We start from the raw sequence: 144,179 nt of genomic DNA on the forward strand, positions 1-144,179 counted from the left end.
TTTTGCATTGTTCGCGGTACACAATAGTATCAAGAATAGGTAAACAGTGCGATACAAAGACCACACTTTTATTGTGAAAACACATTGATCAGTGTTTGACATTCATCAACTTAAAACATGCAAAAACCACCAATAAACTTACTAAAACATGCAAAAGTCTTTCTATATTCACATTTAGTATAGGATTTCAAACTCTTCATAACAGAAAAAGTGCTTCCTCAAATGTAAGTGCTTTCGAACATCGGTAAGATTTTTAAACAAAAATCTTAAGTTTGGAAAATGCTCACTGCTCACAAGATTCTAAAATGCCGTTTTAAATTATATTCGTTTGTCACCAACACAACTTGCCGACATAACAAGCAAACTTTGTGGTATTTTCCACATCCAGTTAAAAATCTGTTTGAATTCGCCAGCTTTCTTTCTAAACTCATGTTTACAAAATAACTGCAGATTGATTGATTACCAAATGTGAGATACAGGAGGGTAATTACTAACTATTCTGACATATATGCGGCATTAATTGTAATACTGTTCAGGCAGTTTGCAAAAAAACACCCGGCATGAGTTATATTGTGAGGCCTTAACATTAATATTCAGTTTTCAGGAATAATCAACCTGGGCTAATAGAATCCGAATTCGAATTTTAGTTCTCTATGACAGGGCTAATCAACTATTTTCACCAAAGGTCCGTTTACGAAACTTCAAAGTTACTGGGATCCGGACATTACAGAAAATTTGTTTCATCAAATAAACGAAACTTCAAATGCAATTTTAAATTAAATGTAAGATCAATGAATGGCTCGCAAATATGGACACAAATAATATCGCACATCAGTACCAGTACGATAAGCTGTATAGCTGTGTATTTGAATTGTATCAAAATCATCTAAAACTATAAAACGATGCTTAGGCTGCCAAAAAAAACAAGCAAAGCGGTCCTAATTTCATGGTCGTAAGGTCCGTATTCGGACCGCGGTGCTCCAGTTGAGTAGACCTTCTCTATGATGCCAAAATTGTTAGCATGTATTCCCGACCAAAAGGATAGAAAGCCAGATAACAAACAATTTAGACTGCCAAGCACATTCATTAAATTCAAGGGAATAAAATTCATTTAAAGACAATAAAATATTGATACCATATATTCATTTGCTTATAATATATCAACATATTCCGACAGGAAAAGTAGATTGCGGTCCGGGTGGTTTTTTAACTACAATTCCGCAAGTACGCTCATCTCACAAGTACCCCTCTGCAGTTATATGTCTTAAGCCACGAGGACGTCGAGAATTATTTTTTTATCGCCGGCAACCAGTGTGCCGCCTGCGTCCAGTGTGAAAACGCCATAAATTGTGGTCATCGGCGACGTTACGGCGTGAATCTGAAACTCAAATCTCCAACTGAAAATTAGGTAGTAAAATACCACGACTGAAATACGACTTTATAAAATAAACCACAAACACTTTTATATATGATCCCGCGACAGATCAAACGAATTGATAATTTAGTTACACACTGTATATTGGTGTGCCCGCGGCCCACATTACGATTGGTAACCCTTGAAAGCTATATCATAGTCACTTCAAAGAAGTTGACACGCGGGTAATTTTTTTGCGCGATGTACCTCCTTATCCTTTTTTAACTGTTAAGATATGGATGTACGTTCCCTCAATAAACACCTCACGCGTAAGAAAACATATAACAATAACCCTCATGATTTTACCCCAATATCAGCAATATCCTTCATATTCGCTATAAACATTCTAAACAATCGGCGGAGCTAACAAAATTAACCTATAAAAATTGCAACCGGTTTTAGCGATTTTTTCGATCTAGCGTGAATTTTAAGAAGAGAAGGTGGAGATGTTGTCCCATTTTTGTATGTTTTGTTTTCACGAAACTTTCAAAAAATAACTCGTTTGCAGAACAATGCCCATTATTACAGCAAAGTATATGAGTTCAGTTTGCCAGCCTTTGCACCATGTCATTTTCTTCCTCCACACGCATATAGTGACAAATAAAGTGACTCCAACACTTATGCAGCAATGTATTCAGTCTGTTAATTTAGATATATATTCAAAATGTTTTTTCAGTGCTATTCTAAAATAGTGTTTAGAAATATTCACAGATTTCACATTATGACAGCCTTTGAAAAGAGATATATATATTTTATACCTTGATTCACAACATTTATATTGAATCTAGCGCGTTCGGTGCTAGTCGGCATCTTCGAGTGCGACCCAAAATAATAAGAGCGATAGATAAGATATTCGAAATTCACATGACTACAAATTTTCATATCCTTCATTTGCATTCAAACTATATTCTTGCCCGTTGCGTTGAAACACTACCACGCACGTCACTAATCAACTCTAAACTATCTGCGACCGTTTTCACATTTCAGAAAGCTTGTTAAAGATGTCGACCTGTCTCTGTAAGCATAGCAAGGTAACATCAAATTCATCATACCTAATCATAAGTACTAGCAAAACGATACCAATTTCTTCCTAGCCCGGTCGACAGTCGTCAGAGAATATAATAGAGCCTTGATGATGTTCAGCATACGTAGGCAAGATTATTAAAAAAAACCTGAACAATGTTGCTCTTTCTATTACACTAGTAAGGTTAAACTCCAACGCGCCTGTCATGTAATAAAACGTCGGTTAGGCATGTATTTAAAAATGCACGCTCACACGTTATGTATGAACAAATTTACAAGTGATGTGCTACCGTATAATTCCCCCTTACTTATGTATCTGCTACGATTTGTACCGTATTTTTGAACACAAGTAAAATGACTTTATCGTATCTCTATTATATGGTATTGGAATTATTTTGGTAAATTTGCATTTCAACACATTTGATGGACTAATTTGCAGTATTCTTGAAAATTGAGGAGGTTTCTAGAAAGTTGTTACTTCTTTCTCAGAGTCCTACGAGGGCCGATATTTCAACCAAAACTTTTTTGACATTCGACCTCCCTGTAAATATATCATATTAATATTAAAATGATAATATATTTTATATATGGCTATGTCAAAAATACTGCTGAATTGAATATGATAATAGTCAAGCCTAAGCTAGGCTGAGAGGTCTTATTATCATTACTCTGATAGAGGAAGCATGGGAAACAATTAAAATATGAGAAACCGGCAACCTATCATGGTCGGAAAATGTATTAGGCAGAGACAATGCATTCTAGAAGCTATGGTCTTTTACATAAAATTGAAATTTACGGCGAACGTGACAACATTTTTTATATCACAAAGTTACTTTCTGGTTGCAAAATCATATTTGTTTTTGAAAATATAACGACATGCCTAAGTAAATACATAGATTATAGGATATGGTGACCGTACATTTGAACCCATGTACATTTGAACCCATGCGTATATCCACGGGTTCAATCTATATGCGGGTGCTAAAACCCATGGGTTAGGGTTAGTATGGGTTTAACTATCCGTGAAACAAAAAAAAAATCCATAGGTGCAATAGCATACAGGTGCAATTGTCATGGGTTCAAATGTACGTGGGTTCAAATGTAATGGAACCATAGGATATATATATAATTTCTGCTATAGTTTGACAAGTCAATTTTGAGCAAGTGATCGAGTACAATCTTGATTTACAAGTTTATACATAATCTTGTTTGAAATTTACTCATATGCATATGACATAATTTCATACTCATGCATCGACGTGGCTGCTATAACGCGTATGTTTCGAATCTTGCCGAATTTCCGGAAAAATTTGTTACGTTTTTTTGATTGTGGGAGCAGCTGCCAAGTATTTTTAAATTAAGTTGCCCGTTGATAGTCTCATTAGGACTGGTATTCCTCATTTGAAGTGTATATGATGTCATATTTAAAATTAGGTATTGCATCAAATAATAGCTACCAATCTGGTTTCAAAGAATCAACAAAAATCCTAGTCCATATTTAGGTGTAGCTGAATTATAGTCATTTGCGTACTAATGACGTTAACATAACCTGAAGGAAACTCCTAATCCCGTATTCAATCAGTGATTTATCTTTGCCTTGATTAGTACATACAGTACATAAAAATGTATCTGAATATCCATAATGTGCCGCAGATTTGGATCAATTGTAATTTGTAGTTGTAATTGATGTAATTAATTACAGTTTTCCATGTAATTGTAATGTAATTCAGGCATTTTCATGCTGTGTAATTGTAAATGTGCTAAAATTTTGACTTATTTTTGACTTATTCTTTCCATTAGACCAGTGGTCACCGAAATACGGCGAAATATTTTTCCAAGGGTCGTTTTTCGAGAGTCGCCTTCCTTTTTTATTTCATAACATTAGCCAATCAGCAAGATGCAAAAAATGACGTATCAATATGCCTTTACGCATCCGTTAAGACACTCAGAAAAATTTTCAGTCGTGATTTTAAACAATACCTCATTTTGCGATTTCGAATGCTATTCGTTAGTTTGCATTTTGACGAAAACCCATTAATGTATAGGAAGAAGAAATCTGAAGAATTTTCCAGGCTTGCTTCTTTAGCCAAATTTCATTTGGGACTAACAGCAATATCAGCCCCGTAGGAATGAGTTTTTCCAATTGTGGATACATTTTATACGGCAAGAAGAAATTTATTGGGGCCAGAAACTTTTCGCAGCCTAGTTTTTATCAAGCGCAATCCAACAGGTTTTGAGCAAGGGAAACTGTAAATACGAACCAAAATGTTATTGGACAGGTTAGTGGACACAATGATCGTTTTGACCCCAAACTTTTGGTATTTTGTGTTGTTGTTCTTGTTCCTTGACACAGTTATTGAAAAGTCGCTTTTCTCTTCGATTACTCGACCAAATGCTCTGAAATTTTCATTGGTTGAAGATGGAATTTTTTTCTAGAAGGTTTTACTTTTTTTATTTCTACATTTTGTATGAAATCCGATATTTCGTCCAAGATTTTGCTGTATTCTTTTATCCATGGGAACACCGGCTGTCTGGTTTGATTCTTGCTACGCGAAACTCGGAATTTTTTTGAAGGTAGCGGTAGCATCAAGGGCAAGGACTGCTTCGCTCTGTGTAATGTGTCTATTTATTTGAGCATTGCTTTGTTGTAATTGTAAATGTTATTGTAATGTAATTGTAATTTGATATTTTTTGCACGAAGTAATTGCGATGTAATTGAAAAAATTAAGAGAGTAATTGTAATGGTAATTGAACTGAATTACTGTAATTGATTCAACTCTGATGTGGCGTATATACATACCAGTGCAGACGGCCAGTCAAATAAATATAAAATTTATTTTATAAGTACAAATAGTTTTATCGTTAATAGTAAAATATCTACCACACCTTAGAATTGGACACCGCTCCCTTAAAATGAAAAGCTGAGGAGCGCACTGGTCATAAAAAATAAATCATTGAATGAAGTAAACATGAGCCACACCAATAATTGGATTATTGAATTACAAAAAATACCACTTTGAGAATTAGTAGTCGGTCACCAGTGACATGTATGCTATGTCGAGAAAATTGGTTTATTCCATCATTTCTGCCACCTAACTCTGTTCTGTGGACTTGATAACCATTGAGCAATCTATACTAATCATGTGCGCCAGATATATTGATATATAGTAAGGGCCAAGCTGGCAAAGAGTTTGTGACAGGTTGCTGCTATTATGATTCAAACAATGAGACATTCTGACACATGAGGTTTTGTCATTGTCTATACATAACAAACAAGCATGCATGACAATTTGTAAACTATAGTCATACCAGGTACCAACGAAGATATATTGTTTATTCATGTTTTATTAGAATCACTTTTTGGAAGGAATATACATAAAACAGTTAAATACTCTAAGAAACTTGAATAATTTCAAAAATCAAAGAATTCACAATAAAGAGATTATTAACACATAATGTAATAATATAAAACTTTAATACGCAGAGCTAACCGTTTCACGTTCCAAAATCTTACAAATTCATTTAAAAGTTCCGATGTTCACTATACACATTCAGCAGTTTATTTTTTATACCGAAAATACAAACTGTACAAATAAATTGTGAAAATATAATTGCATTTCAGTGTAAAGGGACGCGATAAACCAGTAATGCGGTTTTCGAGCAGCATCACCTATGAGAAAGTCTAACGTGAGATCATACCAGGGAAGAAGCCAAACCTAACAAAAGCCGCCTTTTAAACTGTGTATTTTAAGGTAATTTATTTATCACTCGTTTCAATGGCAGAAAACGACTCCTGCCGCAGTAATCATGGCAACCGCTGTTGATGGAATAACGAATGGCATGGACAGGTAACCATTCAATGGCTGGGGCACAATGGGCTCCTTTTTTGTGCAGTACCGCATTTTACCGTCTTTTTTCCCAATTTCGTTGTTGCTCAGCTGTGACTTTACCGGTACCAATCTGAATTTCTGCAGTATCAGGCTTGAATTTCAGGAATGATTTGAATGACCTGATAACAAATGTCTCGACGGGTCGCATATAGGGTACTACTGCGGCAAGTCATTTGATTCTTGTGTTCATCTGACACGTTAAGGTGTGTCATAGTCTAGTTATCAAGATATAAATTTAACTCTAGGCATGCCAAGTAGCAACATAGGTAAGTCAAATGGGGCATTTTCCAACACTTTTGTACCTTTATATTATTATCAATATAAAAATCATCCAATCATTGTACTTTAAATCGCAAATCCCGTATTATGAAAGCGTTGGATCTATAGGCCTATGCAGTGGTTCCCAACCTATTATGGCTCGTGGCCCGTTCCGGAGGCTTCTAGCACTCATGTTTATCATTTCAGCGGTATTTATAATACTATTTTAATGGATAGATTCCAAATCTCATTATGTTCAGACATTTCATACTCAACAAAGTAAAACCACCCTGTGAAATCCCTTATCAAGCAATGAAACTAATAAAAACGAGGAATGTAAAAACAGTTTTGTGCAAAGCATCCATCATACAGCTTTGTGTCTCCCTTGGGTGTCATGGGACCTCGGTTGGGAACCGCTCCTATGTAGGCTTCCTGCATGTGTCTGTGATTAGGGTATTACACAAATAATACAAATACGATAATACGATACAGTGAAGAAAAGTACAGATTCGATTGAATGACTATTGATACTGTGATTCTCATTCTCTAATAATTGACAAAAGAAAAGAAAAACAAGTTTCAAATATATCTGTAAATACAATAATAAAAAGAAAATTTTATGATGTCGTAACAAAATTTAAAAGTTTGAATAAAGATCGAATGATTTCAGATATTCCACAATAGCTTGATAGCAGAACTTGTATTGATCCTGAAATAAATTATAATTGTGTTTTAGAAACCAAGCAGCGAGACGTAGTATATTTTAATAAAAATTGACTAGTATTTTTGAGTAGTTGAAACTATAATTTTTTTGGCCATTTTTATTATATATTTCCAAATACCTTAATAAATTTCAGGTACATAGAAAAAAGGCAATAATCCTGGATAAGAGTGTTTTATTTGTGAGGTGCATTATTTTTCCTTCAAACGAGTCTCTGTTGACGCATTCACTTATATGCTTTTTTTCAAAAAATTTACATATTGCCGAGTAGGCAGTAGGCATAGCTTAACTACTATACTTATTGCGGTTGACTTAGTCATCATTGGCTTAAGGTTCGAGATATCAAGCCTGCAATGCCAACACCATTAAGACTAAAACGAATTACTTGAGCATAGCAGACACCGTACAATTCAGTTAGAAAATGGCTGCGCAGAAGGGCGTTCTTGGGTCGGTCGTCTTTTATATAAACAGTCAAACAATTAGTATTATTGCTTTAGGAACGTGTTTCGACATATACGGGGAGTGTCAGGTACTTTACAAACATTATTGGAAAACCTTCGGCAATATCATAATGGTATTAAGAAGATTTCGAACTCAAAATGTATATCCGCGGCACGATGATAAGAAAGATCAACTATTGCCTGGCATTTCGAATTGAATAGTAATTTATTCGAATCTATTCAGTCGAAAATTTTGAATTGCCGCCATCTTGTTTTTTGCACGCAAAAGGTAGAGATGAATCCCTACATTTGTTTTCATTTAAGCCATATTTTCAAAGTGAAAAAATTGTCATAAACATATAGAACATACATATGAGTGATGGATAATATGTTTTCAGTAATTTATGTGTCTGCAGGACCTATTACTATAAATAAGTCACTTATATTTACAGATCTTCCAAGTATTCGAGTTTGATTCGAAAAAAATATTCGATTCGATTCTGTAATCATGAGGCATTAGAAAATGCGCGATTCGATTCTAAATCATCATGTATTCGAAAATGCCCAGTACTACCCCGAATGCCCCATAAATGCGAAAATTAAAAATTGTGTATACTTGACAATTCTTACCAAATTTTCCACCATATTTGGTCTTCCATCTCTGAGATCTTTCACAGTACTGAAAACATCAACTCGATTCTCACATTTCAATCGATCTATCAGATTCACTGTTGCACAGAATACCCCGGTTCTGCCGATACCATCACTGGAATACACAAATGTTCGTTACACTTTTAGTGAGGATTTTTGTAACGTGTGTTGTAATTGGACAATATTTTTGTGATAGTTATTTCTCATTTACACTCGGAAAGAAATCATAGACACGGCAGTTGGGATACCTAACCTACAAATACTTTTTGAGCGGCCATTTCATAAAACTAGTATATTAGTTTATAACTAGCTTTATCAGTTTCGATACCAACATGATTATGACCTCGCTAAAAGAGAAAATATTGTGAAATCCCAACGTGGTTATGACCTAACTCTGGCTGATACAATTGTGTCGTCTACCTCGAAAATTCACAATCAAATTGTTGAAAAATAAAACACAGTATTACAGACGTACTAATTTGCATGTCTTTCGTCTTTGATTTTTACCCAACAAAACAAATCAGCATTTGCTAACGATGTTAAATGATTTATTCGAAATTTTGGCCATATATTTTCTGTTCTGTTATAAAATCACTAATTTGTACCCGTTTTTGTGTAATAAAATTCACACCTGCAATGTATCAGAGTGGCTCCATTCCCAACAGACCGGATATTTTTCTGCATTTTATTAACAAGATCGATTATTCCTCTTCCTTCTTCAGGACAACTTGTCGATTTCCATCCAGTATAATGAAACTGAGTCACGGTTTTCTGAAATTGGGGCCAAGTATATATTACTAATTAGGTTCAAGCCCACACATACCTATAGCTCAAAATAGAAAAATTGTTAGTGCTTAACTTGGCTCACTCCTTGGTATTACCAATAGGTTGTTTCTTATGTGGAGCCATATACAGAGATCAAGTGTATACCTTTTCATAAAAAATCACTGTCTGATACAATCCCCCCTTTTACATTTACAAGTTTAGCGTGTTAGAACGAGTCAAATATCGAATGGGATAAATTATCGATATTAGGAAAAGTCTAATTGATCGAAATTACATATTTTTATTGTGCAATTCATATTTTGTGGAGTAGTCTCTAATAAAAAAAAAGGATAACAAGAGATCAACGCTCAATGTATGGACGTGAAGGTTCAATACCGAATCTCAATACCTAGTTACCCTATACATACCTACATATTAATCTGTTATCTGGTTATTCTCATATGCATTAAATCAAAATTACCAGCAAAGTCGCACCGCCGCCGCGTCGGTGCCTGTCAGGCCTAAGATGAGCACTGGATTTGTTAAAAAGATGGCGGATTGGTATGACGTATGATCAAGTGGTAGCGCAATGAATGCGAAAATAACGAAGTTTCAAAATATTCGAAGTAAATTTAAAACTGAAATAATAGCGTTCTGGCGACTTCTACCGGCCATGCCATACGAGCACGATCGACAAACGCAAACCGACGACAATATGAATTTTCAAATACCGAAGAATAAAGACTCGAGAAAATCTCACCGGTTGAAATGTACTGTTCAATTTGAATTTTCTCTCTGTAGTGGAATCTTTTGTATCCTCACTGACAATCACGACAGATAAATTCTTCCACTTTAATGGTTCATCTTCTTTGACAGGCCAGTACTGAGCACATTGTTCCTGAAACCATATAAAATTTTATTGACAGGTGGTACTATTTTTACAACAGTCATCCCACTTGTCTACCACAGTTCTGAGAGTAAGTATATCTTGAGGGAAGATGATTACTAAAGTAATCACGTGAAATAAAATTTATACCATGTTATGCTTTGGGATAGATATATATATATAATACTTTAGCAGAAGGTTAGAGTATTTACACCAAGTGAGAGCCATACAATTTGGGCGAATGTGGGAAACGACATGTTTGAGACACTCAGACGGCAAAGTAAAAGCCTTTATACAGCGCTACGATAATAGAAAATTTAACATGAGCATCATAGCATAAATAACCATTGCAATATTATTTGAAATTTGATTTTGTAAGGATTTGTAGGATGACATTATGAAAGCAACTGTATGCACAGCATACACAATATTACATTTGAAAGTGTAATTGCAATATCAATTAGAATGTAAAAGGAAACATGGTGAGAGCCTTTGGCCTACAGCAGGGGTGGCCAACACGTCGATCGCCAGGTATCGAGTAGTCGATCGCATCTGATGTTGAGTGAATTTAATAACATACCCTCAAAAATTGCCTTGAACCAGTTTCATGCAACGCCTGTTGTGCATGAGTCGATCGCGAGCTATTTTGACGATTTTAGTCAATTGTGGTCGAAAGCAGGTTGGCCATTCCTGGCCTACAGAAAAACTATTTCAGGCATTTTCATAACAGGTTACAAAAATTGCTTCTTATAATACAAGGAGTGAAACAAACCTCGTCTCCTTCTTTGAGTTCCGTCAACATAACGATTGTATTAACATTGTTATCTAAGACCGCACTCCAGAATGAATGAATGTTTGACGAAATTGGACCTTGAGATGCGATCATTGGACTTGACTCATCGTAACTCTGCCCGAAGAGGAAGAAAAAAAAAGAATAAGGTATTTCGTTCGTTCGTAGATAAAATATGTGCCACTCCCGTGTTAAGTGTACCAGGTCAGGGTTAAGCCATGATTTTATTTCGATTTTCTTTATTTTAGTTCTACAACGATTTCGGGACTGTCTGTGTAAGCCAAGTGCCCTAGGTTTCAGTCCATTTACACAGCTTGATGTAAAATAGGAGAACAAAATTAGTTACCTCCATATTGGTACACATACTTCTGGAGTGCCAAATATGTATCAAGGGAGACGGTGTACTGTTTAACGTGTAAAGAAATGCATGAGGTATATGTATCGCAGCAGTAGAATCAAATCTGCTTGTGTCATATTTTAAAGTTATGTGAAAAATCGCATTTTTGTAATTTTCAAACTGTACAGCGAAACCTAACATGGACATAAGGCATTATCTAAAATCAAAACTAAAACATGAGTTTTAACTTTTTTTCAAGTTATTATATTTGCCAGCACACTTAGGGGATCAAAATCTATTTCGATTCTACAGATTTGACTAAGGTCGACAGTTTGTAGCAAATTTTTCTTTCGGCATAATATTTATATTAACATTACCTCTACCCACGAGGCGTTGATATATGGATCTGGAATTTCTTCAGTTTGCGACGATATTTTCACCAATGTATAGTCATCTGTAAAAGATATGTTATGTTTCAGTTTGGAGCATAATTTGACCGAAGGCATAAAAGAACGGATTCTAGAAAAATTCGCGGCAAGAAATGTCGCCGTAGGAAATTTTTCCGCATGAGCATTTTTATGTAAAACTAGTATTTGTGATAAAAACAGTTACTTGAAGTTTTTTGAAGTACCTTTCTATATAAAAGAAATTCGTTATTTAAGAGCATACCCTAACCTTGTAAACCTAACTGTTTTCATCCCAAATACTTGTTTTGCAGGAAAACTATCTTGCGGCAAATTTTCATGGGCGGCGAGATTTCTCACAACGAAATTTTTGCGGCGAATTTTCCGAACACGAAAATAAAGGTAGCTAGCTATAAATTCAGATTAAAACATGTACGTCGGCCCTATACCCACGTTTTACGCTCCATTCGTTTTTCATGTAAGCGACAGCCGAACATTGACAAAGACTGATTTATACGTTTTATGTGATTGACTGTACATATCATGTGTAGCTTATATTGTTCAAATAAGGCCAAATAAAAACGGCGCTTGAGACACCTATCCACCATTTTATAAAACTCAATGTAAAAACAATTTCATTGAGTTCGTGGTCCATGAATATTGGGAGCAGAAATAAACAAAAGCTCAATGTACTCTGTATGATATTGTTTCAATTCATTCACTGAAAAGAGAGATGAACTCCGTTTTACATACACTTATAACAATTTTTAAACGTCGCTTCAAATTGCTCTATGTTGACGTAAAATAAAACTGAGTGGATACAGGCAAGAAAAGTATTCTGGTAAGGAGGGGACTGTTTGACCAATATTGGGGGAATAGTGAATTAGTTATGAAATTCGTGCATTCATTCGTGCATGCATTCAACAAGATGACATGAGTAGTGAATAACTGATTTATCTATCGTCAAGTTTACAACACCTTCAAACATAACACAGGAGAGAACAATTAAAAAGAAAGGAATCAATACAGTGAGAGTACAGCAACATTAGAATCTTGCATAATTAGCTTTTTCAGATAGCTGCATATCTAGGCCTTCGCCCCGTACTAACACGACGGAACAGTTGGCTGATGAAAATATCAGGCAGCTTACATGGGATAACTTTCTTTGATCTGCTCATGTTTACATTTTTTTCTGCCAGTCCACGCAGTTGTGAGTTTTTCATTGGACCAATTCGATCCAAATCTTGAAATTCTTTTCTCAAAGAAGATTCCCCATCAAGAGTCCTAAAAATATAGAGTAGACTGTCTTTGTCTCGACTATTTATGAAAAAAAATATTTGGAAAAAGGGTGTTGCAAGTTATTTTGGACAAAATGCTCGGTATACATATGCGGTATAATTTATTTGAGTTGAGTTCACTAGTGACACCTTATTTAATTTTAATATATAAATCATTTTTTGTACGTTGTGTATAAGGTGGATATGGAGGTCAATCAACTGTCATATAATGCTTAAGCTAATCTATTGATTTCTTCACCTTATGTTTTCCAATTTCACTCTTGCTTCATCGGGAGATAAATCTCTTTCTTCAAACAAGATGGCTTCCAGTACGAGTTTATGAATGAGAACGTACTGATTCTAGATTAAAAATATTATTGAATTAATATTAAACATGTGAGGCATTACAGTAAGCCATAGTCGCATAATTGGACACTAAAGGGACCTATGTTTTGATAAATTGTTGTTGTTGTTGTTAGTACTTTTTTTGTTATTTTTTATTTATTTCAAACAGTTCTGTGACCTCAATTGATTTGTTTTTCACTTTGAAGTTTTGTGTGATGACTTCATCAAAATTAAAAATTGTTCATCGTGTGGCGATTTCAGCAATCTGGTGGCCAGCGAAGTCGGGAGTTTTTTGATAATGAAGACTACCGGTACTGCAAAAGATTCGATACTACTTCGTCTAGGCTTTCGTGTCCGTATATATAAAGTAGTATCAAAGGGTATGTGGGTTCCAGTTAGATATAAAACAGAAAATCCGATTCTTCGGGAAAAAGTCGTGAGAAAATTAAATTAAATGATATAAATCCAACTTACAGAATTCTGCACCATCTCCATTCTTTGTTTTCTCATATTCAGAACACAAGCGAACACGTCAACTGATTTTTTAGTTTTGCTTTCGTCAAGTAAGATATCGAAGCCAACGAAGGTTCCTGTTCTTCCTGCACCGGCACTAAAAAAACGAGAATAATATTAAACAATAGAGCAAATAAATGGGCACAAAGTCAAAAAACCAGTGCCGGTCGCCTACGCGACTAACAAGAACTATGGTAATCCCGTATGTGTACCAGGTTAAGGTTAGGTCATAATTTTATTTCGATTTTCCGTACTTCAGTTCTGTTACGAGTTCGGGGACTGTCTGTGTTAGCCAAGTGAATATAGTAATCACAACTTGATGTGAGGTACGCGAGAAAAATTAGTTACCTCCATATTGGTACACATACTTCTGGAGCGCCAGAACGAGAATCTCCAAACGATTCATAGACCTCACGTTCAAATATACCAGAAAAAGCGCGTATAAAAAGTGAGAATTTGGGAAACGAGAGATTGAGGGACACAGAAAAAAACGAGAAAAAAGAAAAAAAAGTCGAAGAGAGAGAGAGATTGAAGTTGTTTCACGAGGAAATCAGGTAAACTGAAGAGTAATAGCTAGCAATACCTGCAATGTACAACGATTGGAGATTCTGCTCCAATTTTCTCATAACATTTCATCACAGCTCTATGCATTCGCAATAAATTAGAAGTAGTTGGTGGTGCACCGTGATCAGGCCATTTCATGAACTGATACTGGTAGACATTAATCATTGCATCACCATCCTAAACAAAATAATTGTAGACTGTCACATAAGAATATAAGCACGCCTACAGCATGTACGAATTTCATTTTTTCATTAGTATCGTACACACACTGGAACATTTAATTCACATGGGCATTTTGGATTTGAACGATTTTATCAAAATAGATTTTCAAACCCTATTTATTTTTAACATACATACGTCAGAGGGCATACGTCAGAGCAAAGGCAAACTATAAAATGTATTTTCGCTTCCTGATGCCAGTCAATGCTATGAAAACCGAAAAATATATTCATCACAATTAGTTTCGATCACAATCGGCTGTTTTATTGTATGTAAAAATCACCCAACGCAATAGAGTCAATGGTTTGTGAAAACGTCGCCATTTGTATATGAGACCATTACTTTCCTTTTGCTTCTTTGATGATAAATTGTTGATTTCAGCAGGTGTTTAGGATACCCATAACAAAATTTGTTCAAAATGACAACTATTATAAGGACTCTAAAAATCAGAAAACGGTGTGATCGTTGTCGCCGCATTTACATATATCCTGGAAAGATACACTCGTTTCCCACCTCTTTGAGGAACTTCACGGCCAACTTTCTTCTTATAAATGCACCATATTTAATCTCCTGTGTGTTCTCTACCAGTACAGAACCAAACTTTTTCGTTTCATTTTCACCCGGCCAATATTTTTCACATTTTTTCTAAACAAAATATATTCATCATAAAATACAACGTAAATCATTACATGAATCCATTGCTCTTATATATTGGCCATGTCCGTACATAAACTAAACTTTTTATAATAAACTAATATATAAATGAAAGCAAAAAAGTTGCTTGTACCACGAAAATACAAAAAGTACAATATCTATGAAGTCATACAAGTGCTTAAGAATAACCACTGGTTATCCCCAGATGTTTTCTAACAAAACCAAATAAAAGTACAGTCAGTTGATGTTTATTTGAAGATAAAGGCAGTTTATGCCAGAGCTTGAAAATACGGTCTAGCAAATATAAAGGAAAAATCACAACCTTTGCTCCTTCTATTTCCTTTGCCAACATCACAATCAGACTGCATTTATGTTCGATTATCATCTGCCAAAAGTCGTCAACAGTATTTGGTAGAGGTCCCTGAGTTGCGATGTATTTGCGTCGCTTGTTGTGTCCCTTTAAAATAAGTTTAACATTATCCTTGTTTGATAAGTTTAGTTGAAAAAATAATTGTTATATTTCTAATGTTTGATGTACTTTTCCGGCTCCTATTCTGAACTGTTTTATAATTTTGGCATTTCGGGCAAAATATCAACCTTTCAAATCAAAAATTACATTTGGACTCAAGGTCGACTAGGTGCCATATATATATATGTCTTGGATCCGCAGTTCAATAATAAATGACGTTACAGCTATGGCAACGTGTCACTGGCTTAAATAACTTTTTAAAAGGCGACATCATGTGACGAAATAAATATTGACATCGCGAGCACAGAATATCGTGTTGCAATCGATTGCCTCCGGCAAAAACTCGGAAAAAAATAAGGAATATCGGAATAAAATTATGGCATAACCCCAACCTGGTACACACACTGCGAGAGGACCAAAAACTCGACTCTACCTTACAATTACATATTGATCGTTTAGTATACTATGATGAAAACGTACATTATATCATACTTACATCTACAAAACAAGCGTTTATGTATCCCAATTTTGCTGCCGGTACCTTCACTATCGTATCATCAACTGAAACATATAGAAATACATACATATGGCTACAATTTTACTCGTTCATGTTCTACATAAGGAAATATGCAGACGAGTTGCAAGCCAAAATTGATACAATTATGCGGCATCCTTGTTGCAAAATTCGAAGTAATTCACTTGTCCATAAGCTGACAGGTGTTTTATGGATAAGTCTCGAAACTCATTTGCACGATTCATGTAATATTTCTATGCCAGTGTGCAAAAACAATAATAAAAGCATATTACATATTCCGTAGAGGAGTAGAATTTAATAAAATTAATACCTAAATGAATAATAAAAATATAGAATATTTATTGCAAAACCTTTATTATACATTATAAGAACTATGATATAATAGGATTGGTTACCTATTTGGATACATTACATAAACGGGCTTAAACAAACGCGTGGCAACTGCTTGTTTTGGGCATTCTGTCTAAAACACCTGGACATAAAAACACCTGGGAAAACGTGCAAAAACCGTGTAAAAACCCCCTGCAAAAAATGTGTAAACCACTGGCTATGTTAAGCTAAAATTCCGGCACCTACGAACCCATTGGCTGCAAGGGTTTCTGCTTGTACAACACCTCATCAGAAGCAAATGCTATGGAACTTATAATAAACTTACACGGAAGAATGTTTCTGTATCTGTTTTTCTTCGTCAGTTCAGAATTGGAAGCGATTTTATGTGGTTTTCCAAGTTTGGCAGATTGCGAGATCATTTTCTAAATTTTTTTTTGTAGTTTACTTGAAATTTTAGGAAGTATCGCCTATGAGCACTGGTTCTTAACCAGTGAGCAACGGCTTGATATTGGGCCACAGATGGGCCAGAGATCGATTAAAAATTGCTAGAATTGTTGCTAAATTTAGATAAATTCTATGGTAGTAGCTATGAATGTTGTTTTTGTTATAGGGTAGCGATATCCTCATATTTATTATTAATGAGAAAGTGTCTATTTTTACAAAAAAAAATGTTTTTCTTGTAGTTTTTTTTCTAGCGTGGAAATGTTGAAAATTAAAAGTTGAGAACGATTGGGATATGAGTTTTACTAGTCAGAGGGCTTGTAAATATAACGGTTCAAATTTCATGATTTATTAAAAATATCACGCTTCGCACATCTATACTCAAAGCTAGATATTGTTAGTTGCGAGTCTTTTAAAAAAACTCGATTATGATTACACGGGTTATGCACTGTTTTAAATTTCAATTGGTATTTCATTGCATTGAGGTTCTTTTACCTAAATGAATATATACTGTATGCATAAACATTTATAATACTAAAACGAGAAAGGGGAAATGTATCGAAAAGATTGAGAACTATACCGCCTCAGAGTTCATTAAGATCTTGTACAAATCAAATATCGTTTACCATTGTTTTCAATTACTTAATTTTAAAATATTTCAGTATTTAAATTTTTATATACTGCAGTAGAAAGATTAGATCTTTTTACATGCAAAAAAATAAAAAATAAACCTGAAAATGCTCATTGAAAGGTGCATTTTCCTGTTTTCCCATTAAATTGTAAACATCTTCAAAATTTGATATTCTAATAGAAGTATCAGATTGTTCATCGCTTAGTCTGCTTGCAGATAAATTATCATGTCCGGACGATTCTGTAAGTTTTAACAAAAAGAATATTTCAATTTTATCCGTTCATTTGGATATTGTCTCGAGGTTAGGTGTCTTATTGTACAGCACGTCAGTAGAAGCCGCAATTTTTACGATAGTATAAATCTACACTCGCCAATTCGCACGGGATAAATTGTATACAGTGATTTACCTACACTCGCCAATAAAGGGTGAGCACCCATGCTAAAATTTCATCCTGCTATATATTATAATCATAAACCGCAAAATCATAGCATCATTGGTCGGCATCAAATTACTTTCACCTTCCCTCGTTAATTGTGCCACATTATTGTTTATATATATTATAAATAGATTGTAAAGAAATATTACTATGAGAACACTGTCGCACTGAACCTGTATTTGTAAGACAATATTATAAGGTTACCATCATTTATTTCCACTGATACTTCCGGCTTTGCTGCCAATGGTGGACTTGATATGCTGTAAATATGATACAACGGTAACTTCAATACGGCGATCGGTAGTTATGGCATTGCGCTAAGCAATAAAAGTCCAATGACACCTCGCCGCTTATTACTTGTGTGGGATTTACAGAATAAAACAAGAGAACGATGCTCAAATATATGGGCACGAAAGCCGAAACAAAATAGTACAGCATGTATGCAATCTGTCACAGTAGACTACTGGCAACACAGTGTTCACGACATCGTCTGTCGACCAGATTGCTAACGCGAAGGAGGAACCGCCACAAGGTGCGCATATTTCAATTTTGATGACGTCTTCGCACACACAAAAAACGAATCCAATGGAGCCCGCAAAATTTTTTGAAATAAATAAAAGTAATAGCCTTCAAGCGAAAATGCAATCTTATTGGTCTAGTAGTCAATGAGAAAAGCGATTTCTGTCATAACAACAACAAGAAATATAATTCTAACAACACCACCAACACAACGATCTATACGTTCATTTCGTGTCCAAAATAGGAGGGTAAATATGTGTGCACGGTTGCTATTGCTAGGTTGCTCTGTCAGCCATAGCAGAATTGTTCACAAAATCATTTGTTCGTTAGAATAGTTAGGGTTCCATCGCAATCCGTGTCCATGCATTCATTATGCAAGGTTATTCACGTAAACACTTGTCGGTTACGGTTTAGATAAAGTTATTATTTTACTATTCATTTACATTAGCCGACTTCATTCAATCAGTTATCTATAAGTGAAACGAAACGAAAAGAACGCTTTGCTTTTAGACGCTTGAAATAGCCATTGTCGGGGTGTTATTGTTGTTGTTAAAAATTGTCTTTCTCTCAATCTAATAAACTAATCAATTTCAAATTTTTAGAGCTCAAAGATGGAAGAAGTTGCTAGAATAATATTGCTTATATTTTTTATTATCAAATTTCATCTGATTCAGACTGGGCCCCATATTCACATCAAAATTTTTATACGTTACGGGCAGACGTTCATATGATAATTCTTTTAACATTTTGCTGACATTGGGGTAGCAACTCGTTTCCTTCGTGTCTAATAGTTGAACATTGCTCTCATGTTTGACTTTAAATATATAATGGTGTTTTGCGCGGTAAAAATATATGAACAATGGTGCCATATTTTTCGCACGCAAGCGTTTATGACAACAAAGGGGGAAGAGTATATTTCACTTTCTCCTTTGCTATTTTAGCAACGCAATTGAAAATTTCTAAATGCTCTGATTTTACGCGTCCATTGAATCACTGAAAGGGTGAACTACAAGGAAGTTAAACCGGAAGCGCGTCATCGCGATAGAAGTAACCGTTATCTTCCTTTTCCCTCAAGATACCACTGTAAAAGTTCTATTGGTATCTCACTGCGGAAAAAAAACTGGTAAAATCAGTAAATTTTACTACACAAATGTAACAAGCCTCTTCATCCTACAGCAGACATGCAAAAAAAACATTGCCAAAATCACGAGTCGACAATTTTAATGATTTTAACAGTGCATGAAATGTAGTTTATTGCTAAAAATAGCACCATGTTAAACTATTTCTCTCTTGTCTCAGTCGCTAAATATTCAGATCCCATTTGGAGTGAGGATTGAAAACCAAGAACAAGACGATAAAAGATTTGCAAGATAAAAAATCACTAACTTATCTAATTCGACGTTGTCCGAAATTGATGCATTAACTTCGGGTAAAAACTCCCTTTTACGTGGATTGCGTTTAGAACGGCTGAAACAATTAAATATTTAGTTGTTACTATAAAATTGCTCGAAGTCTCTGAAACAACGGTTTTGAAGTTACATATCGAGAGATAATATTTGAAATAAAAAACTGACAGATTTGAGAAATGAAAATACGTAAATATCTGTGTGAGATTTTATAATAACATTTGAGTAATGTGAACGTCCTCTCTCAAGAACTTAGTATTAATAAAGAAGTTCCTACGAAGAATAAAACTATATACGTCATCATTTATTTCATGTAATATATATAATGAAACCCACAATCGCCAAATTCCAAATATTATCCCTGCAATCACCAAAATGGGTCCAACTATTGCAGCGACAAATACAATGACTGGAGGAACATTTTCATATTCTAAAAAAAAATATGAATGCATTTGAACATAAATGTTAATGGAAGACTTTTAGACTTCATATTGATTCGCCCGTGTTCCCTCATATTTGGGCACGAAATGGACCTATGTATCGTTTTGTTGGTATGTTGTTGTTGTTGTTTTATTTTCATATTTTGGCTGATCTGACGCACAACTCATTTTTTACAGCAACCCATTACATTCCCACTAACTTTGTTTAAAAACTTTGATATTGATTATTACAGTTTAATATGAAACACTGCGGTTCTCGTAGCAACTAATCATCTGTATTATCGTGACTAGATAAAGCAAGAGAGCGATGCTCAAATATATGGACACGAAATTCAAAACGCCGAAGTACAGGTATAACCATCTCGACGTCATAAAACATTGAAGACATTCATCATGATATCATAAAAACCTGTTCCCATAATTAAAAATTATACATTTTAGATGAAATATCCTATCTCACAAAAAATTTGGGAACAAATAAAACTAATAGCCTTAAAGAAAAAAATACAATCTTTGAGCACTAAAAATTTTGAAGCGGTTTTTTTATAAGGTAACAAGAAGAGGGACAATAACAACGTAATAACAAAACAATCCATAGGTCCATTTCGTGTCCAATTTGTCATGTAAATAACGAGGGTACCTTTGGTAGCTTATACTGTGGCGAGAATGTGACTTACTGAGGAGTTCTTGAATTCAGGTCTTCAAGAATTCAATCATCAAGACGATGAAAATATTTTTAGGTAGATTTTTTTTTTGGAAGGAAATCCAAAATAGCATTCGGTCATGTTTATTATACGTTTTAAAAACTTAGCAAGTGTAAATTTATAAAGTTTGGCATATAACTTCCTGACTACTTAAGTATTTAATGAGAATAGATACTGAACTCCTGTAAAAATGCTTGCGTCACCTAATGTTTTGTTAAAGGGTGGGGCAAAATAATTTACTGTTTATCATTGATTAATTCACTCATAAAGAACTTGAAATTGCGAAGGTTTTCTCATCCTAAAGCACGTACATCATCCATTATCTTACAGTCGTATGATTCAGATCAAGTGAAAGTCAATTTACAAGGAGGTTTGCCTTGCACCTGGGGCATGTCCGTGACTTTTTCTTTTTCAAAGCAAAGAAAAAACGAAATTGTGATTATCAATTGGTTACAGAGATCGGCCAGTTATTTCTATGCCTAAGATAAGGTAAAATATTAACTACGGCCACTTACCAAACTCTAGTTTTTCACTTGTGCCAAAGCAGATGTTGTCTCCACAAGGCGTAGTTGACACGACCCAAACACTAAAGATAAAGCAAAACATCATTTTTTACAATAAAATTTACCCAAAATTTTCGAAATTTTCTCTATCACCTATTCCTTGCGCACATTATCATTAGGAGGCAACATATATGATAAAAATGGCATTAAAGCATGAATTACATTGAAATAAGGAAAAATTGATAATTTTTTTATATTAATATTTGCGCTCATTTCAAATTTGTTGAATGTCATTCAGCAAATACTAGGCTTAAACGAAATTTTCTAATCTCTTTATTTTTGCGTTTTTCATAAAAAAATATATGTATAACAAAAAATAGATATTGAAAACGCCTCAGAAATTTAGAATGTACATTCCCCTACACCGCTTGTCAACGGTGTTTTCGCGGCTAACAATATCAATGCCTGCCTGTAAAAATTCTCTGTATTCAATTTCCAATTCTGCCCAACGAACGTTTTACTCGGTTGAAATTGTCCTGGCATGTGATTTTTCGTTTGTGTTACGTCACAGGCAGATTTCGAATTGTTGCCGAGATCGACAATTATTTCATCGTCAGGAATTCTAAAAATGAATTTGAAATGAAACAAAACACGATACACGAATCCGACAAGGCGCAATGCATTTTATAAAAATAGTATGTGTACCAAGTTAAGGTTTTATTACAGGGACTAGCCAAGTGACCACCGTAGTATTTGTACCTGAAATTATGGCCTAACCCTAACCTGGTACACATGCTACGTTCCGGTCACATACTACGGGAGTACCGATACTTTTTCTGAAGGCAGGTGAAAACATTACAAATCTTATATACGGTAAAAGTATTACAGCGTGCCTGGAACTCTCAACTCCACCTTCTCAAGCATTCTTGTGACACAAATGGCAAGCATTACAAGAAACGTATACCGAAGGATGGACAATCCGTCACATCACACCATATTACATATACACTGTGTTAAATCAAGAAAATATCTCCTTGTTTAGATACTTGTTCTAATTCGGGTGGAAAACGTTAAATAAAATTATCACAGTTTACCTGGAAACGGGCAACGCCACAGCAATATATTCATTCGTGGATCCGTTTGCTTCGGCCAAATCCTCCCAGTTGAATTCATTATTTGCGTGAGATGATCCATCATTTACGATGAAAAATAAACAGCTAAAATATAAATGAACCATTGGGTGAGAATTTTAGAAGTAGCAAGACGGGGCTGGTATGTTGGAATATTTCTAAACACAATTCCATATATGATATACATATTTAAATTCAATGACACTGGGTTTTAGCCTCTTCAAAGTCCTTCACAAATTGTTTATCCTGGTTTTTGTTCTGCAGTAATGAGCTATTCATATGTCATATTCCCTACTTCCGCGTTTCACTTATTTCGGTTTCTAACCCTGTGTTATTGGTAAGTCTAAATTCATCTGACCGCCGAACCTTATTTTGGATTACCATAAATTTTGAATTCGACCCCCGGTTTTGACATTAATATATACATATTTAATAAATAAAACGCCAGTTCAATCCACACGCCATATTTTTGCGCACAATTCCAAGAGGGACTGCGTGGACTATATCACCAATGCGATTCGTCGTGTCAGATTATGTAATGTCAAATGCCATTATTTTTCTGGCGGAAAATTGTTCGTCACACGTAAACAAAAAAAGGGTAAAGTATTGGAATTGATTCAATGTGATGAATAATTGAAATTATTATAACTTAATATAACGAACCTGATTAAACCATTGCCTTCGTCCGGTTTAGTCACGGTTATTCTCAGTATTCCTTTGGTATCAATATCTTCCTCAACGACGACTGGTTTTGCAATTGAAGTCGGAGCTGTAAAACAAGAAAGAGGTTGAAACTCATATATTGGTCTTATTAGTATTGTATTAGTCTTTGATACATTTCTAGATCTAGCTTATTCGACGGATCCAAGTTCTGTAGTTTTATATTTTTTTGCCATGGCGCTATCCAGAATCAAGTATATTATCTGAAGTGGAAACATTATATATAGATATACTTCGCTGACCTGTTGTTGAAACAAAAATCACGTTTCTCTTACCGCTGGGTATTCGTTTTTGAATTGTCAGTATTTGAATATGAGAAGCTCTTATAAAGCTATTATTGACTCGGCGTTTCAGTCATTGGATTACCCTGTGCAGGGTCAAAAGCGTTTTGTCACGTGTCTTATGTTATTTTTTGGGATAAATAGGCACTTCTCAATTTTCAGTGGAGCAGTTAGACTGTTAGAGCATACACTGTGTATCGGGTTAATCCAAAACATTTCGACTCATTTCTGGTTCAAAAATATACTTTACCTGCCGGTTTTCCAACGCAAAACCCGGTTGCATTCACTGCCTCGCTGTCTCCCGCGCACCCGAGAACTTTTATCGATACTGTGCAGTTTCTATTTGGTTCCGGAATAAAAATGTGCGGAGTTGAAACTGACTCGCCTTCAGATGCAATTTCTAAGTTTGATGAATTTGTGCTTTCTCTTGTCGCAACTCTTTTACAGAAGCCCGTGATCTGTGATAATGCAGTTTTTGTTTGTTTAATACCCGAATGTTTTTCCCCAATGTAAAACAAAAAACAATAGATGGTAAAATATACCAAGATAACATGCTAAATCATAGAATCTCACAATGGCTGAACTCTAAATCGAATAGAGAGTGCAGATGTGTAATCGCGCTCAATAGTTGAGTCGAAAGGAATACATAATAAAAACTTCGATAACTTTAGTTTCTTCTCTAATGATTGATTAGTGCTAGTTAGACCCAAAATAGTGTTTATAAATAAGATAATAGACCAATGCTCAAATGTATGGAAACTAGGGTCAAAAGTCATATAAAGTGTTTTCAAATTACACATAGAAGAGTTTCCGCGAATCTGTGAAAAAATTGGGTGAAATACGAGCAAAGGACTTGGATGAAATTTGAAAACCAAAATAGAAAAAGAGTAATAGCTTTCTATCGATTTATTCCATCGTTGAAAACTGAAAATGTGAAATCGATTGGCCCAATGGTTGTGGATAAAACGATATTTTTCTCAACGGCAACAATTTAGCAGAACGATTCATAGGTCTTCGTGTCCAATAATTGTCTTTTTACCTCCCATCTTGTAGCAGTTTTGGGTAGAACATTATGCTTCCACGCCCATTGTATAGAACAGTTCTTTGACAGCCGCGCAGAAAACGTGGATTCTGTATTTTCAATTGTTCTTGCAGTTGCATTAACTGAATACTCATAGTCTTCAACTTGAACCTAGTATACATTTACAAGTTACCAAGAACGGCTAGAACGTACGCTTATGCAAACTAAGTTGGGACATTTTCAGGTACTCCCAAAGTATGTAATCCAAGATGGCGGACACCGGAACATAGCATGTGTACAAGGCTAGGGTTAGGCCATAATTCCAGGTACAACTACTGCGGGAGTCACTTGGCTATTTCCTGAATCCGTAATAGAATTAAAATAAGGTAAATTGGAATAAAATTATTGCCTAATCTTAACCTGGTACACATACTACGTTTCGGTGTCCGCCATCTTGGTTCACATACTACGGGAGTACCCATTTTTACACGTGCGAGTATTCGGTGAAAATCAGTGTTGATTAGAATTCATAATCGAGTCAATTAGTGAGTTAAGTCTCACTGGTGGTTTGTTGATGATGAGAGTCATTTCATTTAGACGACTCGAATCATTTCGAGTCTTTGATAAATAGCGATTCGAGGACAACTCAAGTCAAATCAATCTCTTGAGCTTCCCCCAGCACTTGCGATATTTGCTTTATTTTCATTTGTGCATTCAGAAAGAGTTAGCCTATTAAAAGTTTTGATTTATATTTATCTAGTTCGGTCAATTATGAATGTGTGTATAACGCTATACACCGTTGTGTTAATTAAATATAAAGTTTTCAGATTTTGAATTGCCAATACCTACGAAATCCTGCATACGACACTGACTATGGGTTATAAGCCCATAGAGCCCAAAAAACTCAGTCTCAAGTGCTGGCTTATCGCATCATTACCTACAAACTGATCACCAACCCACTCACGAGTAAGTAATTATGCCGTATTGGCAACATATTAATACTTTTTTACACGATAGTTCCCGAAATCATAGTGGCTGCCTGTAATGAAACTAATTCAAAAACAAAACGAAGCAACGACTTACTGTCACAACGTATTCCGTTCCAGACTCTAAACCCGGAAGTTCAGTGGTTAATGTTTTTGTTGATTTGAGCTTTGAAGATCCATATGCGGTTTCAAATTTAGTGTCAGAATTTACCGCTACAATTCTGAATAATTGAACAAAGCTGTGTTGATTAGTAAAGGATCAGTTTTTCATTAGCTCAAATTGAAAACACTACATATATATAAAATATCGCGTCCCAAGAATATACTCAAATATTGCGCAAATTTAAATCGTTTTTAGATGACATTTATTCGGAAATTACTTGCTACTGGGCAGCTAAGTATGGTCTTGACTCAATTTCAACACAATTGAGCAGTACCACACTAAGAATTTATTAATTAGGATAAAATATGATGAACGATATAAATCCCAATTTTTTCAAAAACTTAAGTTGTCAGCACATAAAAGTAGCTGGTATATAAACTTTTGGGCACTCCTCAAGTATGTGTACCAAAATGGCAAACACCGGAACGTAATATGTGTACCAGGTTAGAGTTAGGCCATAATTTTAGATACAAATATTACGGGAGTCACTTGATTATAGTACCCGAACTCGTAATAGAACTAAAATAAGAAAAATTGGAATAAAATTATTGCCTAACCCTAACCTGGTACACATACTACGTCCCGGTGTCCGCCATCATGGTTTGCATGCTACAGGAGTGCCAAAGAAAGCGCTATATAAAATTTTGTTCAGAACAAAGCTGTCGAATATCTCAAAAAACTGAAGAATCAGAAAAATTAAGAAGCATTTACTTGTGTGAAAATCCTGTTGCGAATTTACTTGGTTTCCATCTGACAACCAAACTTCTGCTACATGCAGAGTTGTTAACCGATATGATTGTTGGATTTCCGTCCACTATAAACAAATTCAAATGTAAATACAGGGAGTGTAATTTGTAGCCGAAGCGAGTAATTCTTCTAATAACAGATTACGCAACACTTTATTAGTTAACAAACACCTCCACCGAATTCAGTTTTATCATTTATAGTTTTTAAAATGATGGGCAAATTCAAACGTAGACGTTTGGGTCTATTTAAGTTGTATAAGAGAAAAAAAAAAGGATTTCAATTCTAGATTCGAGAGGCGGCCGTGGCTGAGCGAAATTATACATTGAACGGTTTTTGTAGTGTTGAAATTGATTGTATGTACCCTTTTACCTTTAAATAACGAAGCTACAGTAATATTGGATTTGGTGGAATTACAATGATATATCCCTGCATCCGAGATGGAGGCTTTCTTCAAGTACAATGTCGAACTCTTTTTATTTATAGCTTGATAGATTCCATTTTCTGTCAATTCTTCTGTAATAGGTTCCGAAGAAGAGTCCTTGTACCATTTGACTGTAGCATCGGAGCATTTGCTAACTCGGCACACTTTTTTGGTGCTTGAGGAAAAATCGCCTTTGGTAATTCGTTGCGTTGTAACATCTTTAATGAAAATAAATAATGTTTACTTCATGAATTAAAGTATTAAACATGTCGAAAAACCTTAGTTTACTTGAATATTGCGGATTGCTAATTGTGGGTTTTTTCAATTGGAAGGTTTGAAACATATGCGTAGGAGAGGAGTGAGGACTCAAGACGAAAAATGCAAATATTTATATTGTAAAACGATTTAACCGCATTTCAAGTGAAGCCCAATCGTACGTTGTTTTCGACAATAATTTGCTCGTTTTGTGGGCGTTTCACTGATAGCCAGACGTTTTTGGCTTAGTTGGATAACTTCCACGGCGTAAGCATGAGATATATTCTGTAAGATATCGTTAGATACCAGTGGCTGCCAGTATCTAGCCTTGTTTGGGGTAAAAGGCGCGAGTAAGCGTCCTATTATGTCATATTAAAATAAAAGAAATGGTCTGGCTACGCTTCTGGTTTGGAATCGGAGAATAAGTTTGATGGGCAACTTCAAGTCTTGTTTGACTATTTGTGGCTTCAGTAGTGGTTGAATATAACTGTTCATAAACACTAAGTCTCAAGTGAAGTCGGGTCTTTCGAGTTTCGAGTCGAATGTATATTCGAGCAGTTTTCTGAAGCTCTAGAATGAGTAATAGCAAATGTAGGACCTTATATTGAGAACTATAAGGCGCACTGCCAATAAATTGCTTAGATAGTTTTTATCCATAGATAATGCACAACGGGTACTAGTACTGGTTATGAATGTAGGCCAGGGTCGTCCAACCCGTGGCCCGCGGGCCATATGTGGCCCTCTGAAGCATTTCAAGTGGCCCGCGCTGAATTTTCAGAATTGAATAAAAACATTAATCGACTAAAACTATTTTTCGAGTGATGTCGTATACAGAGATGTGATACAAACGATTTGTTTATTTCCCTGAAATGCGCTCTGCCAGCCCTTCCAATCAAGCCATTTTGAATCGAAACCAACTGAGAGGAGATATCGATACATAAAGGTGCCATAGTCGCTTACACACTTGGTCCTTTACTGCTCTATATGATGTTATCGCAAAACAATCGAAGCCATACTCAGATACAAAATTCATTAAGGAATGTACATTATATATTGTTTGGGTTTCCAATGTTTTGCGACCGGGAATGAAAGAGGTGTTTGCAAAAATAGCCTGTCAAGACAGACGACCATAACTCGACGTGTTGAAGAGCTTGAGAACTCATTTTCATCGTATTCCTTGGCGCTCGACAAAAGCACTGACAACAAGTTTACTACTCAGTTGGCGACTTGGCGATTTGCTTGCGGGGAGTTAATGATGATATGAAATTATCGTGGAGCTCGCGGCCATTGTCCCCGTTAAGGGTACGACTAGAGGCATTGGTTTGTTAATAGCTGTGATAAATATCATCAAGCGTCTCGGCTTGTCTTTGGCGAAACTTTCAGGAATACCTGATCAATGGTTGGGAAACAACAGTTTTATTATTTCTAATAATTGTGAGAGTGTGAGGGTATTGTTTTTTCAATAACCTGTAGTCAGTGTAGTAAAACTAGAACATAACTTCCATGTTAAGTGGCCCGTGCAATTATTAGTGAATCACATGTGGCCCTTGGGCCAAAAAGGTTGGCCGACTCTGATGTAGGCAATCTAACATAAAGCACTATATGATCCATGCATTGTGCGCAATGGCTTATAAGGCGCACGATCCACTTTTGAGAAAAATAAAGTATTGTGAGTGCGCCTCATGGTCTGTAAAATACGGTAGCTGTGATTCCAAGCCAAGTCGAGTCATTTAACTAAACGGAATACCTGGAAGCTTTCCACGCGTCAAACAATGAAAAATAATAAGTACTGTTTTTTACCAACCATAAGACGCACTTTACACCATACTTTTTCTCGAAAATTATAAGCCGGGGCGCTTAATTTATGAATCGGGCCCTGCTTTATTGCCTACACCATTGTTTAATAAACGAACGGCTGTTTTACGTTTTCTTTGAAAAAAATACAATAACCATAAAGAAATATTGAGTTGTTTTGTTTAAGGAGCTTGTACGGTATCTGATTGAACTATGCGTTTATACGCTTAGTATAGTGATTTCCAACCTTTTTGGTGGAACAAAATGTTCCGGAGGCTCGAGGAGCCATTATGCAGTAGTTTTATGTTTTAATTTTGAAAATATATATTAAAGTAAACTTGATGATGGAAAAGCAAAATTATCTTCATTATGCATCAAATTTTATATTAGCGGCATACATGATAGTTTTTTCCAATGTTAAAACAATATACAAATGCTAATATTGACTTTCGGATAATTACAAGCATTGGCCTATCTTGTCCAAAACTAACAGGAATGTTTCTTATCTTTATTTCCAGAAATCCGCCGGATAAAACAACGATTTCACTTTTTATGATAAGTAAATAAGTTATAACCAAAACAGTTTACCCGCGACATATAGGTAACTAATAGAATACAATTTTAATTGACTTCCTCTAATTTGCTCTTATTTCAATTATAAATCTATACTTTTATTTATGCATCTCAACAGCGTAAAACTTTGTGTATAACATAGTCTGGTGCTATTGTTTAGTGTTTTTGATATTCGAATGATGTGTTCCTTGTATTCTATGTAAAAAAGAATTGAAGAAATTCATACAAACTCATTTACTATGTTATAATGAAAGTCTTCACAAAAAACGATTTGCGGAAATTCCCCCTTTTTCAAAAACGTTCAGTTTATTGGCATAAACAATCAGAGGATAATAATTAAAAGTCAGGAACTGGAAATGTGTGTTACACAGTGTAATTGATGCTCTTCAAGAAAATAAAATTTACATTAAAAATACCCTGATTGACAAATATAATAAAACTCGTCGTGACAAAGAATGCTTGCGACAAACCTGTTTGACAAATGTAATTTAACTCCTCGTGACAACTGCTGTCAATCCATTCATAACCATGTCTTCCTACCAACATACAATCTTCGTCTCCACCCCCATTGTTCGGCTGATTAGATTTCCTTAAATAATGACAAAGTATTTTAAGGAAGTATCCGATAGGACGGCCTGATCATATGACGCACCACGGCTTTTCGTCCCGATACCAGTCTGTGTCGGATATGATATTACTTAGTCGGTTATTTGTTTTAGATGCATGTACTTATTGGCGGAGTTAGTCTTAACCATCGTACGGCAAACCCACGCATACGCTGTGATACTAGTAACATTTAATTTCAGATAAATCCCCGGATTCAAAATACTACCGCTAGCTAGCTACCACCCTGGTATATTCAAATTACAATATTTATTAATAGTGATCAATTTCAGGTACATTTGTTTCAATATACTTACCAATTTTGATATCCTCTTTCGTCTCTCATTATCACATCAGTGCCATCCTGCCATTTCCAATCTTCTTCCTTTTTTATATCATTTCCTCCTATGAAGTAGGGATGTGTGTAGTTGATTCTAAAATAAAATTGATTCAGTTTGGGTGGAATAGCAATGTTTCATAAGGCATATCATGAAACTCTGGACAGACGGTCGCAAGGCGTTTTACTATGTATTTTATTGTAGATGACCAAACTTGGTATAGCGTGAGGTTGCGGGCCTCGCCGAACTATTTCGCTATTACATCAACGCAGAATTATTAATATTTTCCATTTGCGATGATTTTTTTGTATTGTGACGAACGAAAAAATAGATCCAAAGCATGCTAGAGGAGAGGATTTCTCAAAAAAGTTTGTGAACCACCGCATTATACTTTTACCTTTGCGTACGGAAACCCACAAAACATTTTCGAGGCATATTTTCGGAGTTCCAGAAGTATGGGCACCAATATGGCGCACAATCTGAACATGGTATGTGTACCGGGTTAGGGTTCAGGTTGTTCGATATCTTGGTGCACATACTATGGGAGCGCCATATTTTCTGTTAAAATTTTGTTGCAACTTACTTTATAGTTTCATTGATAACGTCTGTAATTTCTTGTCTATCGACTTTCGCTAAGTAACCTCCTAATGATTCGCAAAAGACTTTTGCTTTGTGGTAAGTTTTTTGAAGTGTCGTATTGTCGTTATGTTTGAAGAATTTCAACTCAAAATCGCCGACACATCTTGTCCGCCACGGTTCTAAATCAAAATAATTACTTTTAATTTTCAGTTTCATTTTGTCATAGAATATTGGGCAAGGGACAAAATATGATTATCTTTGTGCTGAATTGTTGCTGTTGTTGGCGTTGTCCTTGTTGTTGTTGTGAAAAATTGATTTAAAATGCATAACTGTATGACTGTATGAATGATGTGGGAAGACTTAATTTTTCATTTTTTTATTTTCAGAGGAATTAACCCATGCTTTTGCTGTTATATATAACTTAATTTATGAAAACACTGATAGATATCTTCAAGCCCATATATTTGAGCATTGTTCTATCGTTATAAATCATCAAGCGACAAAATATATCAATAAACAGACCTCTAGAAAGTTTTTTCTGTGTTGTTTTTTCGGGGACAGCTGTTCTAAACTTTGCTGTATGGAGAAAATTTACGCCATCGTGCAAAATTCCCTACCCACAGACTTCGATGAGTTTAACCAGCGATTTCGTTATACGTATATTTGTGCATTGCCCTCCTCTATATAAGCATCACAATTGATTTTAAAAATTAAATAATTTCTCACCTTCTGCGGAACATAGTGTGGCTGAAATTGTTGCGATAATAACGGGTAACATTCCTATGAAATTCATTTTCAATATAGCTCAGTCAACCTGTAAATATATTACATGCTCTGACTACATCTGAATTTGAAATAAAAATTTTCAGAAATAAACATTTTTAACGTTTTTATTGTACAACTGTTTTAGATACACTCATCGTTGTTTATGGTCTGAAGTCTTTAATTTAACATAACACTAATGAAAGGCCAGGCAACCCCCCCAAAAAGGACAATTTCGTTCAGCATTGTTTTTGCCGTCGCTCCGACTATCGTTTACCCGAATAACCGGACAATTTAGAGTGTTAACGAAAGTTCTTTCACTGGTAATACCATCCCTAATACCTCACTATTTTCTTTCGGTAGGACTGTCCTTTTTTGGCCATTCGCCTGAGCACAAAAGTTCTGGATTTTCATTTCAATAGAGTTGAATTATGTAAGCCAGCCGATAATACGCTAATAAACAGTTTAGCATTTTATCAATCGGCTTTCATCTAATCGCACATTTGAGTCTAAAACTTATTCCTTACATCCTAGAAGGCTAACATACTCAATGGTATTTTTAAAACACATGATATGGATTTCAGAATATTTTAATATTGTTATTTGTTATTTATTTTAAACCGTCTATTGAAATTTATCTGAGATCAGAATCCAAAGACTTGGTCAAGAGCAAACATATATATATGCAAATTTGCGAACAGTTGCTAAAGTACAATTAAGTTATCAGACATTTCACACTTCAGACATAGAATGAACATATAATATCGTGTGGATTAAACTAAACAAAACTAAATGTGATGATATTGCAATCTTTCTTAAGACAAGATAATAAATAGAAAAGAAAAATCTTCTGATAAAATCATTTATATACAAATACACCTCGAAACTCTGACTTTGCGCGGTAGAAACAAGTAGTTACCAAATTTATTATGTGTACCACTACTGTTTTTATATAGATTCCAACGACTACCGAAAGAACGAAATGGCCTACTCCGTCATATAATGCTCCTGTTGAACTGTGTATAGTAAGAATAAAAACTATTCAAAAAATGTTATTTACGTTTCGAAACCCACCTCTGGAAATTGCGTAAAATATTGTATCCGTAACGCCTACGTTTTCGTCTTTCAAATGCGTCTGCTAGGATTCGGTCGGGGGAATTTCATTCTCTTCACAATGAACTGAAATATGAGGCATCATCAAAACAGTAAACAGCGTAATATTGCCGCAGCTTACTCATGTCCGGCCTTGACGATTCTCGGCTTACACAATCTGGTATATACAATAAACAAAAATCTGGCAATTCTGTCGTTTATGTGAAGCTGCTTGCTCAATTTAAAGTGAATTCGTTTGCCTAAGCCCTAATCAAATACATTCTATTTCACAATGCGCACCAATATTAAAAATACTCTGATGTTGTAAAGGTCCGAATGTGCATTGAAATATTTGAGATTCATTAATAAGAATTAATAGTTTAAATTAATTACTCATTTTATGCAACTAAAACCCCTATATTTCTTCATTTCTTTTCGCTATTTCGTTTCTTGGCCTGGGTCCCTCACCCAACGTTCCCAGGTGTTGGGGGCGATGGAAATAAAGTAGTGGGAATTTATATAGTGCCGCAAACTAAGGTACCTGTGACTACTAGAGGTATTTCTGTTTTGATATTCTCCTACTTGTATTTCAATGCGTTATTAAAAAATCAAATATATATATTGCAAATTTATTTTTGAATAAGTTCAACTCAGTCTTGTGAATACGGATAATAGCTTATATTGAAATTCATTGGGTTCAGTATTATTGTGATACTTTCATATTTTTTCTTTCACGAAAGTATAACAAAATAGCATAGACTGTCGTTCCCATGTAGGGCTTCTTTCGTTTGGATAGCTTTTTCAAACAATCCTGAAGTCTAGGTTCTATATTGAAAATCCGACGTTATCCTTGCTTTAAACTTCAATCTAGGATTATGAAATGTTCATAAAGTATATATAATAATAGAATATTCAATACTGTTGCTTCAAAACCTTCTGTATATATATATATTTCGTGAGTGCATGATTATATAATGCTAAAAATCTACAAGTTCAATCGTAAAAAGCCTGATTTCAACCACATGCTATATGTCTGTAATATTCAGTTTATGATGTGTGTTTGACATCTTATATATTTTTTTTTTTTTACAAAATTTCATTCATTCTCGTCGTATATTCATTCTCACATTTTACTGGGTAGGTTTAACAAGACGTTTGTTGTTTGATGACGTAGTGTGAAAAAAAAATTAAAACCAAGCATTCCCGTTAGTTGAAAATGGAAATAACCAGTGGTGGGATTCAGCCGGTTCGCACTCGTTCTATAGAACCGTCCCAACTGTATGAGATCAGCGAACCGGTCAGCATTACTGGCTACTGTCCATGACTTTTTGTAACAGAACCCGTTGAAAAATATGACTTTTGTGATGGAACCGCCTAACAAAAAAAATTGAATCCCACTACCGGAAATAACCTATATTTTGCTATAAACACGTACGTATCTGCTTATTTTAAAACCAAGTCCTAACTATTGCAGACAAATTTTCAATTTTGTTTTTAAACATATCATTGAAAGGGTTGTTGTACACTTTTCTGGAATTTTCTAACATTCATACTAGTGCGTCAATAGGCTTCTATGTACATGCAATAGAATAGCAAAATTTCGAATTTATTGTTTGTGTTTCTATGCAATTCATACTAAAAATGCACTCCCATACAAGTATTGGAATGACGTTAGACCAAGTGTTTTCCTTTTATTATTAGCTTAAGTTTTTGTTTCAATTTGAGTGAATAAAAATTTTACCTTCCATGGTAAATAAAGCATTGTGAGGCACATAGGCTATATGACACCAACGTCGTAGAGAATCTAGATGTTGTAATGGACCTTCCACGACCCTGTAAAATTTTTAAATAGCTTGGAATGAATACGAAATTGTAATTACACGCAAGATACGTACGCTAATCACCTAAGTAGATTGAATAGTAAATTTTTTCTCATTTTTATTTGAAATCTATTTTTTTAAAATAAACTGACCTACGATAAAAACAGCTCTGAAATAGTAAAAATATATTAATTATCAGATTGGCTGTTGCCTGGATAAATTAGTAGCCTATAGCTATATATCGATAGTTTATTACCATTTCACAAAATGAAGTTAAAGGGGTGGAATTTTTCAAATTAGGATAACTTCATGTATTCGGCCGTATTTAATTTTTTGAACGATATGTATTTTGGTCGAGAATTATGAACCTGAATGAAAAATTAAACAAAAACTGTAGTAGTTATTCAAGGGTGGGTAATTACTTTGCTGAGTGGGCCAGTTACAGATAATAGACTTGGCCGGAGGCTCGGAACTCAATATGAAAAACCATGATTAAAAAACTCTTTATTTACAACAGTTAATCCAACAGTCAGGCAAACATTTGCATAGTAATATAAAGCACAATGTAACAATCGGGGTCATTATGACGTTATTTCAACGGAAATTTATTTTCATAAAAATTATAGTCGTAATTTCAGCAGACACAAGTGGGCCGTAATTTACCCGTTTCTGACTGATATAAAATTTTAAATTGGTTATATTTTAGAACATGATCTTACAAGTTATAAACGAGACCTAGTGCGGAATCTACCAGTGAGCAGGGTACCCTGAGGTCTAAGAGCTCATGACCAGCATGTTTTTAACGCTTGACACAACGTTCGTGTTATTTAGAATAATTTAATGCCACATAAAAACTCCTGGAAATGATATTTAAAATGCCAAAAATGTTAGAACGTCCCCATAGTCGTCATTACCCTACGACCAGTGGTGAGATTCAAATTTTTTGTCAGCCGGTTTCTTCACAAAAGTCATATTTTTCAGCCGGTTCTGTTACAAACAGAACATTGACCAGAGTCATTGGCTCTGCATTGACAGTAACCAGTGTTGCTAACCGGTTCGCTGATCTCATAAAATTTCGTGAGACGGTTCAATAGAATCGGTGCGAACCGGCAGAATCCCACCACTGCCTACAACCGCAAACTATTCGTACCATTTTATCTACCGATAGAAAATACCGTACCCATCACTTTATTTAGCATTTGACGTTAACTTCATTGTCATATATTATGGAGTATATATACTATTAAGTCAATTCATCTTGGAAAGATATTTGTCCAACATGGGAAGTCCAACTATATTTCACACGGGAGGGAGCTAGAGTGCGAGCCCGCGAAAACCTGGAGGGAATATTAGAAAGAGAAGTGTTGGTCTGATGATTCACGAATTGGGGTAACGTACCGTAACGTTTCTGACCTTTAGGAGCAAACCGTTGGATAACCGGATTACCGTATATTGCTTGGTTCGTTCAGCTGTTCATGCTTGTTCGCTCAACCCGACAGTGAAGACCAAATAGAGAAATGTTTGGAGGGGGTGGTGGTAAGCATCCTCGTTTTGTTCTCTAATTTTCAGATTTTGGAGTTTTGACAAGAAAATTTGAAAACATACTGACATAGGCTAATATTTCTGAGCCTATATTTTTACTGGTAGTAGGGTGGTGTAGCCAGTCTGCGGACGATTTCATTCAAACCGCTACAAAACAAAAACCATTATTTCTAACCCCTTTAATTTGTTTCACCGTAGGTGCATTGGCATTTCCTCTACACGCTAAACTTTCTACGACCAGGGGTTAAAGCTATACAAACCACCAAAGTACAACACTCTGAAGACTTATTTGCGACCGAACGACCAGTGTGCGAACACGGATTTCAAGCCTTGAACATCGTTTCTGCTGCGCCGAGACTAGGGCATACGCAGCCATGCGTGAAAAAATGGGCTCCTAATTGCATTTCTGACCGTCATATATTTTAAGAACACGGTTATTTCGAACAAAACTCTTCAAATTATAAACAAAGCACCACATCACAGCAATCAAACAGACAAAAACACGGTGGTCGCAAATCGATCGACATTGGCTAGGATTATCGACGTATTGGAAATGCGCACCCCCTATTCCCCCTCCTTTAAATGTAGAAACGCTAAACTTTAAAGATGGTTGAAAGAAACACAACTCTACCTGCCAAGTTTCATCTTTTTATCTCTTATATTTGTATGAATTTTTAAGCTTTTTTAAAGGGACAATGGGTAGTTGGCGACATGGAAAAATGGTCCGTTTTTTTTTCCTCGGTTGTGTTTTCGGTCGAAACTTTTTTGTTTGTGGCTGCATTTTAGTGTAATTTCGCAGAGCTACGAAGAATAAGTGGACGATAACGCGTGAAAAATATCGTCGCGGTTTGTTAATTTTTTCGGCATTAATTTAATCGATGAAGTTGACGGTCGCAAATAGGTCGTGGCCGCAAAGTGGGTAAGCCACCCTAGACTACACAGTCAGGCAGTGGACTTGTTGGCCAATCCCAGACCAGCGGACTGGATTTCATGTCAGGTGCACGCCCGAGTACGCTAGTGCTTCGCAAAAATGCATGTAAGCAGACGAAATAACCGTTATTAAAATTTAAATGAGTGTTTAACCACCAAATTGCAAAAACATTCTCAAAATACATATTTGATACCGTAATGGTTAACTGTTTTGTGACTGATTCAACGTATTTTTAATCCAATAATTTTACACGAATTTTAAGAAGAGTATCTTAAGTAATAATCAGTTGCACGCGGGCTCAGTCGTTTTGCATGCAGCGATCTCTAACCGCACGCCAGGAAATCTGATTTGAGAATTTCTAATTGCATGCTCCATTTCTAGTGAAAAAAAATCTATGGAATACAGACTGGTGCACAGCTGCACAGAGAGATAATGCTGTAATTTACTTGTTCTTCAAACTGTCAAACAAGAAACCCATACAACTTAATATACATAGAATGAAAATTTAAATTTTTGATAAGTGATTGGGTGGTAATGATGTTGCCATTATTAATAAGGTTACCATCTAAAATTAGCAAAGCAGGATAAATATGTCATAATTTAATTTCCTCAAATTTTATGTTTTCAGGATTCGGCGGAGGTGGAGGGGGATACGGTGATGGAATGGGAGGAGGAGGATTTCAGCAAGGTGGATTCTCATCACCATCAGCTGGAGGAGATAAAACCAAGGTAAGAGCAATCATGACAAATGTTTTGATTTTGAAGTTGTGTTGTCAAGATTTGTTAATGATTTTCTTGCAAACGTGCTGAAATGGATGAACATTTTGTGATTGCGAATAAATTATTATTTAGAGTGCTGATTTTGTAAAATGTTTTGGAACCAATATTTATTCTAGATCATTTTAAAATATCCACATGATATTTTGATATTTTCAAGTAACTGTTGAGAATTAACAGAAGTTATTATTAATCTGAATCCTGGTTTTTAAACTGAAATTTTATTTTTCAACATTCATCTTTTTTCTCGAGAATCATTTTAAAAATTGACTGGATTTGATAAATTGATTTTTCTACATTCTGAAGAATTGCTAAAGATTGTTTGGCAAACAGATAATCATCCCTGGATTGCAAAGGATTTATTATTCTAGATTATGACTTTCTGAAATGATTTTTTTCTTCAATAGTTTATTCTCAAAGATCATTCCAAAAAATCAATTTAGTGTACCATCAAGAAACCTTTTTCTTATTGCCTTCGCTTCATATTATTATCAACTTTATTTCAGAAATTTCGTTCACAAAATATAGTTCCATTATCAACATCAGATATAGCTTCTCTCACACATGATGGGAACGGATTCTTCCTGGAAGATTTGGAAGTTGGCCAGGTATGTATTAGTGAACTTGAAAAACAAGAATAATATAGAGAAATCTGTACTCAAATACTAGTCTCCTAGAACAGTGTTTTGCAAACAGTGGGGCGCGCCCCACAAGGGCAGCATAGACAGTAAAAGTAATATGTATATGTAGTTTATTGTTAGCTATTTATTGTTGGTAGGGGGAGGGGGGGGGGGCGCAAGACTTGACAAATTTCAAAAAGGTGGCACGGTTTAAAAAGTTTGAGAGCCACTGCTCTAGAATAGAAATTACTTTCCGTGGACTTCCAGTTCCAAATATATTTTTGTAAACTTCTGACAAATTACATTACCTTAGGTTACATTACTGCTGACTTCGAAATACTTGATTAAAATTCATTCAAGATAGAAAATATTCAATTATGCCATTCCATCTTTTGCTGTAATGTTGTAATTTACTCCACATTTCTGAGTATAACTTGTCTTTTCAAGCATGCTTATGTTGTATTTGGTCTTGTAATATTTTTCGTTGTGCATTAATGAATATGATAAACAAACTAAATAATTGTCATTTTGGATTCTGTGCACTCTCAGCATTTTTCACCTATCTGAGATAAATATTGATTTACATCTAGGTTACTATTCTCGGAACAATCACACACGCAGATAAAAGTCAAACGAGTGTTACTTATACCATTGATGACACAACTGCAGCTCCTGTCAGCTTAAAACACTGGTGAGAATTCAAAGATCTTACATTTGCGAATTGAAATAAGCTTCATCATGCTGTATAGTCGACTTGTCGGGAGGCCTTCACCCCTAGCCCTGTGACGATGCTCTTCGTCTTTGATTGGACTTATTGGTCTGCATGTATTTACACCATTCGCCCTGAACAAGTCCCGTTACAAGAAGCCACTTTTGTATAAGCGGCTACTATTTGTTGGAAGAAACATAATCTTTTCTATTTGGCATTGGCTACCCAATTTATTGGCATGGGATGAGATTTGAAACAAAATGTATAACTATTGATGCCATTGCCAATATAGTCAAGTCTAATTTTTTGCCAGTCGCACCAATATTGCATGTTGTGTCCTGCCACCCTGCCTGTATTTTTTTAAAAGTCTGGTTGATGCCACTCCTTGATAACCCATGCTTCTCTTAACTCCAGGTATGCCGTGGAAGGAGGGGAAGAGGGTGAGGCAGAGGAACAAGTCACATACAGTGAAGGAACTTACGTCAGAGTTTATGCTCAGATAAGAAGCTTCCAGGTTAATTTCCAGATTCCTACCATTCATTATTTCAACTAAACGTTAAATTTACTCGAATCCCAGTTCTCAAGCTTTTTATGCTACACCCCTTTTTTAGAATTTGTCAAGTCTCTCGACCCATTTAAAAAATAACTAGCTAACAATAAGCTACAAATAACAGATAGTAAGACGAAAGTTTGTTTTATACAAAAAACACGTTGATGGAATGTAAATATTCAAAATAAAAAAATGTTAGTATCCTAAATAAGGCGAACAAGATCAAATTCGGATAAATGATGAAAAGACAATTAAGCAGTTCTGAGCCCAGACCTGTAATTGAATTTTATATGTGCGAGCAAAAGTTTGTAAAATTAATGTGAAATAGAAGGGACATGTGTTCGTTCACCTACATAAGAAAAAAATTCTAAAAAAAATGAATCAAATTTTTACACATTTATATTCTTGCTTAGTCTGATTCCATGCGATGCCAAGATAAAAATAAATAGTTCGCATGTCTGAGGATATTGTCAGAAAATTGTTAATATATCGTTGACAATTGACACCGTGATTCAATGCTCATCTTTGTGAAGATAACCAATCTTTTATACAATATTGCTCAAAGCAAGATCATGAGGGTAAAACTAGATCAGGTACTGATATGAATTTTGTGAGTTGTGAGTTTCCAGTGGCATTCAAGAGCTATACATTAATGGAAAGGTGTACCATTATAAGATACGAGAGTGCCCAATGATTTGCTAATGGTGTGAGCATTTCATCTTTTTCAGAATAAAATAAGTTTGTCAGCGTTAAAGATCAAACCAATAGAAGATATGAATGAACTGACGAGCCACATTCTTGAATGTATCAAATTTAGAATGATGATCAGCAAGAGAAAGAAAACTGGGGGAGATTTCGTAAGTTTATAACTTAAATCATTCTACTCTCATGTTTGTATATCCTACTTATTTCAGTTGAAATATGATAATAAGCAACAGTCAATATAAATTGAAGATGGCTTGCAAAGTTTTTATCAGATTTGTTTTTCTTGATAGTTTAGAGCTGGAGTTATATTTTACAAAATCCTCGAGTTTGGAATACTCTGGATTTTGAGCCAAATTTTTTCAACTCTTTGGAACCTGAATACTTTCTAACCTGGAGTCTGTTGTAAATTTTCCTTGACTTCACTGTTCACAGCCCCTGCACCACCTATAAACAATACTTTGAAATGTGCCATTATATTATCGGTTACCTACGGTAATTGATTTCATTTCGAAAGATAAGTGTCATGGTTCTTTTAGTGGCAGTCTGATTTTATTTGAAAATTTCAATCTTTGAATATAAAATTAATTTATCAACTGGCTTATCATTATTGAGGTTTCCATTCGTGAGCAAATACTCGTATAGTCATGCTTTACGTGAGCACCCACTCTGTATGCTAACAGAAATTTATTTATGCTTTTATTTAAAGTGATGCATTGTGTAGTCATCTCTTCGGCTGGACTGTATGACTGGCTGTATGCTAACAGAAATTTATCTTATGCTTTTATTCAAAGTGATGCATTGTGTAGTCATCTCTTCGGCTGGACCTGTTTTGAGCTATTTCAAGAACATAGTGCATTTCATTTTTAAGGCTAGAATTTTTCAGACTAATATTCCTTGGATATGCCCTATATATATGGTTACTTATGTTGTGTGTATATATTCATAATAATTATTTTCATGCTGTTTAAAATAATAGTGTATTATAACCAAAACTTACTAATTTTTCATTTGTTTTATCCAGGGTGGTGGTGCGAATATGGGAGGTGGATTCACGAATGAAGCAGCTGGATCTTCCATAACTAATATGGGTATTGACAAAGTGCAAAGTCAGGTAATGTTGAATATTATTTACATTTTTTGTGTCACATCACTACGAAAGTACTTTCAAGGTGTTTAGACTAGGACTGCGAGGGCTGGGCAAATTGAAACCGGACTTGACAACCATTTTTGACTCTGGGGGCTAACAAAAATTTTGTCTCTGACTCTAAGTGGAATGAGATTATGACTTCAACAAAACCAAATTTTGATGTCAAAAACTTTCTGCGTAGATAACCTGTGTTTAATTAAGAATGCTGCATAAGGTTTTGTGTTTCACTTGTAAATTTGGTTTTCTCATATATCAAAACATTTTCTTGGAAACAATAGCTGGAACCGGCATATTACATAATTATCAAAAATATTCTGGTGACCCCATTCTAAGCTCGCTATGATTTGTCAGTATTGCACGATTCACAAGACTGAGAAGAGAAGTCATCTGTACCTGGCACTAATACTCAACTTTGTGATTATTCATAATTTACCAGGTTTTTGAAATGATCAAAGAATGTACGGATGAGACTGGTGTCAGTGTCAACGATTTAAAACAAAATTTGAAAGGACTAAACATCACACAAATCAGGTACAAATTTTTCACACTTTTTTACTCAACTATTGATGTGCCAGACTTATTAAATTGTTTACATAAATCGCCAAGTTTCAAATTAGTATACTTTTGCTACCAAGGCCCATAGAGTCTGTTAAAATTTATAATCCTGGTCCTGGTCGACTCCAGGTAGATAGTAATCCCTCCTGGAACCGGGAAGGGTAATCATGAATGCGTATTATCACCCTGAAAGTCCGTCTTGATGAAAATCATAATTTCTACTAGACTCCGATGAGTTTAAAAATATGGACCAAACTCTAATGGAAACATGACAAACCAGAACCTACCATTCAGTTTTTTCTATTTCATTCCCTTCAAAGCCTATGCATTTGGTGTGGGTTTCATATTTTTCTGTCTGTTATTCATATCTCACTTATGTGCAGGAATGCTCTGGAATTTCTCAGCAATGAAGGTCACGTATATTCAACCATAGATGACGAACATTTCAAATCAACTGGATAATTTTGATCATTCATCAAGATCTTTTGTCAAGAATACTGACTGCCTTAATAGTCACCCTCCACTGCCATAATAATATTGTGCTATTGTGTTCATATGAGAAAGACCTGAGGTTCAGCATTGGGCATAGAGATGACTTTAGACCCTGCTTCAGTGATGAATCGTTCCCTAACTTTTTGCTTTTTGTAATTCTTGAATTAAAACATTTCAACCATGTTTGGGTGTGTTACAAAAGGTTGTTTTTTTGGTTTTTGTTATGAATAATGGTAGTTAGCTCATAAGATATTAATATTTTCTCATGCGAAATATGTCTATGCGATTGCAGAGTGATTAGTAAAAACATGACTAGACCCTACTACTGTTGTGATGCCATCGGGAATGGACTGGCGGGCCCAGTGATTGGGAGGTAGCAAAATAAATTAAAATAGAGCCTCTACTTTTCATCAGCGCTTAGACGAGTAACGAAGAACAATTAGGGTAACACCATTCGGAATTAATAGTTTGATTCTTATTAGAACCGTTCCGGTATATAGCTTGAAAATGAATGTAGGAAATTGCGTTTGCGACGCAATTGCGAAGATGCAAACCAGTACCATGGAAGTCCGCAGTACCATGGAAACAGACCCAGACTCCATCTTGCAAGGACTGGTTTTTGTCTGTACTTTCCATATCCGCGAGCGTGTTAAACTTAATTAAAACGTCTCACAATAACATGGAGGAAACGTTAACTTGAAATTAGAGGTTATTTTGCAGTGGCGGCGCGTGGTCATTTTGATAACCGGGGCAAGCTACTGCGGGACCAAGTCACCCCCATCTACGGGGACAGGATAGCGCTGTAAGTTCTCCCATCATTTTATGAGTATAAAAACCATTCCATCGGTAACAACCAATCGGCAAAAACGACAATTTTTAACGATAAGAAAGTGTCTTTAAAACCGGTCCAAGTCAAGGGATTAATAAATATAGACATAGTTTATTTTGAAACCTCTTTCAAAAGGAAAGGCAATATTTACCCAGATAAATACAATGACATATTAACAGAAACTTCGGGAAAGCAGACAAAACCTAAAATAAGGTTTAAAACGTTACTTTGAAAAAAGGAAAGGTAATGCAAAGATAAGGACATGCGTCGCTCACTCATAGATATATATGCTGCTAGACTTCTACTGCTTAAGCATATATGCAACACGCCGCGGTTTCTTGGAAGCAAAATGCTCAATAACGCGCTGATTAAAGTCATGCATCCCAGAAATAACGTCTCTGTGAATGGATAAAACAGCCAAGGAATTTAATCTATCTTGCTTCATTGTGTTTCTGAGATACGTTTTAATACGCTTCAGCGTGCTGAATGTTCGCTCTGCGTCGGCGGAAGAAATAGGCGTCGTCAAAATGATGTCCAGAAATTTTGCAGACGCCGCAAAGGTAGTTACTAGAGTGTTATCTATGAGGAACCCATAGAGCGCGCAAGTTGATGTGATGTTCAAAAAAGTTTGATTGGTGTATATACATCGCAATTCATTTTCCAATTTACCCACGTTTATCATGGGGTAAAATTTGGAGACAGTAGCCAACAAATGGATGGGAAATTGACGTGCAAATTTTGAAACATTTTTGGGGTTCATCAAAGAGAACGCGGCAAGGTGTTCAGTGCGCAGACAATCGCCTATTTGATTCACCAGAATGTCACAGCATTCCTTTGCAGACAAAATCAAACGCTGCGTTGTTTGCCCGCGGCGTAAAGAAGCACTCCATGTGTCGTCGTATTTTATTGTTTCCCGGATACGAGATACAGCATCGCAGAAGTCTGAAATACACGACTGCACAAACGCTCCATCCATTAGCCTTGACTGCAATACGCCGTATAATACATCCACGTGATAGAATATTGTGGAGAAACAAGCGAGAAAAAATGAAAACTCACCATCTTCTAGCAGACGCTTTAGACCTCCCAGATAGCACAACTACGTTGGGCCAACGTTATAATCCGCCGGCAACCGTTGTACGCGGTTTTACAACCCTTTACCATGGTAAGGCCATGATTGGCCTTCAACGAAACACGCCATTATGCGAAGAAATGGGCGCGCGATTCGAATATAGTACATGAGGTCGCCATTCATTTTGGCGGTACCGGTACTCGTAATCGATAGTCTGTTACGAGGTTGTTGCCGTGGATGGGACAGTGACATTGAACTTTTAATGCTTTCATAGTAGAATGACGAAAGTAGAGATAGCCTAGTTGTAACCGTGTAAGTTTATCTCATGGTACCGGTACCCTAAGTGCATTGTTAGGTCACGGTTCATAAGGGTGATAGGGTACCGGTACCATACCGGTACCGGTAAAAGTTACATATTTATCCCTGGACACCGTAGGTACCGGTAACGACAGAACGAGATGAGGTACGTTATCGTACTTGGTCTTTTGGCATTTTTTTGTTAAACTTTCTGAGGTTGCCATCTCTTATTTACCAGTATTCGTTATTGAGTACCGGTATTGGTCCTTCATCCCTGGATATGATTTTTCATATTTACTTTATTTGTCTAAGTGCGAACATTTCCGCAGCCCAAATCCAACTCGTTGAACGACTTAATCCAGTAATCTGAATAGTTGTACATTTGTGAACCTTCTGTCTGATGAATTTCAACAAATCTAAATACAGATCTCAATTGGCTGAAATCTAAAATATGTTTTAACAATTGCCACAATCAAACTGAAACTAAAATTTGATGTTTTTGGGTAAAAAATAGCTCAAGGATTATTGTTTTTGTAACACTTTAAATAAAATTTTGTTTCTAAAGTATAACTTTTTACGCCACACATGCGAGATGCGACATGGCCCGCCAGTCTAGGTGCGCAAAATTTTTGCACGCGGTCCGAGAACTTTGCCCAACCCTGCTCTAGTTCATATTTTCAGCTTTGTTGAGAAATAAATTACTGATTTTTGAATACAGGAATAATATCTATTTTGTTTTAAAATTCAATAGAATTATATTGGATAATCATATATATTAATATGATTTATTTTCAGTATGTATGCTATGTAAGCTTACCCAACCAACCTTAATTAAGTGTTATTATATTTTAAAGTGAATTGGAAAGTAGACCGCTAGCAAAAAAGATTCGGGCTATTGGGGGGAAGCCCATCTCTGTACAATGACTGCCAAATGTGAATGCAACTGTGCAATGCCCAGCGACTCTAAAAGCATGAAGTATTGTACGACACATCCTTTACAAATATTTGGACATATTTTGTGTAATATCCATTTTTTTCCGGTTATTCTAAATAATTATTACCGATTAGATATTCTGTCAAGTGTCAATATTAGGATAGGATAGGATTTACATATTTATCCCGGGGGAGAGGAAAGCCGATAAGACGGCTTATCCATATGGCGAACCACGGCCTCTCGTCCGGTTACCATTCCAAGTCGGGTATGGGATTAGTTTTTACTGTATTGTTTGTTTTTCGGAAGCATGGACTTGGTGGTGGAGGAAGCCGTAACCGACCAGCGGTTACGTGAACCACCCAACGACGGCGAGGAGTCCAGCAATCCTCTCGCACATAACCATCCCTGCATGGGATTCGAACCTGCGAACCCACGCAGAGTAATTAGAGGTGCGGTGGCGAGCGTATTCCTAACGCTTAGCCCGTTGAGCCACACCGCCGCGCCCATTGTAAGTTTAATGATATATACCATTTTTATAATAGGCCCGATGACAATGGACTGGAAAATTCACCTGCTTCAATTCCCGCTTTCACGCAATCATACACTGTGTCATTTCAAGCATCTCAATGTTTCAATGCGGACAATGCCCAAAACAGGTGTTTTTGTTTTATAGTTTGATAGTAGCTCCTTGCATATCTGTGCCATAAAATATTGCACAATAGCTAGATATATCGGTTGAATAATTACCTAGTACAACATCATGTGGTTAATACCGTATTTTCCGGCGAATAAGTCGCTTTTCTAGACCCAAATTTTTGGCCTGATTTTGGGGGGGGTCATCTTTTTAGGCGAGTATGATCATTTTCATTTTTTTGTCGCCTTATTATTGAATCGGACAATAAAATACCTTCGGCGATAGCATCCCCCACGTCCGCATCAGGTTAGTTTAAATAAATCGACATTCTGGTGCTGTGAATCTGAAATTTCAATGCTGTGATTATCATATTTGCATTATCATATATGGATTGAATATTACGCTACAAAAAAAAGTCATAGGCTATTTTAACCAATGCGCAAACGCGGCGACCGCCCGAAAGGCATTGCATGGTAATTTGAGATTCCTGACGTTGATGCGATTTTACTACCCCGACTTATTGGCCGGTTATATGCAAAAACCCATTTTTCAGGCTTAAAAACAGGCCTCGTCTTATTCACCGGGTAGACTTAGGTAATTAATATTAATGAAAAATTTATATTCTGGTAATTAGTATAGGCCATTCGTACACGTTTATCATCTGAAAGACAATCATGTACTATATCTTGTGTAACACTAACTTGATTTTCAGAGATCAAGCCATGCTCCAATCCAGTCCATGGAAAATTATTGGGACAGGCGGTAGAAACTCTTTTGCTACAAGCTACGGCATCTGCAACTTTCCACTGATTATAGTTTGGACTCGGACATACAGGAATTGATGAAATTCATTGTCTGATTACATTTTGATCCAGAATACATTCAAGGATGAAAAAATGGCTCGTAAGTTGAATACTTTTATAGGCTGATTACATACACTTTACGGCGGTGGTTCCCAAACTTTTTTTTCCGCGACCCCAATTTTTGTAAAATCACAGACTGCAGATACTTGCGACCCCACAACGAGAAAACATTAAAAATCAATTTATTCTATTTAATCATTCTGATGAAAATCGACTGTAAGTTTGCGGAGCGTCGGTGTAACGTGGTTGTACTTAACTGTTTATTTCAGTGGTTCCCAACCTTTTTACCCCAGCGGCCAGCGGGCAAGCAAAATTTAAAAGAGTTCGCTGACCGGGAACACATACCATCGTATGAAGACCCCGATGTAAAAATCTCTGAGATTCAGAATATTTGTTTAGTTTTAGTACAATGTTAAAATATTGCAGATTACTCCATAATTAATTCGAAAGCTAAATAGAACATGAAAGTAAAATAGGTGAAAATACCTTTGCTGGGTCTCATCTTATTGAGTGCCTTTTATTTTTTGTCGTTTTGTTTTTGACTGCATGAAGCGCTTCGAATTTATGTATGAAATACAATATGCCCCATATTTTCGCTTCGTGTTCAAGGAAGATTATTTAAATGTCTAAATACGATCCGATTGCAATATTAAAATTGTTCACTTTTATACGAATGGGATGTGGACAAAACACATGCGTGTATATTTTAGAGTAGATACTCGCGATAATTAACATAGAGCTTTTGCAACGGATGGAAACCTTTTCATTAGATGTATTCTTATAATTGTGCTTATTTACTCATTCTAGATAAGATATTTGTCAAGTCTCGGAGGTTGCTCCAAGAAAGACTGGATTGGAGAATCATGAGCTCAGTTATAAAAAATTTACTCTCCTGCTCTTTCAACTGTGCAGGACGCGGTGGATAAGAAGGAGTGAGTGGGACGCCCTTAGTTTCTGCTATTAAAGGTATGTAATATGTTTATCATATTGTACCACCATCTTTCTCTGCTCTACCCTCTTCTATTTTATGAGTACAAGATTATTTTGACTCCAAATCAGCTTAAGATAATTCATATGAATGAACAAAAATTGATTAAATAGAATCTGACAATCTGGAGTGAAAACAAAACCTTAATTAAGATAGAAGCGTAAAGAATATAAGGTTTTGCCAAAAAGATGCAGGTATCGTGTTCATGAATTAAATTAAGTTACACACACACAACAACAACAGAGATATAATAAAATAAAAACAGGCGAGAAAATTTAGATAAGTTGGTAGTAAACAAAATGTACTTGCCAGTTGCCACACCATTCATTTTTATCATTATGATTGTCAAATTGAATAATGATTCTGTAAACAACTGTGAACAGTAAAGAAATTGAATGTAGATTTTGTATACAAAAGTGAACAGTATAGAAAAATATTTATTAAGGAGATATCGCCAAGCTGATTACGGTTAGAGTCAAGTGCCAAATTGCCAATCCAATGTTGCCGGAGTTTAGTGCATAATGGCGAACAGTGGTTTTCGAACTTATTTGTATCATCGCTCCCTTACAGTACTTTTTACATTATCATCCCCCCCTAGCACAACAGCAAATGATGAAGTTACAAATAAATTTATTGTAAATCAATTAAACAAATAGACTAATCATGGTGCATGACGTTTCTAATAAGATAGATGAATTTCAACAAGGAATATTTGAAGACATTTTAGTCAGATAAAATCTCAAATCATCATTATTCCCTCCAACAAATATTCCCCTCAAAACATTGTCTACGACCCCCTTGCGGAATCAAGAATATCTGTATTTCTCAATTATTATTGTCTTGTCAATGTAAGCTTCACTCACACATTTGCGACTGCAGAAACTTGGCTTAAGATTCCTACTCTGAAAATTTGTTGGGATGCAGTCATTCAGACTAGGCTTTGAACTCTGGTGCTGTAATTTGCTAAACTGCAATTTAACACAGAATTTTTATATTTTTCAGCTCTGGATGATCTGGCAACGAACTCCATTAATTTTATTACATGTATACATATTTGTAAAATAAAGACATTTTGTTATCTTTTGTTTTTTATTATATAAATAATGTCAGATTAGTGAGAAATTTCTATGTAATATAGATCCATACCCTGTCTGTAAAACACATCGCCTAACTTGGCCCGACCATATGCCACGATTGTATTACAACATGTCACCTACGTAGGCCCGGCCATATGTCACGATTGTGTTACAACGTATCGCCCCCGTTGGACCGGCCATATTTCACGATTGTGTTACAACGTATCGCCTACGTTGGCCCGACCGTTTGCCACGGTTGCATTACAGCGAAAGGACCGACGTTGGCCCAGCGGCCAAATCTTCGCTGGAACATGGTTGTTCGCCATTATTGGGCCGGTGGTTCGAACAACGTTCGACCATGGTTGTTCCGACGTAGTTGTGCTATCTGGGCTGCCGCCTCCCTCACAGAGCGTTCGTCCCAAACCGGAGAGCTCTGAATGCCATTGAAACACTCAATGAGCTCAGACCTAACTTCGAACACGCCCTGCACCACGCGCGATTGGAAGTTCCAACGTGTTGGTGCACAAGCTGGGAGACGGCGGCTACATATCTGGCGAAGGCGACGGAAAAAAATGAAGAAAACCCCGAAACATTTGCAAAAAATATACGGACGAGAGGGGTATCAAGACACATATTTTTAATAACGAGGTTAAATTGTTGTGCATAACAATGTAAAAAATGCGCATGAGGCAAATCTTCTTTTATATAAACTTGAACACCATGTTTCGACCCACTCATGACTGCCGCGCTGTCATAAGTTTGAGCTATCAATTTTGACTTCGCGTTGTAAGGCTGTAACACTTCTTTCAGTACAGCCGATATCCCGCAAGCCGTGCGATCAACGATTGGTACAAAGCTGTGAAATCTCTCGGTAGTTTTACCATCTTTCACGAACCGAAAAATCACAGCCAGTTGGGAAACGCACGTGGTGTCAGTTGTCTCGTCAGACTGAATCGAAAGGAACTGGCAATTCTCAATTTCCAGAGCCAAATGTTGTAAATAAATTTCATACATTGAGTCGAGCAAATCATTTTGGATATCTCTAGATGTCCCTTTCGAAACAGTTGCGGCATCAAGATGATCTCTCAATACTGTATCTAGGGATGCGGTGTATTCCACCATATCCAAAAATATCCCTCTATTAGAAGAGCCAGCCCGTTCATCGTGCCCACGGAGGGACAGCTCGTGACAACCAATGAACTTCAAAACATCTATCAATCGACCGAGAACATGGCGGTTTTTCTCGACGTTTTGGTTGTGCCGACGAATAGAAACCGCGCGTCCTTCATCCAACTGTGCTGCAATATTAACATTTCCGAATGTTCGGTATTTTTCTGCATTGTCCAGACGCTCCATAGAAGATTGATGATCCCTGGCACGCTCGGAAAGATGTTTAAGATCTCTAAAACCAAATTTACACCAACGTGAGTCACGGGCGGTAGCAAAAAGTAGGCAATAAAAACAAAAAAGTGCATTTTTGTCCTCGCTGTAACACAACCATTCGTGTTTTTTATACCAAGTTTCTGCGCAGAATGTACGCCGACGCTTTCCTCCGTCATGGGATTGTTCCAGTGAACAATTTTTTGGTTGATAAGGCCCAAGACGTTGTAGGCCTACCTCTAATTTTTGTTCCAGCGGCAGCTGCGAAAACGGAGTGCGAAGTAGTGCATCAACCTTATTCATTTTGAGGTCTAAGGCTAAGAAATGCGAAGCCGGAAAGAAGTGAGGAGCTCAAAAGGAATGTGGAAAATCGAAAGCAAATGGACTAAAGGTCTCTAACTGATTCAAATAGCGAAACAAGCGACAAAAACGAAGGCGAGGAAACTATCAACTCTTCAAGCAACCAACGAACGAGAAGGAATGCGTGAATATGTCAACACGTTGTTGTAAGAAACGTCGGCATTGTGTCGTCATAATTTTGGGGCTAGCCCCGATCGGCCCCGATTATTTAGTAAAAGAAACAGAAAACAAACGAGACAAACGCGGCGAGTGGAAGATAAAAGAGAGAATACGATATACATTGAGCAACCGGGGCAAAATCGGCGTCGCCCCGTCGACGTTTGGCGAAGGCTTTGCGAGCGAAAAATGAACCATGTCGGGAGAATATGGCTAGTGTAGACAGTCTGTGCAACCGATATTGAGGTATTTTTCGAATATTTTTTATTATACCGAAAAACAACCGGGGCATTGCCCCGGTTGGCCCTATTGACGCGCGGCCACTGTAATATTTTGTAGACATTCATACCTCTCATCTCGAGATCCATATTCTTGTTGAAAACCCGGAATATTACCCGGAGTTTGTGATATAAAAAGTAGCCAGAAGGATATTAGATACCCATTTATGACAACCGATACCCGCACGCCTTCGCGAATTAATATAGCCCAAGGCAAAAGCCCAACATTTTACGACTGACACGTTTCTGGTAGTGGTCGTATTTACCGGCAACCGGCAGTTCATTAATAAATGTAGTTTTTTGATTTGGACGTTTTCGTGTTGTTAAATGTAACTGAATATACAATAATTTTGATTTGGTTAAAAATATTTAGCTTAGCATCTTCGAAATTTACGATATCTTTTGAAAATTGAATTTGGTTATAGCCCTAGCGCATGCTCCTGTCATCACATTTTTCAGTCTTCAATTTACATTCGCAATTTCGCATACCAGCACAGGAAATGTCGTGTTGATTTCTGTCGAATGGCTCATGTCGTATCATTGTTTGTCGGGAATAACCCACGGTGTACGGCACGTAGACCAAAGTAGTCATACTACTGTACCGTATCATTTCATTAACTGGAATTACTTGTATTATAGTTGGCGGCTTAAGACAGTAAGAGTAAAGAACAGGAAATTGCGCTAACCAGCAATTCTGTAATTTGTACAGTCAGGCAGTTGTAATAGTTCGTTCGTTTTGAGTTTAAAGTTTTAGACCATATGTGCTAGTTACAGAGTTGCTAAGTTCTTACAGTCTCAAGTTACCCTACGAGTAATATCGTGATACTGTTTAGTACGGTATTAGTATTCATTTTCGAAGCAGAGACTACAACTTTAAATCAATTGAATTCGTTTCTGTAAAGTTTTCATCAGTCAGTCAGTTGTGTGGCGCAAAAATATATTCAAGATGCTGCCAATGACAAATAAAGACGGAGAGTTCAAGCCTGAAATAAAAGCTTGGGGCAAAATAAAAGGATGGATAAGGTGAAATAAATAAATTACACACTAAAAAATTACTTTATTTATGATCATGTGATTTAACCGAACAACACGGCAATCCCAAATAAAGAATAGCATTTTTTAAATTTTTAGAAACCCTATTATTACTCTCAATTTGTTGTTTGATTTGAGCTTTCTAAAAATTAATCTTTCAATAATTTAATTTTCGAAAGTTATTGGGATCATGTCTCATACATTAATATATATTTTTTGACAGGAACATCATAAAAGATCCAAATTCAAGAAATCTTCTATTCTTTCTTCTATTGAATTTATCGTTTGCTTTTGTGGAATTATTTTGGGGAATATGGAGTAACAGGTAATCTCTTTCTTTCACTGAAAACCCTGGTTTTGACAACTTTGAACAAAAATTCTAAAGTGTCTTCCAAAAATGCTCTATTGAATTTCCTCATTACAGCTTGCTCAATCTTGTAAAATTCGAATTATATGAGTAAAATGTCTATTTCAATTTTAGACATTAATCAATGGCATTTATGATTCTTTAAATTAAGTTGAAAAACTAAAATCAAAATGTAGACCCACATCTTTTGATCAGTTACTATTCCATAATAAGTTTTTATTTGGTACACTTTGGCACAAAAATAATTATTAATTTTTCATCTCAATTTTTCTACATTTTATATTTCAGCCTTGGTTTAATATCAGATTCATTTCACATGTTTTTTGATTGTACTGCGTTACTTGCTGGTCTTGCGGCATCTGTTGTTTCTAAATGGAAGGCAAATGAAAGGTTTTCTTATGGGTAGGTAATGAGTTTTAATTTTAAGCTATCAGTTCTGTAACAAATTTGCAAATTGAAGATTGTTTCACTTAAATTAATTAATGAAACTTAGTGATGATTGATTAGTTCCACTGTTTTAATATTGTTTTTTTCATGCATTCAATTGTCAGCAATGCTTTTTCGGGACTAAGCAAAATATAGACCAAGCCAAGCTGTATGCTTCTTATTAATGACTCGTATTAATTAAAAAAATGTCAATTCAGAAACAAATGATCACAGTGGTTTGTATTCTGATTTTATGTGTAGAAGTTTACAGCAAAAATTAGGCGTTCATTTCTGAATACCGCAACATTATTTGTTAGAGCATTATCACTTATAGTTATTTTAGAATGATGTAGATTCATATTTTTTATTTCATCAATTTTCATTTGCTCATTTCTCATTATCATGCTTTTAAGTATAATGTATGAACAATCATATTAATTAGCAATACACATATATAAAATTAAAAATACTTTTTTTCATTATCATCTGTTAAATGAAATATCATATAAATATGCTCTTTTCAAGAGCACAATTTGCTTAATATTATGCAAGCTAAAGTTTTTGTATATTTAATCAATGTTTGTACACATATGTGTACTGGTATATGTTTAAATGGGAATCCCTAATTCTGTGTTTATTTTCATTAGATATGTTCGTGCAGAAGTACTCGCTGGTTTCATCAATGCTTTATTTCTTCTTTTCATCTCATTTTTCATATTTTCTGAATCAATTGAGGTTAGTTTTATCATTGTTTGTGTTAGAATTAGAAGATTGTCTTTAGAGTTTATTTTGAAATCGGAATTTTTATTAATGTGTTTGAAGTTTTGTATCACAGTTGAAAAATCTACAAACTGGTATTTAACTTACAAAGCCTTGGAAAGGAGCCAATGTTTACAATGATTCTTTAAAATCTTATAAATAGAAAAATGTTCCAAGTGTCTGCACAAATTTTAATTGCTAAATCATCATTAGCTTATTGCTCATTGGTCACTGTAATGAAAATAAACGAGGAAGTTGAGGATCGAGGAACATCAATTTCACACACAGTTATGTGTGCTCCTGCTTTCATTATTAATGTACCGGTAGTTATTTTGGCAATGGTGCAATTTATATATAGTATGCATATAAAACGTGATAAAATTGAAAATTATTAAAAAAAAAAATTGTTTTACAGAGGTTAGTTGAACCCCCTGAAGTGAAGCATGAAAGATTATTACTTGTGTCTGTTCTCGGATTTTTTGTAAACATGGTTGGAATATTTGTATTCCATGGACACGGACATCATGGTCATTCCCATGGTGGACATGATCATGGCCATGGACATTCACATGGTGGTAAGCTTGAAATTAGTTCTTCTCGACAAGTGGCACATTGTGCTAAACGTTAGGAATATGGATTACCCTGAGTGAGTTAAGAGTGTGTAGGTTAGAATTAGGCTTGCACGTAATTGACAAAAATCAATTCCGTAATTACGGCCAAATCGATTACGTAATGACCCCGTAATTGCGATATTTTTTTCACACATTTAAACCCAGCATACCAACCAATTTAATCCACTTCTATTCCGAATGGGACATCGAAGTTTGGTTTTCATATTCCCGGCAGTACCACACGCCGGAGACAGATGTTAAAGACAAATATCAAGGAGTGAATTCAAAATGATTTTATTCTGATTTTTATCTTTTGTATTAGCTTTGATTTTCCTTTATCAACTTTATTACCAAATTTTATGCGATCAATTTTATCATTACCAACACTGGTAATATATTTAAGAAACGATAGTTCACTTTTTTAAAATTGTATTGACGTATCAATACGACTTTCGTATTGAATAAAAATTCCGGGTTGCTAATTTATTAATCAACTACAAGCGTATTCTCTCGTTTGATTATACTTTCGCTTGCCTCGCGACGAAGACTTGTTATTTCACCGTTTTTTACAATATCCGACTTTACTACTTAGTTAGTCTGTTCTCGGATTTTTTGTAAACATGGTTGGAATATTTGTATTCCATGGACACGGACATCATGGTCATTCCCATGGTGGACATGATCATGGCCATGGACATTCACATGGTGGTAAGCTTGAAATTAGTTCTTCTCGACAAGTGGCACATTGTGCTAAACGTTAGGAATATGGATTACCCTGAGTGAGTTAAGAGTGTGTAGGTTAGAATTAGGCTTGCACGTAATTGACAAAAATCAATTCCGTAATTACGGCCAAATCGATTACGTAATGACCCCGTAATTGCGATATTTTTTTCACACATTTAAACCCAGCATACCAACCAATTTAATCCACTTCTATTCCGAATGGGACATCGAAGTTTGGTTTTCATATTCCCGGCAGTACCACACGCCGGAGACAGATGTTAAAGACAAATATCAAGGAGTGAATTCAAAATGATTTTATTCTGATTTTTATCTTTTGTATTAGCTTTGATTTTCCTTTATCAACTTTATTACCAAATTTTATGCGATCAATTTTATCATTACCAACACTGGTAATATATTTAAGAAACGATAGTTCACTTTTTTAAAATTGTATTGACGTATCAATACGACTTTCGTATTGAATAAAAATTCCGGGTTGCTAATTTATTAATCAACTACAAGCGTATTCTCTCGTTTGATTATACTTTCGCTTGCCTCGCGACGAAGACTTGTTATTTCACCGTTTTTTACAATATCCGACTTTACTACTTAGTTAGCATTTTATAATAATTATTGATGCCGACTTATTGACGATATTCCGAATTCCATGCTTCATTTTACATTAAATCATTTCGCGGCCTAAATGTTATAACATTATTTACGATAAATTTAGATCAAATATTAATTATTTGCGCATTATTTAAAATACCGTACTTATATGACATGCCTTCTCCGAAAATACAAAGTTATATCGCAAAACAATGCATTTTGTGACATTTATTTTGCACTCATGGAAATATTAATTTATTTTTCTAACTCAAGTCGACAATCCTATTTGCCAAGATTGACACAAGTTTGGTCGAGTGCCGGTGGTATTCAGGTCGACGATAAATCAAAATAAGTTGCCGCATTTGGTAAAGACAGGTAATCATATTTGGCCGACATATTGCGATTTGCGAGGCATTGTGAAAAACATATTGAGCAATGCCAAGTCCGGACAGATATATAACGATAAAACCGGTAACAGAACATCAAGATTTTGTAATAGAAAATGGATTTCGCGCAGAATAAACACGGGAAATCCCGTCGTAATGTTGTTTCTCTGCCGTCTCAATCGCTTTACCGATGCCGAAAGGACTAAGTTGCGTTGGTTCATTACGCAATTTCTCTTCCGTCTCTTGCTGTTTGATAAGCGCGACATTAATTATCACGACATTTACAAATAGACCATGTTTTATAAGTTGATCTCTTACATTCTTCACTCATTTCACCCGAAGAAGTTGAAACCAGGTGTGTTGGCGTCCATCGGCCTCGACACAATTCTATTCCTTATTTACGGTTAATATGTACATTGGCCATCTTAGATAAGTTGATAATAGGTTAGTAAATGACGCGTTATGCCCTCCCCATCTGCCTAACAAGAGAGAGAAAAACGGCTGCGAATACCGGAACTCTAACTTCTTTTACTTAAACTTTAATTTTTTACAATCGACGGAATTGACTGCTCTGAAGAGAGCTCGTTTCAATCGCGAAAGCGCTCGACCAATAATTACGACTTTACGTAATTCGTGACTTCGCTTGCGTAATTCGAAATAATTCCGTAATTCCGTAAATTTGTAAATTACGTGCAAGCCTAGTTAGAATTCTGCGAGGGAAGAGTGTGTTCGAGAGGATTGTTGAACTCCTCACCGCCCATTGGCCATTCCATCAAGTCCACGCATCTGAAACAAATAACTGACTAACTAATTTCATACCCGATTCACAAACTTTTTCAATAAATTCTCTGTGCCTATTTTGAAACACTTCATTCCCCCCTCTTATTATGCATGAAAACTCGATTTTGGTTTGCTGTTCATTCATTTATTAGCTAGTGATATGCGTAACTTGCACTAAGATTTTTGGACAGTTTGTATTGTTTGCATAAATATGTATTTCAATACTACTAAATGCAGCAATATTAGTTACACTACTACTACATGCTAATACTAATCTCCAAAAAACAGTAAAATGTCCCTCTCTGAAGAATATCCTCCTTGGTTGGGAAACTGGCTAGTAGGAAAATTAAAAATATACAAGTAAAAATGTATCGTATTTTAAATGTATCGTAATCGTCCTATTCTAACATAATATTAAATTATTAATCTTTTATTGCAATTTGGAGATAATTTCATTTTTATTTTACTTTGCTATTTTTATTTATTCAGTCATTGAGCATCTGTATGTTTACTATATTTAATATTTTTTTTTTAGGTCATAGCCATGGTGGTCACAATCATGGACACGGGCACGATCATGACCACGGACACGACCACTCCCATAGTCACGGACATGATCATGACCACTCTCACGCACATGACCATTCTCACGACCATGGACATGGTCATGGTGACCATCACGGCCACTCACATGGGCATGTACATCATGACCATTCGCCAGAAGCTTCTCAACATCAGATTTTACACAGTAAGCTATTTTTCCTAATGATCGAGTGCGACTTTGCCATATTTAAGCTGGCGACCCCTTACAGTATATGTAAATTCTCTATGACCCATGTTCACGTTTAAAATGCTAAACAGTTCGACGCAAGCGTGTTGCTTCTCGGGTTATGCGATCAAAGTCGGGCATTATTATGCAAGCGAATCCTTATTGGATCCTGTGTATTCTCTCAAAATCGTGAGATTTTAATAGGTTTTAATAATTGTGTTTTGAATCTAAAGTAAAAAAGTACAATAGATAAAGTAGTTTGTATGAAATTGGTGTACTCTAAAATTCGTTGCGTGTCCTGCCGCAGGTCGGAACCCCCAGTTTGGGAGGCCCTGATCTAAAATAATGATTCCCAGTGCATTCTCAAAAACTTCAGAATCATTGCAAAATTAAATTGTAGTTTGCAAAAGATAGGTTTGATATAATTTGGTGCAAGTCATCTGGCTAATATCTGGTAATGGATTATTACTGTTCCGACATCTTGCTCGATAGAAAACACATTTTCACCTGTGACACTGTTTCCATCAGAACAGAAATTTGGGTGATGATATACTGATAGGGACCATCCATCGCATTTCAAGAATAATTTGATTCTTCTGTTGCCAGTGATTTCAATTCAAACCAATCCACTAACTGATCTCAATTCATTATTTTTCAGGTGTTTTTCTACATATCATGGCTGACACTCTCGGAAGTGTCGGAGTTATCGTGTCTGCACTTTTAGTTAAATATTTTGATCTTATGATTGCCGATCCTATTTGTTCAATGATGATAGCAATCCTTATCGCTGTCAGCGTCTTCCCTCTTCTGCAAGAATCAGTTGGAATTTTAATGCAAAGAACACCGTTGTCTCTTGATCATCAATTGCCTGGGTGCTACCAGAAGGTATACTTGCTATACTTGTACAGTCCGAAAAAATTTATAATCAATCAGGACTATCGACTCTGGATTGAATGGAATTTTGATTCCGTCTCCAGACTCGGGGGTTAGCAACAACAATTTAGCGAAACGATCCATATGGTCACTGTGAGTCCAATAATCCTATTAAATTTGTAGGTTTCCCCAGGGGGCCTAAGGGCCTATTTAGAAAACCCTGATCTAAGCTTAAAGCAAAAGAAATGCCTGGTCTCAGGCAAATTTCTATGTATGAGAGCATATTTATATTGCACAGTCATCGACTAAAATTTAGTTCTTCATTCTACAAGCCAATACATTCCTGTGTCATTTCGTTATTGCCTGACTCAAGAAAACTTGATATTTTCTGTAATGCATAATTCCCTCCTATTTCAGGTAATGCAACTCGAAGGTGTATACAGAATTAATGAACCACATTTTTGGACTCTATGTAGCGAAGTATTCGTTGGAACAATAAAAATACAGATCGCTCCAAACGCAAATCCAAGATACATCATGAGCCAAGCTCACTCTATTTTTGCTCAGGTAATCAGAATTCAATAATTTCATATAGTCAAATGTAGTTTTTCTAGTTGAAAAGCGTTTCCACATTAATCTAATGACTGAAGAAAACTCTGCCATAAAAACTGCACCATTGACCTTGAAAATATCCAGAACTACAGTTGAAAATGGTTTTCTCAGAATTTAATTTCAAGCAAAGTCACTCACACTCATGAGTGGTGAAAACTAACTCACAAAAGCCTCACCATTGATCACTAAAGTACCAACAGCTACAGTTGAACAGGGTTTTCCTAAGGATTTAATTCAAGCAAAGTCACTCACACTTACTCATGTGCGGACAAGACTCACTTGGAACATCTCACTATCGTCCAATAAAATACCCATTCAGTTAAGAAGAGGTTTTTCTAAGAATTCAATTTCAAAAAGGTCATTCACATTCACCCATGAGTTGGGGACACTCTTCTCAGCAAAGTCACTCCCACTTACCCATGTATAGATAAAACTCACTCAGAAATCTCATTATCGTCCAATAAAATACCCAGAGCTTCAGTTGAGAAGAGTTTTTTTCTAAGAATTTCATTTCAAATGAGGTCATTCACACTCACCCATGTGTGTGGATGATACTCACCTTAGAAAAACCTCAATGACATAAGCAAATGCTACCAAAAAGTACCTAAAATTTATGGCATAACAATATCACCAGCGACCGACCGAATTCCTCATAAAACGAGAGAGCAATGCTCAAATATATGATCACAAATGGCTAAGGTTATATAAAAGTTCTTCCATATGCTATAAAAAAATGGACGCTCCAGAAGTGTGTGTATCAATATGAAGGTAACTGATTTTGTTCGCCTACTTTACATCGAGTTATGTGAAGGGACTGAAACTTATGGGCAGGGGGTATATTCACTGCTAACACAGACAGTCCTCGAACGCATAATAGAAATAAAATAAGGAAAATTGGAATAAAATGATGGCCTAACCCTAACCTGGTACACATACTACGTACTAAAAATGTACTTCCAAATTCCATCATAAGAAAACAGCAAAAGTATGGATGAAAAATCGGACACCATAGCAAATTTGATAACGGCTCCTAACGACTTTTTTTCATCTTGACTCTCGAGCACTGACATTTTGACATCTATTAATCCATTAGTTGTGGATTATTGCTTTTATTCTTCTAATAACAACAATAATTTAGCAAAACTTTTTTGTGACCTAAAATGGCTAGTAGCCTATTCTTATACAATACAATCTTATACAACTTCTGGGAATGCTCATTCCTCTAGTCTGTAACTTCCTGTATTGATAATTTCCAGAACTAACGTAATTCTTCAAGGGAGATGACTGAATAGTATAAATGTCATTTGTTGCATGCTGTTTGGGATATTTGCTGATATTCTTTCAAAAATTTAAATTTGAGATATTTTTTACTAGACTATCAACAGTCAGTTCATATCATGTCTTATGATTTTGGTATTTCATTGTTTGTTACTCCCGAAGTATGTGTACCAGATTAGGGTCAGTATTATTCTTAATTTCTTTATTTTAATTCTATTACGAGTTTGGGTCTGTCTCTGTTAGCCAAGTGAATATACTCCATGCCCATAGGCTTCAGTCCCTTTACACAACTTGATGTAAAGTAGGCGAACAAAATGTGTTACCTCCATATTGGTACACATACTTCTGGAGCGCCCATTATTAAATATAAACAAAATTGTATGTGAACATGTATGTCTGTTTTGAGCAAGCATTAAAGTATTTCAGAGAAAAATTGTATCACTCTGAACAAGGCTCTATGCAAACCAGCCCTAAATTGGTTTGTTTCAAATATTTTCAATTTCTAATTTGTTATTTCATCTTTCAGATCGGTGTTCGTCAGTTATATTGCCAAATTGATTTTACCTCTGTTTGACGAAGATTATGTGACATCATAAAGGTTTTCGTCCGAACAAATTTTTAGAAATTGTCTGAATATTGACTGGTGCCAAGACCTATTGTTAAATGAAGCATGACCAAATACATATTATTGGCTGTTTTTTATTTATCTGTATCTAGGATTTATTAAATATGCTAGAATTAAGCGAATTTTATTTTTTGAATTTTTTAGGGGTCCCTAACCGGGGTAAATTAGAACAGCATTGGGGGGTAAATTTTGCGAAGAAGAACGTACATGGCTTGGGATTCAGTGGGTTCCAACACAATCTGCGAATTAAGTCTTGTTTTTTGTTTCAGATGTTAGAAAACCGCAGCAAATTGTAACATGTACTGCAGCTGCAGCTAATGACTTTATGTATGCCGTGTATATACCTATTTGGCATTTTGAAAGTTATGTATTAGATTTATGTATAACGCGGCATGTCACTGTAGCATACGTAACGGCGTACATTTTCTGAAATGAGGTAACTTGTTCTTGCGCCATTGTTGAGGCTCATTTGTCATTTCCATGGCTCATTTCCATGAAAAGTTTCGATACCATTTTGAGGAAGTAAATTTTACTCTGGGAATTTTCCTAGAGGTAAACAAAGGTTGAAAGCCCCTGAATCGGACAACTTTTTCAGACAAGCCATTTGAATATCGATATATAGCATCCCTATTCCCTCTTTGCCTATCCTGTCATGTTAATGGCCAATGTTGATGTTTATTCATTCAATGAAAAAAATCTTGGATTTTTTTCAAAAATACAATGTTCTCTTTGAAGCTTTCTGTATTGATGCTCTATTACAGGGATGGCGAATCTTTTTCAAGGAATAGGTCACACATATTTTTATCCTGAATATAAGGAATGTTGGTAGTTTTAAGCCTACCTGGGCTATAATTATATGGTTACTGTTTCACGCTTATTTGTAAACTAAATTTTGTGGAACACAATAACAGGTATCCCAAAAAACATTCTTTAGGCTCCTATCTGGTTCATGAACCTTCAATAGGAAACGGCTTTGGTAAACAGAAGTCGCTGCCAATAGATGCTAAATTGTGGGAGTCGCTGGAAATACAAATCAATTACATTTTGTCGTAAACCATGATACTTTATTATTGGTAGTTGCCGCGTACCAGAATGACTACAGTTCGCTTGTGCTATATTGTTCTCGGTTTATTACAAATTTTTTACTGATGTTTCATTACTATGTTGGTTTGCTTCATGACTTGACAGACATACATCTGTGGTTTGCCATCCCTTCTTTATAGTGAACTCAAAACCTATCTTATGAAGCTCTTGTAATAGTGTTCAATATTTGTCAATCATATTTGGCTGCTTTTTTATTTTCTCGAGACATATCTGAAGCTGACATATTTATTGTATTGAATTCCCATTTCTATGAAGTTATATTTGTGGTTTTGACATTATTTTGGATAAATTTTCCAAATTATGGTATATTTGAACCTCATTTTGAAAATTGAACAGTAGATTGATTATTGACGGTGTTTTCAAACCTGTGCTGTTAGCATGGCTCTATAGAAGTGGCTCTCAAACTTCCATGGTTTGTGACACCCATCCAAGAACTCACAGCGCTTGTGGGCTCACCTTGAGAAGCCCTACTCTAGATAACGTTTTGGTACGGCATAGCCCACCCAATTTTTATTTACACCTCTGGTTAGACTGTGTTAATTTTTCAAAATGAAATGTGCTTATTGTAGATAAATATTAAATACAGTTTTTGAATAAAATTATATATTTGAGTTATATTTTGAAGAAGTTTGTTAGCAGAATAATTTTTGTTAAGTTTATATATAAAAACCGGAAGTATGGTATAATGGTTAAGCAATGAAATGCTAGTGAGGAAATAAAACTGCATGGACGCGGTTACCCAAAAAGGATAAAAAATTAATTTCAATCATACAAAATGATTTGAAAACTGTTACCCTCATCAATTTATTTTGGCCTGGTTTTTGAAATTCTAATTCTGCTGTCATTCTTATTTCTCGAGTTGAGACTAATTTTGTTTTTCAATAATCATAAAATAGGAATCTAGTAGGTGATGCATCTCCGAATGGTTATTCATCTACACTCTACAGCAAGCTTCCTGTCTTCTTGTCTAACCATAAAAATTTCTGATAAGCTTTTTATTTTATTTTTTTGTTATGTTAAGTGAAGCTAGTACAGATTGTAGAGTCGATTTTGAAGAGATTTTTGTGCTTTTAGCATTTATATTGTATTGTTTCTGTTATAAAATGTTCAAGACTCCTGTAGCAGTGTATAATGTTTTCTCTTGCTGAGCTGTTTTTTCCTTTTTGCTAGATTTTTTGTTCATACGCCACTCTTCTATCAGAAATGTTTGGCTCTAATTTTGTGACTTTAATTCATATAAATTTATCAAAAAATACTGACTACTTGGTTGAAATGGAAATATGATTTTGACCTTCCGGACAATTTATCTTATCTGATGGGACTGGTGTTAGTATACATGGCTGGAAAAAAATTGCATATCTTGCGATTTTAAAATGGAATCATTGAAAACCCTTTTTTAAGCTGTTTCGTTAGTGGATTATAAATTTCTTCAAAATTTGAGAATTTCACGACAAAACGAGGGAAAGGTTGGAATTTTGAGATATTGCTATTTGAAAAAATTACAACAGATGTTAGTTTTTTTTTAGCTGTTTTTCTAGTCAAAAAGTTTGAACATTCACCAAGGTTCTTTAATAAAAAGTAATAAGAGTTTAGGAATTGAAAAGATCATTTTCTTAAAACAGTTTTTTTTTTTTAAGTTTTGCCATTTCGGGTTAAAACCTTCAAATTTAGATGTACAAGTCTGAATTTTGATTCTCGTTTTGGGGTGTTTGAAAATATAACTCCAGTCCTGAAGCAATTCGATGAACAAAATGCCAAAGTTTTATTTCCCCATTTCCTTTGCTCTGAGCATTTTTCCCATGAAGAATATTGAGTAATTTGGGTAATTCGCTTCTTTTCTGTTTCATCTTCATACTATTATCTTGCCTTGTCTGTTTACATGATAAGTACCAAATTATTACCAAGTTATTTTTGTGGTGCATTACTTTGTATTTTTGCTTCGAGACCTTATATTTTATTTTCAATTTATTTTGAGGTGAAACATTTTCAGATTTTTAAATGTTTCGATAAGAAAAAGATCATATTTGAGGGAACGATATTTTTTTGGAATTTTCAAGCTTGATATTGTTTCCTCAAATTGTAAAGCATTTAATGTTAATAATTTCTAAAAATTACGATGGTTGGTGAAATAATAGGGATTTTGCAGCACCCTATGGTTCCACCAGGTGGCGCCAATACAGTCTAGGGGTATTGTTCAAATATAATCAAATACATATTAAGTTTGCCGCTGTTATTTAACTTGCTACAATAAAAGATCGTTTTGTTTTGCCAGTAATAGGTTTGCATATATATATATAGTTTATACTTATTGAACAGGTTTTATTTGAGCCTTTCCGCTTTACCGATAAGGTTGAAAACCACTGAGATAGACATATGAATATGGAAATGCCACATGATAATAATTTTTTTGAACTCCATACATACTGCGGGAAAAAAATAGTTTGGGAGGATTTTTATGAATTTTAAACATTGAAAAATTCCTGAAAATCACATTTTTAGACTGAAGTCGAGATGGAAAAATTAGCCATTGTGAAACATTGCAATTCCAATGTGTACCTGTTACAGAAAGAGTGAGTTTTATTGTTTGACAAGCAGTGACGTATTGAAAAAGTTTACAACAGCTCCCTCTTGGTCATTGGTTGGCAATTTTTAATGTATGATGTTGAAATGAGATACTCTTGTGGAATTACTCAAATAAATTTCAAATTCAAAATTTTTTATTGAAAATTTTTTTGATAAAAACTTTTCACTCTTTTTCTCCCACATCCGAACGGCCATCATGGCCCGAGGCATTGCTGCTATACCCTAGATCTGACATGGGCAAACTACAGCCCGCAGGCAAAATTTGGGTAATTGGATCTGGTCCCGCCTGATGCTGCACACAACTAAACTAAAACCAAATTTTGTTGTTTTAGCTAGAAAATAGCTCAAGGAATTGGTTGAGATTGTGATTAAATTTAGTTTTGGCACGAGGCTTATTGTTTTTGCTTTTGTAACACTGTAAATATTGTTCATAATCTGTAACTTTCCACTTACATGGCGGTGGTCTAGGTGGGCAAAGTTCTTGGCCCCCTTGTCCAAAAATATTGTCCACCCCTGCCCTAGATACACACACCACTGCTATTAGGACACAATTTAAAAAAAAAAACTGAACAAGTTTTTGCCCCCGGAATGAGACTATGATATGTTTGTTTCCTAACTTGGATTCTTTTAATTCCAAGCATTCCTGTAACTACAATCACATGCAAAAAGTGTAATTGAAGGAGAAAGGCTCTTAACTCGTTTTTTTTAATTCATTGAAAATGCTCGAAAACACAAACAGCATCAAGAGTGACTACAACAAATTTAAATCAGTAGCAGGCATTGTTACCTTAAGCTGTTTTTTTTTTTGAGGTTTGTTTCCGGCTACCATATGATATTGTACTAGTGTAGTGCATGAGCGATATGAAGCTTTTGTGCAATAAAAATGACTATATAAAAGGCTCTTGGTTAGAATTTTCGGATAGGATTGTAATATTTAGGCCCGGTAGATTGAAGCGACGAGACTGCTTATCCATGTGGTATACCACGGCTTTGGGCCCGGTTACAAGTTGATGTCGGTTATGAGGCAGTTATTTGTTTCAGATACATGGACTTACGGCGGAGCAAGACTCAACCGACCAGCGGTTACGGGGCACTCGCACATAATTATCCACCGCATGGTTGGAACCCATGCAGGGTAATCAGAGGTGCGGTGGAAGACGTTTTCTTAGTGCAATGCGCCACACCTTCGACTCTGCGCTGTCCGAAGTCGTAATAAATTTCATAAATAACGGTGAAAGAAAAATACTGAGTCACATTTACACTATACGTTGCATTTTATTAGGCTAGGCGATTGGACGCATCGTGCCAAGCGATAGGAACTCGCTTGCCCTTGCACCTCTGATTATGCCCATGCGTGGGGATTATTGATTAACGTAACTTGTTTGTCCGCCGGTATTTCAGCAAATTTATTGCTCAGTCATCAGCCTCGATGCACGATGTTCGTAACCATATATTTATTTGACTTTTTCCCGCTATTCGCAGCTTTTCACAATACTTATTTATAAGCTAACGATTTCATTATTGTGATCAAGTCAAGTTTATTCTTTCCAACCAGTAAAATCAACAACAATCGAACACAAATTACGAGAAAATGATAAATACACAGTTTTACTGGGGAAGAAATGTCGCGGGGAACGAAAGCTGGTTATCGAGAAGCGACACCCTATATTTAGTCACTCTACTTTCAAGCAAGCTTTCTGCCTCATCGTAGGTTAAGTTATTTTACTGTTTCATCGCGTCTCGGCACTCGCGGAGTCGCAGGTAAATACTACCACGCACCCTGCAAGTTCATTATGGAATGTGCTCGATCATCGAATGTTCGAAAACAACTTCATTAAATAGGGGCCTCACTTATCCGTAATCCACTTCTGCAAGTTTCTAGAAGAATTTTGAGAGACTATATATACAACACAGAAATCACTCACAATACTCACTGAAATTCTGCACTACATCAGTAGCAGTGGTGTTCGCCTGAACCAGTTCCTGAAATGCCGTGTTAGTCAGCGAACCCGTTCTTGTTTTTTTTTGGTTTAGAATTTAGTAAGGTTTTAGAACAGGCGCCAAAAATTTTGTTCACTTAGCTAGACTGGCAGGCCATGTATATAAGTATTATGTAAAAAGTTACATTTTATGAACAATGTATATAAGTATTATGTAAAAAGTTACATTTTATGAACAATATTCACAGTAATCAATTCCAAAAATGGCAAACATCAGTTTTAGTTTGGTTGTGTCTGCATCAGGCGGGTCAAATTGAATTACTTAACGGGCCGTGTTTGGCCCGCAGGCCGTAGTTTGCACATGTCAGGGTTTGACGACATCAGCAAACGGATTACGTGCACCACCGATTTGGCGTTTTGCAAGTTGCGTACTAGATTCTTGTAAAGCGGTTGTCATCGATACAAAAGAGAACCCGTTCCTAAAATTTTGAATCCCACCAATAAATAACAAGTAGTACATTTTAAAACTATTCATATCCAATGTTTTCGTTGAAATCGTAAAGACAAATTATCTGTGCACATCACATGTTTTCTGATTGTAATTAACACCAAAAATTATTTTTACACACACATAAACATAGCAATACATTGAGTATTAGTGGTATGTAGTAGTAGGCAACATATATAAACACCCGAATAGTGAAGCCTTTCCAATAAGTAATGAGTTTATTCTTGAATAAAATTTCCCCAGCCTGTTTATGATATAAGTTTGGCTAACAAGTTGCGTAAACTTGTGTTTGGGTTGGTTGTTCATCAATTTAATTAATATTCACACAAAGCTCCCATTCTTGTCCATCCTGGACTGGCATTGTGTAAACCTTGAGTTATTGACTGCGGATTCATTTTGGAGGCCAAGCCTATCAAATTTTCTTCTGGCAAAGTATTAGGATAGCCGGTGTGCCAAGGAAATGTGGGTGCTCTTGCTCCGTTTGAAAGCATCACACGTTTAGTCTGAAAAACAAATAATTGATTGTGTTGTGTTACAAATACAGATGATAAAAATTGGAGGATTGAAAAAATAATATTGCATTCAAAAACACTTCTTGAAACTCAGGACTGTATTAATACGCCGTTGTTAAAAAAAACGACGGCACAATACCTGATTCCGGTGATTTGAGGGGGGGGGGGGCAATTAATGATAACTGAAACATTACTGGCAAATTATCATTTTTTGTTCAGGTTGACTTTTCTACGATAAAAAAAAGAATCAAAATATAAAAAGTACAATGGGTCTCAGATTTATTTTTGTCTAGATATATTTATACCGCTATACATATTTTTAAGGAAGACTGAAGGATTTTTTATGGCAAAAACTGCCTAATCCATTTCAATCGGCATGTTTCATTTTTAACGTTGCAGAGATCAAGTTTTTTTCCAATTTACACAATACCATTCAATCGACCGGATTCAATTTTTAAAACGTTTTTCACAAAGGACAAACATTTTGAACAAGAATTATTAATCTGGTTAAAAAATCAAAACGTTTTTCACAAAGGACAAACATTTTGAACAAGAATTATTAATCTGGTTAAAAAATCAAACAAATCTCAACTTTATGAAGTTTAAAACCGGTTTTGTTCTGGAACAAGCATTTACAATTTAAAAACGACTTTAAAATGGACAAAAGAGCAATGCTCAAATATATGGACACGAAAGCCTATTACCAAATCTTTTACAGTTCCTGTAGTAGCTAACCCCCATATCGCTGATATAAAATCACGAACAACGGCACCATACCATAACAATTTGAAGTGAAGAACGAATTACATATGCCACACAATTTTTTTTTTAATTAACAGAAGTGATGGCCTTCTAGCGACAACCACTATCTTTAACCACTAAAAATGTGGTGGTAATTAGTCCAGTAGATAAGAGTAAATACGATTTTTTCACAAAACATGACAACAAAACGATCTATATATATGTACATTTCGTGTTCAATAACATTCCGAAATTGAATGTCTTAACCCCTGGTATTACTTACTCTTGTGTTGTAGGTCATTCCAAGCCATACATAAATATTTCTTGATTCTTTGCGTAAGTATTCAAGTATTAGGTTGTAGTGTTCCATTGAGTAAATATTTGCAAGCTTCCAACCTTTGGACTTGCACAGATTGCCACCCTCTGTATACTGAACACCCGATTCTTTATGCAAAATGACTTCAAAACATTTTCCATTGTATAACAGCGTGGAGCAATGGTCTGAAATCAAAACCAGTGTAAATATGCAAAATAACATCGAATTGGTCCAGTCTTAAATTAGAATAAATTTAATCATTACCCTGCCCAGTTTAGCTGCTATTTAATGGTGTATTGCAGTTATTTCAAATATTGCTTTGACTAGGCCGGGTTAGGCAAGGCTTTTGGAGCAGGTGCCGAAAATTTTGCCCACCCAGCGTGCGGACCATCTAAGTGTGACATAAAAAGTTACATTTTATGAACAGAATTTTATTTACAGCGTCACAAAAGCAAAAATGGGAAACAATAAGCCTCGTGCCAAAACTAAATTTAATCGCAATCTCAACAAATTTCTTGAGCTGTTTTTTTTTAAACATCAAAATTTGATTCTAGTGTGGTTGTGGCAATTGTCAAAAGAGATTTGAGATGAGTATCGGTCAATTGAAATCTGTATTCAGATTTGTTGAGATTCATCAGACTGATGGTCTGTTCACAACCACAAGGCGAAAGAAAGAACTGTGGAAAGCACGCCATCGAATCGAGTGAATGAGAAAACGTAAAGCTTTGTCAACGTCCTCATAGCGAGAAAGTCTATGGCAACCTAAAACTTACGCAACTTACGCAGACTACAATCATAATCTAACAAGCATATTGCACAGCTTCCGATAACAACAACTATGTAGTGCATGCAGAATTGGGTAAAAGCAGAATTTTTTTTACTGTCTGTGGTTTTCTGAATATTTTTAATTATGGGGCAACCTAAAATACAACTTACACAGACTACGATCAAAATCTAACAATCAACTATGTAATGCATGCAGAATTGGTTAAAAACAGAAATTTATGGTAGCATCAGGTGGGCCAGATTGAATCACCCAATGTGCCGGGTTGGCCCGCGAGTCGATGGTTGTTCATGTCAGGACTAGAGGCTATGTGGACTTAGCTGTATATACGACAAGCCATCTTATCAGGGTCTCGTATTTTATGCCGTTTACTAAACAATGCTACTATCTACTAGTAATAGAACCATCATTTCGAAAATCGATAAATAAAGGTATTAATTCATAAAAAATAAAATACCTGAAATTTTTTCTTCTAACTTCTCAATCGTGTCGTTAATTCTGATCAATGCTGTTTCTAATTTTTCTGCCATCTCTTCGACACGAGTATTGATTGTTGCAACAGCTTCGAAAATAAGGAAAATATCAAGCATTTCATAATTCGGTACTTCTGTAGTATGTAAACCAAGATGGCGGACACCGGAAGGTAGTAAGTGTACCATGTTAGGGTTAGGCCATAATTTCAGGTATAAATAGTACGGGAGTCACTAGTGCCCGAACTAGGTATAGAACTAGAATAAGGTAAATTGGAATAAAATTATGACCTAACCCTAACCTGGTACACATACTACGTTCCGGTGTCCGCCATCTTGGTTCACATACTTCTGGGGGCACCCATCGCCCATCCATAATAAATTTCGATCATAACCTCGCCTCGGTTCGCAATTACTATTCATACTACTAGGGCATAGGTTCTCAAAGTGCTCCGTACGGAGCCCCAGGGCTTCGCGAGAGAAACCCAGGGGCTCCGCGAGCTATTCGATTACTTTTCAAAATACTGACTAATTTTGTAATTGTTCAAAGAAGCAATAACAGCTTTGATATAATCTAACAACAATATAGCCTCGAAATACGGCAAAGAGACGGAGTAAAAAAAAATGACATTATCTGTAAGCAGGAGCACAACCAGGATTCCTAAGAGGGAGGTGGTTCAATTTCCGCGCAACATTCACGATTAAAAAACGGATGACGAGATTTCTGTTGCGTAAAATATTCAATCCATGACCGATGCGAGCATTTAAAGTGTCTCGTCGTTATAATGTAATTGTGCTCATCTTTACTCACCTTTGATTCGAGATTACTATTAGGATTACTAAAATGAAAGAATACCATTCTAATAACATAAAATATGTGATAAACTGTCAACTATAAATAAATTGGAGTCGTATATTTGCGATCTTGGGATTTGTCAAACTTGATTTGTTCTTCCGCACTTGAGATTATTATTAAGCAAGATATCGCCGTTTAAAAAATCACAATGTCTGGGCGAAATACGAACAGCTAAAATTTATTTTATTTTTATTTCGAACCCGAATTTATTAGTATGTTTGTCAAGTGTCAAATTTACAGCTTTAGTATATATAATTTATGTTTGAAATTTAGATATATTTATGACTTGTATTAACTCTAATAAAAAAGGTTCAGCATTTAAATTGAGTAAAGTACTTTTAACTTGCTCAAGAACATTAATCTGAAAGTTACAATTTTAACATTTATTTTGGGGCTCCGTGAATAATAGTCAACAATTTCAAGGGCTCCACGACACCAAAAGTTTGAGAACCCCTGTACTAGGGCACTTGCTTTATAATATTAATTAGTTAGAGTGAATCTAGAATGATTATGGTTACTTATTTAATTTGTCATTTTTCCACGGTGATTACTCCAACATCTTGATACTTTGGGAAATTTGAGTTGTGATAACTGTTCAAATATTCGATATGGTTTAATATCTAACTTATGTCGAAACTCATCTTTATGTTGGGATAATCCCTTGTGTAGTTTATTTTGTCAAATGTCCATCACGAAAAGCAAACATTCATTGGCTTAAAACTATCAGGTCTTTTCAAATATATACTACTTCTTATAAAATCATTTTTAATGAGATTGTTATTTACTTGCGTGCAATGCACCGCCATAATTCTATATAATTACCTCTTCGTATTCAGCAACTTTGGTTAAGTATACCTCTTTTAAGGTTAAAATAAAGAAAAGAGGGGACCTTGGAACGGAAAATGATTTTACGACAGTCATTATTTTTTATATTTTACACGATTAGACTTATGGCTATAAGCATGAAACTCCACATTTCTTACCAAAGATGCTTTTGATCATAGCTTTGAGCTTTGTTCAGAGTGATAACGTGGCTCCCTAAAAGGTTTTTTCTTCCCAATCAGTACAAAATTTACCTCAATGAATATGAAGCTAAAATTAAACTCGAAATTTATATCTATAAATCCTTTTTACCGTTGCCAACTTTTCTTTCCAGCATAACGCCAACTCGGTCGTAATCTACGATTCCGTAGGGACCAATTTCTCCATTGTCGCCTTTTGGCCCAGTTGGACCTCGTTTTCCAGGCCGCCCTTGCGACAAATCGTTTGCCTGTGATGTAACAGAACTGCTTGACGTCAGAAACGAAGAGCATAGATTCTGACAAACTTGTTGTTGATCTGCGTGACTAATCGAACAAGAAATCACAAATACGAAAACTGAAAACGCGAATCGCGCCAAACTTCTCATTTTGTAGATGAAGTGAATACTTTTGTATTTTTTTGACCAACTGTAAAAACAATACTCCCCGGTTAAGATATTAAAATTTTTATGTACAGTCGTTTTTTCGAATTGTAAAGAATTTGAATAACTACCGAATTTTTCAGACAATATGATGCACTTCAAATTCTTTTTTCTGAAAAATCGATCGTACGCCTTTTTAGCCGATGCGCCTGCCCAATGTATGAATCATGTACTGCTTTATATATATATTAATGCCTGCACGCAAAGCCAGTACCGGTACAGCAACCGTTGCCTTTTTTTAGTTTGGTGTGCCTTATGTAGGATTAAAACAAACTATTGATAGTGTGCCTCATAATACGGCGCGCCATATGGTCCGTAATGATTCGCTGTCAAGGAACGCTATACTGAAAAGCGCTTAATTTTTTTTTTATACCAGTCACTAGACGCCATGTTAGTTTAATAATATGTCCCGTTTTAATGTTTAGCATTCTGATACTAAATATATTCTGACTATACGACCATAAGATATAAAAAATTTGTATATATGAATTTCACTAATTTCTGATTTGCGGGACGATTATCTACCTTACAATAAACCGTTACCGATCGTGGCTTTAAAACGCAATATCCTCAAAAAGACACTATGACGTAACTGCCCTTTCACATCAAAGCGAGCACTAGTGCACTCAGTATTTTCTACTTTGGTACTAACAAAAACAGCAACTCCACCAGCTTGTAAAGTCTATTTTGAACTTGCTGAATTCTCGACTTGCTTACCAATGTATGTAATCTTAAAGACAAAATCGTATCACCAAATTATAACGACAAGGCCCACGTGGTTACTAACATGTCGAATTTCAATAACATTCATAGATGCCAAAACTTCTGTAGGACGTTCTACAAGACCTAAATAAACATGTTTTCATGTCAAACATGCTTCCAATCCTCCGACCCACATTGCTTCTAGACAACTTTTCATTGAATAACTTGTTACTTTGAAAACGTTAAAAAAGTATTGCAAGCATTTCATAGTATCACAAAATTCAAGTTTGTCCGGATTTATGACTTTTAAAAATCATCTTCCAACCGTTATACTTAGATATAAGTTTCGTTAAATAGTTCATGCCTGATGGAATCATTTTATTTGAATATACGCTGGAAATAACTGAATAACCATAGGATATTTATAAATATATATAGTTTGCCATATTTTGGAGATTTTCTTGAACGAAGTGGTGTGGTGAATATCAGCGTTCGTACCTAAAATCGAATGATTCTGCGATTTTTGAACCATTTCATGAGCTAATACATAAGTATAAGCTTCTTATTACAATACTAACACTCTAAATATCCTGAAAAGTTAAAATATATAGTCACCTCTAAATAGGCGGAAAACAGCCTGCATTGATACCTATGATGCAACAATACAAGTAGTAGAAATGTGCCGTAAAAAATTTGTCCCATATATTTCCTGTTTTGGTCAAGTTCAGGTCATTTCTCGCTATCTGTTTTTCGCCTATCTATTATAATTTTTTCTCGAACCACATCTCTCTTGTTTTGTACAAATGGTTTGCCACTGACTCGAATAATTTATGTACAACCAGTTACCATTGCCATCGTCTAATCATCACCGTAAATTCGATTAGTTTGCGTTATCTCACTGAAAGAAAATGATCGACAAAAGTGGGATAGGATTATGAATCGCAATGACTGTGAAAACTTGGCAATCCTCACCAAAAACTCAGGCTAATTACAATTTACAGTCCGTCTTCATTTTCAACATACAATTATAGTTCATAATAAAATTTTGCCTGAACATGAACATGCCTGTGAGTGCAAATGTATGGAGGTGCGAATACCAAGGGTAAAGATATTCATGGACGTGGATTAATATGTGAATGGGTACAAATGTACGTAGGTAGAAATGTGCAAGGTTGCAAATGTCCGTGGGTGCAAATGTACATGGGTACAAATGTCCATGGACGCAGATGTTCGTGGGTGCAAATGTACCAATTGCAAATATACGCAGTTGCAAATATACGCGGGTGAAAATAACCGCGGGTGCAAATGTACGCAGGTGCAAATGCTCGTCGTTGCAAATGTCCGTGAGTGCAATTGTCCGCGGGTGCAAATGTACGCTGGTGCAAATATCCGCGGTTAAAAATAAACGCGAATACAAATGTCCGTGGGTGAAAATGTACGCAGGTGCAATTGTACGCGGGTGAAAATATACGCGGGTGGAAATATTCACGGGTTCAAATGTTTGTGGGGGCAAATGTCCATGGGTGCATATGATCGTGGGAGCAAATGTCCATGGGTGCATATGATCGTGGGAGCAAATGTCCATGAGTGCATATGATCGCGGGAACAAATGTCCATGGGTGCATATGATCGTGGGGGCAAACGTATGTGAGTGCCCATGTGTGTACACAGGTGCAAATGTCCACAAGTGCAAATGATCGTGTAGATGCAAATATCCGTGGATGCGAATGTACATGTGCACAAACGTTAATGGGTGCATATTTCCGCGGGTGCAAATGTACGTGAGCGCAAATGTCTGTTGGTGCAAATGTACATGGGTGCAAACGCTCATGGGTGCACATGTCAGTGGGTGCAAATGTACAGAAATGCAAACGTACGTGGATGAAAATATCCGCAGGTGCGAAGGTCCAGGGTGCAAATGTACAGGAATGCAAACTACGTGGGTGCAAGTGTTCGTGGGTGCAAATGTTCTTCGGTGCAAACGTCCATGTGTGCAAATGTCCGCTGGTGCAATATTTATGCGGGTAGTAAAATCTATAGGTGTACATGTATGGGTGCAAATGTCGTGGGTGCAGTACAGGTGCAAATGTGCTGTCACCTGAAAACGTGGTTACAGACTGCCAAATTTGTCATAACATAACCTGAGTGCATTTTGAATGCACATCCAACGTTTCTTACATTATAGACGTGCAGGAGGCGATACCCAACGTCGCTATTCCACAAGCAATAAAAGCATTGAGTGACGTCTCTCAGCTATTCTGCCTACGCATCCTGAGCAACATTAACAGTGTGATACTATGACTCTGGTCTGGCTGGCTTGAGGAAATTGGTATTGTTTTTGTTAGCAATTAGTTACGAATGTTAGCTTTTGTGCATAGGTATTATGAGTTTAATACTCGCTAATTTGCTGGCAGAAGCAAGTTGACATCACAGACACGATTTATTATAGCAAACTATTGAATGAAATTAGTAGTAGATGGATGACATAAGTTTGTGATTGTGTTACGTGGTAAAACTGCTAAACTCAGTAGGAATTCATGTAAATGAAGAGAGATGAAAATTTGCAGATATGTCATATTTTGTAATTCAAACACTTCAACATTATTGTTCTGAATCATAGCCAAAAACCGTATCATGATTTTGTTGTATATGCTTTGCGGGAGCATAAGTGTTAAGGGAATCCGTAACGCAAACTATCAACCATCATGCTAGTTTTATTATTTAAAACACTGTTTTGGGAGAGTGAGAGAGAAAAGTGCGCGTATTTATTTTGCATCTCAAGTACATAAGTTAAAAAGGTATGCACAATTCTGTCACTACTACGGTTCGTTATTGCCGTGCTAGGATACAGAGTGTGATATATATATTGTAAACCCGTTTCTGTCTTTTATAGACAACCGCTTTTATAGACTTGGAATTTCGAATCACACCACTGGATTATTGTGATGCATTTTTACGTTTTTTTACATATTCGTGATACGTATACCTGTAAACATATTAAGATATATTTCAAGAATTCATTGCTTTCAATGACAAATAATGTATACGACCACTTCACAATACTGGGCGGCGAAAATAAAAACTTAAAAATGTGTTGCTCTTTTTTTTATTGTTTTTGAGAATTAGTATTCATTACAAGTACAACATGCTACGATATTATTTCAGAATTTCTTATAGTCGTTAATTAACTGAAAGGATATATACATAGGTTTTTGACCGGATGCGGCCCGCGGGTCGTAGGTTGCTGACCTCGTCATAAGCAAATGAGTGAATTTCATACAAGATTATGCCAAAACTTGTAAATCAATACTGCACTCGATGCCTTGACTTGTTAACTTCGGCAGAAATTATACATTTATGTATTTACTTATTCATGTCATCATATTTTTGAAAACGAAAATTAATATTCAACCAGAGGGTATTTTGTTAGTATCTAAAATGTGATCACGTTCTACGTAAATTCCAATTTCATGTATGAGATCTTTGCTGCTATAATGCATTGTCTCTTACTAGTTGAAATTGAATTCCAGGCCATGATGGTTTTATTCTGCAATATTTTGACAAATCGTCACGCTAATAACCGAATTGCGTAAGTCATTTTTAGCAGTTTTGAGAAAAACGTAAAAATCTTCCTAATGAAATTGTTATGCCATTGAGAATCAATAATTGGCCATGGTTCAATTTTTTGATCGTAGCCAGATTCAAGTTAATTTGTATGACGCAGTTAAGTGACGTCATAATGGCGCACTGTGACTTAGGCAGAAATGTGTCTATGACTTGGGGACATACGCAATTTTGCAACTTTACTATATGCACCAGTCCTAAAAACTGAACATTCCAAAAACGAATGTAATTTTCAGTATCTACAATGTCTAATTCCAAAAATAGCTAATCAGTTTTAATTACATTATTTTTTATGTTTAAAAATATATATTTCAATAATATAACACGTTCTGCACACCCACCGAAATAAGACTAAGATTAAATATAAAGAATAAAACAGCAATGCACCCAATATAAAAGCCAACCAAGGTGAATTGGACTCGGACAGTGAATATCACTAGTGCACGTCTTCCTATACTGTAGTATAAATTCAAATTAGTACGCGCTAAGCTAGAATCCGAGATGCAAAAACTCGAAAATACCTCGCAGAGGTTATTTCGCCTTTGTGATGTCACAATAGTCCTGCGATACCAATGATAATTCATTATGACGAAACAATTGCATAAAAGTGCATGTCATACCAAATCTCCATTTTTATGGGTTTCGAAATTCTTAAAATAAAATCTGAGTTAACAGACAGGTGCGCAGCATTACATAAATACCTATTTTATAAAATACTCAAAATCGCCAAAAATGACCTACGCAATTCGGTTATTAGCGTGACGATATGTATAGAGCAATGCCCGAATATATTTATAGGGAGGTCGAATGTCAAACAAGTTTTATGAATTATAATGCAACAAACCAAATTTGGCTAAAATATCGGCCTTCGAAAACCTCGGAAAAATTATTTATATATATGTATTTCATACAAAGATATGATAAATTCATTTTCACATGTGTTCAAAAATACACCATGGCAGAAAGACCAGCGAGGTATAAATATATCTAGCAAATTTGTGCCTATGTGAGTTTCAAATAATAAATAGCCTAGTAGATTTTTATTACATTACTGGCGCGTAATTGAAGAGCAATAGCTGAGCCTTACTTGTGCAATAGATAGAGCAACATTGTTTCACCAGTTCTTAGTTATACTTCCCACGTATATTGAATTTTATCAATGGCGCGTTACGACCTGAGCCTTTCCAGAAAATGACTAAGGACCGTCGACCCGGTGAGGAGGAAATTGGTATTTTTGGATATAAATTATCAACGTATGCGTAGCTTGTGAATAGATGTCATAAGATTAATATTACGTTAATGGGCTAGCACACGTAGGACTGCATCTTGAACATGATTACCAACGAATATTAGGAATGAACAAATGGTATCAGACAGTTTATAGTTGATCAGTTACTGCGTGATTAAGTGTTTCGAATCAACGGGGTTAAACGCTACTGATCTTAGCAGTAATTATGCGAGTGAATTGATATGAAAAATGGCAGATGTGTCATAATTTCAATTTCTCAATTGCAGCTTTGACCGTTTCGTGTTTTTGGAGCGGTTCACGCTGATTGCTTGAATAAGAAAGTGTGTATTTGTATTGTATCGTTAGTATATAACTGCACATCATGTCACTCATTTATGGATGTGGCATGTGACATATTTCTGTACGTATTCATACATATCCGTGTAGAACCTGGTGTCTGATAGCTTATTGTAGACAAGATACATAAAACTGAAAACAGTTTGAGCCTACATATTAGCGTATTTCTGGAGTTACGATAGAATAGAGTGTGATTGATTCACTAAAGGAGATTACAGGTTTTACCATTACTCTCATAGCAGTGTTTTCGTCTCGTAAATATTGAATTGAAGCAAAAATGCACGCGTTCAAAATATTATTAATTAGTATTCTTACAATCAAGCTACTTGGATTCTCTCATGCACAATGTAAGATCATTTTTTTTCTCAATATCGATGTTACATATTAAAGTAAATGTTGTCCTTGTGTTTGTCTTGTATGCAATACTATGTGCAAAATATATACTGATTCATTTATTGTTATTACTACGATCAATGAAAAAAATAAAATAGCATGATTTTAATGTGAAACTCTAGAGACATACATATTTTGTGCTCTTAGTAAACTAATCTTCTTATTCAAATCTGAATGCTTCGGTTATTCTAATTAATATCTCGATATTCTGTGGTAATATCAATGACATTTTTTACGTTTTTACCGTTCCATGACCAAGCAATTATTATTCTTTTTCTATCACTTAATGACTGAATTCTAAATATCATCGTATCAATGGTGTTTAATTTGATTTCATATAGCTCCATGGAAAACAAAATGCGTAGATCAGTACGAACTGAACTTTTTCAATAATCCGAGGAAAGATTATGGAGGGGCAAAATCTTTTTGTGAAGGAATCGGAGGTTATTTGGCAAAAGTTGATAATCAAAGAATTACTGACGTCATTAATTCAACTTTTGAGTGAGTCAACTTGCTTAAACGTATTCACGCAATTTATGCACGTGATTTATCTAGAAAATGACTTTAAATATTCATTCTATCTGCCCCCTCAGCCCATTTCGTGTATACTTTTACTTGTGACTTGATAAAAGTCTATAAATACATTTTGTGTCGTGAGATGATAGAGGGCATTTCCGATCATTTTCTTTTCTCGCACGTGAGCCAATGGCAAAAAAATTATGAAAATAATTTTGTAGGTTTGAGAATTTATGTTTATTAGAAAGTACACCCCTTAACTTGTTATTCTTGCGGTGATCATGAATTTGTGACACGCTTGACGCGTTTGGTAACATAAGTATGGTATTATTTCTGCGCAATAAGCGTACAAATACAACAAGTGCTATTATTGTATGTCTTGTCAATTAAACTGCTATGCACAAAACAATGACTTATTTTTTTAGCTTTCAAAAATGTGATAATTTGGTATATCACTATTTGGCAAAAGGTTGTTATTTACATTTGAGAGTTTGTTGGGATAAATAAGGGATTGATTGAATTTCTTTTGTTGCATTCAATCTTGTTTCAACAAACAATTTGCAGAATTAAATGGATTGATAACACTTTCTATATCGGTGGAAACGACATAGCTAAAGAAGGAGATTGGAAATGGCCGGATGGTACTGATGTGATAATGAAAAAAGAAACAGGATATCAAAACTGGTTTGTTTTATAATTTTATTTTAAAAAATTCAAAAATAAAGGCGTTGTATTTGGCAGCGTAAAATATTTTTTAATGCTCGTATGCGTGCAGTTTCCATTATTTTCAACAGTAGAAAAAATACATGCCCCACTGCATGCAGGACTTCAATATCGCTATTGTCTGTTACACTCAATTAGATAAACTATTCCAAGTTCAAATTCATTCAATCTTCTCTTATTCAAAACCTGTATACTTTGCCCGTTTTGAAAATAATGTTATGAATTTACCAATCTTATCATTTATATTTATCAGGAAATATAACCAACCAAATGGTGGGACTGCTGAAAACTGTTTGACAGTTGGAAGAGAAAGGTATGAGTGGGTTGATGTATCTTGTGATGAAAACTTCTACTACATTTGCCAGAAAGGTTTTATTGATTATTCATATTCGTTCTCGTACAATTAAACAGTGATATTCATGTTTTTTTTTGATAAAAATGGCCATGAGGAGGGAATAGAAAAGAATAATTTGTCTCAATAATCACTTTGTTATGGCAAAGCTATAGTAATTGATAAATTTTTCTTGCCTTCATCAACTGCAATTTATGAGAATATAATAAGTTTTTAATGTTGAAAATAAGACAAAATTTAATTCTTATACAAAGATTAAATTCATTCGAAATATCCCGGAAAGGCATTGATGGATGGGAAGATCTACAACGTTGAATGACAGGTCGGTCTTCCGACTAGTTTTTGAGTCATGGCAAATAGCACCTAAAGACATAAAGCAGCATTTAATCACCAGTATAAATAAATAGGAATTAAAATCTATGTAAAAATTTGCCTAATATATCAAAGTAGATTGTCGAATCTGAAATATTCACATGGGTTATTTGAAACAGATAAATGCAAATCGTATCGATACGAGTATTCATATTGTGTGTCGGTGCCACGTACTGCTAATTAGAGCATTAAAAGAAAACTTCCGATTATCTGTCTTAAGTCATCTTTTCATCAAAACATGTTGCGTACAAAATTGAAACAACACTGCTAATTCATCTATTTTTTATTTGATATAAAAATATGATTCAGAATTCTTATACCTATATATAGTTTCATTGTTCATTATTCCTCCTGACACGAACCAATCTAAATAGATAATTTTTATTTCTAATTCTTAACAAATTTGGGACCTCCTGAAGTATGCGCACCAAGATGGCGCACAACCTGAACTCAGGTTGTGTAACATGTTAGGGTTCAGGTTATGCAACATCTGGGTCCGCATACTTCAGGAGTACCCAAATTTGAGTTATTGAAGTTCACAAATCTGCTTTAGAGCTTCAAGGCCCTTTCATTGAAATACTAAGCATCAGCGAAAACCAGAGAATGTGTACATCAACAAACTGCAGCACTGCAACACAATTTCAGTGGTATAAAACATCTAACAAAGTATCAACCGCAACTACAAGTAGAGTTTATCAAACGATACAAACTGGATCAGCAATATTGAATCTTCAAAACGCAAATATTGCAGATGCGGGATCCTATAGTTGTCGTTACCGACTTGGTAAATTGTGGAAAACTACAACTGAATCATATGAAGGTAAATATCGATATTCATTTCTATATATTCGTAATCTCGGTTACTTGATCTTGCGTAAATCCTTTTTTCAGTGGCTGGAAATCCCACAATCTATCGAATATCGAATAACAACTGCCACCCTAACTTGATCATCTCATGGAAACCGCATACAAATGCTGTTAGATTCCCACACAAGTAAGTTTTTCATAAATATTTAAATGTCAATTTATATGAGTTTTTTGTACCTCTTTGTTCTAAACAAACCTTTACTCAAGTTCTAAAACCCAAAGTTACTCGGTTTGCATTGTCAAGAATATTACAATTGGTATGAGTGTTGACAAAAAGTTTGTACCAGGAATCTTTAGCTTGCGACAACATCATGGGTAGCTACGACTTTTAGGCACAAGACCAACAGATACATAAAAATTTCTATAAATCAAACAACGATTTATATTTTGTGTACACGTTTCTTGTATCAATGTCACCAGTGGTGTAGCAAGACTCTCGTGGGCCCCCCCGCAAAAATATTTCGTGGAATTGACCCTAAAAACTCTCGGACATAAGCTAAAACAACGCTTTTTTTATTTCGTCAAAAAGCATAACATGTCGCTATAAAAAGGCAATGGAAACCTAAAATTTGCTGTTTATCGTGGTAACTTTAATTTTTTTCATTTTTCATACGTTCTTTCTCTTCTGCCCTTTTTCTGCGTTTCTGTGCGCCACTGAGAGGTTTTGCTTTCGACATCATTCTGACAGCCTTCGTAATTTTGCCGGTGCGATCAAACCACAAGACGCCGAAAATCGACGACTCCCTGGCATTGTTACGTAACAAAACGATATGAGCAGAACTAACATCAACGTTATAAGATGTGCATTACTTGGTTTGCACTGTAGCATTTGGTTTGCGGCTTAAATTTCTAAATTCTAACCGCTTGGGCCCCTTTGTGCTGTGGGCCCTTCCGCGACCGCGCGGGTTGCGGGGGTGGATGCTACGCCACTGAATATCACTGTAAACTCACTCCTGTTTCACAGAATAGAAGTAAGTTCGTCCTCAGGGGCATCAACAAGGTGGATGGATTCACCAACATCTGAGAAACAGTCGACCATAATAACCAGTTTGTTGCCAACCACAACCTATAAGATCAAAGTAAGCAATATTGATTGACACCTATTTCGTTTTTGTGATTATAGTTTTTTATGACGAGATAGTCAAGGTACATTGAATTAATTTGTTTGTTCTATTTGTGGCAGAAAATATCTATTTTTAGGACGTTATTACTACCTGAGTATTCTTCCCAACTTGTATATTATGTTATTATGATATTCATGAAAATTCATTTTTGCAGATTACTGCATGCGTAACAAAATACAATTGCACAACCAATTATTCTACCACCCAAAAGGCAAGAACAGATGGGGCAACGTTATCTGCAGAATCGCCATCTATTATACAATACAAGAATACACAAACTTGTGTCATCTCTTGGATCCTATCTAACAAATCAGAGACTAGTAACCTATATACCGTGGTAAGTCAATACTTGCATTGTTGACACAAGTTATTCGAAACACATGTTCTACAACAACTTTGTATGAAGATATATAAATTAAATTTAGAATTTATACGCGTATATATTATAAAGTGCACACTGGGTCGTGAAGTTTGACTTAATATATACCCACTCCGTCACTCACGATCGTAAATTTTTCAACTTTTTCAACATCTCATCTATCACCAATTTTAACGGAATTTTTAGTGAAAATTTTAGAAATACATTGCAAGAGCAAGAATATTTCTGAAGCAAATTTTTATCTGATGATTTATAGGAACTGAATCTAACTTCACATCCGGTTTCTTCACGAGATGCAAACTCGAATATAGACATGAAGCTCATAGACGTGACGTCATCATCCGTGTATTCATTTCAACCAGAACCAAATCGTAACTATTCGGCATCTATGAAAATATTTAATTGCGTTTGGCCTGTCAAAGGTTCTTGTGTAGGAAACCCAACAGGTATAAATTGAATTCAAATATTATAAGTTGCGAATATTTCGAATATTTGCATTTACTCAATTTGAAGTTCATTAAACTTCAGTCACACATGTGGAACTCATCAAGTGTGGTTGGTACATTATCTTAAATAAATTGTAGGGATTTCGCAAATTAAGTTTCAATCCTTGCTTTTACAGAGCAAAACAACACGATACAAATCATATACGAGTATATTAGAGTCTTATACCAATCCAAACTTTATGACAGTGAATTATGACTTTAGAAGACACCAGTCATTTCCTCCAAAAATAACGAAATTTGAGAAACACTTACTGAAATACCTATTGTAAAGAAAAGCGATCTTTTGATTTAGGAATAATGCCATTCAGATTTTTATTTTTGAAATGGGCATTTTGTCATTTCCTCAATAAGCATTGAGTTGTGCCTGTTACAGGCCCAAAGCTTTCAGTTTTTGGAAAGGTAATGTAATTTTTTAGATATGAAATCGTTCGAATTCAACATCGTCAGTTTCGTAATTGGTTTTCTTATCCCTTTGATCTTCTGCGTAGTCTTTGGCTTAAACATATACAAACTGATGAAAAAGATAAAGAAGTTGAAGAAAATTGCAGAAGCGAAAGAACATAATTACGAAACTATACAAGACAACGGTAATGGGATATTATTCCTTATCAGCCAATAGAATATTCTGAACTTTTAACAAGTACATATGATGTTCAACAGCTTTTCTTTTATCATCAATGCAAAAATATTTAAACATGACGATAAGCAATATTGGAAAACGTATTATTTACCAATAATGAAAATCTAAAAGCGTCACTTGAAATTTGTCCAAGAAAATGAAAGTAAAATCCTTCTCAGGAGTCATTTCTATCTTAGATTACGAAATTTTAGATAGATTGGTTTAGTATTTTTGTACGTTTTAGTAATTATACGAAGGTTTTATTTCACATTATTTTTACATCATTTTGTAATTTGCTCTCAAATCCTAAAAAATTATTCCAATTCAATTTGAAAAATTTTTCACTGTACGCCATCTCTCCTCCAATATTTTGAACATGATTGATATATCTTCTCTAAGTGTTCATTAAACTTTATTTTCAATTAAACAGCAACTTCTTCCAACGACCCAGTTTCTCAACCGTCATATTCGAACGTGCTGCAAGAAACTGCCGGTTACGAACAAGCTCTTCCTGCGCCAACTAAGCAAACACAAGTGGAGTCAGCTTACGAACAACCATCATCTTCAAATGTGCTGCAAGAAGCTGCCGGTTACGAACAAGCTCTTCCTGCGACAACTAAGCAAGCACAAGTGGAGTCGGCTTACGAAACTTACAACGCCTAATGAACTACTGTACAGCTATACATTACTCTACTCTACTCAAATATCACAAAATGAAAGAACACATATTGCATTTGGTATAACACTCTGTAAACTTGTAACATACAATCTCTTAGCTATTGAGTAATCAGTCATGTTGGTGTCGATCGACATTTTCATATTACAGTCGGACCAAGCAATTATCTATCTCTATCCACTTACTCACTGAGACTGTAATGGGCTCTTTATGCTATGTCTAAAACATGTATTGTCATACATTCTTAAGAACGACTCAGTTAGTTTTGTTAGGTCTACAATTCTTCTATTATACTGCAATAATGAAAATCAAAAGGCGTTACTTAAAAAAATCCACCAATTTTTTATTGATCGTTGTAACCCTAAAAACTAACTAGTGTTTTTTGTGTTTCCGTCACAATGGTGAGAGAAGCTCTTCAAAAGTTAACCACAAAATATACTATGAGTAGAATAAGCGCTGCGTTTCGTCCTGGTGGTGATGTGTCTATTTTAATTTCACAACCCGCCACCAGCTGACGCTAGAGAACTTTAAACTACCAGATTGTGTAAGTAAACTTTTAAAGAGACCTCGCGTTGGTCTAGTTAATTCGTATACTGCCCTTTCACTTGACCTTTTTGTTTCGTTTTTCTTTTCATTTCTTGAAATATTTAAGAGTGTTCTGAGCTCTATGACGAAGCAATTCATTCTTAACAACCCATGCGAATATGTTTAACGCAAACTCCTTTTTCTCATTTGTGTTTTTCAATAGAACAATAGCTCTAATTTACTACAAAATATGAATTTCAAAAACTTACATACGCTGAAAATATTTTTGGTATGTATTCATTATGTTCATATTTATAATCCGAATTTTTTAGTTGAGAAAACATTGTCATTAAATCCATGCATTCATTTGTCAATTTTCAATTTCGTTACGTTTTACGCTTACTGCTATACAATAATTGGCGAATCCAAACGCGGGATTGAGGTTTCGACAAACAAAAAAGTCTCGTGATTTGATAATGGCGGAATTTCTTATTGAAATGACTGTTGTCAATCTTTGAATGGCATGAGACTATTAGGTCTACAGAAACTTAATTTAGAGGAGGAATGTTTTTATCCAAAACTAGTTTTTGACTTATTATATCTCCGTATTTTCATCATTCGATTTATGATATGTCGAGATGATCGGCAGATTAATTAGCTACATCATGTCTGAATTCAATGTAAAATTGTTTAATCCAAGCGTTAATAAAAAAAAGATTTCAGTTCTTCAAGGCTCCTTGTGTCTACGTGACTAAATGCGCAGAGATCGTAAGGGAAAAGTCTGTAGTTGCTCATAAAACTTTACAAGGAGAAGTAAAAAAATTATTAGGTAACGCTTCCTCAGTAGAGTTTACTTGTGCTCTGAGTAAAATTCAACCTTTGCAACCTTTTCCCGATAGTTCAATGTATTAGCGTACTTTTTGCTAAGAGCGTCATATGATTGACTTTTTTAAAACACATTTATTTAAAGAAGACTCGTGTGCCTTCTCTACATTACTTCAGTCGCGTCTAGCGCAGTGTTTTTCTACTTTGGTTCGACAAAGATCCTCTGAACATATTTTTTTGCCATGATGTCCTTACATTACCCAGTTTTCTACTTATATACCCCTATATTTCATCGCAGATCCAAACCCACATTTCGTTTCTCGCAAACTCGTTATACCGCCACCGGTGTCGCACGCATGGCTGCGCGTACTTCTGTGTGATTGCATTTCAAGATGATTTCTGTTTATTGAAATATCTTAATCTGTTGTGACAAACCTCGGGATTTCAAGCTGAATATTTGTGTCAACGTTTTATTTCACGAGTTGAAAATCGGAAGTGAGTGTACACACGAATGAATATGAAATCTGGGCGTTTTTCGGAATTCAATCAATCCATATATTCGTTATAAACCTGTCCCGGACGACCCTAATATGGTGCTGACTTGAAATATGTAAGTTTTAGAATTTCGAATCAAAGCGATTTGAATCAATACCAATTTCAATTGATTCAAAGCAATATCAGAAAAAAAGCTTGATTCAATTAAAAAAAAATTAGATACCTCAAGACGATTGCATGTCGCAGCGGTTTATCACAATACCATCGCATACGCTATATGCACAGCTGTACTATGCATCGTGGGAACTCTTTGGACTCGTGGATATTCGTGACCCATTGTATGAAAAATGCGCTAGGGTACATACGGCTATGGACAATACCTCCATTCAAAATTTATGCCACCATTATCTTTATTTTCATAAATCTATTGATACATTGTTAAAATTGAATTAAACAAAAAGTTTTCTCGATGTTACGGGTCTTGCATTTATTGATAGATATTATGGGTAGCTTACGTAGTGCCCTCATACATACTCTTCCAAAATGTTGGAACTCATTATTAGTGAGTTCGATACAAAAGAGAGTCTGTTCATGAAATTTTATGGGAGTTTTTACTTATCCGTGATACGTACAACTGTAAACATATTAAGATATATTCTAAGAATTTATTGCTTCCATTAACAAATAATGTAGACGACTACTTCACTATACTGGGCGTCAATAAAAATCTTGAAAGATTTTATTTCTGTTTGTTTTTTGTTGTTGAGAGTCAGTATCCATTACAAAGTACAACATGCCAGGTTATTTCGGAATTTCCCATATAGTCATTAGTTCACTGAAAGGGTATATACATAGGTTTTTGACACTATTTTGACAAGAGAGTTTCAGTAATTACCTAATTAGAAACTTAGGGAAAAACGGTATTAAAAAATTGTGATGGAAATATTGAAACTGAAATTGATATTGCAATTGAATTTAAAATTGAAACCAGATTGGTAAATATTAATCGATGGGCGGTCATGATGGCTTATAGCCCTTATATTTCAATGATTTCCTATAGGCTTCCACTATTAATAATAACGCCTTCACAAGCTTGAGTACGACTGGTATCCTGTTCGATTCTGCAATATTTAAGACATATATTCATATATAATATATCATCACATTAGAGCAATGCTCAAATATATCTACAGGGAGGGCGATTGTTAAAAAAGGTATTTTCATGAATTATAATGCAACAACAAAACTTTGGTTGAAATATCGGGTGTCGTAGAACCTCGGAAAAACAAAACTATTCATATATATTTTATATAATCATATGGTAAATCCATTTCCATTTGTGTTCAAAAATACTGTACATATCATGACAGAAATACCAGAAATATAACTAGCACATTCATGTGTGTGTGTGTTTCAAACGCATGCCTAATAGACGTTTTATAACATGACTTGCGCGTAAAAGAAGGCGCACAGCTCAGCCTTGCTAGTGTAATTGAAAGAGCAATATCGATTTGCCAGTTCCTAGATACCCTGCCCACAAATGTCCTCCCGTCGAGGAGGGAATTGGTATTGTTATGTTAATAAATTATCAACGTATGCTAGCACCTATGAATAAATGTCATACGTTTAATGCTGCGTTGATGTGCTGGTACGCGAAGATCTGATACTCGAACACAGTCACCAACGAATATTGAGAATGAAATATTCAAACGGTAGCAGGCTGTTTATAGTTGATTGATGACGTGTGTGATAACGTTTTAAAGAAAGGGATTTAAACATTGCGGATCTCTGCAGTAATTTAGGCAAGTGAATCGATATGAAAAGTGGCAGATATGTCATTTTTCCGATTTCATTTTCTGAATTGCAACGATGGCCGTTTCGTGTTTTTGTAGCACTTCACGCTGATTGCTCGAATGTGTGTATTTGTATTGTATCGTTAGTATATAAGAGGACACCCTGTCACTACTTTATGGGGTGTCTTGTTACGTATTTCTGTGTGCCTTTTTACACATTTATTTGAAACCCGATGTCTGATAGCTTATTGCAGAGAAGAGGTGTGAATATAAGATACGTAAAACTGAAAACATTTTAATGCAACATATTACGATATTTCATAAGTTACGATAGAATAGAGTGTGATTGATTCACTACAAACGATTATAACTTTCACTACTACTTTCACAGCAATGTTTTAGTCTAGTAAATATTGAAATGAAACAAAGATGAACGCGTTTAAAATATTATTAATTTGTGTTTTTACAATCAAGCTACTTGGAGTCTCTCATGCACAAAGTAAGACAATTTTTTTCTAAATATCGATGTTGCATATTAAAATGAATGTTGTTGTCCTTGTGTTTGTTTGCAACGCTTTGAGCAAAATACATATAGATTCATTTTACTGATATCTGTGAACAGTGGAATAAATGTAATGAAATTATTTTTTTTTAAAACTGTGAAAAGATATTCATGTTTTGCGCTAAGCAAATTAATTTATTTATAAAAATCGCTAAGCAAAAACTTCAAATGTGCAGGTTTATACTTGTGATTCTGCCTTCGGTTATTTTAATTATTATATGAATATTCTTTGGGAATATCAATAAATGTAATGACATTATTTTTTTTTAAAACTGTGAAAAGATATTCATGTTTTGCGCTAAGCAAATTAATTTATTTATAAAAATCCCTAAGCAAAAACTTCAAATGTGCTGGTTTATACTTGTGATTCTGCCTTCGGTTTTTCTAATTTAATATATAAATATTCTTTGGTAATATCATTGACATTTCTTACGTCCTTCCACTGTTCCACGAGAAATCAATTATGATTCTTTTTCCAATAATAACTGACTTAACACAATATCATTGTTATTTAATTTTTTCACATAGCTCCATGGAAAACAAAATGCGTAGATCAGTACCAACTGAACTTTTTTGAGGATCCAAAGAAAAACTATGGGGAGGCAAAATCTTTTTGTGAAGGAGTCGGAGGTTACTTGGCAAAAGTTGATAATCAAAGAATGACTGACGTCATCAATGCAACTTTTGAGTGGGTCAACTTGCTTAAACGTATTCTCGCAATTTATGCACGCAATTTATCAAAAAAATGACTTTTTTTTATCTGATTTTTCCATCTGGTATTATTTTTACTCAATAAGCTTACAAATGCAACTATAGTAAACATTGCTGACGATGATTAGCTGCAATGAGTAGTGAACAATAAACTGTGTTCCTTGTCGATTAAACTGCTATGCAAGGAACTAAATGATATTTTTCGCTTTCAAGAATATGATAATTTGGTTTATCAATATTTCGGAAATATTATATTTAGCAATCGTCAAATTCTTAAATTCGGATAACTGTTTAATCAACTGTTTTACTATTTGGTCCACGTCGACCGTAGCATGAAATAATTAGATATACAGAAAAATACAATTTCGGTATAAACATTCGTAATTTGTAAATGTTAACGTGACTCTTCAGATGACAGATAACTGTAGACAACTACGTATAAAAATTTATCAAAATCGAACGTTTTTTTCATGACACGCTTCCCGACGTTGAACAAAGACGTTTATCTCAAAGCTCACTTTGACTGCAAAATTTCATTCTCGTTGACATGTCATATTTCAACACTTTATTGCAATTATGGTCAAATAAGCAGCAAAGAAAACTTTTCCGTGTAATGTATGGCAAAAGGTTGTTGTTTTTTCATGATAAACCCTGTGAGAGTTTGTTGAGATTAGATTATGGATTGCCTCAATTTATTTTGTTACATTTATTCTTGTTTCAACAAATGAATTGCAGAATTAATTGGGGTTTGAACACTTTCTATATCGGGGGAAACGACATAGCTACCGAAGGAGATTGGAAATGGCAAGATGGTACTGATCTGATAATGAGAGGAGAAGTGGGATATCATAACTGGTTTGTTTTACAATTTCATTTAAAAAAAAAATTTTGTTGCAAATAACAAAATCGTTGTATTTGGCGACGTGAATTATTTTTCAATGCTCATATGCCTGGAGTTCTCATTATTCTTAACAGTATAGAAAAGGTGACTGCCCCATAGCAGAACTTCAATATTGGTATTGTCTGTTACACGCAATTAGATAAACTATCCCAAGTTTAAATTCATTTAGTCTTCTCTATTCAATATCTGTCATACTTTGCCCGCTTAGAAAATAATGTTTTGAATTTATCAGGAAAGCTAATCAACCAAATGGTGAGACCACAGGTAATACTGCTGTTGAAGATTGTCTTGTAGTTGGAAGAGAAGTGTATAACTGGGTTGATATATCTTGTGATGAAAACTTCTACTACATTTGCCAGAAAGGTAATATTGATTTTTCTATTCGTTCTCGCACAAGTAAACAGTGCTATTCATGTTTTTTCATCAGAAATGGCATTGAGGTGAGAACCGAAATACATATTTGTCTCAATAATCATTTTTCTATGATATATATAGCTATATGAGCACGTGATAAATTAATCTTTCTTTGCTAAACTGAAGTTTGGGAGAATCCAATAAGTTTAATATTGAAAACAAGACAAAATATAATTCTTATACAAAATTAAAATTCATTGTTGAATGCATTGAAATAGCGCAGGAAGGTCTTGATAAATAAAGTACAGAAAGGTCGACATTGTAAATAATATGAATCGAAAGATATGTATCAATATATCTAATATATCAAAGTAGATTGTCAAATCAGAAATATTCAGAAGGGCTATTCGAAGATGAGAAATACAAATTACATCAATGCAAGTATCTATATTTTTGTCTGTACCACTGCTTATTGTCACATGCTTATTATGGTCTTCAATCATAATAAATCAAAAATCTTTCGAATATTTGTCTTCAATCATCTATTTCAAAGAGTGTTGACTAAAAAATTGCACTATCACTGTTAACTCATTTATTTTTTTTATTTTGTATAGAATACAATTCAGATAGTTATAATGTTCAGTGATTCTGCTCACATGAACCTGTGTAAATATTCTGAACCAATTTGTGTTATTTACGGGTTTGAAGTTCACAAATTTTGCTTCAGAGTTTCAAGGCCCTTTCGTGGAAATACTAACCCCCAATGAAAACCAGAGAATGTGTACTGCAACAGACTGTAGCACTGCAACTCAATTTGAGTGGTACAAAGCATCTAACAAAGTATCAACCGCAACTACAAGTAGAGTTTATCAAACGATACAAACTGGATCAGCAACATTGAATCTTCAAAACGCAAATATTGCAGATGCGGGATCCTATAGTTGTCGTTATCGACTTGGTAAATTGTGGAAAACTACAAATGAATCATATGAAAGTAAATATCGTTATTCATTTTTATGTATTTTTGTAATCTCTGTTCATTAATCTTGTGTATTTTTTTCAGTGGCTGGAAATCCCACAATCCATGAAATATTAAATAGCAGTTGCAACTCTGACTTGATAATCTCATGGCAACCACATACAAATGCTCTTGGATTCACGCACAAGTGAGTTTATCTTTATGAACAATTAACTGTCGATTTCTATAATCATTTTTTGTTATTCTTTGCTCTAAACAAACCTAAAAACTTTAAAGTTACCTGGTTCCCAATGTTAAAACATTACAATTAGTGGGATTGTTGATTAACACCAATTCCAACATTCTAGTCACAAGACCTTATAACTCAGTAAAAAACAGATACATGAAGTTGTGTATAAATTAAATAATGATTGACATCGCGTAACAATTAATATTTTTATGTCAGTGTACACACCCTTCTCTTACACAGAATAGAAGTAAGTCCGACCTCGGGGGGATCAACAAGATGGGTGGATTCACCAACATCTGAGAAACAGTCAACAACAATAATCAGTTTGTTGCCTACCACAACCTATCAAATCAAAGTAAGCAATAATGTTAATATATCGTTGACATCTATTTCTTTTTCGTGGTTTCCATTTCTATGGTGAGAGGGCCTACGTACATTGGATAACTTTGCGTGTTCTATTTGGGGCAGGAAATCCATCTTTTCGGGACGTTAGAAGCTACCAGAGTATTCTGCTCAATTGTACATTGTGTTATTATATTAATCATGAAAAATCATTTTTACAGGTTACTGCATGTGTAACAAAAGAATATTGCACAACCAATTATTCTACCACCCGGAAGGCCAGAACAGGTGGAGCATCGTTATCTGTGGAATCACCATCCATCATACAGTACAAGAATACACAAACTTGCGTCATCTCTTGGACATTATCTAACAAGATGGAGACTGGTGATTCATATACCGTGGTAAGTCAATATTTCAATTGTTGACACAAGTTATTCGAAACACACGTTCTTTAACAACTTTGGCTGTATATTTATAAATCGAATATAGAATTTATACGCGTGTTATAAAGTACACACTGAACGTGAAGTTTGACTGGTTTTACAGCCACTTATATTGTCACTTACGATCGTAGATCCACGTACCGCTGTCTACTGATATTAATGACAGATGGTGTTCAAAAATATTTTGTATTCGATTTATATTCAACTCAGCTCAAAGTTTTGTTTCTTTGCACTCATATCAACTTATCTATCACTTATCTTTAACGTCATTTTTAGTGAAAAATTTAGAAATACAGTGCAACAACACGAGTATTTCTGAAGCAAATTTTTGTCTGATGAATTATAGGAATTGAATCTGACTTCTGCTCCGGTTTCTTCGCAAGATGCAAACTCGAATATAGACATGAAGCTCATAGACGTGACGTCATCATCCGTGTATTCATTTCAACCAGAACCAAATCGTAACTATTCGGCATCTATAAAAATATTTAATTGCGTTTGGCCTGTCGAAGGTTCTTGTGTGGGAAATCCAACAGGTATAAATTAGTTGAATTATTATAATTTCACATATTTACATTTGCTTTACTCAATTGGGAGAAATCATTTCGAATTCACTCACTCATATGGAATTCATGAAGAGTGTCTGGCGCACTATCTCAATTAAATTGTATAGATTTCGCAAATTAGTTTTCAATCCTTGCTGTAAAAATACCATAAATATTGAAAACATTTTCGGTATTAATGGACCGATATCAATGAAGCTTATGTACTATATTGATGTATGATTTGTTCTGAAACCTGATCAGTATTAGGTTATAATTATTTTAAGTATCAGGAAATAATTCAAGGGAAAGGGAAATAAGATACTATCTGAATATGTTCCGAGAACTACGGTATATAATATGCCAATCGAAACTTTATGACAGTGACTTATGATTGTAGCAAACACCAGTTGACGTGAGACTCCAAATACAGTTCCTCAAAAAATAAGAAAGTTTGGGAATCATTTACTGAAATATATATTGTTCAGAATGTTATTTTTTTGATTAGAGAATAATGATCATGCAACTATTCAGTTTTGAAATGAAAATATAGTCAATTTTGTCAACAACTATTAAGCTTTTTAGAGTAAAACTTTCAATATTATTTAAAAAATATCTAATATTAAAGTTTTTGTTAAGGTTATATAATATTTTAGAAAACAAATCGTTTGAGTTCAATATCGTCAGTTTTGTGATCGGTTTTCTTATCCCTTTGATCTTCTACGTAGTCTTTGCCCTAATCATATACAAACTGATGAGGAAGATAAAGAATTTAAAGAAAATGGCAGAAGCGAAAGAACAGAATTACGAAACTATACAAGAAAAAGGTAATGGGATCCGAAAATCTTCATTTCATGAGTAAAATATTACTCAACTGATCAACCATTGAAATAGTCTAAACTTTCCATGTATAAAATATTATTCTTTATCAGCCAATAAAACATTTTAAACTTTTAACAAGTACATGTGACATGTCAATGTCATCATCAATGCAAAAATATTTGAACATGAAGATAAGCATTATTTTGTGATTTGCTCTTATGTGATATGAAAAAATATTGGAAATCATTTTAAAAGGTATCTCACTTTGAGCCATCTGTTCGTCAATATTTTAAATATAATTGATATTTCTGCTATAGATGTTAATTGAACTTTTTGTTTTAATTAATCAGTTTCTCAACCATCATATTCGAACGTGCTAGAAGGAACTGCCGGTTACGAACAAGCTATTTCTACAACAACTTTCCGGACACAAGTGGAATCAGCTTATGAAAATTACAACATCTAACGAACTTCAGATATACAGTATCTTCACAAAACGGAAGCAAACATGTTGAAGTTTATAAAACACTCTGTAAACCTGTAACATACAATCATGTTGGTCTCGATCGACATTTCTATGTTACAGTCGGACCAAGCAATTATCTATCTCTATCCACTTACTCACTTAGATAGTAATGGGCTCTTTATGCTATGTCGTAAACATGTATTGTCATACATTATTGAGAACGACTCATTTAGTTTTGTTAGGTCTACAATTCTTCTATTATACTGCAATAATGAAAATCAAAAAGCTTCACTTAAAAAAATTCACCAATTTTTTATTAATCGTTGTAACCCTAACAACTAACTTGTGTTATTTGTGTTTTCGTCTACTAGATGTGTGAGATTTGAAAAAGACCTCGCATTGGTTCACTGCACTTTCACTTGATCTTTTTGCGTCGTCCTTGAATTTTATTCGAATTTAAGAGTGTTGTGGGCTCTATTGCGGAGCAATTTGTTCTTAACAACCCATGCTAATATGTTTAACGCAAAAACTTTTACTCATTTGTATTTTTCGATATAACTAATGCTCTAATTTACTACAAGTTATCAATTTCGAAAACTTACATACTCTGAAAATAGTTTCGTTATGTATTCATTATGTTCATAGGTTTAATCCTTTTCGAATTTTCTAGTTGAGGAAACATTGTCATTAAATCGGTGCATTCATTTGTTAATTTTTAATTTCTAATCTGAGCGTCAATAAAAAAACGATTCCAGTTCTTAAAGGCTCCTTGCGTCTACGTGACTGAATGCGCAGAGATCGTTGAAGGAAAAGTCTGTAGTTGCTCATAAAACTTTACAAGGAGAAGTAAAAAAATTTTTTAATAGGTAACGCTTCCTCAGTAGAGTTTAATTGCGCTCTGAGTAAAGGTCAACTTTTGCAACCTTCTCCCGATAGTTCAATGTATTAGCGTACTTTTTGCTAAGGGCGCCATATGTTTGACTTTTTAAACACATTTATTTAATGAGGACTCGTGTGCCTTCTCTACATTACTTCGGTCGAGCCTCTAGCTCAGTGTTTTTTAACCCTGGTTCGACGAAGGTCCTCTGAACATGATTTTTTTCCATGATGTCCTAACATTACCCAGTTTTCTACTTATATACCCCTATATTTCATCGCAGATATCCAAACCCACATTTCGTTTCTCGTTATACCGCCACCGGTGTCGCACGCATGGTTGCGCGTACTTCTGTGTGATTGCATTTCAAGATGATTTCTGCTTATTGAAATATCTTAATCTGTTGTGACAAACCTCGGGATTTCAAGCTGAATATTTGTGTCAACGTTTTATTTCACGAGTTGAAAATCGGAAGTGAGTGTACACACGAATGAATATGAAATCTGGGCGTATTTGGAATTCAATGAATCCATATATTCGTTCTAAACCTGTCCCGGACGACCCTAATATGGTGCTGACTTGAGATATGTAAGTTCAGAATTTCGAATCGAAGCGATTCGAATCAATACCAATTTCAATTGATTCAAAGCAATATCAGAAATAAATAACAGCTTGGGAACTCGTGGGAACTCTTTGGACTCGTGGATATTCGTGACCTAAATTTCGTGACAGATTGTTTGAGAAATGCGCTAGTCTACATACGGCTATGGACAATACCTTTATTCGAAATTTATGTCACTATTCTCGTTATCTATATAAATCTATAGATACATTGTTAAAATTGAATCAAACAAACAGTTTTCTCGACAAAATGATTTTACGGGGCTTGCATTTGTTGATAGCTTATTAGGGTAGCTTACAGTGCCGCCATACATACATACCTTTCAACAATGTTGGAACTTTGTTGTGAGTTCGATACAAAAGAGAATCTCTTCTTGAAATTTCGAATCGCACCAACTGTACGTACGTACAACTGTAAACATATTAAGATATATTCTCAGAATTTATTGCTTTCATTAACAAATAATGTATTGTATATGTAGACGACTACTTCACTATATTGGGCGTCAATAAAAATGTTTAAAGATTTTATTTCTGTTTGTTTTTTGTTGTTGAGGGTCAGTATCCATTACAAAGTACAACATGCCAGGTTATTTCGGAATTTCCTATATAGTCATTAGTTCACTGAAAGAGTATATACATAGGTTTTTCACACTATTTTGTTTCAGTAATTACCTAATTAGAAACTTAGAAAACATGGTACTTCAAAGTCCACATCTAATATAATTTCGGGAAACTTTGGAAAAAACGGTATTCAAAAATTGTGATGGAAATATTGAAACTGAAATTGATATTGCAATTGATTTTAAAATTGAAACCAGATTGGTAACTATTAATTCATGGACGCTCCGGAAGTATTCGTACCAAGATGACGCAAAACCTGAACCATAATCTGGTACACATACTATGTTCAGGTTGTGTGCTATCTTGGTACACATACTTCGGGAGCACCAATCCATGTAATATCTCTTTTTAAATATGAATTTTATACACACTTCAACTGAGGAACATAAATCTTAATACGGTTATCAACGAGTGACTCTGGGATGAATTTAGAAAGATCTGATATCTGCTTCTACAGTCAACAACACGTAACAACTCTTTTAGGGGAATTTGGCAGTATTCAAAACATGCGCGTTATATAGAAGCTACGTTGAGGCATGAGTATGAAATTATGTCATAAACAAATGGTTAAATTTCAAACAAGATTGAGTCAAAATTTGTAAATCAAGATTGACTTGCTTTGTTGACTACAGCAGAAATTATATATATATTCTTAGTATTTACATTATGTATATTGTCGTTGTATTTTCCAAAACGAAAATGATTTTGCAACCAATGGGTAATTTTTGATTTAAAATGTGATCACGTTCCTCGTAAATTTCAATTTCATGTATGAGATCATTGCTGCTATATTGCATTGTCTCTGACAAGTTCATTTCCAGGCCAATATGGCTCATCGCCCTTATATTTTAATGGTTTCCTATGCTTCCTCTATAAAAGTATGAGGCTTTTCCAAGCTTGAGTTAATAATAAGACTGTTATCATGTTTGATTCTGCAATATTTTGACATATGTATATATTAATATATCATCCCATTAGAGCAATGCTCCAACATATCTACAGGGAGGTCGAATGTCAAAATAACGTTTTTATGAATTATAATGCAACAACCCAAAATTGGCTAAAATATCGGCCGCCGAAGACCTCGGAAAAATTATTTATATATATTTCATACAATGATATGATGAATTCATTTTCACATGTGTTCAAAAATACACCATGGCAGAAAGACCAGCGAGGTAAAAATATATCTCGCAAATTTGTGTCTATTTAAGTTTCAAATAATCAATAACCTAATGGATTTTTTATTACATTACTGGCGCGTAATTGAAGAGCAATAGCTGAGCCTTACTTGTGCAATAGATAGAGCAACATTTTTCCACCAGTTCTTAGTTATACTTCCCACGTATATTGAATTTTATCAATGGCGCGTTACGACCTGAGCCTTTCCATAAAATGACTAAGGACCGTCGACCCGGTCAGGAGGAAATTGGTATTTTTGGATTTAAATTATCAACGTATGCTAGCGTTTGTGAATGTCAAAAGTTTAATATTACGTTGATGTGCTAGCACACGTAGGGCTGCATCTTGAACACGATTACCGACGAATATTAGAAATGAACAAATGGTCGCCGCTGGTCTCGACAGGATTCATGCAAGTGAGTTGATATGAAAAATGACAGATATGTCTTTTTTCAATTTTAATTTTTGAATTGCTATCATAACCATGTTATATCTTTGGATTACTTCACGCTGATTGCTTCACTTGGATTGTGTGTATTGGTATTGTATAGTTAGTATATAACTGGACACCATGTCACTACTCTTTTATTGGGGCGTCTGGTGACTTATTTCTGTGCGTAATAATACATGTTCGTGTACAGCCCGGTGTCTGATAGCTTATTGTAGACAAGATACATAAAACTGAAAACATTTTGAGCCAACATATTTCCGTATTTCTGAAGTTACGATAGAATAGAGTGTGATTGATTCACTAAAGGAGATTACAGGTTTTACCATTACTTTCACAGCAGTGTTTTCGTCTCGTAAATATTGAATTGAAGCAAAAATGCACGCGTTCAAAATATTATTAATTAGTATTCTTACAATCAAGCTACTTGGATTCTCTCATGCACAATGTAAGATCATTTTTTTTCTCAATATCGATGTTACATATTAAAATAAATGTTGTCCTTGTGTTTGTCTTGTATGCAATACTATGTGCAAATATATATACTGATTCATTTATTGTTATTACTACGATCAGTGAAAAAAATAAAATAGCATGATTTTAATGTGAAACTCTAGAGACATACATATTTTGTGCGCTTAGTAAACTAATCTTCTTATACAAATCTGACTGCTTCGGTTATTCTAATTAATATCTCGATATTCTGCGGTAATATCAATGACATTTTTTACGTTTTTACCGTTCCATGACCAATCAATTATTATTCCTTTTCTATGACTTAATGACTGAATTCTAAATATCATCGTATCAATGGTGTTCAATTTGATTTCACATAGCTCCATGGAAAACAAAATGCGTAGATCAGTACGAACTGAACTTTTTCAATAATCCGAGGAAAAACTATGGGGAGGCAAAATCTTTTTGTGAAGAAATCGGAGGTTATTTGGCAAAAGTTGATAATCAAAGAATTACTGACGTCATTAATTCAACTTTTGAGTGAGTCAACTTGCTTAAACGTATTCACGCAATTTATGCACGTGATTTATCTAGAAAATGACTTTAAATATTCATTCTATCTGCCCCCTCAGCCCATTTCGTGTATACTTTTACTTGTGACTTAATAAAAGCCTATGAATACATTTTGTGTCGTGAGATGATAGGGGGCATTTCCGATCATTTTATTTTCTCGCACGTGAGCCAATGGCAAAAAAATTATGAAAATAATTTTGCAGGTTTGAGAATTTATATTTATTAAAAAATACACCCCTTAACTTGTTATTCTTGCGGTGATCATGAATTTGTGACACGCTTGACGCGTTCGGTAACATTAGTATGGTATTATTTCTGCGCAATAAGCGTACAAATACAACAAGTGTTAATATTGTGTGTCTTGTCAATTAAACTGCTATGCACGAAACAATGACTTATTTTTTTAGCTTTTAAAAATGTGATAATTTGGTATATCACTATTTGGCAAAAGGTTGTTATTCACATTTGAGAGTTTGTTGGGTAAATAAAGGATTGATTGAATTTCTTTTGTTGCATTCAATCTTGTTTCAACAAACAATTTGCAGAATTAAAGGGAGTGTTAACACTTTCTATATCGGTGGAAACGACATAGCTAGAGAAGGAGATTGGAAATGGCAGGATGGTACTAATGTGATAATGAAAAAAGAAACAGGTTATCAAAACTGGTTTGTTTTACAATTTTATTTTAAAAAATTCAAAAATAAAGGCGTTGTATTTGGCAGCGTAAAATATTTTTTTAATGCTCGTATGCGTGCAGTTTCCATTATTCTCAACAGTAGAAAAAATATATGCCCCACTGCAGGACTTCAATATCGCTATTGTCTGTTACACACAATTAGATAAACTATTCCAAGTTCAAATTCATTCAATCTTTTCTTATTCAATATCTGTATATACTTTGCCCGTTTTGAAAATAATGTTATGAATTTACCAATCTTATCATTTATATTCATCAGGAAATGGAATCAACCAAATGGTGAGACTTCAGAAAATACTGCTGTTGAAGATTGTCTTGTAGTTGGAAGAGAAGAGTATGAGTGGGTTGATATATCTTGTGATGAAAACTTCTACTACATTTGCCAGAAAGGTAATACTGATTTTTCTATTTGTTCTCGTACAATTAAACAGTGATATTCATGTTTTTCTTTTAATAAAAATGGTCATGAGAAGGGAACAGAAAAGAATAATTTGTCTCAATAATCACTTTCTTATGGCAAAGCTATAGTGAGTGATAAATTTTTCTTGCCTTCCTCAACTGCAATTTATGAGAATATAATAAGTTTTTAATGTTGAAAATAAGACAAAATATATTTCTTATACAAAGATAAAATTCATTCGAAATATCCCGGAAAGGCATTGATGGGTGGGAAAATCTACAACGTTGAATGACAGGTCGGTCTTCCGACTAGTTTTTGAGTCATGGCAAATAGCACCTAAAGATATAAAGCAGCATTTTATCACCAGTATAAATAAATAGGAATTAAAATCTATGTATGAACTTGCCTAATATATCAAAGTAGATTGTCGAATCTGAAATATTCACATGGGTTATTTGAAGCAGATAAAAGCAAATCGCATTGATACGAGTATTCATATTATGTGTCGGTGCCACGTACTGCTAATTAGAGCATTAAAAGAAAACTTCCGATTATTTGTCTTAAGTCATATTTTCATCATAACATGTTGCGTACAAAATTGAACTAACACTGCTAATTCATCTATTTTTTATTTGATATAAAAATTTGATTCAGAATTCGCATACCTATATATAGCTTCATTGTTCATTATTCCTCCTGACACGAACCAATCTAAATAGATAATTTTTATTTCTAATTCCTAACAAATTTGGGACCTTCTGAAGTATGCGCACCAAGATGGCGCACAACCTGAACTCAGGTTGTGTAACATGTTAGGGTTTAGGGTATGCAACATCTGGGTCCGCATACTTCAGGAGTACCCAAATTTGAGTTATTGAAGTTCACAAATCTGCTTTAGAGCTTCAAGGCCCTTTCATTGGAATACTAAGCATCAGCGAAAACCAGAGAATGTGTACATCAACAAACTGCAGCACTGCAACACAATTTGAGTGGTATAAAGCATCTAACAAAGTATCAACCGCAACTACAAGTAGAGTTTATCAATCGATACAAACTGGATCAGCAATATTGAATCTTCAAAACGCAAATATTGCAGATTCGGGATCCTATAGTTGTCGTTACCGACTTGGTAAATTGTGGAAAACTACAACTGAATCATATGAAGGTAAATATCGATATTCATTTCTATATAATCGTAATCTCGGTTACTTGATCTTGCGTAAATCCTTTTTCAGTGGCTGGAAATCCCACAATCTATCGAATATCGAATAACAACTGCCACCCTAACTTGATCATCTCATGGAAACCGCATACAAATGCTGTTGGATTCCCACACAAGTAAGTTTTTCATAAATATTTAAATGTCAATTTATATGAGTTTTTTGTACCTCTTTGTTCTAAACAAACCTTTACTCAAATTCTAAAACCCAAAGTTACTCGGTTTGCATTGTCAAGAATATTACAATTGGTATGAGTGTTGACAAAAAGTTTGTACCAGGAATCTTTAGCTTGCGACAACATCATGGGTAGCTACGACTTTAAGGCACAAGACCAACAGATACATAAAAATTTCTATAAATCAAACAACGCTTTATATTTTGTGTACACGTTTCTTGTATCAATGTCACCAGTGGTGTAGCAAGACTCTCGTGGGCCCCCCCGCAAAAATATTTCGTGGAATTGACCCTAAAAACTCTCGGACATAAGCTAAAACAACGCTTTTTTTATTTCGTCAAAAAGCATAACATGTCGCTATAAAAAGGCAATGGAAACCTAAAATTTGCTGTTTATCGTGGTAACTTTATTTTTTTTCATACGTTCTTTCTCTTCTGCCCTTTTTCTGCGTTTCTGTGCGCCACTGAGAGGTTTTGCTTTCGACATCATTCTGACAGCCTTCGTAATTTTGCCGGTGCGATCAAACCACAAGACGCCGAAAATCGACGACTCCCTGGCATTGTTACGTAACAAAACGATATGAGCAGAACTAACATCAACGTTATAAGATGTGCATTACTTGGTTTGCACTGTAGCATTTGGTTTGCGGCTTAAATTTCTAAATTCTAACCGCATGGGCCCCTTTGCGCTGTGGGCCCTCCCGCGACCGCGGGGGTTGGGGGGGGGGGGAGGGGGGTTGGATGCTACGCCACTGAATGTCACTGTAAACTCACTCCTGTTTCACAGAATAGAAGTAAGTCCGTCCTCAGGGGGATCAACAAGATGGGTGGATTCACCAACATCTGAGAAACAGTCGACCATAATAACCAGTTTGTTGCCTACCACAACCTATACGATCAAAGTAAGCAATATTGATTTAATATATTGTTGACACCTAATTCTTTCTTGTGATTATAGTTTTTTATGACGAAATAGTCAAGGTACATTGAATCACTTTGTTTGTTCTATTTGTGGCAGAAGATATCTATTTTCAGGACATTAATACTACCTGAGTATTCTTTCCAACTTGTATATTATGTTATTATGATAATCATGACAATTCATTTTTGCAGATTACTGCATGTGTAACAAAAGACAATTGCACAACCAATTATTCTACCACCCAAAAGGCAAGAACAGGTGGGGCAACGTTATCTGCAGAATCGCCATCTATTATACAATACAAGAATACACAAACTTGCGTCATCTCTTGGATCCTATCTAACAAATCAGAAACTAGTAACCTATATACCGTGGTAAGTCAATACTTGCATTGTTGACACAAGTTATTCGAAACACATGTTCTACAACAATTTTGTATGAAGATATATAAATTAAATTTGGAATTTATACGCGTATTATAAAGTGCACACTGGGTCGTGAAGTTTGACTTAATATATAGCCACTCCGTCACTCACGATCGTAAATTCAACTACCACTGTCTACTAATACTAATGGCAGATGCTGTTTAAAAATATTTTGTAATCGAATTATATTCAACAAAGCCAGCATTTTTGGTTCTTTGGGTTAACTTTTTCAACATCTCATCTATCACCAATTTTAACGGAATTTTTAGTGAAAATTTTAGAAATACATTGCAACAGCAAGAATATTTTTGAAGCAAATTTTTGTCTGATGATTTATAGGAACTGAATCTAACTTCACATCCGGTTTCTTCACGAGATGCAAACTCGAATATAGACATGAAGCTCATAGACGTGACGTCATCGTCCGTGTATTCATTTCAACCAGAACCAAATCGTAACTATTCGGCATCTATGAAAATATTTAATTGCGTTTGGCCTGTCAAAGGTTCTTGTGTAGGAAACCCAACAGGTATAAATTGAATTTAAATATTATAAGTTCGAATATTTCGAATTTTTGCATTTACTCAATTTGAAGTTCATTATATTTCAGTCACACATGTGGAACTCATCAAGTGTGGTTGGTACATTATCTTAAATAAATTGTAGGGATTTCGCAAATTAAGTTTCAATCCTTGCTTTTACAGAGCAAAACAACACGATACAAATCATATAAATAAGAGTCTTATACCAATCGAAACTTTATGACAGTGAATTATGGCTTTAGAAGACACCAGTCATTTCCTCCAAAAATACCGAAATTTGAGAAACACTTACTGAAATACCTATTGTAAAGAAAAGCGATCTTTTGAGTTAGGAATAATGCCATTCAGATTTTTATTTTTGAAATGGTGATTTTGTCATTTCCTCAATAAGCATTGAGTTGTGCCTGTTACAGGCCCAAAGCTTTTAGTTTTTGAAAAGGTAATGTAATTTTTTAGATATGAAATCGTTCGAATTCAACATCGTCAGTTTCGTAATTGGTTTTCTTATCCCTTTGATCTTCTGCGTAGTCTTTGGCTTAATTATATACAAACTGATGAAAAAGATAAAGAAGTTGAAGAAAATTGCAGAAGCGAAAGAACATAATTACGAAACTATACAAGAAAACGGTAATGGGATATTATTCCTTATCAGCCAATAGAATATTCTAAACTTTTAACAAGTACATATGATGTTCAACAGCTTTCCTTTTATCATCAATGCAAAAATATTTAAACATGACGATAAGCAATATTGGAAAACGTATTATTTACCAATAATGAATATCTAAAAGCGTCACTTGAAATTTGTCTAAGAAAAAGAAAGTAAAATCCTTCTCAGGAGTCATTTCTATCTTAGATTACGAAATTTTAGATAGATTGGTTTAGTATTTTTGTACGTTTTAGTAATTATACGAAGGTTTTATTTCACATTATTTTTACATCATTTTGTAATTTGCTCTTAAATCCTAAAAAATTATTCCAATTCATTTTGAAAAATTGTTCACTGTACGCCATCTCTCCTTCAATATTTTGAATATAATTGATATATCTTCTCTAAGTGTTCATTAAACTTTATTTTCAATTAAACAGCAACTTCTTCCAACGACCCAGTTTCTCAACCGTCATATTCGAACGTACTGCAAGAAACTGCCGGTTACGAACAAGCTCTTCCTGCGCCAACTAAGCAAACACAAGTGGAGTCAGCTTACGAACAACCATCATCTTCAAATGTGATGCAAGAAGCTGTCGGTTACGAACAAGCTCTTTCTGCGACAACTAAGCAAGCACAAGTGGAGTCGGCTTACGAAACTTACAACGCCTAATGAACTACTGTACAGCTATACTTTACTCTACTCTACTCAAATATCACAAAATGAAAGAAAACATATTGCATTTGGTATAACACTCTGTAAACTTGTAACATACAATATCTTAGCTGTTGAGTAATCAGTCATGTTGGTGTCGATCGACATTTACATATTACAGTCGGACCAAGCAATTATCTAACTCTATCCACTTACTCACTTAGGTTGTAATGGGCTCTTTATGCTATGTCGTGAACATGTATTGTCATACATTCTTAAGAACGACTCTTTTAGTTTTGTTAGGTCTACAATTCTTCTATTTTACTGCAATAATGAAAATCAAAAGGCTTCACTTAAAAAAATCCACCAATTTTATATTGATCGTTGTAACCCTAAAAACTAACCTGTGTTTTTTGTGTTTCCGTCTTCAATGGTGAGAGAAGCTCTTCAAAAGTTAACCACAAAATATGCTATGAGTAGAAAAAGCGCTGCGTTTCGTCCTGGTGGTGATGTGTCTATTTTAATTTCACAACCCGCCACCAGCTGACGCTAGAGAACTTTAAACTACCAGATTGTGTAAGTAAACTTTTAAAGAGACCTCGCGTTGGTCTAGTTAATTCGTATACTGCCCTTTCACTTGACCTTTTTGTTCCGTTTTTCTTTTCATTTCTTGAAATATTTAAGAGTGTTCTGAGCTCTATGACGGAGCTATTCATTCTTAACAACCCATGCTATTAGGTTTAACGCAAAATCCTTTTTCTCATTTGTGTTTTTCAATAGAACAAATGCTCTAATTTACTACAAAATATGAATTTCAAAAACTTACATACGCTGAAAATATTTTTGGTATGTATTCATTATGTTCATAATTATAATCCTTTTCGAATTTTTTAGTTGAGAAAACATTGTCATTAAATCCATGCATTCATTTGTCAATTTTCAATTTCGTTACGTTTTACGCTTACTGCTTTACAATAATTGGCGAATCCAAACGCGGGATTGAGGTTTCGACAAACAAAAAAGTCTCGTGATTTGATAATGGCGGAATTTCTTATTGAAATGACTGTTGTCAATCTTTGAATGGCATGAGACTATTAGGTCTACAGAAACTTAATTTAGAGGAGGAATGTTTTTATCCAAAACTAGTTTTTGACTTATTATATCTCCGTATTTTCATCATTCGATTTATGATATGTCGAGATGATCGGCAGATTAATTAGCTAGATCATGTCTGAATTCAAGAATGGATATGAAATCTGGGCGTATTTGGAATTAAATGAATCCATATATTCGCTCTAAACCTGTCCCGGACGACCCTAATATGGTGCTGACTTGAGATATGTAAGTTTCAGTATTTTGAATCGAAGCGATAGGAATCAATACCAATTTCAATTGATTCAAAGCAATATCAGAAATAAATAACAGCTTGGGAACTCGTGGGAACTCTTTGGACTCGTGGATATTCGTGACCTAAATTTCGTGACTGATTGTATGAGAATTGCGCTAGTCTACATACGGCTATGGACAATACCTTTATTCGAAATTTATGTCCCTATTCTCGTTATCTTTATAAATCTATAGATACATTGTTAAAATTGAATCAAACAAACAGTTTTCTCGACAAAATGATTTTACAGGTCTTGCATTTGTTGATAGCTTATTAGGGTAGCTTACAGTGCCGCCATACATACATACCTTTCAACAATATTGGAACTTTGTTGTGAGTTCGATACAAAAGAGAATTTGTTCTTGAAATTTCGAATCGCACCAACTGTACGTACGTACAACTGTAAACATATTAAAATATATTCTCAGAATTTATTGCTTTCATTAACAAATAATGTATTGTAGATGTAGACGACTACTTCACTATATTGGGCGTCAATAAAAATGTTTAAAGATTTTATTTCTGTTTGTTTTGGTGGTGGTGCTTCATGGTGCTTCAAAGTCCACATCTAATATAATTTCGGGAAACTTTGGAAAAAACGGTATTCAAAAATTGTGATGGAAATATTGAAACTGAAATTGATATTGCAATTGATTTTAAAATTGAAACCAGATTGGTAAATATTAATCGATGGACGCTCCAGAAGTACTCGTACGTAAGATGACGTAAAACCTGAACCATAATCTGGTAACATACTATGTTCAGGTTGTGTGCTATCTTGGTACACATACTTCGGGAACACCAATCAATGTAATATCTCTTTTAAATAGAAATTTTATACACACTTCAACTGAGGAACATAAATCTTAATGCGGTTATCAAGGGTTTAGAGAAATTTGGCAGTATTCAAAACATACGCGTTATATAGAAGCTACGTTGAGGCATGAGTATGAAATTATTTCATAAACCTGAACCTGAAACCTGAACCATAATCTGGTAACATACTATGTTCAGGTTGTGTGCTATCTTGGTACACATACTTCGGGAACACCAATCAATGTAATATCTCTTTTAAATAGAAATTTTATACACACTTCAACTGAGGAACATAAATCTTAATGCGGTTATCAAGGGTTTAGAGAAATTTGGCAGTATTCAAAACATACGCGTTATATAGAAGCTACGTTGAGGCATGAGTATGAAATTATTTCATAAACAAATGGTTACATTTCAAACAAGATTAAGTCAAAATTTGTAAATCAAGATTGACTTTCTTTGTTGACTACAGCAGAAATTATATATTCTTAGTATTTACATTATGTATATTGTCGTTGTATTTTCCAAAACGAAAATGATTTTGCAACCAATGGGTAATTTTTGATTTAAAATGTGATCACGTTCCTCGTAAGTTTCAATTTCATGTATGAGATCATTGCTGCTATATTGCATTGTCTCTGACAAGTTCATTTCCAGGCCAATATGGCTTATCGCCCTTATATTTTAATGGTTTCCTATGCTTCCTCTATAAAAGTATGAGGCTTTTCCAAGCTTGAGTTAATAATAAGACTGTTATCATGTTTGATTCTGCAATATTTTGACATATGTATATATTAATATATCATCACATTAGAGCAATGCTCCAACATATCTACAGGGAGGTCGAATGTCAAAATAACGTTTTTATGAATTGTAATGCAACAACCCAAATTTGGCTAAAATATCGGCCGCCGAAGACATCGGGAAAATTATTTATATATATTTCATACAATGATATGATGAATTCATTTTCACATGTGTTCAAAAACACACCATGGCAGAAAGACCAGCGAGGTAAAAATATATCTAGCAAATTTGTGTCTATTTAAGTTTCAAGTAATCAATAACCTAATGGATTTTTTATTACATTACTGGCGCGTAATTGAAGAGAAATAGCTCAGCTTTACTTGTGCAATAGATAGAGCAACATTGTTCCACCAGTTCTTAGTTATACTTCCCACGTATATTGAATTTTATCAATGGCGCGTTACGACCTGAGCCTTTCCAGAAAATGACTAAAGACCGTCGACCCGGTCAGAAGGAAATTGGTATTTTTGGATTTAAATTATCAACGTATGCTAGCGTTTGTGAATAGATGTCAAAAGTTTAATATTACGTTAATGTGCTAGCACACGTAGGGCTGCATCTTGAACACGATTACCGACGAATATCAAAAATGAACAAATGGTCGCCTCTGGTCTCGACAGGATTCATGCAAGTGAGTTGATATGAAAAATGACAGATATATCTTTTTTCAATTTTAATTTTTGAATTGCTATAACAATGTCATGTCTTTGGAGTACTTCACGCTGATTGCTTCAATTGGATTGTGTGTATTGGTATTGTATAGTTAGTATATAACTGGACACCATGTCACTACTCTTTTATTGGGGTGTCTGGTGACTTATTTCTGTGCGTAATAATACGAGTACATGTTCGTGTACAGCCCGGTGTCTGATAGCTTATTGTAGACAAGATACATGAAACTGAAAACATTTTAAGCCAACATATTTCCGTATTTCTGAAGTTACGATAGAATAGAGTGTGATTGATTCACTAAAAAAGATTACAGGTTTTACCATTACTTTCACAGCAGTGTTTTCGTCTCGTAAATATTGAATTGAAGCAAAAATGCACGTGTTCAAAATATTATTCAGTATTCTTACAATCAAGCTACTTGGATTCTCTCATGCACAATGTAAGATAATTTTTTTCTAAATCTTGATGTTACATATTAAAGTAAATGTTGACCTTGTTTGTTTTGTATGCAGTGCTATGTGCAAAATATATACAGATTCATTTATTGTCATCACCACAAGCAGTGGAAGAAATAAAATGACATGGTTTTATTGTAAAACTCCAGAGACATACTTATTTGCGTTTGGCAAACTAATCTTCTTATACCAATCACTACACTAAAAACTGCGAATTTGCAGATTTTATGCTTGTGATTCTGCTTCGGTTATTCTAATCTAATCAATGAAATTCTTTACGTTTTTACTGTTTTATGTATTTCAATTAGTATTTCTTTTTGATTAATAAATGACGGAATTGTATTTACAATCATAAAAATCCTAAATTATTTTATATAGTTCCATGGAAAACAAAATGCGTCGACCAATACGAACTGAACTTTTATAAGGATCCAAGGAAAACCTATCAGAAGGCCAAATTTTTTTGTAATGAAACAGGAGGTTATTTGGCAAAAGTTGACAATCAAAGAATGACTGACGTCATCAATGCAACTTTCGAGTAAGTAAATTTGTAGCGTATTGCACCTGCCTAATTCACGCAATTTATCTAAAAATTGACTTTGAACCCTTTTCCATCCGTCTTAGCCCACTTCGTGACAAACCTACTTTCTATGTCGCGATATGATGCTAGAGAGCATTTTTAAGAATTCAAGTCTAAAAAATTTAAAGAATTGGATACCCTCTTGAATATATATATTTATTCTTAGTTCTAACGTTCTCAGTTGCCGAGTTATTCCATTCTCATTCTTGCGGATGTCGAAAATTTATGCCCGCTTGACGTGTTTGATGACATTAGTCTGGTGTTATTAATGCGCAATAATCTTCCAAATGCAATTAACGTAAACATTGCCAATGATGATTGGCTGCAATCAGTAAAAAACAGATTTGTCAATTAAACTGCAATGCAAAATACTTTCTTTCAATAATGTGATGATTTGGTTTATCGTGGATATCGTAAATAATTAGATATACAGGTAAATACATTCTCAATACAAACATTTGTAATTTGTAAATATATTTCTGCCCATTTTAAAACGTAATCAATGTCGAACGACTCATTCATGATACGCCTCTCTGAATTAGGATTGCATTTGTAGAACCATAAATTATAGACGCTAAGCAAAGCCTTTATTTTCAAAGCCCTCTTTGACTGCAAAATTTCTTTCCCGTTGACATAGTAAATATTAACACCGTGTTGCGATTATGGTCTAATAGGCAGTAAAGCGAACTACTTTTCCGTGGATTGTTAAGGTTTTTATATTCTTAGCATACAACATGCAGATAACACCTTTTATATAGGCGGAAACGACATTGCTACCGAAGGAGATTGGAAATGGCAAAATGGTAGTGATGTAATAATGAGAGGCGAATCGGGATATCAAAATTGGTTTGTTTCTAAATTTTATTTATAAAAATTGAAAAAAATAAATGACTATGTAGTATTCATTATTCTTACTATTATGGCGAAGATAACCACAACAACGAGACTTTAGTGACTTTTTGTTGTCCTCCGTAGCCGATTTCATTTTGTACTTTATTTTGAAGTACCGATAAATTTATACTGATCTTGTAGTTACCACCAATTGGACAACTATACAAATCGAAATAACAGTTCAACCTATTCCTATTTACTATATATATAATTTGCGTGTAGAGGGAATAATTAGTAGCTATCCCCGCCCATCACCTTTTAAATATAGTTTGAACTGCTGTTTTGTACCTTGCATATTGTTTAGATTTATTAACAACGACATTTGAATTTATCAGGAAATTTAATCAACCAAATGGCAAGACTGGTGAAAATTGTTTGACAGTCGGTAGAGAAACATATAAGTGGGTTGATTCATCCTGTGATAACATCTTCTACTACATTTGCCAGAAAAGTACTATTGATTCTTTTTTCAAATTTTTTTCTGTCCAATTAGACAGTGATTTTCATGTTGTATTAAACAAAATTGCTATGAGGTTAAATCTGAAATGAATTAATTGTCCACACAATTGCCCTTTCTATGGAATACATAGCTTTGGGCACGTGAAAAATTTACCTGGTAATATTAAAATGGCAGATAATTGCTATTAAAATAAATAAAATTATTTTGATTAATTGTGTCAATTAGATGTATTGTCTGTAACTTACTGCTTATTATAGATTTGGGAAAAACATCTGATTTTTCATCTTCAATTACTAACATTAAAATGCGGTACAAAAAAATAGTTCCAACATTGCTGATTTACACAATTTTGTGTTATTCACGGCATTAACTTTCACAAATTCTGTTCAGAGTTTCAAGGTCCTTTCGTGGAAATACTAACCCCAAAGGAAAACCAGCGACTGTGTTCAGCAACAAATTGCAGCACCGCAACACAAATGCAATGGCACAAAGAATCTATCAAAGTATCAACCGCAACTACAAGTAGAGTTTATCAAACGATACAAAATGGATCAGCAATATTGAATCTTCAAAACGCACATATTGCAGATGCGGGATCTTATAGTTGTCGTTATCAAATTGGCCAAACCTGGAAAGCTACAACTGTATCATATGGAGGTGAATAAAAATAACGATCACTTAATTTTGTGATCTATTGTAACCTTTGTTACCTACTCTTCCAGTGGCTGGAAATCCCACAATACATGAAATATCCAATAACGTCTGCAACTCTGATTTGATCATCTCATGGCAACCACATACAAATGCTGTTGGATTCCCACACAAGTAAATATATTTATGATTAATTAAATGGCTATTTATATGATCATTTTGGATCAATCTGAACAAACTTCTACTCAAGCCAAAACAAACTCATGTCAAAAACATTACATTTGGTAAAGGGTGTTGAGAAGAAGTTTGTACCAGAAATCTTCAGCCTCCAGCACCAACACTAACATTTTATTCACCAGATCATATTTACCCAATATAAAACAAATACATGAAGAACTCTATAAATAAAATAATGATTAACATCGCGTAACAATTTATAATATTATGTCACCGTGAACCCACATCTGTTTCACAGAATAGAAATAAGTCCGACCACGGGTGAATCAGCAAGATGGGTGGATTCATCAACATCTGAGAAACAAGCAACAACAATACATAATTTGTCCCCTAACACAACCTATACAATCAAAGTAAGCAATAATGGTTTAACCTGCTCTAGACGCCTAATATTTGTGATTTCCGTCTCTATGGCGATATACCCAAATTAAAATTGGGTAAATTTGCGTGTTCTATTCGTGGCAGGAATTCTCTATTTTCGGAACTTTAAAAGCTACCTGAGCATTCGGTCCAGTTTGTACATTGCGTTATTATGTAATAATCATGCGAATTCCGTTTTACAGGTTACTGCATGTGTAACAAAAGAAAACTGTCCGATTAGGTATTTTACCACTCGAATCGCCAGAGCAGGGGGAGCAACGTTATCTGCAGAATCATCATCTATTATACAATACAAGAATACACAAACTTGCGTTATCTCTTGGATCTTATCTAATAAGACAGAGATTGAAATTTCATACACCGTGGTATATCCGCATTGTTGATACAAATTATTTGAAACACATCATTTATAAAAACTTGCATGACGATGTATAAATTGAGTATTGAATTTATACGCGTATTATAAAGTGCACACTGAGCCGTGAAGTTTGACTGATTATACAGCCATTCCATCACTTACTATCGTAAATTCCACTACCTCTACTAATAACAATGTAAGATAGCGTTTAAATTTTGTTTCTTCAACTTCAACATCTTATCCATCACTAATTTTTAACGGCTTTTCCAGTGGAAATTTAAGGATAACACCAATATTTCTGAAACAAGTTTTTATCTGATGATTTATAGGAACTGAATCTAACTTCAACTCCAGTTTCTTCGCACGATGCAAACTCGGAGATAGACATGAAGGTCATAGACGTGACGTCATCATCCGTATATCCATTTCAACCAGAACAAAATCGTAACTATTATGCTTCGATCAAAATATTCAATTGCGTTTGGCCTGTCAAAGGTTCTTGTGTGGGAAATCCAAAAGGTATAAATTGAATTCAATTATTATATTTTCAAGTATTTAGATTTGCTCTACTCACTTGGGTGTAATCATTGAAAATTCACTCACTCGTATGGAATTCATGGAGAGTGGTTGGCGCATTATCTTAACTAAATTAAATATTTTTCGGAATTTGATTTTCAATCCTTGTTGCGAGAATACCTTTATATTGAATTTCTTTTTGTTATTAAGGGGCCGATATTAGAGAACCGTATGTACTATATTGATGAATGATTTCGTCTCAAACCTGAATCAGTATTAAGTTTCAGGAAATAATTCAAGGAAATAGTAATTATATACTAATTATGTTCCGAGAACTATATAAGATTCCAATCAAAACTTTATGAAAGTGAATTATGATTTTTGCAGACACTTTACTTCAAAAAAATGAAAAAAGTTTGGGAATCATTTACTGAAATATATATTGTTTAGAAAATTATTCTTTCGATTAAGGAATAATGTTCATGCAACTATTCGGTTTTAAAATGGAAATATTGTCGATTTTGCCAATTTTGTCAAAACTTTTAATATTATTTAAAGAATTTCTAATACTTAAGTTTTTTTTAACTTATATAATTTTTTAGAAAAGAAATCGTTCCAGTTCAACATCGTCAGTTTTGTGATCGGTTTTCTTATTCCTTTGATCTTCTACGTAGTCTTTGACTTAATCATATACAAACTGATGAAAAAGATAAAGAAGTTGAAGAAAAATGCAGAAGCGAAAGAACATAATTACGAAACTATACAAGGAAAAGGTAATGAGATCCGAAAATCACCATTTCACGTAAAATACATTATTATTGATCAGCCACCGGAAAATTCTGAAATATAAGTAAATACATATGACATTCACCAGCTTTCCTTTCATCACCAATGCAAAAATATTTAAACAGGAAGATAATAAAATTTGCCTAAGTAAAATATGTATGTCTTCTCCGGTATCATCCTCATCTCAAATTACTAAAATATGACAAATATTTTACTAGTCTTTTTAGTATCGTTTAGTCATTATACAAACGTTTACTCTTCCTTATTGTGTAATTCGCTCTTGAGTGACGACGATGAAAAATAAGAAATGATTTGGATATGTCTTGTACTGTTCGTCACTTCTTCGTCGATATTTTAAAGATATTTAATATTTCTCCTATAGTCGTTTATTGAAATTTTTTTTAATTAATCAGCAACTCCTTTCAACGATCCAGTTTCTCAACCATCATATTCGAACGTGCTACAAGAAACTGCCAGTTACGAACATGCTCTTCCTGCGCCAACTAAGCAAACACAAGTGGAGTCAGCTTACGAACAACCATCATCTTCAAATGTGCTGCAAGAAGCTGCCTGTTACGAACAAGCTCTACCTGCGACAACTATAAAAACACGAGTGGAAACAGCTTACGAAACTTACAACGCCTGATGAATTTTAGCTAAGCAGTGGCTATTAGCATAATACAAAATGTAAAAAATTCAAAACATGTTGTTTTTTGGATGAAACACTCCGTAAACGTGCAACATACAATGTTGCGTTGCTGTTGTAATCTTCCATGCGCTTTCTATGGTTTCACATCCAGACATCTTTACATTACAACCGGATCAACGAAATTATCAGTCACCATTAACTTTCTCTCTCAGAGTCTAATCAGCTCTGTAGGTCATGTCGTAAACATGTATTGGATTAACTAAAGAATCTCCCAAGGGTACCCAAAGGAAAAAAATCTCCACCACAAGTTAGACCAACTGTAGAATCTCCACCCCAACTAAGACCATCTAACCATAACCCTACCAAATGATTTGTTCAGGTCAAATAAAGAATCAACTGGTATTATCAGCTTGGGTGGGTTGGGGGAGGGGGATATTTTTCAGTTGGGAAACAGGATCAACTGAAGAATCTCCACCCCAACTAAGACCAACTAAAGAATCCCCCCAAAGCCGGCTCCGCCCGTGGAGGAGATTCTTCAGTTGATTCCATGTATTTTACATGCATTCATATAAACGACTTGTGAGTTAGGTTAAGTTTGTGCATTCTATTACAACGCAACTAATCAAGAAGCTCATTTTGTCTTGCTCGTTATATTTTCCAGCACGACAACTGATACGCACATACTATAATGTATGAAAGGTTTATCGTGGTCTCGTACCCAAGAAAGAAGTCTTCTTCAAAAGTTGACTAAAATGGACCATTATTCTCATAGTAATCAGATTACATGTCTAAAATGCTGGTCATGGGTTTTACTTTGGTACGTGATGTGTCTGTCTGTAATTTTACAAATCGTCACTTTAGTTGACGCCAGAGATTCTCAATTCACCAAGTCCTGCAAATGCTTTAATGAAGACCATGTAATGTTTACTATTGTTTGCTTCTATTGTTTGCTAAAAATTTTTGTTTCGTTTTTTAATTAGTTTTCGGTGTGTTCGAATCGATGACGAAACAATCCGTCCTTCATAACTAACTATATTTTTATTGTATTTTTTCCGAAAAATAATATTTCACATTACTGCAAAACTGTTGATTATTCTTTATTAAAATTTTTAAATGATGCTGCTTTATATGTAGAGATTTAGGTATAATAATCATATTAACATGAGCAAAATTTAACATTTCTTGAACATCCAGCACCCAACCCTCTAATCTAATGTTTAGTAATTATAAGGAGCATTCTTGCTTTTGGAAAAACTTGAATTTAAAACACATACATATAAGTTTTAAAGATGTATAAATAGAGTAATGAGTTAAAATGATCGCAAATGCAGATTTGGGTAAATCGATAATTCCAAATTTTTGGGAAGCTGGCCATGTTCAATAAAATATAAAATGACTGTACGAGTGAATAATGAGCCAAAGCTCGTTTTGCAAACTTTCCTTTACTAAAAATTTCTTTATTTCTTTATTTAAAAATTAACCATCAATCGATTAAAAAGTCTCTTCCATTTTGAATTTGGATGTATAAATATATGTATGTGAAATATTTTTTACTGTCTACTGAAATCGGGAATCCTGTGATTTGCAAAAACATTTTTGCACAAACAGCAGGGTAGGGTAAAACCTTCCTGTGCTGTATATGGAATCTTCCGAATTTTTCGTAAATATAGACAAACGTGGAAAGAGGAAAAATGACAGAGAAACAACAATATTCGACAAAATTGTTTCCCAACAATACCATTCTTAAAACACATTATCATCTATGAAACTAAAATATGAATATTTCATTTCTGCTCCGCAATCTATTTATATTTGTTCATTACGTTGCTCAACAATATGTTATCAGTTTGTAATATTAATTTCGTATATAGTAAACAGAATAAAAAACAGTTGGTTTAGCAATGCATATGTACAAAACTGACTCAAATGAATTTTGGGTGTGAATGTTTAGCTTATTTACGAGTTGTCACTACTGTTTGTACCGTTTCGACAAGCAGCCACCCAAAGACATACAAACATTGTGGTTCCGCGAAGAACAATAGTTTTCTGTGCTGTGCCTGAAATTTCACAAGTGCCTGATTTTTTGATTTTGCGCTTAGCGTTGCCATATTTTTTCATTTATATTCCAATTTTAAATAAACCCCCAAAGTACAAGGATTGGCCGTATGATGTTATCCAATGGTTTTGCTCTTTGTATTATAAAAAAAAATGCTCAATTTGTTGTAAAAGAAAACATTTCATTTAGAATTCAAATAATTCAAGAAAACTATTGCGAAAAAATATTGCAACTGTCATCGAGAAAAAAAAATCAGGCACTTGCGAAATTTGACCTCTCATCACCAGTCCCAATCGGTTTTGTTTTATATTAAAATTGTAAATTCAATCATACAAAATGTGCATATATGATTTTCTGCTATAAAGTAATCAGATTCATTGGAAAATAGGTTTATACGAAGTGCCTGAAATTTACAAGAGTCTGATTTCCATATTTAGTATTCAGCGTTGCCATGATTTGCTATTGTAAAATTAATCATCCCTTGTTAAATCGAAAAGATTATTGTTTTATTAAGATATAAGAATGCAAATAAATATTCAAAGTTTATTAGATTTGAAACCTCGATAGAGTACGGAAAAATTTAGAAAAAAAAAAAAAATTAAAGTGCCAGGAAAGAGAGCATGGATTCGCAAGTACCAGTCGGAATGGCTCGATATTCACGCGTGCAGTCCTAATCAAAAATATGACTATTATGCAAACATGTGAAACGTTCTTTGCTAAAGTGCTGTTTTTGTCTGTTGCTGTTGAGATATTGTGCCGGTAATATACCGAGCTTTTCTTTTTTCGGTGGCAGGACCTTTTCAATTCCAGGAATCTTGATTCTCTAACACTACGCCACCAGTTAAAACAAGGACAACCTGGTATCGCTTGTACATCTTAACACAACGCAACAGACCAGGCAAAATTACATCACATTCCTGTCTTTACAATTGTTTCAATGAAAAATTAATTCAACTTTTTAAGGAAAAAAAAACAATTAACAACATCAAACTTTGCCAAGCTGTTGGCTAACGAGATGGACACAAACTACAATAAAATACAAATTCATGCTCCGGTGGCGTAAAACCTTCCACGTAAAACCTTTTGTTTCACTTTTCGCATGTGTTCCAAATGATCTGGGTTTATCAAGTCGTGCAGCGCACAACTATGACCGGTATCAGAGTCAAATTTTAAATTTCTTTTAGCATTTAAACTCAAGTCTTCCAATTTTTTAAAAAAAAATTGGAAATGTGCCACGAATAAATTAGTAATTGTAGACTTTGAATGTTTTGAAACGGTTGAAACGGGCGCGAGCGGGCATTAAGTTGGAATATTCAACTTTAAACCTTAGAATATGTCCTTTTGGGGTCCACACTAGTTAATACCAAATTGATATAGAGCCGAAATTTTTCTATTGTTCTACCATTTCTATTATAAAATGAAAACGAGTGTTTCCAAATCGAATCAGCCTTTTTCAACCCATCTACGTCTTTTCTTTACTTTTCAATTTAGTAATTACCCAAAACTACGGCACATTATTCAGCTAGATCACTTTGGATTGCCAAAGGCTGATAAATGTCTCAATCATGATGTAGAAAATTGGATGGGTTATTTTGAAACCATGAACGATTCTCTGAAAAGGTGTAACAAGTCGATACTGCATCAGTTAATGCAAACGACGTATAAAGTTGTCATTGTAAGGTAGGGTCTCCAAGTCCTCTGTGAAAATCTGTTAATTGAGGTTGATCAATAGTTCTATATCCAGAAGTTAAATATCTATTTCCAGCCTAATAGCTTTCTCGAGAAATATCGTTTCCTCAATAGAATTCAATTTGGCGTTCAATTACGTGCAATAAAGCAATGTCGCCCGGCGGTTAGTTCAATGCTACGTTCCTCATTTTTAACGTGGTATATTTTTAAACCGAAACTACAGCGATTTAATAAAGATTCAAACGATATGTTCCTACATTCTTTCAAGTAAACCTCTAGCACGGAGGTATTATTGTATCCTGATTTGTTATCGAAGATCTGCGTGATGGAGTGCATGGTGGGTATGTAGAGATTAGATCTCAAATGCAGTAAATTTGGGGGGTTGATGCTATAAAGATACACTGATGAAAGACAGAGAAAAACACTTTCTACTTGAATAGGTAAATGGTACTTTACATGTATTCGACAACGATGCTAGGAACAATCACAATGCTGTGTTTGCTTAACGAATTTCATGCTTGCTCATGAAAATGTGATATTGCAGGAGATATAACTGATGCATGCACACACAATCCATTGTGACTAAGGAACGGTTATTGTAAGTTTTCGTGCGCTTAGAAGTCTTTTGTTAAGGTGGGAAGTGATAGACTGACTCAGTGAACCACCTCAGTTTCGAGAAATGTTAGCACTGTAATGATAGTACCAGTTTGTATTTATGGAGGTATTTGAAAATGTGAATGATAAAGCTTACGCATAAGTTGTGTAGTCAATACACAGTATGAAACTATTCTCGTGAACAGGTGTTCCAATGCTTTCGCTTCAAATCAGGCACAGGCCTTGCTGTTTGTAATTTATCATAAAGAAGCCTCATGGATATTGTCCTCCTGTAGAAATATATTGAAAACCAGTTTAGTCTTAGGCTAACGACTATCTATGATCAACATGAAAACCGAATATAAAAGGTGCGCATTTATGTAGTTGGGTAACTGGTGAAAAGGCCTATCTACTGCTTAGCAAAAGTTTAAGTCAGTCATCGTTCTTCGCCGCTATTCGTAAAATTGCATCAACAATTGGAACTGTGATGTTTATCAAGTCCATGTACTTGAGATGCTTAATATATATATCTTAAAATAGTTATATTTTTATTTTTCATTGTCGCATTAAATAAATTATATTCCGTTCATTGCAGTTATGCTAATTGAAACCCGAAACGACCTAATCAGAGTTAAAATTAGGGTGTTATATTCAAATTGACCACAAATGTCAAAAACTGTGTCATTCGAATAATAAAGATGAATCTTACAATTTTGGCGATATCGTTTTCGATCATCATCACAAGTGCTTTAGCTCAAGGTTAGTTGAATATTGTATTAATGAAAATATTTTTTTTAACCCTCTCAAACATTTTGTTCATTAATAAGTATTTCTCTCGGAAAAATACAAATGTTTTTTTTATACTAAATGAAAAAACACCTCAGGTTTTAAGTACTGTATACTAATTCAATCCATTATTTCAATTTTTTTTTGTCAAATTTTATGTTAATAAATGAGAATTGTTATTTAATTGATTGTTCAGTTTTGAATCTGATTACAATTCCAGATACCGTTGTGTTTCAGATCCCTGGAAGGAAGAATGTGTTGATGGGTTTGAACTGCTTTTTTACAAGCAACGTAAAACTTATAACAGAGCAAAGTCTTCTTGTGAAGGATTTGGAGGTTACTTGGCTAAAGTTGATAATGAGAGAATAACGACAGTCATTAATTCATCATTTCCCTGAGTTAAAAAGAAAATTATTTTCGATATCTTGGTGTTATTTACTATGTGAATTATTCAATGTATACAATGAAATTCTAGCACTAGAATGTTGGAATTGATTATTTTACTGTTGTTTGTATCATCTCGATGTAGATTAAAAACTTATATATATAGATTTATGAAAGCTGAAATGGAATATTGTTTGTACAGTGATGTACGGGTGAGAGATTTATTTTACTTTTAGGAAGATTGTTACCTTATAGGGATAATCACAAATATGTAGTTCTTTATTTTACATAATATTGCAAAACTAACCCCAATCCATATCGAGAAATCATTGTTGTTTTATTAACTACAGAACGATTCTTTTACCTTGAGTGTGTTGCATTGAAACTATTAGTGTGCCGTGAATAGAATAAAGCAAGAATCTACAGACAATGCTAACAAGTTTGTATATTTGAAAACATATAAACAAAATTTTTGTCCGCGCAATGGTTTTTCAGCAATTAGTTTATACATTCAAATTTGCAAATCACATGTAAACACCTGAACTAATTGGGAATTTTTGATTGCGGGATACCTGGCATAATCAGCGCTTCTATAATACTACATTGCCTCATCACACAAAGTTTATTTAGGTATCTTAGCGTGTCCGTGATCTTATTCAAAACTTTCATTCTTATGTTCTTTCAGTTTTCAATTGATTGCTCCGATCTTTGTTTTTAAAACTAATAAGGTTTTTATACTCTTAGCATACAAGGTGGTAAAAACGCCTTTTATATCGGAGGAAACGACATAGCTACAGAAGGAGATTGGAAATGGCAAGATGGTACTGATGTGATCATGATAGGAGAAGCGGGATGTCAAAACTGGTTTGTGTTTCAATTTTATTCACAAAAGTCGCCCTGTAAATAACTATTGCTTAGATCAGTGGTTCCCAAACTCTGGGTCGCGTGAAGATTTTTCGAGGTCGCCTAATTTCTGTCAAACATGCGCACACGAGTGAATAGGATTTTAAAATTGGAAAGTGAAATTTGTGCTGGTCGGCGGGTACCGTAAATCTGCTTAACTTCGGAATTTTCGTCAATAACTCGACCAATTAATAATGAGAGAAGAAGTGGGATATCAATACTGGTTTGTTTATCAACTTCATTTAGGAATGTCTTGAAATATGTGCTGCGAGAAATAGTTTTTTAAACACGTATACCATGCAGTATTCAGTAATCTCAATATTATAGTAAAGAGAACTACCACGGCATGACTTCAATGATGATATTACCTCACTACCGTAGTTTAATTCATTTTGTCGGTTGTGAAATGATGACAAACATTACTAGATAACAATTACGGGCAATTGGATAAATTAGGCAGAGCTGCAATTGATTTTAACTTTATATTTAATATATAAGTACTTCTCCTGCTTAAAGATAATGGGTAGCCATATCTGCGCAACACCTTGTCAATAACCATTGCTTAGGAAGCGCATAAATTTTACAATTTTTTAATACGGCTTCTCAATTTATCAGGAAATATAATCAACCAAATGGTGGGACTGGTGAAAATTGTCTGACAGTCGGTAGAGAAACGTATGAGTGGGTTGATACATCTTGTGATGATACCTCCTACTACATTTGCCAGAAAGGTAATATTCAGTTGTTCTTTTTTAATTAGGAAAAAAATGTATCATTAATATTTTTCATTCGATGACATTAATTAGATGGCTATGGTTTTAGAACGGAATTGTGCGACTCGTCCTCATGTTCATATTTTCATGGATTTTCTAGCTTTGTCATTAATTTGTACAAGTGGTCTGAATAAGCAAGGTTGCTCAATTGCGGGTAAAGGGAACGCATCAAGTCGCATAGGTTTTATCTAAAGAAACAATAGAGCAAAACTCAAATATATGTACACAAAAGTCAAACCGTAATATTATACCAACAATTCCACAAAAATCATACGATATCCTGAACGAAGCTTGAACTGTGAAAAAACTATAGAACCAAGAACACTACAATATTACTTACAATATTACTTATTTAAATTGTGTTACAAACAGAGTTGCACTAACAGTACTAAATAAAAAATGCTTTAATTTGATAAAAATATATTTAAGGTACTTTCAAAGTCCAGTGTTTCTGCTTGCATAAACCAAAGTAATCAACCTAGTTTTTCGTATACTAAACCAATTTATGTTATTTACGGCTTCAAATTTCACAAATTCTGCTTCAGTGTTTCCAGGCCCGTTCGTTAGGTAACAAACAATCAACGTAAACCAGAGAATGTGTTCTGCAACAGACTGCAGCACTGCAACACAAGTTGAATGGTACAAAGCATCTGACAAAGTATCAACCGCAACTACAAATAGAGTTTATCAAACGATACAAACTGGATCAGCAACATTGAATCTTCAAAACGCAAATATTGCAGATGCGGGATCCTATAGTTGTCGTTATCGAATTGGTCAAACCTGGAAAACTACAACTGAATCTTATGAAGGTGAATATAAATACCAATCTCTGAATAATGTCTGTCAGCTAATCTTCTGGTATTTACTTTTCCACTATCAATCAAGTATCAAATACCACTTGCAATACTAACTTGATCATCTCATGGCAACCACATATAAATGCTGTTGGATTCCCACACAAGTCAGTTTATCTTTGTGGATATTTAGAAATAAATTACAAGATGTTGTTTATGCGTCATCTTTCACTCCGATCATGCCTCTAGAGCAGGGGTGGGCAAGGTTTTTGGAGCAGGGACCAAAAAGTTTGTCCACCTAGACTGGCGGGCCATGTAAGTGTGACGTAAAGGATTTTTGTTGTGGCGGAGAATATTGTATTATTTTGAAACATCAACGTTTTTTTGGCACAATGCGGTTAATCTAACTTTGTTAAGATAACATTATAGGAACATTAACAAAAGGATGTAGGCACTAAATTGAACTCGGGGCTGCGCGTGACCAGATTGAAACACCTAACGGGCCGAATTTGAGCTGGATTGGTAAACACCAACTGGTAAATCTACCATGCTGGTTCACAATTATTCATATTCATATCTGTTGTTACTAGCATTAATGTCACTGTCAACACACATCTGTTAACAGAGTAGAAGTAAGTCCGACCGCAGGTGGATCAACAAGATGGGTGGATCTGGATTCACCAACATCTGAGAAACAAGCAATCACGATAACCAATCTGTTGCCTGTCACAACTTATACAATCAAAGTAAGCAATAATGGTTTAATATCCTATTATTCACACCTGCATGTTTCCGCACCTAATTTATGTGACTATTTGTGCCAAAAATACCCACCTTTCAGAATCACCCTCACATTCAAAGCTTTCTGTGTATTCTGTCCCACCTATACGTTGCGGTATTGAAATGATCATATGAATTACTTTTGTCAGATAACTGCATGTGTAACAAAAGATAATTGCCCAGTTAAATATGCAACCACCCAAACAGCAAAAACAGGGGGAGCAACATTATCTGCTGAATCGTCGTTCATCACACAGATCGAGAAGAATCAAACTTGTGTCATTGCTTGGTCATTTCCAAACAATACTGAAACTGGGAACACATATACCGTGGTATGTCCATATTTGCATTGTTGACAAAAATTATATGGAACACATGTTTTTTACTAACTTTGACTGACGTTATGTCATTATGTGTTAGAAACCATACGTGCATCATCAAGTAGACACTGTGTGCCATGAAGTTTGACTGTTTATACGGCACTCCATCACCTAGGATCGTATATCTGTTTTGGTCGGTTGATCTAAATTGCAGATATTGATAATTAATATTTTATATCCAATTCATATTCCAATTATCTGGAGTATACCTTACGTTATCTTCAATAACTTATTTGGCACCAATGCTCAAGAAATTTTTAGTGAAAAAGAAAAACTTGATTATTTCTGATGGAATTTTCTTTCTGATGAAATATAAGAACGGAATTTAGCTTCGACCCTGGCTTCATCACGAGATTCAAACTTGAAGACAGACATGAAACTAATAAATGTGACGTCATCCACTTCGTTATCATTTCAACCAGAACCAAATCGTAACTATTACGCTTCGATCAAAATATTTAGTTGTGCTGGACTTGGTCATGAATTATCTGTTATTGGCACTTGTCTAGGAAAACCTACAGGTATATTGAGAAGTAAATATTTGTCAATCAATTTTGCAATCACCAATCTACTTAACAAATCTATCCAACAAGATATGTAAAGAAGCGTAATTTGTTTCGCAGTGAAATCGTATAAATTTTCAAATTTCATTGATTATTAGACACCTTTGCAGAGGCCTGTTTGAAGCGAAAGTGTGACGCATAAGTTGATAACGCAAAAATCGTGGATATCGTAAGCATATTTGTCAAAAATCATTTTAGTAAACACTTTCTCGTATTATAGCTCCTGCATAGGTTTTCCCGCCCGAAAGTTTTGAAGATAACCTAATCAACAGCGCGTGCGGCATAACAAAACTGGCAATACAGGCACCGGATGAGACTAATGGCCTTGTCAGGTAAACTAAATTCAACGGAGTAAAAATGAAAATATCGATAGATACAAAGTTTGTACGTCTCTCCTCTATGATTGATGGTTAGCCTGAAAATAAAATCCACTGAGCATGTTCATATATCATATTAGGTATATTATGAATCTTTCTCACCAATATAGTCACTTTGCTTACTAGACACTGAAGTTTTGATTAATTCTGATAATAAACATTCCACAATATGGAGTTCATTCCTCAACAAATAATGATATCGGTACAACTTTTATTATTGTACAATTTATTAATCTACAGTTGCATATTTGTACTTGTACGCACAAATGTGAAGGAACCTGACGACTTTTCATTGACTGACATGATGAATATTAACAACACAGAAGGCGGTGTTGAATATATTGCTAAAGCAATACCTGTGTCAAGGTTGGAAATAGTGAAACTGATAACATGATTTGTAAAAGATGAAATTTGCCTAAAATGTGAAACATAAGAAAATTTTAATGGAGATATTAAAATTGATAAAACGGATAAAAGATTTACTCGCAAGCGGTACCAGGGCACTGTTTCATTTCCGGTGGCTAATCCGACGAAGTCTGCTAATAAAAAACTAACATTTAATTAGATTCCCTGGTTGACGTAATTTTATGTCTAGATATTGAATGTATTATGTAATATATCAGAACAACGGCAATAATTCGGTATAAATTTCCGTATATAAGTCTTTTTGATGTCGATTTTTTCCAACCATCATAACGAAACGTATTTTACTAGCAATACTTTGCTTCAATAGTTTTTGCTGTAATACAGGCATACACATCACATGCAAGAAAATATTTCAATATTTCGAATATGATATGATTTTGCTGATATAATAGGAGTTTCAATACGTATATGCATTGTTGCAACGTAATGCTTTTAGTGTCTCGAGTAGCAGCGATATTCCTGTACAACAGACCATATTCTAATAATCCATTGAATAATTTAGCATGAACGGTAAGTGAATTAATATTACACTCGGTGAAGAATCAATGACAACATGTGACGTAATGAATACTGGAAAGACGGGGATACAAAAAGAACAATCTTTTAAAAAAGAAATTTTCTTTACGGGAAGAAATAAAAAAATAGATAAAAATATGTTCAGGTATTCTTTATATATCTTATGCATTTGTAGATCATCAAATACTTCTAATTGAAAGTCTTGGTATTATTAAAATGTTATTTCGAAACAGATAAACAGTAAAGATATATTTTAACGTCAAATTTGATATATTTACTTATTTCGTACTCTTACCAAATCAAATTTTTATATCTGCTTCATTTCTTTGGTTGAATAAAACCTATTTTAATTGTTCAATTCAAAATATAACATATTTTGCTTTAGTGTTTCGATAGTTCATTCCACGCCCTCTGGTGACCAAATACAGTTCAAACGGAGCCCTCCAATTACGTTGGAACAAGTTAATCAAGAAACATCGGGTACAAACAGTAAATATCCATATTTGATTCACTCAAAGCCAGATTCATGAACAAATTAGCAAACTTTAAACAACAAAGAAAACTTTTCTAGGAATTCTAAAAAAATCACTACACAAAATGTTTTCAAAGATAAAGAGTTCGTTTATCGTGAACGTATTATACGATCTTTATAATTCTAAAGATGCTCACGTTTTACAATCGTGATTTTTATTAAATTTAATTAATCTCATAACTTTTGAATAATAACAGGAAATCAGAGTATCGTATTTTTTTTAGAGAAAGGATCGTTCGAATTTAACATCATCAGTTTTGTGATTGGTTTTCTCATTCCTTTCGTCTTCTTGGTCGTCTCTGTCTGGATTATATACAAATTGAAGAAGAAAATAAAGAATTTGGAGGAAAAAGCAGAAGTGAAAGAACACAATTACGAAACTATTGAAGAAAAAGGTAGCGAGAATTAATGCAGAACTGATGTAGAAAATGTTATTCCCATACGAATCTAACAGTTTTACGAGCATTCTATATTGCAAATAAGTACGTTTATCACCGTGTGTTTAATTTTTCTGTCATTCAAAGGGTATATACTACAGAATACGGCCACAATTAAAATTGTAACTTCACTTCAATGATATATACTTGCAATCTATGTTTAAGGGATAGAAAACGTTTATCAAGCAATTAATGTACTAATATAATTTGTATAACTCGAGGTTATATAAAACTGGAATAGCACCGGAAATATTTGCCATAAGAAGTGAAATTAACGCCTTCCAGACGTAACGCCCATAAGATTGCCGGAAAAATGAAAAAAATTGTTCTTTAAACATACTTACTCTATGGGGTGATAATATGGGAAATCAAGATATTTTAATCAAGAAAGTATTATTCCTCAAGGGTATCACAGGATTACATAGATTTGATTTTTATATAGATCAATAGTTTAAATCGATTTTTATTTCTTCTGTGGTTGCTAATTACATTCTTCCAACTAATCAGAAACTCCTACAAACAACCCAGCATCACAACCATCATATTCAAATGTGCTGCAAGAAACTGTAGGTTACGAACAAGTTCTTTCTGCGACAACTAATCAAACACAACTGGAGTCAGCTTACGAACAACCATCATCATCAAATGTCTTGTAAAAAACTGCCGGGTACGAACAAGCTCTTCCTGCGACAACTAAGCAAACACAAGTGGAGTCAGCTTACGAAACTTACAACGCCTGATAAATTTCAGCTAAGCATTAGCACTTTGCATATTACAAAATATCAAAAAATCTATATTTTTTCTGATAAAACAATAGATAAACTTGTTACATACAATGTCGTTGATGTTAAAGCAGCCAGCCATGTCGGTGTCGATGGTTTCAAACCTACATATTACAGTCAGATCAGTGCAACCATTAGTCTTTATTCACTTTCTCATCCAGGTGTAATCAGCACTGTATGTTATGCCGCAGACATATCCATGAATTCCTTTAAAGATTAAACGGTAAAGTTAAGTCTGTGTATTGTAATGCAGCAATAAAACTTGGAAAGCCCTATTTGAGACGTTTGCTATCAGAATTTTATTTGAAAAGTCGTTTTTTCGTTTTCCCCCTGGTACGTGATGTGTCTCTCTGTGATTTACAACACCCCGCTAGTAGACGCCGGAAATTTTTATACACCAAGTCCTGCAAATGCTTCAAGCGAGACAACGTGATGTTTATTTCTATTGTTTTCTGAATTTTTACTTGACGTTTTTGTTCTGCCTATTGATTATTTTAGGATGTGGTTGACTCGGTGATAAGCAATTCGTCCTTCTTAAGCTTGTATATTTTGTATGTATGTTTTTACTAAAAAAGGAAAGTTTGACTTTGAAGAATGTTTACCATTCTGCAAAACTGCTGAATATTCGCACTTTGTTAAACTCTAAATTCGAGTTGGGTTGCGCGAGACTAACTTCCTATCTTTTCTCTATGCCTTTATGCTAGTGGATCCGTATGCGTATACTGCAAGGATACTGTAGCTGGAATAAACATGACTATTCTATTCAATTAAAGAGTCCAGCTGCACACTAACACAAATGTATTTCTGTAACGTTTCGTCCGACCAGAGTCAGACTTCCTCAGACAAGCAGTTTACAACAATGTTGTTGTAAACTGCTTGTCTGAGGAAGTCTGACTCTGGTTGGACGAAACGTTACAGAAATACATTTGTGTTAGTGTGCAGCTGGACTCTTTAATTGAATAGAATTGTTAAACTCTGCTAATATTTTTTTGAGTTTGTCAAACTGGCAATGTTTCATTAAAATAAATGAAAAACTCATTTGGTAAACTTTTATCATGAACAGACTCGGAAAAATTTATGTCTCTCATATACAGATGTATAAATGTTGGTGCGTTTATATGTGGAATTATTATTACTGTCTACTGCAATCAGGAAGCCTGCGATGTGCACAAGCTTTTCGATTATTTTGTTTTAAAGTAAATTTCATCAAATGAAAACAGTTTTTAAATGGTATTGCAAAAGTTTAACTATGAGCACGGTCGTGTAGATTGTAGAACCTCCCTGTGCTGTATATGTGGTATTCCAAATCTAGGAGACGTGGAATATGAATGACAGAGAAACAAGATTTGACAAAGTTGTTTTCCAATAATCTTGAATGACCACACAATTTCATCTATAACACTAGAATGAAATTGGAAATAAATTCCACCGCGCGGAAAGTAGGAAATTTTCCTCTAAATTATCAAAAATATCATCAAAATCGTTAACTTAATTCGATGCGTAATTTAAGCAAGAAATAGTATTTTTTCATTCGATTCGTCAACAGAATATTTTTGATAGCCATATGAAAAACACATATTGAAGTTTAAAAAAATTCCATCGTGCGAAAAGTAGGGAATTTCCGCCCAAATTTATAGAAAAAATTTATATATACATTCGTTCATTATATTGCTCAACAATATGTTTCTGGTATCTAATACTACGATTGTATATACAGAATAAATTACAGTAAGTTTGGCAATGCATTTCCTATGTACAAACATGACTCAATGAATTGTGGGTTTGAACTTTTATTCATTTTACGAAGTGTCACTACTGTTCGTACTGTTTTGACTGACAATAGTTTTCTGTTTGACGCAAATAACTAGAAATGATGTGAATAATATGATAATGTTACTTTACCTGGTAGTAGTAGGCAAAATAGGGCAATAATTGCGCGTGGAATCTTAATCCAAAGCAGGGGTCACCAACCCGTTGCCCGCGAGGACCATGTCGCCCGTGAAGACCACATTAGTCGCCCGCAGGTCTGCTCCAAAATAAGCTTAATAAAAGGCGCTCATAAGTAAGCTACATCAATATATTTTTGTCATGTTATTCTTGTATAAATCAAACTTATGTTTTATTTGCGAACTGGGAATAACACTGTGGTAATTATTATAGTAATAACTTTTGTTTGACCTCAGTAATGTGACGGTTCACTTAATACTATCCCAATTATGAAATCACACACATGTCACCTTCCACGAACCCGCGTTTTTTCGTGTCAGTGGATTTGTGGAACAGCAATGCCAATAATACAATTATTGATTTTAAAGAAAAATGGCAGAAAAACGAGAGAAAACCTACCATTTCCACGATGAATGGGAGGTGGATTTCCTTTTATCACAGTGAAAACTGCTGGCGTATGTCTCATTTGCAGGCGGTTATAGCGACGACAAAGCGAAGAGACATTTCACATCTTGTCACTATTCATTGGTCAAGGCAGTACGGGCAAAAAAAGTTCGCCTTTTAAACCAAACCAAACGCGATCAGTGTTTGGTTCAAGCTGTCTTTGTGAATCAACCTTTTTTGACATGAAATTCACAAGGAACTAAGCACGGATTACGCCTTACTGATGAAAATCTGCAATACCTGCTCAGAGTTACAGTGTCAAGTCACACGCGGAGTACAACATACTAGTTGAGAGCATTAGACCAGATTTGTTCGATATTGGTTTCCGTCTTGTTGAAAACAAGATATTCATAATTAATTAAATATATTTGTAAATGTAACATTCGGCAGTACAACTGTTAAGTTCTTTTCATCTTAGGGTTATGCAGCATGTCTGTAAAAAAGTAGGTACATTGTGGCCCTGTGGTCTCCGTGAATATTATTGTAGTTATCACTTTAAAATCAATTTGAAAAACACTCAGTTGGAAAATGGAAGTGTCATTGCTAGTAATTTATTTGTTACGTTGTGATACTCGTTTGATATCCTGAAGAATCCTAAAGTGTATCGGTGTTTTTACTTGGCTAAATACCAGTATTTATCAATAATTCCTGACTCCTGATCCAAAGTATAAATATTCTGCTAAATTTTTTCTCAACGTGATGTGATGGTGCGTTGCGGCGGTGGTGTTGAGATAGAATGACGGTATTAGACTGAGCTGTTTTTCTTCCGGTGGCCTAGATGGCGGGACCGGTCCAATTCCCAGTAGCTTGATCCATTCACATGAGTCGGTTGAGTTAGGTGTGCGTTGAATGAAATGCGATATTATCAGTTCCTGCTGCACTGTCATATTAAAAAAAAAAAATTTTCATGGAGCGAGCATAACCTTTCAAAAAGTTTAAAATATGAGAAATATCATTTGCCTTACACGCTCACAAAAAATGCAAACTTTGTTAACTAAACAAAGATTTTTGAAGAAATAGGCACATAAAAATATGCGAATATATCGAACGTTAAGGCTGCTGTAGGCTACTTTTTAAATACTTGAGCAGATAATGTTCTATTCAATCTAATACAAATGCAATGTGTTGAAGTAACGACTAACGAGAATAGTAAAAAGCCATGAAGAACTACACTGATTTGGCGGAAAGACCAAATTCGAACTTAAATCAACGCTATACTGGTAAATTCTGTGCACAGACACTCATAAAAGCAAGTAACAGGAAACACACTAATCACGCGTTAACAGGTCTGTAATTGATGAGGCCATTACCGGTATTCTGGAAACGATACGCACACAGAACAAAAAAACAACAGCAAGAAAGCAATGCTCAAATATATGGGCACGTAATAAGCAGCCTGACCTTTTCCGTTACCGGTACCCTCAAAAAACTTCCAAAAGTAAGACAGCGCAATTTTGGATGAAATATTAGATCTCATATGATTCATAGAAAATTTAGGAATAAATAAAAGTAATAGCCTTCTGGCAAAAAAATCAATTTTTCACCACAGAAAATTTCAAAGCAACTGGTTCAGTATTCGAAAAGAAAAGCTATTTTGTAATGATAATAATAAGAAATAACAATATAATATTACTAAAAAAGTCCATCTTTAATCACTGAGAATTTCAAAGCAATTGGTCCAGTAATCAAAAACAAATGCCACTTTTTCATAACGTGTCAAAGAACAAGAACAACAACAGCATAATATTAAAATGATCCATAGGTCCACTAACGTGTCCAAACACGATCCATAGGTTCACTCATGTATCCGATAATACGCAATTAAACAAATGTTTAAAATGTTGCGAATTGACACGGTAATATTATGGGACAAAACAAACTGTTTATGCATATATAATACCAAGGAGATTGTTTGAATTGTCATTCAATATATAAGAAGATTTTGCAGTATCGCTGAAAACTTACAGTAGAAAACCGCTACCGCTAGTATCGCTAAAACTTACATCTGCTGTTAGTTGAATTTTAGTTACTCTTCTTCATGAACCTGAGTCATTAAATTTCGATTCTGTCATGCTGCCTTAATGTCCTCAACTTTACATCTTTTCATTTAACTTTATGCTTTTGGAATTATTATCTTGCTAACTACTACAACGACGAGCGGGAAACGGCGATTGCTTAGCTTACACTATACCACAGGTTAAAACATGAACAAGCCAGTACCGTTATCAGGCCACAACACCAGTTTCGACCAGACTGCAATTTTTGTAATTTTCTAGATATCTTTTATTGTGTACGTGAGCAGTTTTGAGGATAGAATATTTTTTGTTGAAAAATTGTTTAGTTTACATCACTTTTCTCTTTGCGCGTAGGATGGGTTTTTAATGAATAAGGTCTACTGAGTAAACTATTTTAAGCTAAAATTAATTTTCGTATACAGCAAATAGAGTCTTCTAGACCAGTGATTTCCAAAGTGGGCGATATCGCCCCCGGTGGGAGAAAACGATGTAGAGGGGGGCGGAAAAGCCAAGGGGGGCGATTTTGCGAAACGTGTATTTGTTCGGCGGTTGACGCATTGTGCACTTGATTACTGTACTCTGCGTGCGTTCGCAGGTTTGATTCCGTGGACGATAATCACACCCAAGAGGATTGCGGGACTCCTCTCGCCGTAAGGTAGTTTGCGTAGCCCAGGGGTCGGCAACCTATGAATTCGGGCCAGATCCGGCCCGCGACGCTTCTCTGAAATATAGCGACAAAACGGCGGTTTTAACGATAATTAATTTTATAATCTACGCTCGAGAAGTTGATTATATTTTTCACGTAACAGAATTGGTACTCTAGAACATAGGTCCTCAAAGTGCTCCGTACGGAGCCCCAGGGCTCCGCGAAAGGAACCCAGGGGCTCCGCGAGTTACTCGATTACTTTTCAAAATACTGACTTGGCTAATTTTGTAACTGTTCAAAGAAGCTTGATAAAACTTGACAACAATATAGCCTCAAAATAAGGCAAGACGGCGGAATTAAAAACTGACATTATTTGTATGCTAGAGCGCAGCCAGTATTCTTAAGAGGGGGGTTCGAAATTGGAATCGGAAATTTCCGCGCAACATTCTTCAATACGAACGATTGAAATTCATTTTATTGCATGCGCTCCGTCGTTAGTTTCAGAAAGAAAAAAAGATACATCGCGCGTACGATTGACTGTGTTACGATTTCACAGTTACTACGATGAATGACCAAAAAAAAAAAAACTAACATAACACCAAATTTTGTAATTCACAATGCCTATAAAGGCGTTTTTAATCTGACGTGAGTCTGCTAAAAACCAAACTTATAGTGTGATCTCCCACTTTAAATTTTAATATTTAAAATGCCGTTTTTCAATCAAGAAATTTAAGTTGCGGATTTACCTGTTTATTATTATTTTTAGCATTTCGTCGCTGATGACTAGAATATGGTAACATGTTTTTCTTATTGAATTCATGATTCCCCGCGAGAACAAAAAAAAAAACAATTTTCGTTGGCATTGTGGAACAATACATGTATATGCCGAAGAAATTTTCTGATTAAGCGAGAATAAACACCGGCGTAAAGATGTTTAAAAACACGCCAGGCTGACAAAAACAATCGGCGATTGTAACAAAATGCAATTGCGCACGTTAATAGCGACCTTTTATATCTTCCGAAAATGTCAAAAGGGAAAAGATTCGCCCCCTAATTTATTAATATGTTTGTCAAGTGTCAAATTTACACTTTAGTATATATAATAAATGTTTGAAATTTAGATTTATTTATGATTTGTATTAACCCTATTGAAAAAGGTTTAGCAAGTACTTTTAACTTACTCAGGAATATTTATCGGAAAGTAACAGTTTTAACATTTTATTTGGGGCTCCGTGAATAATAGTCAACCTTTTCAAGGGCTCCGCAACACCAAAAGTTTGAGAACCCCTGCTCTAGAAGTATGCGAACCAAAATGTCAGACACCGGAACGTAGTATGTGCACCAGGTTGGGTCATAATTTTATTCCAATTCTCCTCATTTAGTTAGATGACGAGTTTGGGGACTAGTCATGTGACTGTCGTAGTATTTGTACCAAAAATATGGCCTAACCCTAACCGGGTACACATACTACGTTCCGATGTCCGCCATCTTGGTTCACATACTCCGGCAGTACCGCAGAATTTATCGTTAGACACGTTTAGACTAAATTATTTTTTAACCTAACAATTTAGTGAACAGCTACTCGTTTAACGAGCCCACAATTTAATTATAATTAGACAAATGGAAACACGCAGAAAAATTGATGCTGAGTGCAGGGGTTCAATAGCGCAGAAAATATTTAAATGGAGCTTCTCAAGATGCAATGAAAGAGAAAATAAAATTCATATTCTAATCGAGAGATGCATCACTGCTTGATTTTTATAAGAATGTATCTTCTTAAAGTAAATCTCTAATAAAATTTGACAAACCATGCGAAAAAAATCCCTTCGATGTTTGAAAATACTACTTATGTGTGCGACTGCGAACAATTATTTTTGAAAATGAACATCACAAAGAACATTACCAGTAGAGGTTGCGCGAGACTCCCAATCCTTCCTCAATTCCTTGGATCCGTATGCGCATAATGCAAGGATGCTGTAGCAGGAATATAAATATCGTACTATGCAATTCATGAGTCCTGTTGCACACTGACACAAATGAAGAACTTTTTCGTCATTGTTGTAAATTGCTTGTCTGATTTTGGTCAGACGAAACGTCACAGAAATACATTTTGGTTGGTGTGCAGCAGAGAACTAGGATTAGTGATTCCCATTTAGAAAATGTTCTAATCTTGGCGTCACTCAGTGTGCCGCCGATGTCGAAAAGCTATCGAGCGTGATTCAGCAACAAGACAGTGTCACATTATGTCATTTGTAATTTTTTTCTTTGATAAAGCGATTGAGTTGAGTTCACAAATTGTCGTAGTCTTCGTGCGCTGTTTCGTTTTTATCTTTCAAGAAATATGTGCGGCCCGCCAAGACTTGCAACTCTTAATTTTGGTCCGAAAGGGACAAAAGGTTGCCGACTCCTGGCGTAGCCGATAGTCGGTTATGGCTTCATCCACTATTAGGTCCATGAATCTGAAACAAATAAATGCCTGATTAATTCTATGAACTGGTAACTGTACTGGAGGCCGCGATACGTGATGAGGAATCGAAGATGTTTTATCAAATATCGTTATGATGTATTTTGGTGCAGGTCATCAAGGCAAGTACCCGGCGATTTTTGAGGAGATGGAACCCTGGATTTAAGGTTGTATAAATTATTGCAGGGGGGCGATGATGGAATCACTGTTCTAGACGATGGATGCCCTAAATTAACTAAATAGCCTTTGCGTGATGAAGCAAAGTCGTATTAAAAAGCGATGATAAAGCCAGCTAGCCTATAATAATTATTGCTAGTATATATAATTCGCAGGTAGTTTTGATGCTTACTGGTAAATTTTATACTTGGATGTATTTGTTTAATGCCTAGTAATAACTATAAAATCTATTATGTTTAAAACAGTCTTTGTATACGTAGGCTTTTTTTGTTCCACCATTCCTGTTATGAATTAAAAGCAAATCCGCCTTTTCCCTCCCATCTACGTATTTTCCTCACTTTTCAAATTAGAATTTACCAATACCTAGGATGCATTATTCAGCTGATTAATTACGAATACTAAAGGCTGACTAAAGGCTGCTCTCGAGAAATATCGTTTCCTCAATAGAATTTAATTAGGTGTTCAATTACGTGCAATGAAGCAATGTCGGCTGAAACTGAGTTAAATATGGCATTCCTTATTTAGTACTCGATGTATTTTCAATACTGCAGAACACAGCCGTATAAATTTGTGATTCGTACAATCTGTTCCTACTTTTTTGTCCAAGCAAACCTCTAGCATAAAGGCAAAGATAGGGATTTAGTCTCCCGCAGCCTACTTCAAACCTATACTGCTGGTGAGAATTACTTGTCTTAGATGACAATGATGCAAAAAATAATGTGAAATTAACATAGTTGTGGATGTTAGACGTTACGTTTTGGAATTAACGTATCCTGATTTGTTTTCGAACATTTGTTATCGAGGATCTGTGTTATACAGTGTATGTTGGATATGTAGAGATTAGATCTCATTTGCAATAAATTTGGGGGGGGGGAAATGCTGTAGGTACACACTGATAAAAGGAAGAGGATAACAATTTTTACTTGCTTATGTTATTTGGTTTTCATAACATCCACTCAGGATGACGAGGTTAAGCATAATCACAATGCTGTGTTTGCTTAACGAATATACTGCCAATGCTTCCTGATTTTGAACCCCCTACCCCTCCTTTTAAAAATCATGGCGGCGCGACAGAAAACTTTACGACAGTTCTTTAATTTTGTGACTTGGCCTGTTGGCTGGATATTCTGAGCTGAATTGTTTGCTATGAGACTGAGCAGACGTATCTGAATGAAGGAATGGACTTCAACATCAGAACATTGATTCTGGAGGGAACAGGTCGATAAAACAGCATATGCTTATCTGTATATACGCTATTACGCTATAGTGCAGGGTGGTCCAAGGTTGTCGGCCTCGCGGGCCACACTATTATTTTTGTATTACTCGCGGGCCACTTTCTTCTGAAACTCATGTTTACAAAACATCTTACAAATACCTGCAGATTGATTGATTACCAAATTTGAGATACAGGAAGATAATCGGTATATTTTCTGACATAAAGAGAGCGTTTTTTGTAATACTGCTTGGGCTGGTTGAAAAATTATATTGTTCGACCATTACATTAATATTTAGTTATCAGGCATAGCCAACCTAGCCTAATAGATTCCGCATTCGATTTTCAGTTTTCTATGAAGCCTTTTTTGTTAGCATATATTCCCGACCAAAAAGATTGAGAGCCAGTTTATAATTTAGATTAGCCAAGTATATTCTTCAACATCATCAGGTATAACTGATGCATGCACACACAATCCATTGTGACTTAGGAACGGTTAATGGAAGTCCATGTTTCTTTGCATTTGCAACTCTTTTGTTATTGTTTTGGGAAGTGGTAGACTGACTCAGCGAACTACAACAATTGAACACCCATACGTGACAATTTACGTATATTTTTCATGATTGTATGTGAAGCGTGTTCCTAGAAATGTTGGTCCGGAATAATAGTAGCCGTTTGTATTGGCAGAATTATTTTGAATAATAGTACTAGTTTGTAGAAGTGGAATTGTTTTGAAATGTGAATGAATAAGCTTATGATAGTTGTATAGTTATCACTGTATCAAAGTATTTTCGTGAAAACGCGTTCCAACACTTTCGCTTCATACCGGGTGCGCTGCTGCTTGTAATTTACCATAAGGAGGACTCATGGATATTCAGAACATTTAGTCCTAAGCCAAGAACTATCTATGATCAACATAAAAACCGAATGTAAGGGGCGCATTTTTGTAGTTGGGCATAATCGCGAAAACCTGTCAACTGCTCCAGAAAGGTTTGGTTCAGTCGACGTCTTCCGCAGTTTTACATAATATTGCTTCAACAATTAGAACTGTGATGTTGTCAGTTCTATGTACTTGAGTTGCTTTGCTAATAAGTGTGATAAATTTTAATAGCTTTAGTTTTATGCTAATTGGAACCTAAAGAGACCTAATTAAAAAGAGATGAAATCAGGGTTTATTATTTAAGTTGACCACAAATGTTAAAAACGGGGTCTTTCGAATAATAAAGATGAATCTTACAATTTGGATGATATTGTTTTCGATCTTCATAACAAGTGTCTCAGCTCAAGGTTAGTTGAATATTGTATTAATAAAACCATTTGCTTTTATCCCGTTCAAACATTTAGTTTATTAATAGGTTCCTTCTCTCGGTAAATACCAATCTTTTTTACTTATATCAAATGAAGAAAACAACTCAGCTTTTGAAGTACTGTATACTAATTGAATCCATTATTCCAATTTTTTCTTTTGTTAAATTTTTATGTTAATAAATGAGAATTGTTATTTAATTAATTGTTCAATTTTGAATCTGATTACAATTTCAGATACCGTTGTGTTTCAGATCCTTGGAGGAAAGAATGTGTTGATGGGTTTGAACTGCTTTTTTACAAACAACGTAAAACTTATACCAGCGCAAAGTCTTCCTGTGAAGGATTGGGAGGTTACTTGGCTAAAGTTGATAATGAGAGAATAACGGCAGTCATTAATTCCACATTCACGTGAGTTGAGTATTAAGAAAATTATTTTCGATATCCTGGTGTTATTTACTATGTGATTTATTCAATCTATAGCATGAAACTCTAGACTAGAAAGGTGGAATTGATTATTTTACTGTTGTTTGTATCATCTCGATGTAGATTAAAAACTTATATATATAGATTTATGAAAGCTGAAATGGAATATTGTTTGTACAGTGATGTACGAGAGAGAGATTTATTTTACTTTAAGGAAGATTGTTACCTTATAGGGATAATCACAAATATGTAGTTCTTTATTTTACTTAATATCGCAAAACTAACCCCAATCTATATCGAGAAATCATTGTTGTTTTATTAACTACAGAACGATTCTTTTACCTTGAGTGTGTTGCATTGAAACTATTAGTGTGTCGTGAATAGAATAAAGCAAGAATCTACAGACAATGCTAACAAGTTTGAATATTTGAATAAATATAAACAAAATTTTTGTCCGCGCAATGGTTTTTCAGCAATTAGTTTATACATTCAAATTTGCAAATCACATGTAAACACCGGAACTAATTGGGAATTTTTGATAGCGGGATACTTGGCATAATCAGCTCTTCTATAATACTACATTGCTTCATCACACAGAGGGTATTTAGGTATCGTAGCGTGACCGTGGTCTATTTCAAAACTTCTATCCTTATGTTCCTTTTCTTTCAGTTTTCAATTGATGGCTCCGATCTTTGTTTTTAAAACTAATATGGTTTTTATACTCTTAGCATACAAGGTGGTGAAAACGCCTTTTATATCGGAGGAAACGACCTAGCGAGAGAGGGAGATTGGAAATGGCAAGATGGTTCTTATGTGATCATGAGAGGAGAAGCGGGATATCAAAACTGGTTTGTTTTTCAATTTTATTCCCAAAAGTCGCCTTGTAAATAACTATTGCTTAGATCAGTGGTACCCAAACTCTGGGTCACGTGAAGATTTTTCGAGGTCGCCTAATTTCTGTCAAACATGCGCACACAAGTGAATAGGATTTTAAAATTGGCAAGTGAAATTTGTGATGGTCGGCAGGTACCGTATAAAGTGCTTAACTTCGGAATTTTCGTCAATACCTCGACCAATTAATAATGAGAGATGAAGTGGGATATCAATACTGGTATGTTTATCAACTTTATTTAGGAATGTCTCAAAATATGTGCTGCGAGAAATAGTTTTTTAAACACGTATACTATGTAGTATTCATTATTCTCAATAATATAGCAAATGGAAGTACCACGGCATGACTTGAATGATGATATTCATTATCTACCGTTGTTAGAATCATTTTATCGTCGATGAAATGGTGACAAACCTTACTAGATAACAGTTACGGGCAAATGGATAAATTGTACAAAGCTATACTTTATATTAATTTACATTTAATGTATCAATACTTTTCCTGTTTGGAGAATAATTGGTAGTTATATCTGAGCAACACCTTGTCAATAACTATTGTTTACCTTAGAGCCTTAGATTTTAGACCTAATTGGTTTTCGCCTTCTAAATTTATCAGGAAATATAATCAACCAAATGGTGAGACTTTGGGCAATACTGTTGTTGAAGACTGTTTGACATTAGGCAAAGAAACGTATATGTGGACTGATTCATCTTGTGATGAAAACTTCTATTACATTTGCCAGAAAAGTAATATTCAGTTCCATTTTTTTTAATTGGGAAGAAAGGTATGATATGGTTTTGGTTTATGAACGATATTGTACAACTCTTCCTTATAATCACCCTTTCAAGGCGTTTCTAGCCATGTGATAAATTGTTCTAATAATGTACGAGTTTATGCAAGCTTGCTCAGCTGAAGGTAACGAAAACATATGAAGTTGCATGAGTTTCATTTACAGAAACAATAGGGCAAAACCGAAATATATTTACACGAAGATCAAAACGCAATATAATATATACCAACAATTCCGCAAAATCCATACAATATCATGAACCAAGCTTGAACTGTGGAACAGCTACAGTACCCGGAACAATACAGTTACAGTACCCTGACCGTCCTAACCTTTCAGGTATCGTGACGATGACTCATTCTTCCAATTTCTACTTGAATTGAACTACCAAATGATCCGAGTCACTACCGTATTACCAGATTCCGTACTGTAGTTTACCGTTCCCCATAAAAAAAACTTTGGTCTTTCACAAGCACGGGATCCACCGACATTTGCTAGCACCATACCCGTTAACTCGTGGTCACAGAACCGCTACAATTTATTTACGGACCTTCTGAAGTATGCGCACAAAGATGCCATACAACCTGAACTCAGGTTATGTACAAGGGGAGGGTTCAGGTTGTGCGACAACTTGGTGCGCATATTTCAGGAGTACCTTATTTTTAATTTTGTCGACGTCGCCACACAAAACTACAAATAAAAAACGATTCTCAGAGAGTCCTCAAAAAATTTTGAAATAAATGAAAATAACAGCCGTCGAGAGACAACAACACTCTTTGAACATAAAAGTTGAAAGCAATTTATCCAGTAAATAAAGCAAATGGGATTTTTCTTAATATCAACACGATGAAGAAAAGAAAGACTGATAACATGATGATCAACAACAACATAATACCAAACCAATCCATAGGTCCATTTCGTGCCCGATAATCTAGCACCTAATTAGTGATTGTAGATTGAATATGAATTAAAATAGATTGTCAAATTTGGATTATTCACTTGAAACTGATCAATACAGATCACATCGATACAAGTATCCGTATTATATGTCGGTTCCACTGAATGCTTATAATACGAATGATTAGACTTTAATCACTTAATTTAACTTGTATTACAAACAGAGATGCATTAGCAGTATTAATTCAAAAATGTTTTTATTTGTTAAAACAAATAATTTAGATAATTAAATGTTCAGTGTTTCTGCTTACATGAACCAACGTAATAAACCTAGTAATTCTAAATATTAACCAATTTTGGAAATTCTCCTTTAGTGTTTCAAGGCCCTTTCGTTAGAATACAAACCATCAACGGAAACCAGAGAAGGTGTTCTGCAACAGAATGCAGCACTGCGACACAAGTTGAATGGCACAAAGCATCTAACAAAGTATCGACCGCAACTACAAGTAGAGTTTTATCAAACGATACAAACTGGATCAGCAACATTGAATCTTCAAAACGCAAATATTGCAGATGCGGGATCCTATAGTTGTCGTTATCAAATTGGTAAATTGTGGAAAACTACAACTGAATCATATGAAGGTAAATATAGTTATTCACATTTATATATGTTTGTAATCTCTGTTTACTGATCTTGCGTAATTCCTTTTTCAGTGGCTGGAAATCCCTCAATCTATCGAATATCGAATGACGTCTGCAACTCTAACTTGATCATCTCATGGAAACCACATACAAATGCTGTTGGATTCCCACACAAGTAAAGTTTTATGATTATTTGAAAATCAAACCTTTAGAGAGACAATTAAAACTTAAAGATACGCGGTTCGCATTATCCAATATATTAATTAATCATAATTATTGCAATTGGTAAGATGGTTGATAACATGGTTGTACCAGGTATCTTTAGCATGTAGAACCAACACTAACATTTCCGTTACAAGACGACTCAATATAAAACAGATACATAAAGTTCTCTAGAACAAATTCTATTATTATGTCAGTATGAGCACACTTCTATTTCACAGAATTGAAGTAAGTTCGACCTTAGGTGGATCATCCAGATGGTTGGATTCACTAACATCTGAGAATCAGTCAACCACAATAACTAATTTGTCGTCAACCACAACCTATACAATCAAAGTAAGCAATACAGGTTCAATATATCGGTGACACCATCGTTTCTGATTTGTGATTACCTTTTTCTATTCTAAAAATTGGCAAGGTCACACCTCACCTTGTGTGTTCTAATTGTGACAAGAGATCTAAATTTTTGGGACATTGAAACCTACCTGAGTATTTTGCACAATTGTATATTGCGTTATTATATTGTATTCATGTCAATTATTTATACAGGTAACTGCATGTGTAACAAAAGAATATTGCACAACCAATTATTCTACCACCCAAAAGGCAAGAACAGATGGAGCAACGTTATCTGTTGAATCGCCATCTATTATACAGTACAAGAAAACACAAACTTGCGTCATCTCTTGGACCCTATCTAACAATATGGAGACTGGTGATTCATATACCGTGGTAAGTCAATATTTCAATTGTCGATACAAATTATTCGAAGCACATGTTTTTCGACAACTTAGCTGAAGATAAATAACTTGAATATAGAATTTATACGCGTTTTGAAAAGTGCACACTGAGCCGTGATGTTTGACTGATTATACAGCCAATCTGTCACTAACGTGCGTTTAGCCACGTACCACTGTCTACTGATATTAATGGCAGATATTTTATATTCAATTCATATTCAATTCAACTCGAAGTTTTTGTCTCTTTGCGCTAACTTCAACATCTTATCTATCACTAATTTTTAACGGCTTTTTCAGTGAAAAATTCTAGATTTCGATGCGATGACACTAATATTTCTGAAACAAATTTTTATCTGATGATTTATAGGAACTGAATCTAACTTCAACTCCAGTTTCTTCGCAAGATGCAAACTCGGAGATAGAGACGAAGCTCATGAACGTGACGTCATCATCCGTGTATCCATTTCAACCAGAACCAGATCGTAACTATTCTGCTTCGATCAAAATACTCAATTGCGTTTGGTCTCTCAAAGGTTCTTGTGTAGGAAATCCAAAAGGTATAAATTGAATTCAATTATTATGTTTCCAAGTATTTTGATTTGTTCTACTTAACTGGGTGTAATCATTGAGAATTCACTCACTCCTATGGAATTCATGGAGAGTGGTTGTCGCATTATCTTAGTTAAATTGTATATTTTTTGGAAATTGATTTTCAATCCTTGTTGTGAAAATAGCTTTATAATGAATTTCTTTTTTGTTATCAATGGGCCGATATTAGAGAACCGTATGTACTATATTGATGTATGATTTTCGTCTCAAACTTGAATCAGTATTAAGTTTCAGGAAATAATTCAAGGGAAATAGTAATTAGATACTAATTATGTTCCGAGAACTATATAAGATTTCAATCAAAACTTTATGAAAGTGAATTATGATTTTTGCAGACACTTCACTTCAAAAAAATGAAAAAAGTTTGGGAATCATTTACTGAAATATATATTGTTTAGAAAATTATTCTTTCGATTAAGGAATAATGTTCATGCAACTATTCGGTTTTAAAATGGAAATATTGTCGATTTTGCCAATTTTGTCAAAACTTTTAATATTATTTAAAGAATTTCTAATACTTAAGTTTTTTTTTAACTTATATAATTTTTTAGAAAAGAAATCGTTC

At 34.8% G+C, this 144,179-nt stretch overlaps 10 protein-coding genes across 17 annotated transcripts; 8 read left to right on the forward strand and 2 right to left on the reverse strand.

The window, feature by feature from the left end:
• Positions 1 to 5,772: 5,772 nt before the first annotated feature.
• On the reverse strand, positions 5,773 to 32,027 carry LOC120335106 (uncharacterized). Its single transcript, XM_039402603.2, has 31 exons — positions 31,904 to 32,027; positions 31,182 to 31,356; positions 30,578 to 30,694; positions 30,128 to 30,246; positions 26,984 to 27,253; positions 26,579 to 26,681; positions 25,802 to 25,925; positions 24,737 to 24,889; positions 23,948 to 24,155; positions 23,360 to 23,465; positions 22,661 to 22,783; positions 22,036 to 22,188; positions 21,579 to 21,649; positions 20,256 to 20,349; positions 19,900 to 19,980; positions 18,199 to 18,254; positions 17,658 to 17,797; positions 16,811 to 16,907; positions 16,117 to 16,181; positions 15,474 to 15,608; positions 15,011 to 15,142; positions 14,298 to 14,455; positions 13,676 to 13,811; positions 13,116 to 13,216; positions 12,730 to 12,863; positions 11,553 to 11,629; positions 10,821 to 10,955; positions 9,923 to 10,060; positions 9,029 to 9,168; positions 8,377 to 8,512; positions 5,773 to 7,294 (listed from the first exon to the last, which is right to left on the reverse strand). Exons 1-31 carry the CDS (start codon positions 31,968 to 31,970, stop codon positions 7,223 to 7,225), a joined length of 3,816 nt encoding a protein of 1,271 aa, XP_039258537.2. The 5' UTR covers positions 31,971 to 32,027; the 3' UTR covers positions 5,773 to 7,222.
• LOC120334861 (zinc transporter 7-like) lies at positions 25,540 to 63,304 on the forward strand. The gene is made up of 10 exons (XM_078112628.1): positions 25,540 to 25,544; positions 52,663 to 52,769; positions 53,002 to 53,103; positions 53,434 to 53,547; positions 54,219 to 54,306; positions 54,746 to 54,857; positions 57,975 to 58,187; positions 58,867 to 59,093; positions 59,499 to 59,648; positions 61,498 to 63,304. The coding sequence occupies exons 2-10, from the start codon at positions 52,693 to 52,695 to the stop codon at positions 61,543 to 61,545; spliced, it is 1,131 nt and encodes a 376-aa protein (XP_077968754.1). The 5' UTR covers positions 25,540 to 25,544; positions 52,663 to 52,692; the 3' UTR covers positions 61,546 to 63,304.
• LOC120334879 (replication protein A 32 kDa subunit-A-like) lies at positions 36,199 to 43,062 on the forward strand. The gene is made up of 9 exons (XM_039402393.2): positions 36,199 to 36,387; positions 37,953 to 38,053; positions 38,608 to 38,709; positions 39,312 to 39,412; positions 39,845 to 39,944; positions 40,709 to 40,837; positions 41,707 to 41,796; positions 42,269 to 42,363; positions 42,771 to 43,062. The coding sequence occupies exons 1-9, from the start codon at positions 36,369 to 36,371 to the stop codon at positions 42,847 to 42,849; spliced, it is 816 nt and encodes a 271-aa protein (XP_039258327.1). The 5' UTR covers positions 36,199 to 36,368; the 3' UTR covers positions 42,850 to 43,062.
• LOC144425621 (uncharacterized) lies at positions 45,034 to 49,956 on the forward strand. Of its 5 annotated transcripts, none has more exons than XM_078114976.1 (5): positions 45,034 to 45,243; positions 46,554 to 46,667; positions 47,358 to 47,548; positions 48,316 to 48,474; positions 49,499 to 49,956. In XM_078114976.1, the coding sequence occupies exons 1-3, from the start codon at positions 45,239 to 45,241 to the stop codon at positions 47,485 to 47,487; spliced, it is 249 nt and encodes an 82-aa protein (XP_077971102.1). In that variant the 5' UTR covers positions 45,034 to 45,238; the 3' UTR covers positions 47,488 to 47,548; positions 48,316 to 48,474; positions 49,499 to 49,956. The 5 variants fall into 5 exon arrangements, 4 of the variants coding, with proteins under 4 accessions (XP_077971102.1, XP_077971093.1, XP_077971091.1 ...); XM_078114967.1 differs by lacking the exon at positions 45,034 to 45,243 and adding an exon at positions 45,814 to 46,097; XM_078114965.1 differs by lacking the exons at positions 45,034 to 45,243; positions 47,358 to 47,548 and adding an exon at positions 45,814 to 46,097.
• A 4,070-nt stretch (positions 63,305 to 67,374) lies between the features above and the next one.
• On the reverse strand, positions 67,375 to 72,854 carry LOC120335099 (uncharacterized). Its single transcript, XM_039402597.2, has 4 exons — positions 72,545 to 72,854; positions 70,542 to 70,646; positions 69,268 to 69,485; positions 67,375 to 68,234 (listed from the first exon to the last, which is right to left on the reverse strand). The coding sequence occupies exons 1-4, from the start codon at positions 72,816 to 72,818 to the stop codon at positions 68,046 to 68,048; spliced, it is 786 nt and encodes a 261-aa protein (XP_039258531.2). The 5' UTR covers positions 72,819 to 72,854; the 3' UTR covers positions 67,375 to 68,045.
• A 5,921-nt stretch (positions 72,855 to 78,775) lies between these two features.
• On the forward strand, positions 78,776 to 86,528 carry LOC120334947 (uncharacterized). The gene is made up of 11 exons (XM_039402464.2): positions 78,776 to 79,130; positions 79,518 to 79,677; positions 80,257 to 80,376; positions 80,669 to 80,784; positions 81,693 to 81,959; positions 82,031 to 82,133; positions 82,971 to 83,085; positions 83,285 to 83,467; positions 83,766 to 83,955; positions 84,432 to 84,602; positions 85,065 to 86,528. The coding sequence occupies exons 1-11, from the start codon at positions 79,061 to 79,063 to the stop codon at positions 85,295 to 85,297; spliced, it is 1,728 nt and encodes a 575-aa protein (XP_039258398.2). The 5' UTR covers positions 78,776 to 79,060; the 3' UTR covers positions 85,298 to 86,528.
• Positions 86,529 to 89,337: 2,809 nt separating this feature from the next.
• LOC120335104 (uncharacterized) lies at positions 89,338 to 96,019 on the forward strand. The gene is made up of 11 exons (XM_078116409.1): positions 89,338 to 89,447; positions 90,039 to 90,198; positions 90,957 to 91,076; positions 91,355 to 91,485; positions 92,204 to 92,470; positions 92,540 to 92,642; positions 92,925 to 93,039; positions 93,248 to 93,430; positions 93,819 to 94,008; positions 94,671 to 94,841; positions 95,187 to 96,019. The coding sequence occupies exons 1-11, from the start codon at positions 89,378 to 89,380 to the stop codon at positions 95,300 to 95,302; spliced, it is 1,626 nt and encodes a 541-aa protein (XP_077972535.1). The 5' UTR covers positions 89,338 to 89,377; the 3' UTR covers positions 95,303 to 96,019.
• Positions 96,020 to 98,903: 2,884 nt separating this feature from the next.
• LOC144425160 (uncharacterized) lies at positions 98,904 to 106,254 on the forward strand. Its single transcript, XM_078114565.1, has 12 exons — positions 98,904 to 99,022; positions 99,395 to 99,502; positions 99,891 to 100,050; positions 100,629 to 100,748; positions 101,040 to 101,170; positions 102,079 to 102,345; positions 102,416 to 102,518; positions 103,362 to 103,476; positions 103,688 to 103,870; positions 104,261 to 104,450; positions 104,920 to 105,090; positions 105,553 to 106,254. Exons 2-12 carry the CDS (start codon positions 99,433 to 99,435, stop codon positions 105,783 to 105,785), a joined length of 1,743 nt encoding a protein of 580 aa, XP_077970691.1. The 5' UTR covers positions 98,904 to 99,022; positions 99,395 to 99,432; the 3' UTR covers positions 105,786 to 106,254.
• A 14,102-nt stretch (positions 106,255 to 120,356) lies between these two features.
• On the forward strand, positions 120,357 to 129,044 carry LOC120335189 (uncharacterized). Of its 4 annotated transcripts, XM_078112644.1 has the most exons (13): positions 120,357 to 120,511; positions 120,776 to 120,874; positions 121,667 to 121,786; positions 122,441 to 122,556; positions 123,144 to 123,410; positions 124,021 to 124,141; positions 124,325 to 124,507; positions 125,339 to 125,450; positions 125,736 to 125,861; positions 126,424 to 126,582; positions 126,823 to 126,926; positions 127,194 to 127,364; positions 127,914 to 129,044. In XM_078112644.1, the coding sequence occupies exons 10-13, from the start codon at positions 126,467 to 126,469 to the stop codon at positions 128,060 to 128,062; spliced, it is 540 nt and encodes a 179-aa protein (XP_077968770.1). In that variant the 5' UTR covers positions 120,357 to 120,511; positions 120,776 to 120,874; positions 121,667 to 121,786; positions 122,441 to 122,556; positions 123,144 to 123,410; positions 124,021 to 124,141; positions 124,325 to 124,507; positions 125,339 to 125,450; positions 125,736 to 125,861; positions 126,424 to 126,466; the 3' UTR covers positions 128,063 to 129,044. The 4 variants fall into 4 exon arrangements, with proteins under 4 accessions (XP_077968770.1, XP_077968778.1, XP_077968773.1 ...); XM_078112652.1 differs by having other exon boundaries at positions 120,776 to 121,786; positions 126,823 to 126,917; XM_078112647.1 differs by lacking the exons at positions 120,357 to 120,511; positions 120,776 to 120,874; positions 121,667 to 121,786; positions 122,441 to 122,556; positions 123,144 to 123,410 and adding an exon at positions 123,472 to 123,562.
• Positions 129,045 to 138,238: 9,194 nt separating this feature from the next.
• On the forward strand, positions 138,239 to 142,218 carry LOC144425629 (perlucin-like protein). The gene is made up of 6 exons (XM_078114992.1): positions 138,239 to 138,381; positions 138,654 to 138,810; positions 139,554 to 139,673; positions 140,333 to 140,463; positions 141,776 to 142,043; positions 142,116 to 142,218. Exons 1-5 carry the CDS (start codon positions 138,321 to 138,323, stop codon positions 141,988 to 141,990), a joined length of 684 nt encoding a protein of 227 aa, XP_077971118.1. The 5' UTR covers positions 138,239 to 138,320; the 3' UTR covers positions 141,991 to 142,043; positions 142,116 to 142,218.
• The last annotated feature ends 1,961 nt before the right edge of the window (positions 142,219 to 144,179 follow it).

Source organism: Styela clava, chromosome 1 (genome assembly GCF_964204865.1).
Source record: "Styela clava chromosome 1, kaStyClav1.hap1.2, whole genome shotgun sequence".
NCBI classification, from domain to species: domain Eukaryota; kingdom Metazoa; phylum Chordata; class Ascidiacea; order Stolidobranchia; family Styelidae; genus Styela; species Styela clava.

Coding starts and splice junctions, on each gene's coding strand:
- LOC120334861 (XM_078112628.1), top strand. CDS start 52,693: ATGCTGCCAATGACAAATAAAGACGGAGAGTTCAAGCCTGAAATAAAA. Junction 54,307..54,745: donor TATTTTCTGAATCAATTGAG/GTTAGTTTTATC, acceptor ATTGTTTTACAG/AGGTTAGTTGAACCCCCTGA. Junction 54,858..57,974: donor CCATGGACACGGACATCATG/GTCATTCCCATG, acceptor TTTTTTTTTTAG/GTCATAGCCATGGTGGTCAC.
- LOC144425629 (XM_078114992.1), top strand. CDS start 138,321: ATGAATCTTACAATTTGGATGATATTGTTTTCGATCTTCATAACAAGT. Junction 138,382..138,653: donor AACAAGTGTCTCAGCTCAAG/GTTAGTTGAATA, acceptor GTTGTGTTTCAG/ATCCTTGGAGGAAAGAATGT. Junction 140,464..141,775: donor CTATTACATTTGCCAGAAAA/GTAATATTCAGT, acceptor ATTCTCCTTTAG/TGTTTCAAGGCCCTTTCGTT.
- LOC120335099 (XM_039402597.2), bottom strand. CDS start 72,818: ATGAGAAGTTTGGCGCGATTCGCGTTTTCAGTTTTCGTATTTGTGATT. Junction 70,647..72,544: donor GGAAAGAAAAGTTGGCAACG/GTAAAAAGGATT, acceptor TTATTTTCGAAG/CTGTTGCAACAATCAATACT. Junction 68,235..69,267: donor GAATGACCTACAACACAAGA/GTAAGTAATACC, acceptor TTTGTTTTTCAG/ACTAAACGTGTGATGCTTTC.
- LOC120334947 (XM_039402464.2), top strand. CDS start 79,061: ATGCACGCGTTCAAAATATTATTAATTAGTATTCTTACAATCAAGCTA. Junction 79,678..80,256: donor GTCATTAATTCAACTTTTGA/GTGAGTCAACTT, acceptor AACAATTTGCAG/AATTAAATGGATTGATAACA. Junction 80,377..80,668: donor GAAACAGGATATCAAAACTG/GTTTGTTTTATA, acceptor TATATTTATCAG/GAAATATAACCAACCAAATG.
- LOC120335104 (XM_078116409.1), top strand. CDS start 89,378: ATGAACGCGTTTAAAATATTATTAATTTGTGTTTTTACAATCAAGCTA. Junction 89,448..90,038: donor TGGAGTCTCTCATGCACAAA/GTAAGACAATTT, acceptor TTTTTCACATAG/CTCCATGGAAAACAAAATGC. Junction 92,643..92,924: donor GCTCTTGGATTCACGCACAA/GTGAGTTTATCT, acceptor TCTCTTACACAG/AATAGAAGTAAGTCCGACCT.
- LOC120334879 (XM_039402393.2), top strand. Junction 38,054..38,607: donor CTGGAGGAGATAAAACCAAG/GTAAGAGCAATC, acceptor ACTTTATTTCAG/AAATTTCGTTCACAAAATAT. Junction 39,413..39,844: donor CCTGTCAGCTTAAAACACTG/GTGAGAATTCAA, acceptor TCTTAACTCCAG/GTATGCCGTGGAAGGAGGGG.
- LOC144425621 (XM_078114965.1), top strand. CDS start 45,998: ATGACTGCCAAATGTGAATGCAACTGTGCAATGCCCAGCGACTCTAAA. Junction 46,098..46,553: donor AATATTTGGACATATTTTGT/GTAATATCCATT, acceptor TTTTTATAATAG/GCCCGATGACAATGGACTGG. Junction 46,668..48,315: donor GCGGACAATGCCCAAAACAG/GTGTTTTTGTTT, acceptor TACTCATTCTAG/ATAAGATATTTGTCAAGTCT.
- LOC120335106 (XM_039402603.2), bottom strand. CDS start 31,970: ATGAATTTCATAGGAATGTTACCCGTTATTATCGCAACAATTTCAGCC. Junction 30,247..30,577: donor GAAAGAGGATATCAAAATTG/GTAAGTATATTG, acceptor TCATTATTTAAG/GAAATCTAATCAGCCGAACA. Junction 11,630..12,729: donor ATCAAAGAAAGTTATCCCAT/GTAAGCTGCCTG, acceptor TATCTTTTACAG/ATGACTATACATTGGTGAAA.
- LOC144425160 (XM_078114565.1), top strand. CDS start 99,433: ATGCACGCGTTCAAAATATTATTAATTAGTATTCTTACAATCAAGCTA. Junction 102,519..103,361: donor GCTGTTGGATTCCCACACAA/GTAAGTTTTTCA, acceptor CCTGTTTCACAG/AATAGAAGTAAGTCCGTCCT. Junction 103,871..104,260: donor CTAGTAACCTATATACCGTG/GTAAGTCAATAC, acceptor GATGATTTATAG/GAACTGAATCTAACTTCACA.
- LOC120335189 (XM_078112644.1), top strand. CDS start 126,467: ATGACAACATGTGACGTAATGAATACTGGAAAGACGGGGATACAAAAA. Junction 126,583..126,822: donor ATAGATAAAAATATGTTCAG/GTATTCTTTATA, acceptor ATTTTGCTTTAG/TGTTTCGATAGTTCATTCCA. Junction 127,365..127,913: donor CGAAACTATTGAAGAAAAAG/GTAGCGAGAATT, acceptor CCAACTAATCAG/AAACTCCTACAAACAACCCA.